General features: G+C 36.1%; 4 protein-coding genes across 10 annotated transcripts; 1 reads left to right on the top strand and 3 right to left on the bottom strand.

Moving 5' to 3' along the window:
* Positions 1–7,691: 7,691 nt before the first annotated feature.
* On the top strand, positions 7,692–33,754 carry LOC128218798 (acyl-coenzyme A thioesterase 9, mitochondrial-like). 2 transcript variants are annotated; one of them, XM_052926493.1, is made up of 14 exons: positions 7,692–7,719; positions 12,033–12,166; positions 16,469–16,514; positions 16,854–17,047; positions 18,290–18,379; positions 18,806–18,909; positions 21,902–21,975; positions 22,309–22,376; positions 29,752–29,863; positions 30,192–30,282; positions 30,553–30,638; positions 31,166–31,253; positions 32,864–33,020; positions 33,446–33,754. In XM_052926493.1, exons 2-14 carry the CDS (start codon positions 12,043–12,045, stop codon positions 33,487–33,489), a joined length of 1,278 nt encoding a protein of 425 aa, XP_052782453.1. In that variant the 5' UTR covers positions 7,692–7,719; positions 12,033–12,042; the 3' UTR covers positions 33,490–33,754. The 2 variants fall into 2 exon arrangements, with proteins under 2 accessions (XP_052782453.1, XP_052782452.1); XM_052926492.1 differs by lacking the exon at positions 7,692–7,719 and adding an exon at positions 8,064–8,207.
* Positions 33,755–38,542: 4,788 nt separating this feature from the next.
* On the bottom strand, positions 38,543–55,775 carry LOC128218710 (excitatory amino acid transporter-like). 2 transcript variants are annotated; one of them, XM_052926386.1, is made up of 11 exons: positions 55,657–55,775; positions 48,466–49,158; positions 47,617–47,691; positions 47,281–47,403; positions 46,446–46,524; positions 43,794–43,960; positions 43,086–43,212; positions 42,504–42,737; positions 41,641–41,835; positions 41,198–41,332; positions 38,543–40,620 (listed from the first exon to the last, which is right to left on the bottom strand). In XM_052926386.1, exons 2-11 carry the CDS (start codon positions 48,683–48,685, stop codon positions 40,350–40,352), a joined length of 1,626 nt encoding a protein of 541 aa, XP_052782346.1. In that variant the 5' UTR covers positions 48,686–49,158; positions 55,657–55,775; the 3' UTR covers positions 38,543–40,349. The 2 variants fall into 2 exon arrangements, with proteins under 2 accessions (XP_052782346.1, XP_052782347.1); XM_052926387.1 differs by lacking the exon at positions 55,657–55,775 and adding an exon at positions 53,995–54,115.
* Positions 55,776–61,854: 6,079 nt separating this feature from the next.
* On the bottom strand, positions 61,855–80,081 carry LOC128218758 (uncharacterized). Of its 3 annotated transcripts, none has more exons than XM_052926448.1 (11): positions 79,997–80,081; positions 78,696–78,914; positions 78,307–78,459; positions 77,321–77,604; positions 76,258–76,406; positions 74,484–74,507; positions 70,578–70,685; positions 70,059–70,206; positions 63,805–63,911; positions 63,324–63,436; positions 61,855–62,356 (listed from the first exon to the last, which is right to left on the bottom strand). In XM_052926448.1, the coding sequence occupies exons 2-11, from the start codon at positions 78,897–78,899 to the stop codon at positions 62,342–62,344; spliced, it is 1,305 nt and encodes a 434-aa protein (XP_052782408.1). In that variant the 5' UTR covers positions 78,900–78,914; positions 79,997–80,081; the 3' UTR covers positions 61,855–62,341. The 3 variants fall into 3 exon arrangements, with proteins under 3 accessions (XP_052782408.1, XP_052782407.1, XP_052782409.1); XM_052926447.1 differs by lacking the exon at positions 74,484–74,507 and adding an exon at positions 73,192–73,221; XM_052926449.1 differs by lacking the exon at positions 74,484–74,507.
* A 5,810-nt stretch (positions 80,082–85,891) lies between these two features.
* Positions 85,892–98,285, bottom strand: LOC128219536 (uncharacterized MFS-type transporter YhjX-like). 3 transcript variants are annotated; one of them, XM_052927356.1, is made up of 12 exons: positions 98,016–98,285; positions 95,429–95,618; positions 93,822–93,948; positions 93,298–93,440; positions 92,414–92,537; positions 91,946–92,016; positions 91,600–91,714; positions 91,052–91,174; positions 90,601–90,721; positions 90,329–90,417; positions 89,673–89,772; positions 85,892–87,005 (listed from the first exon to the last, which is right to left on the bottom strand). In XM_052927356.1, the coding sequence occupies exons 1-12, from the start codon at positions 98,095–98,097 to the stop codon at positions 86,947–86,949; spliced, it is 1,344 nt and encodes a 447-aa protein (XP_052783316.1). In that variant the 5' UTR covers positions 98,098–98,285; the 3' UTR covers positions 85,892–86,946. The 3 variants fall into 3 exon arrangements, with proteins under 3 accessions (XP_052783316.1, XP_052783319.1, XP_052783317.1); XM_052927359.1 differs by lacking the exon at positions 98,016–98,285 and adding an exon at positions 97,616–97,788; XM_052927357.1 differs by lacking the exon at positions 89,673–89,772.
* Positions 98,286–104,330: the final 6,045 nt, after the last annotated feature.

The following is a 104,330-nucleotide window of genomic DNA, read 5'->3' as shown; positions in this document are numbered from 1 at the left end:
AAAGTAGTTCATATATTAAACTATAATAAGGTTGCTAAATCAGAGTTTGAATAATTCTAATATCTAGATTTGCCTTTAATTGCAGCAATTTAATGTCCAACTCATGATGTCAATTGAGCTGGTTAAGCAATACTACATTTCCTTGGTGTGGGGATTGCTTTATTTACTTGAATAAACAAACAGTTCTTGCGTTGGAAAGTACAATGTATTAACAATGTTACATGCACATTTCTTGACCTGACTCCATCCAAGCCTTAAATCTTAGATCAACATGTACTTGGGGCTATGTGTTTTATAAATGAGAACTATAAATTATGTTCAATTTAGTGCCACTTATGATATATCATTCCGAATACAAAAACACTAGCATTTTCTTTAAAACCACTATCATTAATATCCTATGTTATGATAAAACCATTGCCAAGGTGGTAATTTGAAAACACTAGAAAAATTTTCTGGTAAGGGTTTGACATAGTCTTTCTAGACAGCTGGACTTGTTTTGCAGTTACTTTGAAAATCTTCAAAAGCTAAACTGATCAAGACTGTAGCAAAAAACTCACAATACCAAAATGGATTTTAAAGACTTAAGAGATCATTCTCATATCACCTTTACCATTAGTTTTTATCTACAAACTTAAGTCAACATAAAAATGTTTAACATTAATATTGCAATGAATAAAACATATTGCAATAAGATACCAATCAAGCTTAAACATGAGATTTCAACATTTTCCAGATAAACAATAAATAATTTTACTTAATAATTTTCTCGATACTTACACAAACTGGAAAATGGTCTCTTTTTGAATACTTTACATATTTCATGGCTTTCATCATTCAAACTAACATTTCGCTTGTTATTTCAATATTCAATGATTTTGTAAACATTCATAAATGATGGTTAAAATTAAGATTCATACTAATCATGCCTACCAAAAACACCTGACTGACAAATTAGAATCTAATTTCGGCAGGGCTTATTGGTGGTTCAGTGAAATCAACCATGACCTCCCACAATCTGCACTGATCAACAGTAGTAAATGCATTGTTTCCATTGTTCTTATTTTCATAAAGTTAGATAACGACTGCAGTGAATACAATTTATTCCTTCTCACTGAAAGAGAGTTTAGAATGAACGAAGCCGACGGTTACATTTAGTGGGATATCAAATCCTACAAATGTATTCATCATTTTATGTAACCGTATTTAGTATAAATGTTAAAGTTTTGAAAGTCTAAAAAGTTTCAATTTTTGTATATTTTGTGCTTCATTTAATTTCATTCTTTGAAATTTGTTTTTCTTAGTGTTCAATCCCAAGCATACTTGTTCACATTCAAGTGCAAGAAAAAGTCTCTAAATTATTATCTGAATAATTTTTTATATTAATGTTAGGTCACATAAAAGATAAACAATGTATTGTGCTTTTTAAAAATAACAGTTTTTTATCTGTTTAAAATTATTTCAAATGCTGTGCATTGAAATTTGATTATGAGTTTAAACAATGACAGGAATAATTCAAGGGAATTTTTGTTTTTTGTGATTTCTAGCATTTAAATTGTCTGAATCGCATGAAAATTTATAAATTACGTAAGGTACCGGGTATTCTCAAATTGGTCACACTTTTTTTCACTTGTTGTTTATTAAAGGGACTGTACACGCAAGCTTATGCATCAGTCAATTGTAACCATGCACCCCCTGGTCCAGGGAATAGCGGGGACTTTTACTTTCGGTTCAGCCAACCCAAGCTAATATCCCCGCCCTGCAGGTATGATCTGATAGCAAAGTCCCCACCAAATCCCCCCAGCACCCAAGGGACATTAGGTTAAGCCACATCCGCACTGTATTTTCCACGAAGACCCGATACTGCGGGGCCACCTGAAAGGTAAAAACACGGCCCATTTCCCCGGTTTACCCACGGATGTGGGGGCCCTGGTTACAATTGGCTGGTGCATACTGATCCATAGTAATCCAATCTCATGCCAAGACGATTTCTGGTCTGACATCGCCAGGTAAGTTATTCTTAAGCATAAAAAAGCCTTGACAGCATTTGAGAAAGACTGTTGTGAGGTTAAATCTTCATTACTTCACTATGCCACAACATTGGGTGATTACTGATTTTCATTCTTGGCTAGGAAACAAAAAGTGAGCACAAAGCGTCTTCAGAAAAAGAACTTTATGCACCAGTCAAATGTAACCACGCCCGCACCCCCCCCCTCCTCCAGGTCTGGGGAATACTTTGACTTTCAGTCCAACCAATCCCCTATAAAATCCCTGCCCTACCCAGCGGGAACGAACTGGTGGTAAAATCCCTGCCAAATAACCTCGCACCCCAAGGATCTTAGGTAAGGTTAATTCCCCGCTATATTTTGCGGGAAGACAAAACCACCGCAATCATCAGGCACTGCGAGGACACCTGAAAGGTGAAAACACTGCCCTTTTCCCTAGTATACCCCGAGGGGGGGTGGTAACAATTGACTTGTGCATGATAAGAGTAGAAATCAAAAGTGAGCAGGCAAATGCCGATGGTTTATCACACAATGTCATTGAACAAAATGTACTTACACTGAGAATGGCTCCAGGACATTTCTATGCACATAGGTAAACACTCGTCATATTCATAAGCCAGATGATGTGCGCATATGTGCGCATATTCATACATTTGGCTTCATTTAGAATGAAACTTCATAAATAAGTATACGCATATTTGATATTTCTTTATCTCCATTTTGCAAAATTGAAATCACATGATTTTATCAAACGAACTTGTATTGCTTGAAATTCAACGTGTCAAATTAAACATGCTATCCACGGTAAGATGACAATAAATCCGTTTGATGGTGGTAATCATTCAATGGCGACTTTATTGATAATTTTTTTCAATATAACACGTATAAAATTCACATCATCAGCATCCGGAAGTAGTGATAACATGTACATGTGTGAATCATTCGGCCGCTCTGATCAGAGTAAATGAGTCAATACAGTAGACTGGTACCCGAATTTACTTTTCCTCAAAAACACAAGTTATAACGTTATACAGATACGCGGCATATGGTTTTTATTTTACATTAATAGTATTTAAACAATCAATACCAAAAATCATGCTGTATTTAAAAAGTGCTGAGTGCCATGCAATGATTAGTTAAATAATAAACTTTGTATTTAAAAAGAAAATGTCACGGAAACATGCAAATTATGTCTAAAAAAGAACAGCCCTGTTAATAAATTAATACCAACATTCTATACAAAGGATAACGATACTTTTTAAAAAAAACAACAACAAATATCCTGGTTGTTTACTACTTAGACCGCACGCTTGATTCGGTTTACGGACCCACAAGATATTTCGAATGCGCGACGGGCACCGTGGTTAGCTGATACTGGTCGCTTTTCGGATAAAAGAGAAAGCGGCTACCAGTCTATCAATAAAGAGCTTTGAACGGAAAATGTCGATGCGTACTTTTCCAATATGTTCATATTCTTATTGCATTTAATCTGACCGTATGCAAGAACATTCATGTAGTTAACCCGATTAACTCACTCGCTACGTACCAATTTCTTGTGCTTCATTAAAAGAACATACAATTAGCTTGTCTTGTTAGGAGAACTATTGTTATTGGATGTTTTCATTGTAATCAGTTTTTGTACTACTTTGATTATTCAAATTCGCTAACGGCAATCCAATCAAAATACAACGTATGAATACATTACGTCAGTGAACCCCCAGATGCGGCTTGAAAATGCAGACATCGCGGTTACGGCTATGAACTAGGCCACAAGTGCCCTAGTCTAAAAAAACACGTCAGCGCACCTTATTAACATATTTGGATTTATTTTGCTGAAATGGTTATTTTTCTTGAAAAACAAAACAAAAGCAACAACAGTACTAGATTACATGTGTTCTTTTTAACAGAGCAGTATTATCGTCAACATGTAAATTATGTTTACCAGAAAAAAATGCAGACAATAATATATACACTATTCCGCAAATAGCTGCTTTAGTACAAACTTGCTTTTCACCTAAGCCATGCGTTAGTATAAACCGGCATCAACACGAAAGTGGCAGTTAAAAACATGGACAAAAGGTATTCATTTATTCAATCGTTTCTAATAAAAGTTACTATATAAATACAGTATATATGCAGTACAGTATACAATAATTATCCTTTTCGTGAAGACATAACGTTATTACTAATTATATAATGTCATAATCACATTCACTGTTTATATTATAATGTATTTCCAATAAATTATTGTTTGTACAATTTTGTTTATCAGCCAAGTATCACCATGAAGGCGTAAGGTGGTTTCATTTTAATTATTTCATAATGTATAAAATGATACCATGATGGAATGATCATGATCTGTATAAAAATCACAAATGGCTATAGATACATCGATTATTTTTATTTCTTCACCTTCGTGGCCATTTTCACTGTACGCAAAAGTTCAAAAAACGAAGTTTGTAGCATAATAATGAATCTATGACACGAACATAGTTTAGATTTACGACTAAACTCGACTAAGACCCTTTTTGAAACGGCCCCGACTATCTACACTGAGTATCTCTTTTAAAGAATTGTCTCGCGCATTCTGTCCTCTACATGATGCACATTCTAGCGTCAAACAATGTACTTTGTTCAGCGTTTGGGAGAAAATAGATAACAATTATTGATAACCATTTAACAATTAACACTCCAAAGTGTTCCGCCGCTGTCACAAGGCTGCTGTTGTCAGGCGTGTCTGTCATTGCTTTTTAAAGGCATAGTTTAAGGAATGTTTGGCATGACAACCCCCTGCAGTGCATTTCCTGCTAATTGCTCTGATGTCATAGTAGGGGCCAATTTCCTGTTTGGTTGTTTATTGGCTCAGGGCCAATTTCTATATAAATCTGATAAGACAATTAGGCAATTAGATTAAGATCAATACACAGGGGTTTTGTACAATACACGTTTTTATGTTTTTTGTTTGTTTGTTTGTTTGTTTTTTGTTGTTGTTGTTGTTTTTTTGTTGTTGTTTTTTTTTTTTGGGGGGGGGGGGGTGGGGGGATCACTTATAGAAGGATTATACTAGGCTTTAAAGAGGCCGATACTGTTTATTGGTCGGGTATTGTCACTTGTGGCCCATGTCAGACAAATTACTAGTTACCTAGTTACTTATCACTAAGTATAACAAATATAAATGGGAAAAAAACAATCTAAAATGTACACAGAACACGTACGTAGAGCAATATCAAGCATGTGTTTTGAAGAATACAGAGTATTCTAAATATTTGCCAAGTCATATTAAAATTATATTGGTGTCCGTCAACCAAGGGTAAAACAATCTACTCTGCTCATCGCGAAATGTGAGCATATCATGACTTTTCGGGTAATACAATATGGGGTGCAGAACTTCTAAATGGCAGCCAGTAGCTACATCCTTATGGGGCTTAGCATTGTCATCTTGATAGATTGGCTGGCTGGCGAACGTTCATCTGGCTTGAGAACGGAAGCACGTGCAGTCCAAGAATCTCATCTCGATACCGTTGACCGGTCAATGAGCCGGCAAAAAACACAAGGCGTGTTCTACCCTCTGCAGATTCATCTCCCCAGATCAAAATTGATCCTCATTTTCCTGCGACAGTCGGCATAACGGTACACTGCACGTGACGCTCACGACGCTGGCGTCCGTCAACATTCCGAAGGTAAAAACACGACTCATCACTGAACAACACAGTCCACCACTGCGCTCTGTTTCAGCGCGCATGTTCGTTGCAAAATGCTAGAGGCGCATGTATGTGCCGGTCTTGTAAGTCTGCTTTCTTCGCCGGAACACGTGACTTAAACCTGGCGGCGTGCATCCCGTTACGGATAGTTTGTAATGAAACAGGTCTTGCGCCTGGACCCCGCCTCGCCATAAAAGTTTGACGCAACGCAACACTGGACAAAAATCTGTTTCTAACGACGTTTACTTCAAGGTATCGGTCTTCCTGGCCAGAAGTGGATCTGGGTCGCCCTGACCGCTGCATATCACGAACGATCCCTGTCACTTGAAACCGTTGCCATAAGCAATAAATCGTTGCACCTTTAACGTTGAAGCGCCGTGCAATGTTTTCAACGTTCCAACCCGCTTCTTTAAATCCGATAGCACGTACCCGATAGTCGTCGGATAAATGGTTAAGATTCATTTCTGCCAAAAATGCCTTTTGGACGTACAAAATTAAAAAAAAACGTGTGCCTAATTCAAAATGAAATCCTAATTGTGTATAACAGAGCCAATTATGCGAACAAGTCAAGCATGCGACTTCTCCATAAATCTATAAAACACGTGCATTTTGTTACTTTTGACAGTAGACCCCTTCCTATTTCTTACCGTATGATCTAAAAGTGTATGACCAATGAATAATCTTTAATATACATGCATGCAGTTGTACAAATTAAAAATGGTACTTATACAGAATGAATACCATAATTGATGAATATTTAGAGAGCCAGAAAAAAATCATAAGAGAACACATTGTCGCATGACTTTTTGCCGAGTATTATAAGGTTCTGGTGTTCAATTTTTTGTTGACGACTGACTGACAATTTCTGCAGAGTCATTTTAGTTTAGATACAATTTGGGGTTTCTTTGGTATATATTTATTATGGTCGAGCTTTTGTAGTGGAGACAGTGTGTGTATACCACGTGATAAATTAGGTCATATATGCTACGTCAGAAAGCAATGTTTTGCTTAAAATGAAGACTTAAATCAAAGATAACTTTTCTTTAAGTTCACCATTTCGAATGAAACAAAGGGCAGTCTATGCCGCTTTAAGAGCCACGCCTTCTTTTTATTACCGGAGTTTGATAAGGTGACAAGCCTGTTTCCAAAATAATGTTTTGACAGTGCTCCGTCAGACGGCCTTATTGCGAAAAGTTTTGTCGAAGTGTTTTAAGAAACTAAACTCTATATCAAACTCTGGTAAAAGACCGAAGGCGGGACTCCGTAGGCGGCGTAGACTGCGCTAAGTTTCATTTAAAATGGTGAAGAAATAGGAAAGTTATCTTTGTTTAAAGTCTTAATTCGAGGTAAAATATTGCTTTCCGACGTAGCATTTATGACACACACTGGGAGACGTGGGTGAGGAATTTTGTGAGGGAACGATGTCACAAGCAAGGGAGTTAAAGCTATTATGAGATGATACAGACATACTAGAGCCATTTGCAAGGTTAAGGTGTTCACAATGGGTACATGTCCACACATTACGGCGTTCACAATGGGTACATGTCCACACATTACGGCGTTCACAATGGGCACATGTCCACACATTACGGCGTTCACAATGGGTACATGTCCACACATTACGGCGTTCACAATGGGTACATGATCACTACATGTCCCCACAAAGGACATGTCATTCTCAACTAGTCGGGTGTACCAGTTTGTGTCTAGATTTTGACATGTTATGTGGAACCAAGTGTTGCATTCAACAGCATGATCGGAGTCCAAGACCTCGTTTCCACAGGATCCACATGGGAAGTCTGGACCTGCAACGCGTTCAGTAAAGATGTTTGCGGCGAGCGTTTGCTGTTTGGTTTCCCGCTTAATGTGTATGCGCTGCGTTGCAACAGAGATACAAAACAAAACGTTTGCGAGCGTTTTGTAAACGCTCGCCTTACTGAACGCACTGCTGGGTTCAACTCAACGTCACATGATATAGAAAGCAGCAGTATTGCCAGGTGGGAAAGCCTTCTGTTAGTGTTACTATTTATTGAAAGTGGCTTATAGAATTTTAATCTTGATCTCAAACCTATAATAAATATTCAACAAGAGAGTGAGTTTTTGGATGGTAAATAATTAATCTGAAGCTCCTTGACTCGGATTTTGCATTTTCAATGAAAAATGTTTGGAGTATGACGGATACAGAAGTTGAGAACATAATTGATTCTTGTCATCTTTATTCAAATGCAATCTAATATTTCAAGGTCATTCACACCTTCCAAATCACGGTCGATAGTTACTGTATAATTTTGAAAACGGAGACCGGGAAATAGCATCACCTGTCTAGTCATACCCTGGTAGGGTTGCTTCCCTTATTACTAAATTGACCATGTAAACAAAACAATAAATATGATGTTGAGCTAAAATACTGCAGCTAACACTAGCAGAGTAGTATTTACTGTTTCTATCAACCAAACTTGTATGAAAACTTCCGCTTGATCAGACCTTTGTACAGTATCAGGTAATCTTCCCAAATAAATATTTTTGAGAAATCAAACTTTTTTCGCAGTGTGTTATTGTTTAGTAAGTCAGCACAAGCAGTTTTTCATCAGTGATTCTTTTGTGCAATTAACTGCCTTCTTAAGGCATTTCCCCTACTGTAGCGAAAAAGTGTTCATTTTCCCCTAAAGTGCATGATATTTTCCCAATTACAGTGTTCGAAATTCGCGGTACAGAAACTAGCCCGACCGGGCTACTGTACTTTCCTAATGTGATTAAAAAAAACAACATGTATACCAATTAAACGCGAAACACATCATATTTTTTATACACAAAACCTTATTATTGAAGAATGCGCTCTTCAAGGCGACTGGAGCGATTAAGTCGCCTTGACAACGGCGAAGTCTGATTCGCCGAAATTTACGATGATCAAAAAGCTAATTGCTCTGCTCAAGCCATGTGCTGAATGTTTGTTTATTTAAACAATGAATATTAACACATGTCAAAATTGATTAACGCCTGAAGTGACAAGTTATTATCGATCAGTTTCTAAGCAGTAAGTGTGTCTATTTATAGCCGCAGTCAAACTCTATGACGTCAATAATTCCACCCATTATGTAAATTAACGGATAACATCGGCAGTTTCGACAACTTCGATGATAATGCAAATCAACAATGCTAAAATAGCAATATCAACATTGATATTTTATTTATTTTGTTTAAATATATTTCATTTATTTGCTAAAATAAAAAGAAAGATATTTAAGTTTTTAATGCGAACACAAAATAACCATTCTACAAACATCGTCTTAAATGCGCAGAAAACAGGTGCCCGTTTACTTCCTGACAAATTTAATCAAAGTGAAAGGAAAACTGTCGGATATAGTACTCGTTGTCAGTGTACAGTAGAGTAAGGTTCTATTTTATACCTTCGAATTGCTTTGCCATTTATTTTAAAGAACAATTATAGGAATATTGGCAATATAAACATCGATATATTTTTGTGTTTCTTCCGAAACTTGAAAGTGAAACTGAAAGTTGAAAAGAGAAAAATGTCATTGCACAATTGATAGTTGATGTCGGATTTGACAAGGATGCATTGGATAATGGAACTTAAAGTACATGCATAATTCTTTCCATTTAATAAATGATATGTTCAGAAAATATTTTTCTCTTTTTATCACCTTTTTGAAAACTTTATTAGTTACTGAACTTTTGATGACATCACTAATATATGTATGACTATAATTTATTATTGACATATTGTTCAGATTGGGGAACATTTATTGAAACTGTATGAGTGTGCTTGATTAGGTGATCAGAATCTTTGTGGAATCGTATTTAAACTTCCAAAAATTATTATGAACAAGTGATACTTTATAGTATTTAAGTTTGGGCTAGTGAAATTGGTTTTGGGCTAGTAAAATTTCCTATCTGGTAGCCCGAATGGGCTAGTGGAATCAAATCCGAATTTCGTACACTGCAATTAATTAAATACCGATTCGGTGAATGAATTAAAATGCAATGAATTTATGAAAAATTAACAAAAGATATGACTAACCTTTTCACAGCATAATGTATGCAAAATGTAAAAACAGGTATATTTGTTATCATATTTCTCCAGCATAGAAGTCAGACAGTAGTCTTGGATGGTGATCATTCTGGAGAAGTACCCGTAACATCTGGTGTACCTCAGAGCTCTGTACTGGGTCCCTTGTTTTTCCTGATTTATATAAATAACCTCCCTTCTAGTATCAAATCACAAGTTTGACTTTTTGCAGATGACACTGCTGTTTATCTTACCATCAATTCTCCCTCTGACTGTGCTATCCTTCAAAATGATCTCAAACAACTGGAATTATGGGAAAATGATTGGGATATGGAGTTTAATCCCTCCAGGTGTCAAGTTTTGCACATAACAAGGAATAAGCATATCATCAGAAATCCATATATACTCCATGGCCAGATCCTAGAGCCAGTCGCCAGTCTCAAGTACTGAATATATCTTGGTGTTGATATATCAGCAGATCTCACCTGGAACACTCATATTTCAAGAATTACCATCAATGGAAATAATACTCTCAACTTCATTAAAAGAAACATAAAAAACAAAAACAGAAAGTGTCAGGACTTTAGCTTACAAAACCCACAGTTAGAATATATGCAAGCACAATTTGGCACCCACACACAAAATCAAACACCAATAAAATTGAAATGGTTCAATGTCGGGCTATTTGTTGAGTTAAACATGACTTCTCCCCTCTCTCCAGTGTTACAAACATGCAGGAAAGTCTTGGTTGGCGCTCACTTGAACAACGTAGACTAGATTACTGACTTGTAATGTTTTACAACATATACCATCATCATGTTGCTATTACGCTGCCGTCTTATATTCAAACACCAATAAGATTTACCAGACTAATGCACAGCTGCGAAACAGTGGCTCCAGCTCTCTTAGGAGCTGTGTATAAAAAAGAGCCAATGACACTTCCGAGCTAGAGCAAAAGATGTACAGTATTACTCCAGCTCAACCCAGAAAAAGAGTATAATATGCTTATTCCAGTACACAGACGGTCATTTTTATTCCCAACAAAATAAAAGCACTCGATAATACTCAGGTTTTATCTTAAATGTAAACTTCTTGAGTGAAATTCAGCTGAAAATTGGTGAAATGTTCTACTTTCGTTTGTAAACATGCATGTGTTTGATGGGAGAATCGGTTTTATAACTCTATTAACAATATGTTTACAAAATAACCGAAATACATGTGAAGATTAAACATATTTATATAGCGCTGCATTCCCCGATTTCTCAAAAAAGCCCTCATAATTGTGATATTAGATAAAATAACGAGTCATACTTACGTTTTACGATGATATCTGTTCTTTTGCTCTAGCTCGGAAGTGTCATTAGCTACTAGATACTAGTATCGAATAAGTCATGTTAGGAACTGTACAATGTCCCGTAAATACTCTTCTCTTGCGGAGATAGTTAGCCAATAACAAACGAGGTAAACAAGACTTTTTGTAACAAATAAAAAAAAATAATATTCTGTAAGCAATCCCGCTTGGCACGATATTCTCGAGTCACAAAGTATTTTGGCTGGTCCCTAGAATATCGAGCCATCGAGTTTCGACTGTATATTGATTCTTGTAGACTTCACTGTTTCATTCAGTTGCAGGATAGATGTATTTTAAGATTGTCTATTTCAAGAAGAAGAGTAGGGGTATTGTGATAGCCTTTGTAATGTTAGCATCAGCAACAGTTTCAACGTGAAAAACCTTGTCCACAACTTAAAAACCATTCAAGATATTCCAATTAAACATGGTGCACATGTTGGGAGACACGATAAGTACATGTACATATGAACAGTAAGGTTAAAAATTATGGCTGAAAAACTTGCTTGACTGAAAAATCAACAACAAAATCATAGGCATGGGTTGGCTTTCCCTTAATGCTACTCTTGGTTTCTGCTGCTATTCATGTTGTAATCTGTCCCATTTGTTCTACTTGAACAAGGTTAAGAACCATTGAGAGTTTTGCCTTCAAATGACATGTTGATTGCAAAGTCAACTCACGTAAATGCATTGTAGCGTTCTTGGACTTTATTTTAAATATATAAGAGTAATGCAGCATACCTAATTCTTATATAGAATAAGCATTTAACCCCTTTTCATATTCTACGGAAACCTGTTTAACAAATAAAATTAAACTAAATAATGCAAAATTTAGCATACTGCCTACCACCCTCTAAAGCACCTGAATAACATCTACTAAAACAGGTTTCATCCTAAATATAAACAGCATTTATAATCAGCTTTCTCATTCTGCATATCTTATGTTTCAGGTCTCTCACAATGTTGTGTGGGAATTTGAGAAGATTCAAAGTCCCACTTAGACTACCATACAGATTGAACAAACTCATTTTAAGAACTCTGTTGACCAGCACAAAGGATGGCAGTTTCCTTACCATACAACAAAGTAAGGGCTCAATATCTGTTTTTAGCTCGACTATTCGAAGAATAAGGAGAGCTATACTACTCACCCTGGGGTTGGCGTCGGCGGTGGCGTCGGAGTTGGCGTCACACCTTGGTTAAGGTTTTGCATGTAAGCACCTTTAAGTCATTATCTCAGTAAATACATCAGTTATTGCATTGAAACTTTGGATATGTATTCCCAACTATCTTACATACTAAATTAATGAAGTTAGATAACAATTATTTGAATATAATGCAAATTATAGACCTTTATTATTCGACTTAGAAATTCTGGTTAAGGTTTTGCGTGTAAGCACACATAGGTTAATATCTCAGCAACTACTTGAGGTATTGCATTGATACTTGATACAATGGTACTCAACTATCCAACCTACTAAATAAACCAAGTTAGATAACTCTAGTTTGCATTTAATGCAAATAATTGCCCTTTATTATTCGACTTAGAATTCTGGTTAAGGTTTTGCATGTAAGCACACATAGGTTAATATCTCAGCAACTACTTGAGGTATTGCATTGAGACTTTATACAATGGTAGTCAACCATCCAACCTACTTAATTTACCAAGTTAGATAACTCTAGTTTGCATTTAATGCAAAATATTTGCCCTTTATTATTCGACTTAGAAATTCTGGTTACGGTTTTGCATGTAACCACATTTAAGTCAATATCTCAGCGAATCATGTATTGCATTGAAACATTAGATATGTATTCCCAGACAACACTTTTTTGGATATAATGCAAATTATTGGCCTTTATTATTTGACATAGAAATTCTGGTTAAGGTTTTGCATGTAACCACTTTTAAGTCAATATCTCAGCGAATACATCATGTATTGCAATGAAACTATACACACAGGCTCCCATCTATTTAACCTTCTTATTGTATCAAGTAAGGTAACTCTATCTTTTATAATATATAATTTTTGCACCTTTATTATGTGACTTAGAAATTCTGGTTAAGGTCTTGCATTTTAGAACACATAGGATAATATCTCAGCAACTACTTGATGTATTGCATTGAGACTTTATACAATGGTATTCAACCACCCATTTTAATTAAAACCAAGTTAGATTACTGTATTTTGCAAATAATGGCCCTTTATTATTAGACTTAGAAATTCTCGTTTATATTTTGCATGGAACCACATTTATGTTAATATCTCAGCACACCATGTCAATTGCATTGAAATCTAATCTAACAGTGATCCATGCATGTTTCGCCAAAACTTTTCAATCCTTACATTGAAAAGCGGCGGAATAGTCGAGCGCGCTGTCTCTGTGACAGCTCTTGTTTATTATCAAGTAAGTAATATAAATGTCACATTTTAAATAAGAAAACATGTTTTAGTGTGCAATGTGAACAGAACCTCACTCACACACACTGAGAAATAATTACAGTGATAAAAAATAACTTAAATGGCATTTTTTTATCGACAAATGGTCTTTTTAATACGAAAGTAAAAGAAATATGTACTGCTAGGAGAGTTGTATAGGAATATGTACTTTCTAGTAGAGTGGTAGAGGAATATGTACTATCTTGTAGAGTGGTAGAGGAATATGAACTATCTAGTAGAGTGGTAGAGGAATATGTACTATCTAGCAGAGTGGTAGAGGAATATGAACTATCTAGTAGAGTGGTAGAGGAATATGTACTATCTAGCAGAGTGGTAGAGGAATATGAACTATTTAGTAGAGTGGTAGAGGAATATGTACTATCTAGTAGAGTGGTAGAGGAATATGTACTATTTAGTAGAGTGGTAGAGGGATATGTACTATCTAGTAGAGTGGTAGAGGAATATGAACTATCTAGTAGAGTGGTAGAGGAATATACACTATCTAGCAGAGTGATAGAGGAATATGTACTATCTAGCAGAGTGGTAGAGGATATGTACTATCTAGCAGAGTGGTAGAGGAATATGTACTATTTAGTAGAGTGGTAGAGGGATATGTACTATCTAGCAGAGTGGTAGAGGAAGTTGTACTGTCTAGCAGAGTGGTAGAGGGATATGCACTGTCTAGCAGAGTGGTAGAGGGATATGCGCTGTCTAGCAGAGTGGTAGAGGGATATGTACTGTCTAGCAGAGTGGTAGAGGGATATGCGCTGTCTAGCAGAGTGGTAGAGGGATATGCACTGTCTAGCAGTATGGTAGAGGGATATGTACTGTCTAGCAGAGTGGTAGAGGGATATGCGCTGTCTAGCAGAGTGGTAGAGGGATATGCGCTGTCTAGCAGAGTGGTAGAGGGATATGCGCTGTCTAGCAGAGTGGTAGAGGGATATGTACTGTCTAGCAGAGTGGTAGAGGGATATGCGCTGTCTAGCAGAGTGGTAGAGGGATATGTACTGTCTAGCAGAGTGGTAGAGGGATATGCACTGTCTAGCAGAGTGGTAGAGGGATATGCACTGTCTAGCAGAGTGGTAGAGGGATATGCACTGTCTAGCAGAGTGGTAGAGGGATATGCGCTGTCTAGCAGAGTGGTAGAGGGATATGCACTGTCTAGCAGAGTGGTAGAGGGATATGCACTGTCTAGCAGAGTGGTAGAGGGATATGTACTGTCTAGCAGAGTGGTAGAGGGATATGCGCTGTCTAGCAGAGTGGTAGAGGGATATGCGCTGTCTAGCAGAGTGGTAGAGGGATATGCGCTGTCTAGCAGAGTGGTAGAGGGATATGCGCTGTCTAGCAGAGTGGTAGAGGGATATGCGCTGTCTAGCAGAGTGGTAGAGGGATATGCGCTGTCTAGCAGAGTGGTAGAGGGATATGCGCTGTCTAGCAGAGTGGTAGAGGGATATGCGCTGTCTAGCAGAGTGGTAGAGGGATATGCGCTGTCTAGCAGAGTGGTAGAGGGATATGCGCTGTCTAGCAGAGTGGTAGAGGGATATGCGCTGTCTAGCAGAGTGGTAGAGGGATATGCGCTGTCTAGCAGAGTGGTAGAGGGATATGCACTGTCTAGCAGAGTGGTAGAGGATATGTACTATCTAGCAGAGTGGTAGAGGAATATGTACTATTTAGTAGAGTGGTAGAGGGATATGTACTATCTAGCAGAGTGGTAGAGGAATATGAACTATTTAGTAGAGTGGTAGAGGAATATGAACTATCTAGTAGAGTGGTAGAGGAATATGCACTGTCTAGCAGAGTGGTAGAGGGATATGCACTAGAGTGGTAGAGGAATATGCACTGTCTAGCAGAGTGGTAGAGGGATATGTACTATCTAGCAGAGTGGTAGAGGGATATGCACTAGAGTGGTAGAGGGATATGCACTGTCTAGCAGAGTAGTAGAGGGATATGCACTGTCTAGCAGAGTGGTAGAGGGATATGCACTGTCTAGCAGAGTGGTAGAGGGATATGCGCTGTCTAGCAGAGTGGTAGAGGGATATGCGCTGTCTAGCAGAGTGGTAGAGGGATATGCACTGTCTAGCAGAGTGGTAGAGGGATATGCATTGTCTAGCAGAGTGGTAGAGGGATATGTACTATCTAGCAGAGTGGTAGAGGAATATGTACTATTTAGTAGAGTGGTAGAGGGATATGTACTATCTAGCAGAGTGGTAGAGGAATATGAACTATTTAGTAGAGTGGTAGAGGAATATGAACTATCTAGTAGAGTGGTAGAGGGATATGCGCTGTCTAGCAGAGTGGTAGAGGGATATGCACTGTCTAGCAGAGTGGTAGAGGGATATGCGCTGTCTAGCAGAGTGGTAGAGGGATATGCGTTGTCTAGCAGAGTGGTAGAGGGATATGCGCTGTCTAGCAGAGTGGTAGAGGGATTTGCACTGTCTAGCAGAGTGGTAGAGGGATATGCACTGTCTAGCAGAGTGGTAGAGGAATATGAACTATTTAGTAGAGTGGTAGAGGAATATGTACTATCTAGTAGAGTGGTAGAGGAATATGTACTATCTAGTAGAGTGGTAGAGGAATATGTACTATCTAGTAGAGTGGTAGAGGAATATGTACTATCTAGCAGAGTGGTAGAGGAATATGTACTTTCTAGCAGAGTGGTAGAGGAATATGTACTATCTAGTGTGGTGATATAGAAACAGGTTCTATTTAGTAGGGTAGTATAAAAATATATTATTTGAAGGTACTGTTTATTTAAACAGAAGTAATACATGTTGGGATTAACTTCATTAATGTTAAGCAATGATAGATTTGTCCATCCTCGATTCAAGGATTTACTTACTCATTTCTCAAGGAAGTGAGTCCGAAATAGAAACTTCGTTTCTATTAGTTAAATATGTGTGTGTCTAGTTTGTTTTTAATTGTGTCATCATGTTTGTGTTTGTTCTTTCCAGCTAGGGAAGAGTTGAAACTGCTTGTTGGTGCACAGAAAATATGGGGGTAATTTACTGTTGTCATATAACAATAATTTGACAAAGTAGTGTTAGTACATTTTCTGTGTTACTTGCTAAACGTATGAATATTAGTAGAAACCAAGACTGACATTTCATTAACAAGAATAACTCTTGTGAACATTACAGTCGGAAATTCTTACCATTTATTAACATGTTCACCATAATCCTGTCTCACTTGGGCTTTGTTCTTGGACCCATTGACATTACACAAGGTCACAGTTTTGTTGAATTTTCCATTGCATTATTGTGATGAGTTTGTGCTTTATCATTTATACCTAAATTACACATTAAACCAGCATGATTTGTTGTTATTTCATTTCATGAGGACTAAAACCCAAGAGGAGAGCCCTGCTCCAGCAGTCACATCTCAGGACAAGCTTCCAGCAAGGTCTATGTCGTACAGCCATCGGAAGGCTGTCATACCTCTTGGCTCCAACCCAGGGCTGAAGGAGAAATACATCAACTTCTACAATGGTATACGCTTTGGACGTATTCTGGAGGATCTTGACACGTTTGCAGGTAAGGTTTTTTCTCATATATAATATTCTGCTTGTTATACCCCCGACAAACGAAGTTTGAAGGGGGTATATTGGAGTCACCCTGTGGTCGGTCGGTCGGTTGGTCCGTCCATCGGTTTGTCGGTCGGTCCGTTGCAATTAACCTTGTCCGGAGCATAACTTAAAAACTGCTGGATGGAATTGGATTAAACTTCATACAATGGTAGAGCATAATGAGAGAAAGTGCAGTGTACAATAACCATAACTCTATTCATGCCTATTACTGAGTTATTGCCCTTTGTTACTTTTATTGTCCGGAGTATAGCTTGAAAAGTACTGGATGGAATTGATTGGAACTTCATACAATGGTAAAGCACAATGAGAGGAAGTGCAGTGTTTAAGAACTATAACTCTACTTTAGCTAATTACTGAGTTATTGCCCTTTATTTGTTTTTTTTGCTGTCATTTTTTTCCAGACATTTACTTGCAAACTACTTGATGGAATTTATTGAAACTTAATACAATGGTAAAGCACAATGAGAGAAAGTGCAGTGCACAAGAATCATAACACTATTTCAGCTAATTACAGAGTTACTGCCCTTTGTTACTTTTTCTTGTCCGAAGCATAACTTGAAAACTATTGGATGGAATTTAATAGAACTTCATACAGTGATAGGTCATAATGAGAGGGAGTGCAGTGTACAGGAACCGCAATTCTATTTCAGCCAATTACAGAGTTATTGCCCTTTGTTACTTAATTCTTGTCCGGAGCATAACTTGAAAACTACCGGATGGAATGTAATAAAACTTTGTACAATGGTACAGCACAATGAGAAGGAGTTCAGTGTACATGAAACATTACACTATTTTAGCAAATTACAGAGTTATTGCCTTTTTCTGTGTTTTTTTGTCAAACTTTTGTCCGCACAGTAAAACTTGAAAACTACAAGATGGAATTTCATAAAACTTCATACAATGATAAATCATAATGAGTGGCGGCGTTCGGGGGTATTAATCACCTTCAGTGATAGCTCTAGTTATTTTAGAATTTGAAATTAATTCTCACTTTTGAGTAAAACACTTTGAAGGTTGTTGTGGTGTTTAAGGAAAGTGAAAGTACACGGTATGCAATGCATCTTTGATTAGAAATCTTATTTACATTTCATTTTAGATATTATTTCTACCACATGAAAATTTGGAAATATTTGAATGCAATTTAAGGGAAAGCTTCAAAGCTAATTGTATTTTGTCCAATACATTTCAGTTGCCATTAGTTACACACACACCCTTGGTGCTACAGGGACCAATGAGAAATCTCCACTCAGCATTGTGACAGCTCTTGTGGACAGAATAGGTGTGGTATTTATCTTGATGTTAAATGTTTTGCATATGATAGGTAAGTGTCATTTAAGTAGCGAGTTGTACTCGAGTATTATTCATATCAACAAATACTGGTATAGATTTTGTAAAACAGGTATTCAGAACTCAAAGAATTACCCCTGTAAAACATTTCTCAAACCCACTTAAACAATATCCACTCTCCAATCAACAAAATGAGGATATAGTAAAACTAAGTGTCTCTATGTTTAAGGTACCTCAACCAGACTTTTCAATATAGATTATAACATTTACATGTATCAAGCAAACAGATTTGTAGAGCACAGGTTATTGACAGTTTGACCCGTCAGTGAAGTGCACAATGAGTTATGAAGTTAAATGTTAAACCATTGATGACATTATAGACAATGCTACATACACTGACTGCAAATATCTTACCCAGACCTGAGCCAGGAGAGCATAGTGCCAGACAGGGACATCATGATGACTGGCCAGGTGACATGGGCGGGGAGGTCATCTATGGAGATCACTATGAACCTTGACCAGGTAGGGCAAATATTTAGTTTATACTCATTATTATGCCCCCCTTCGAAGAAGAGGGGTATATTGCTTTGCACAGGCATGTCGGTATGTCGGTCGGTCGGTCGGTCGGTCGGTCGGTCGGTCGGTCCGTCGGTAGACCAAAGCTTGTCCGAGTGATAACTCAACAATTCCTGGACGTATGGTCATCAAACTTCACAAGGTTGGGCCTGACCAGTAGATGACCCCTATTGATTTTGGGGGTCATCAGATCAAAGGTCAAGGTCACAGTGACCTTTAATGGTAAAATAATTTTAAAGCTTGTCCGAGTGATAACTCAACAATGCCTGCACCCATGGCCCTCAAACTTGACATGGAGGTTGGGCCTGACCAGTAGATGACCCCTATTGTTTTTGGGGGTCATCAGGCCAAAGTTCAAGGTCACAGTGACCTTGAATGGTAAAAGGTTGTCCGAGTGATAACGTGACAATGCCTGCACCCATGGCCCTTAATTTTGACTTGGAGGTTGGGCCTGACCAGTAGCTGACCCCTATTGTTTTTTGGGCTCAATGGGTCAAAGGTCAAGGTCACAGTGACCTTGAATGGTAAAAGGTTGTTCGAGTGATAACTCAACAATGCCTGCACCCATGGCCCTCAAACTTGACTTGTAGGTTGGGCCTGACCAGTAGATGACCCCTATTGTTTTGGGGGGGTCATTGGGCCAAAGGTCAAGGTCACAGTGACCTTGAATGGTAAAAGGTTTTCCGAATAACTCAACAATGCCTGCACCCATGGCCCTCAAACTTGACTTGGAGAATTGGCCTGACCAGGAGATGACCCCTATGGTTTTTGGGGGTCATCTGGCCAAAGGTCAAGGTCACAGTGACCTGGAATGGTAAAAGGTTGTCAGAGTGATAACTCGACAATGCCTGCACCCATGGCCGTCAAACTTGACTTGGAGGTTGGGCCTGGCCAGAAGATGGTCCCTATTGATTTAAGGGGTCATTGGGCCAAAGGTCAAGGTCACAGTGACCTGGACTGGTAAAAGGTTATCCGAGTGTTAACTTGACAATGGCTGCACCCATGGCCCTCACACTTGATTTGGAGGTTGAGCCTGGCCAGAAGATTGTCCCTATTAATTTTAGGGGTCATTGGGCCAAAGGTCAAGGTCACAGTGACCTTGAATGATAAAAGGTTGTCCAAGTGATAACTCAACAATGCCTGCACCCATGGCCCTCAAACTTGACTTGAAGGTTGGGCCTGATCTGTAGATGACCCCTATTGATTTTAGGGGTCAAAGGTCAAGGTCACAGTGACCTTGAAAGCAAACTCGACAATTCTTGGACCTATGGTCATTAAACTTGACATGAAGGTTGGGCCTGCCAAGTAGATGACCCCTATCGACTTTGGGGGTCATCAGGCCAAGGTCAATGTCACAGTAACCTTTAATGCAAAAAAGTTAACAAATCTTCCCCCAATGATATCTCGACAATGCCTGAACCTATGATCATTAAACTTGACATGGATGTTAAGCCTGACCAGTAGATCACCATTATTGATTTTAGGATTCATAGAGCCAAAGGTCAAGGTCACAGTGATCTTGAATGGTAAAAGGTTGTCCGAGTGATAACTCAACAATGCCTGAACCCATGGCCTCCAAACTTGATTTGGAGTTGCATCTGACTTGTAGATGACCCCTTATGATTTAAGGGGTCATCGGGTCAAAGGTCAAGGTCACAGTGACCTTGAACGAAAAAAACTTGTCTTTTGATAACTTGACAATGCCTGCACCCATGGCCCTCAAACTTGACATTTAGGTTTCTGGTGACCAGCTAATGACTCTGGATTTTGAGTTCATAGAGTCAAAGGTCATGACGGTCATAACACACTTCATCCTCACACTTTAATGGTCATAATCTTAAAACAGCAACAAATCAGCTGTCATTTCGGTCCATGCATATTTCATTCAATTGTCCATATAATCCTGACAACATGGCGCTCAGGGGGGGCATAATGTTTGACAAACATCTCTTGTTTATTTTGTCTTGAATGTGATGAAAGCTTACAGAATCACCTTTGAGTCCATTCACTGGGTAGATAGCAGGGCTGGTGTCCATTTTATGAGGTCATGAGAAAGTATCCCTGGTCTGGATCGAACCAACAACCTCTTGGATGAGCCTTGGACACCTACACCTTATAATCCACTATCACCCTATAGGTCACTATAGCTATCATTTGTTTTAAGGATTTGGCGGATTGTGATCAACCGCTTGTACGATTATTGATGCCTGTAACTTGTGTGTCCAAAACAGGTTAAAACAACAGTAGTGTGCATCATCTTACAATACAACAAAGATAAATGTTTGCAATGCAGATACTTTATATGTTTTACTAAATACTTGGCGGTCTTTGGACAAACAGAACGACTAGATGTTGGAAGTGTTGCTTAGGACAGGTATAGCTCATACAATCTTTAATTGCAGCAGCACTAAAACAAAATAAATATCTGCCATGAAAGACAGAGGAATAGTTGTTTCTTTTTATCATAACAATGCTTTCTCTTTTTTCTTGGATGACAATTTTGTCTTCATTATTGTGTAAAGACAAATAACACCATTGGAGCAATGCCATTCACTCAGTGTGCTAGTGTTGAACCATTGTTCTATAACTTGCTTCACATATAGTTTCTGTGTTGATGATTTGATGATGATGAACTAGTTTATTTAAATGTTTCCCTTTGAAGCAATTGAACATTAATTGGAATTAAAAATTTAAGGGTCCTGTTCATTATTCGACCAATGGCTTACATGCGTAACAAACACAAATGGTACAGGTCTGGTATATGCTGTATGCTTAAGAAACATCAAAGTGAAATTCAGAATGAAAATGATGGTGAACCCCAATTTCGAGTACATATTATTGAACGTTATTTCGAACTAGTACATTATTGTGAACCTATGTTTATGTATGTATGTTGTTGATTACTGCCAGTTTGCTAGACATGTGGCTCATGTTTCAGGAGATTGAGCAGACTTGGAAACACCTGTTGACTGCAAAGTTCCTCATGGTGGCCAGAAACCCTGCTACAAAGAGGTATGGTCAATATCTAATTTTCAACAAGATATTGTAACTAAAAGAGATCTTCAGCAATGTCATTCCCAATAATTATTTGAAGAGCATTGGTTAAGTTCCTGTTAATTTTTTATGTAGTTTTGATATTGACGAGACTGTTTGCACAATGCAAAAATGTTGTGACTGTGAACCTTTATGAACTTTTTTCATGCACAATATATGGCTGTAATATGCTTTGATAATCCTCTGTTGTATTTTCTTTGTATGTTACTCGCAATGCTTACTTTGCCCAGTAAGTCCCACATTCAAATACCTTTTGTTATATAATATTTATTTCCCCTCTACCAACATCAGCGCCGCAGAGATAAACCGCCTACAACCTGATGGCCCAGAGGAAGAGGCTCTGTTCCAACTGGGAGAAGGTAGGGGTTCTTCCATACTCATTAGTCTATGTTATAGGTAGGGGTTCTTCCATACTCATTAGTCTATGTCATAGGTAGGGGTTCTTCCATACTCATTAGTCTATGTCATAGGTAGGGGTTCTTCCATACTCATTACTCTACGTCATAGGTAGGGGTTCTTCCGTACTCATTAGTCTATGTCATAGGTAGGGGTTCTTCCGTACTCATTAGTCTATGTCATAGGTAGGGGTTCTTCCATACTCATTAGTCTATGTCATAGGTAGGGGTTCTTCCATACTCATTAGTCTATGTCATAGGTAGGGGTTCTTCCATACTCATTAGTCTATGTCATAGGTAGGGGTTCTTCCGTACTCATTAGTCCATGTCATAGTTAGGGGTTCTTCCGTACTCATTAGTCCATGTCATAGGTAGGGGTTCTTCCGTACTCATTAGTCCATGTCATAGGTAGGGGTTCTTCCGTACTCATTAGTCTATGTCATAGGTAGGGGTTCTTCCGTACTCATTAGTCTATGTCATAGGTAGGGGTTCTTCCGTACTCATAAGTCTATGTCATAGGTAGGGGTTCTTCCGTACTCATAAGTCTATGTCATAGGTAGGGGTTCTTCCGTACTCATTACTCTATGTCATAGGTAGGGGTTCTTCCGTACTCATTACTCTACGTCATAGGTAGGGGTTCTTCCGTACTCATTAGTCTACGTCATAGGTAGGGGTTCTTCCATACTCATTAGGCTATGTCATAGGTAGGGGTTCTTCCGTACTCATTAGTCTATGTCATAGGTAGGGGTTCTTCCGTACTCATTAGTCTATGTCATAGGTAGGGGTTCTTCCGTACTCATTAGGCTATGTCATAGGTAGGGGTTCTTCCATACTCATTAGGCTATGTCATAGGTAGGGGTTCTTCCGTACTCATTAGTCTATGTCATAGGTAGGGGTTCTTCCGTACTCATTAGTCTATGTCATAGGTAGGGGTTCTTCCGTACTCATTAGTCTATGTCATAGGTAGGGGTTCTTCCGTACTCATTAGTCTATGTCATAGGTAGGGGTTCTTCCGTACTCATTAGTCTATGTCATAGGTAGGGGTTCTTCCGTACTCATTAGTCTATGTCATAGGTAGGGGTTCTTCCGTACTCTTTAGGCTATGTCATAGGTAGGGGTTCTTCCGTACTCATTAGTCTATGTCATAGGTAGGGGTTCTTCCGTACTCATTAGTCTATGTCATAGGTAGGGGTTCTTCCGTACTCATTACTCTACGTCATAGGTAGGGGTTCTTCCGTACTCATTACTCTACGTCATAGGTAGGGGTTCTTCCGTACTCATTAGTCTACGTCATAGGTAGGGGTTCTTCCGTACTCATTAGTCTACGTCATAGGTAGGGGTTCTTCCGTACTCATTAGTCTACGTCATAGGTAGGGGTTCTTCCGTACTCATTACTCTACGTCATAGGTAGGGGTTCTTCCGTACTCATTAGTCTACGTCATAGGTAGGGGTTCTTCCGTACTCATTAGTCTACGTCATAGGTAGGGATTCTTCCGTACTCATTAGTCTACGTCATTAGTCTATGTCATAGGTAGGGGTTCTTGATACTCTTTAGGCTATGTCATAGGTAGGGGTTCTTCCGTACTCATTAGGCTATGTCATAGGTAGGGGTTCTTCCGTACTCATTAGTCTATGTCATAGGTAGGGGTTCTTCCGTACTCATTAGTCTATGTCATAGGTAGGGGTTCTTCCGTACTCATTAGTCTATGTCATAGGTAGGGGTTCTTCCGTACTCATTAGTCTATGTCATAGGTAGGGGTTCTTCCGTACTCATTAGTCTATGTCATAGGTTGGGGTTTTTGCATGGTCTAAGGCAAACATAGGCTTGATGCGTGTTTAAGCTAGGGATTGTTGCAAAGTCCATGTCGAAGATAAGGTTTTTTGTATACTCCTTAGTCCTGTTGGTTATAGATAGGGATTGTTGAGTAGTCTGTGTCATAGATACAGTACTTGTCAGGTAGAAGTTGTTTCATACTCCTCTGTCTGTGTCACAGGTAAAAGTTGTTTCATACTCCTCTGTCTGTGTCACAGGTAAAAGTTGTTTCATACTCCTCTGTCTGTGTCACAGGTAGGGATTGTTGCATCCTCACTAGTGAGTTTGTGTCACAGGTAGAAGTTGTTGCATACTCCTCTGTCTGTGTCACAGGTAGGGGTTGTTGCATCCTCACTGTTTGTGTCACAGGTAAAAGTTGTTTCATACTCCTCTGTCTGTGTCATAGGTAAAAGTTGTTTCATACTCCTCTGTCTGTGTCATAGGTAAAAGTTGTTTCATACTCCTCTGTCTGTGTCATAGGTAAAAGTTGTTTCATACTCCCATGTCTGTGTCACAGGTAAAAGTTGTTTCATACTCCTCTGTCTGTGTCATAGGTAAAAGTTGTTTCATACTCCTCTGTCTGTGTCATAGGTGAAAGATGTTGCATACTCCTCTGTCTGTGTCATAGGTGAAAGTTGTTTCATACTCCTCTGTCTGTGTCATAGGTAAAAGTTGTTTCATACTCCTCTGTCTGTGTCATAGGTAAAAGTTGTTTCATACTCCTCTGTCTGTGTCACAGGTAAAAGTTGTTTCATACTCCTCTGTCTGTGTCATAGGTAAAAGTTGTTGCATACTCCTCTGTCTGTGTCATAGGTGAAAGTTGTTTCATACTCCTCTGTCTGTGTCATAGGTAAAAGTTGTTTCATACTCCTCTGTCTGTGTCACAGGTGAAAGTTGTTTCATACTCCTCTGTCTGTGTCATAGGTAAAAGTTGCTGCATACTGGTAGGGGTTGTTGCGTACTCCCATGTCTGTGTCATAGGTAAAAGTTGTTTCATACTTCTCTGTCTGTGTCATAGGTAAAATGAAAGTTGTTTCATACTTCTCTGTCTGTGTCATAGGTAAAAGTTGTTTCATACTTCTATGTCTGTGTCATAGGTAAAGTTGTTTCATACTTCTCTGTCTGTGTCATAGGTAAAAGTTGTTTCATACTTCTCTGTCTGTGTCATAGGTAAAAGTTGTTTCATACTTCTATGTCTGCGTCATAGGTAGAAGTTATTTCATACTTCTATGTCTGTGTCATAGGTAAAGTTGTTTCATACTTCTCTGTCTGTGTCATAGGTAAAAGTTGTTTCATACTTCTCTGTCTGTGTCATAGGTAAAAGTTGTTTCATACTTCTATGTCTGTGTCATAGGTAAAAGTTGTTTCATACTTCTCTGTCTGTGTCATAGGTAAAAGTTGTTTCATACTCCTCTGTCTGTGTCACAGGTAAAAGTTGTTTCATACTTCTATGTCTGCGTCATAGGTAAAAGTTGTTTCATACTTCTCTGTCTGTGTCATAGGTAAAAGTTGTTTCATACTTCTCTGTCTGTGTCATAGGTAAAAGTTGTTTCATACTTCTCTGTCTGTGTCATAGGTAAAAGTTGTTTCATACTTCTATGTCTGTGTCATAGGTAAAGTTGTTTCATACTTCTCTGTCTGTGTCATAGGTAAAAGTTGTTTCATACTTCTCTGTCTGTGTCATAGGTAAAAGTTGTTTCATACTTCTCTGTCTGTGTCATAGGTAGAAGTTATTTCATACTTCTATGTCTGTGTCATAGGTAAAGTTGTTTCATACTTCTCTGTCTGTGTCACAGGTAAAAGTTGTTTCATACTCCTCTGTCTGTGTCACAGGTAAAAGTTGTTTCATACTCCTCTGTCTGTGTCACAGGTAAAAGTTGTTTCATACTTCTATGTCTGCGTCATAGGTAAAAGTTGTTTCATACTTCTCTGTCTGTGTCATAGGTAAAAGTTGTTTCATACTTCTCTGTCTGTGTCATAGGTAAAAGTTGTTTCATACTTCTCTGTCTGTGTTATAGGTAAAAGTTGTTTCATACTTCTCTGTCTGTGTCATAGGTAAAAGTTGTTTCATACTTCTATGTCTGTGTCATAGGTAAAAGTTGTTTCATACTTCTCTGTCTGTGTCATAGGTAAAAGTTGTTTCATACTCCTCTGTCTGTGTCACAGGTAAAAGTTGTTTCATACTTCTATGTCTGCGTCATAGGTAAAAGTTGTTTCATACTTCTCTGTCTGTGTCATAGGTAAAAGTTGTTTCATACTTCTCTGTCTGTGTCATAGGTAAAAGTTGTTTCATACTTCTATGTCTGTGTCATAGGTAAAAGTTGTTTCATACTTCTCTGTCTGTGTCATAGGTAAAAGTTGTTTCATACTTCTCTGTCTTTGTCATAGGTAAAAGTTGTTTCATACTTCTATGTCTGTGTCATAGGTAAAAGTTGCTGCATACTGGTAGGGGTTGTTTCATACTTCTCTGTCTGTGTCATAGGTAAAGTTGTTTCATACTTCTCTGTCTGTGTCATAGTTAAAAGTTGTTTCATACTTCTATGTCTGCGTCATAGGTAAAAGTTGTTTCATATTTCTCTGTCTGCGTCATAGGTAAAAGTTGTTTCATACTTCTCTGTCTGTGTCATAGGTAAAAGTTGTTTCATACTTCTCTGTCTGCGTCATAGGTAAAAGTTGTTTCATACTTCTCTGTCTGTGTCATAGGTAAAAGTTGTTTCATACTTCTCTGTCTGCGTCATAGGTAAAAGTTGTTTCATACTTCTATGTCTGTGTCATAGGTAAAAGTTGTTTCATACTTCTCTGTCTGTGTCATAGGTAAAAGTTGTTTCATACTCCTCTGTCTGTGTCATAGGTAAAAGTTGTTTCATACTCCTCTGTCTGTGTCATAGGTAAAAGTTGTTTCATACTCCCATGTCTGTGTCACAGGTAAAAGTTGTTTCATACTCCTCTGTCTGTGTCACAGGTAAAAGTTGTTTCATACTCCTCTGTCTGTGTCATAGGTAAAAGTTGTTTCATACTCCCATGTCTGTGTCACAGGTAAAAGTTGTTTCATACTCCCATGTCTGTGTCACAGGTAAAAGTTGTTTCATACTCCTCTGTCTGTGTCATAGGTAAAAGTTGCTGCATACTGGTAGGGGTTGTTTCATACTTCTCTGTCTGTGTCATAGGTAAAAGTTGCTGCATACTGGTAGGGGTTGTTTCATACTTCTCTGTCTGTGTCATAGGTAAAAGTTGCTGCATACTGGTAGGGGTTGTTGCGTACTCCTATGTCTGTGTCATAGGTAAAAGTTGTTGCATACTCCTGTCTGTGTTACAGGTAAAAGTTTTTGCATACTCTTTAGTCTATGTCAGGTAGAAGTTGTTGCATACTTCTCTGTCCTTGTCATAGGTAAAAGTTGTTGCATACTCATATGTCTGTGTCATAGGTAAAAGTTGTTGCATACTCCTCTGTCTGTGTCATAGGTAAAAGTTGCTGCATACTCCTCTGTCTGTGTCATAGGTAAAAGTTGTTTCATACTCCTCTGTCTTTGTCATAGGTAAAAGTTGCTGCATACTCCTCTGTCTTTGTCATAGGTAAAAGTTGTTTCATACTCCTCTGTCTTTGTCATAGGTAAAAGTTGCTGCATACTCCTCTGTCTGTGTCATAGGTAAAAGTTGTTTCATACTCCTCTGTCTTTGTCATAGGTAAAAGTTGTTGCATACTCCTCTGTCTTTGTCATAGGTAAAAGTTGCTGCATACTTCTCTGTCTTTGTCATAGGTAAAAGTTGCTGCATACTCCTCTGTCTTTGTCATAGGTAAAAGTTGTTGCATACTCCTCTGTCTTTGTCATAGGTAAAAGTTGCTGCATACTCCTCTGTCTTTGTCATAGGTAAAAGTTGCTGCATACTCCTCTGTCTTTGTCATAGGTAAAAGTTGCTGCATACTCCTCTGTCTTTGTCATAGGTAAAAGTTGCTGCATACTCCTCTGTCTTTGTCATAGGTAAAAGTTGCTGCATACTCCTCTGTCTTTGTCATAGGTAAAAGTTGCTGCATACTCCTCTGTCTTTGGCATAGGTAAAAGTTGTTGCATACTCCTCTGTCTTTGGCATAGGTAAAAGTTGCTGCATACTCCTCTGTCTGTGTCATAGGTAAAAGTTGCTGCATACTCCTCTGTCTGTGTCATAGGTAAAAGTTGCTGCATACTCCTCTGTCTGTGTCATAGATAAAAGTTGCTGCATACTCCTCTGTCTTTGTCATAGATAAAAGTTGCTGCATACTCCTCTGTCTTTGTCATAGGTAAAAGTTGCTGCATACTCCTCTGTCTTTGTCATAGGTAAAAGTTGCTGCATACTCCTCTGTCTTTGTCATAGGTAAAAGTTGCTGCATACTCCTCTGTCTTTGTCATAGGTAAAAGTTGCTGCATACTCCTCTGTCTTTGGCATAGGTAAAAGTTGCTGCATACTCCTCTGTCTTTGTCATAGGTAAAAGTTGCTGCATACTCCTCTGTCTTTGTCATAGGTAAAAGTTGTTGCATACTCCTCTGTCTTTGTCATAGGTAAAAGTTGCTGCATACTCCTCTGTCTGTGTCATAGGTAAAAGTTGTTGCATACTCCTCTGTCTTTGTCATAGGTAAAAGTTGTTGCATACTCCTCTGTCTGTGTCATAGGTAAAAGTTGCTGCATACTCCTCTGTCTGTGTCATAGGTAAAAGTTTCTGCATACTCCTCTGTCTTTGTCATAGGTAAAAGTTGTTGCATACTCCTCTGTCTTTGTCATAGGTAAAAGTTGTTGCATACTCCTCTGTCTTTGTCATAGGTAAAAGTTGTTGCATACTCCTCTGTCTTTGTCATAGGTAAAAGTTGTTGCATACTCCTCTGTCTGTGTCATAGGTAAAAGTTGCTGCATACTCCTCTGTCTGTGTCATAGGTAAAAGTTGCTGCATACTCCTCTGTCTGTGTCATAGGTAAAAGTTGCTGCATACTCCTCTGTCTTTGTCATAAGTAAAAGTTGCTGCATACTCCTCTGTCTGTGTCATAGGTAAAAGTTGCTGCATACTCCTCTGTCTGTGTCACAGGTAAAAGTTGTTTCATACTCCTCTGTCTTTGTCATAGGTAAAAGTTGCTGCATACTCCTCTGTCTTTGTCATAGGTAAAAGTTGCTGCATACTCCTCTGTCTTTGTCATAGGTAAAAGTTGCTGCATACTCCTCTGTCTTTGTCATAGGTAAAAGTTGCTGCATACTCCTCTGTCTTTGTCATAGGTCGGGCTTGTTGTTACTCAAATCTGAATACGATGTTGTGGAATCTTGACAATTTAAACTGAAGACGAAATTGCGTAACGTTGAATAATTTATGTTATATTTCCTGTTGTGTACGTGAAATGAAACAAAATAATGAAGAATCCTCAAATATTCATTACTTTGCCGTTGAATACATACACGAATGAAGTAATGACCATGCAAGGTCTTGGCCAAAAAATACTGTCATAGAGTTTGAGGGGTGGATAACATTTTCTTCGTTAATGCCATCGGTTTATAATGGTATTTCAGAGACGAAGGCTAAGCGTATGTTGGAGAGTCAGAAGACGCTGTTGAAGACGCCGCCTGACGAGAAGGAAAGGCTTCTTATACATGACCTGTTTCTTAAGACCCTTGATCCCAAGTAGGAAGATCCTTCATTACTTGTCCTTTTCTAGGACTTTCTAAAACATGTTAGTTGTTCGCTAAGTTAAATAAATGAAGAAAGTTGAAGTTCAATTATATCCATTAAAAAGATAAATGTAAATCTCAATGTTAAGGCCTATGAAATGAGTTTTTTTAGAAACTTTTATAAATATGTTACATGTTATGAATATTTCGTTTTGTTATATTTTCTGATTTACTATCGTTACACTACTAAGGTTTATTATATTCGTTGATGAGAATGAATCGTTAATAAAGTGACATTTAGCTTATTTTTAGAGTTAAAGTGTTTACTGTTCCCACCTCAGGGCACATACTTTCAAGATTCGTGTGAAGCCCGAAGACTCGGTATGGATGGAAGACACTATTCTTAAAAACCTGGTCATATGTATGCCTGAGGTAAAGGATGTGATTGGATGCCCTTACAAATGTAGTAATAATGATGCACATATTGTTACAATTACCAAAAAGGTCTTATATTGTTTATAGAAAACTATGTATGAATTTCTCAGTCTTACAAACAACGTTGACGTTTTTTGCACATTATGTTCATATTATTCATGATAAACGAATTTTGGCCTGGAAGGCGTCCCTTAACTTATTGACGTTAAAATGCCCGTGTTTTCACATTCTATTAGGTATATTGTGATATTTATTTTCAAATTACAGCAACGTAACCTTTACAACAAGATTTTCGGCGGATTTCTTATGCGAAAGGCATTTGAACTGGCCTATGCGAATGCATCACTTTTTTGGTAAGATGTTCATAAACATTGAATTGCTTTGGCTTATCAAATATCTGATGTAATTGTGTAGTAGATTGTAGGACAACTCATAGGTATATCAAAACTGTCTTGTAGCGCTACAGTGTAGTGTCTCAATGGTGAAGCACAAGAACAAAACTGTTTAATTGCATTATTTTGCAAACATGAACACAATCTTATCTTAGTTTATGTAGGAGGCTTTAAACATTTACTGCTATGAGATGTTGTTTTAGTCATATTTGTGAATATGTAGTTTATGACATTTAAAATGTGCAAATCTTGCTTTAAAACAACATTCGTTTACATTATTGCCCTTATTTCTATATTAATATAATATACTGAGAGAATATGATTCTAATCAATAGAAACACCTTATATGTTCAGCGATTGTAGGTAGTAAAGTTGGAAAATAAGATAATAATTTGTTATTGAGTTTGAACTTACAATATTTATTTTTGAATTTGGGGCCAGATCCATGTCAACTGCATCTCGTCCAATGATACTTTGCTTTGTTGCAGTAAAGGACGACCTCTCATCGAGGTTGTAGACGATATTGCGTTTAAGAAGTCGGTAGAAGTTGGCTCCTTCCTGTTCCTGTCCTCTGAGGTAAATGTTTGTTATAAAGATTTAAAACTCATTAGAAATATCTTGTACGTTATATACTCGTTTTGCTTTATTTCAATTGTAATGCCATTTTGTGTACTTGTAAAATAATCCAGAAAAAAAACTGAAGGTTACATCTAGTCTTTTATTAGTTGTATAATTGTATGGTTCTCAAAACATATACATTTCCTCCATAGCTCCCCAAGCAAAACATTAAATTGTTTAACTTGACTGAAATGATCAATATTTAAAGGGTATAGTTTTGATTATTTGGAAAACGTCATCGTACTAATTTCGACCCGCACATTGTATCTGAGTACACTGGTATATGGTGGACACAAAAAGCAACTATTCAAAAACTTAAGAATCAGTTCATGTCAATTGTAATTAAAAAAGAAACAGGGACGAAGCCTTTAGCCTAATATAAACCAAGATCATGTTAAATGTACACCGACCAATCAGTCTCTAAACGAGAGACACACAATGCTATCAGACGACACTCTCTAAATGAGAGAAACACACCGCTATCAGACGACAATCTCTAAACGAGAGACACACAATGCTATCAGACGACACTCTCTAAACGAGAGACACACAACACTATCAAACAACAATGTCTAAACGAGAGACACACAACGCTTTCAGACGACACTCTCTAAACGAGAGACACACAACGCTTTCAGACGAAAATCTCTAAACGAGACACATAACGCTATAAGACGACAATCTCTTAACGAGAGACACATAAAGCTATAAGACGACAATCTCTTAACGAGAGACACATAACGCTATCAGACGACAATCTCTTAACGAGATACACATAACGCTATTGGACGACAATCTCTAAACGAGAGGCACATTCCGCTATAAGACGACAATCTCTAAACGAGAGACAAATAACGCAATAAGACAAAAATCTCTAAATGAGATACACATACCGCTATAACCAAAAGACGACAATCTCTAAACGAGAGACACATATCGCTGTAAGACGACACTCTCTAAACGCGAGATACATAACGCTATTAGACGATAATCTCTAAATGAGAGACGCGCACCGCTATAAGACGACAATCTCTAAACGAGACATAACGCTTTAAGACGACTATCTCTAAATGAGAGACGCACACCGCTATAAGACGACAATCTCTAAACGAGACATAACGCTTTAAGACGACAATCTCTAAATGAGAGACGCACACCGCTATAAGACGACAATCTCTAAACGGGACATAACGCTATAAGACGACTTTCTCTAAAGAGAGACGCACACCGCTATTAGACGGCAATCTCTAAACGAGACATAACGCTAAGACGGCAATCTCTAAATGAGAGACGCACACCGCTATAAGACGGCAATCTCTAAACGAGACATAACGCTAAGACGGCAATCTCTAAACGAAACATAACGCTAAGACGACAATCTCTAAACGAGAGCCACATATATCAACATTCAACAAACAATACACATAAGGAAAAATCGTTTTTGGTTAAAGACGAATTCCCTAAACGCAAATATTATAACCTGTAAAGTCAAAATTAAGAAAGCGGACTGATGGTTAATTAATAGTGTGGTGATTGTGAACATAACTACTTTTATTATATACTTGTAGATTGTGTATACGGTTGACACACGGCTGATGATCAAGGTGCACGCCGAGGTTGTGGACCCGATGTCCGAGTCAAGGGAGACTACTAACGACTTCTACTTCGTGTTCAACACCAGAGACAAGCAGTCGGTGCCGCGAGTCATCCCAAAGACATACGCAGGTGCGTTTGATGGACTGGATGTGTTGGGTTTTAAAAACAGATTATAATGTTTTTTGTATAAACATGTGAATTCTTAATGGATTCTCATCGATTCAAGGAAAAAGCTTTTAAAATTCTTTATTCTTTCAAGAATATCTAAATAGCATGTTGTACCTAGAGCTTCAAGCCTATTTGTTATGATTCGCTTAGAGTGAAAATTTAGGTCTAGCAGCTCGTAAGCGATACCAAGTCATCGATACCATCTTAATCATCTATATTCTAATTGCCCTAGCAACAACTGTTGATCACAACCTTTAGCCTATATTTCTAAAAGATAAGCCAGGTTAAAACTTTCAGATGGACGCAATTACCGTCAACTAAGGCAAAGTGTTACTTGCATTGTTAAAATTGTTTGGTAACAGCTACCTTGGAATTCCTTTTTTCAGAATCCATGTTGTATTTAGACGGAAAGAGACACTTTGACGGCTGAAAGAAAACGACCTGAGGAAAATTTGAGTGCAGGAAAATCTGTCGTAGACATTTTAAGGCGTAACTGCTTCAACTGCCGATGTAGATTCGTGTAATATAGCATAAACTTGTTGCGATAACAATAAAATGTAATGGACATACATCAGCCCTCTATGGGTTGGTTAAACACACTGTATTTGTTTAGCCCGGCTAGCTCAGTCGGTAATGTCGTCGTCGTCTCACGACGTCCCGGTCGGGGAGTGTCTAAATAAAAAAGACTATAAGTATCTATCATGTGTTTCCTGTACGGATCGAAAAATCCGACCCGAGGGCACGTGCGTAAGACGGTAACGAGGCTTGCCGAGTTACCGGCCACGCAGCGTGCCCGAGAATTGCTCCCAAAGTTGTTTTTATCAGAATTTGAATTCTTATGACCCTTTGTTAACGTAATCAAATTCAACAAATGGTTTTTGACATCACAACTTGAATGGTTTAAGTAGGAATTGAATTGAAGCAAATGGACCGTTATGTGAGACTGGGTTTTATTTTAAAGTCACCCTTCTTGATTTTAACCATAATAATTGCCCCTCCTGTCAAACATGGTGTCTATTGGGTCCATATCACATGCTTTTATTGATATTTTGCTGACATACTGCTACGTTCTGTAATTTACAAATTTAAATGATAGTTTATGCGTAAACCTCGTTACCGACTTCCCGGAAACAGACGACTGATAGTCTTTACTTTCAACATTTTCTAATTTGACTTTAAATACACGGTTTTAATACAGTTCGAAGAAAAGCCCGAGGGTGGATGGCATGACGCGTAGTTATTTAAAGTCGCAGATGGCTTCAACTCGTTCGTAAGGTTACCAGGAATCGCAATTTTACAGAGTTTGAATATTTATTTGGTTGTGTAGAATAGTCACTTATCTGATGTTGCTCTTTGGATTTTTCATAATTCCAATTGCATTAAACTACATAAAACTATTTTTCATGCGCGATGATCCAATGTTGAATGCACTGGAGTGGTCATATGACCGGAAACACATGTCCGGTTTGTAAGATTATAAGTATCTTCCATGGCCGAGAGGGTAAGATTCATCCCAACCCGAGCGTAGGGTGTTTGCGTAAACGAGGTTTTAAACATTTAAACAACTCTAGCCGACTTTTCGTAGAACACCCTGCGGGAGGTTTGGAATGAACCTATCTTACACGAACAGCTATGATAGATGCTTTGTCTCCCACCTTAGTTAAACAAAATAAAGCCGGTTAAAATGTATTTTTCGCTGGAACTCTTTTGTGCGTAGTGAAAATATTTTGCGTACAAGTTTATTTCATATGTTTCATACATATCCACGTTCAATTGCTGGTTCATGGTTCGATATTTAAACTTTTCATTGGTTAAACCCTTTAACAGTTACAGAACAGCTCGTTTTTTTGTAAAGTTACACTTAACTGTCAATGGCTTAAGTAAGGCGCTTGAAAAGCGAGGTGTGAATCTAGTATTGTTTTCATGGTCGCTGATAAAAGGTTTGAGGACACGCAAATCACGCTTTGCGGAGCAAATCATTTGCCTTTCATTATATTAGTTTTTCATTTTTATTTCATGTAACAGTCTGAGTAATAACAAGCGCTAATAGAGAAAATTCTCGAGTTTAATGCCTGTTTTATTGCGCAGAAAATGAACGGATAATTAAACCTTACTGAATATTTAACATTGTACTTATCAGAAAACAATTAATTGTACCTTTACATCACGTTCCATTCGATTTTGTCCCGATACCGACCCGGCCGATGGGAAGATGTCAGGCAATATCATGTGTTAAGTACCCATCCTCAACAGAAGTGACCTTGACAAAGAGAACGTTGTGTGTGTGTGTGTGCGTGCGTGCGTGTGTGTAGTTTATGTCCGTGCTAAGCCCGGAAAATAGTCCCATACAGTGCACGCTTACTTATGTTTTACATGTTGCCATTTAAGTGAGAGAGACAAAGTTTTCGATAATGTCTTGAATGTTTGTTTTAATGTGTGTGTTGTTTTTCAAATGTCTAATGTACACTTTTACTTTCAAAGCATGTTTTGGATGACCCTGTTAGTGATATTAGTGTTAAAATAAAGCTGCAGATTGAACGTTTTGACAACTTTTTGTTTTTGTCTTGGAACGAGCCAATTTATGCGGCAATGCATGGAAACCAATGATAACTGCTGATGGAAAATCAGAACGCAGATTTTCAAATTTAAGTTCAAAAATCAACGTTTTGTGCATTTTTCTTATCACGTTAGTAAGGCTTTTAGCCAAAAACATTACTTTTCGGACGGAAATATAAATGCTGATCTTTTGTCAGCAGTCTTATATCACTGATGTACAGATATTTACGCAAAAATTGGCTCATTCCAAGACAAACATAAAAAAGTGGTCAAAACGTTAAAGCTGCACTCTCACAGATATACCGTTTTTACAACTTATTTATTTTTTGTTTTGGAAAGAACAACTTTTTGCGTACATATCTGCAAACCAATGATAAAAGATTGCTGACAAAAGATCAGATCGTAATTTTTCATCAAGTTTTGAACTAAGATATAAAGATATGCGATCTAATTTTTGTCAACAATCTTATATAACTGGTTTCCATACATTTTCGCAAAAACATGGCTCGTTACAAGACAAAAAATAAAAAAAGTTGTCAAAACGTTCAATCTGTGAGAGTGCAGCTTTAAATCTGTGAGAGTGCAGTGTAACGCCGCATAACAGCATCGCCGCATAAACGTTTTTTTTTTCGTTTATGCGGTGATTTTTAACGCATAAACGTTTATGCGGCGACGCTCAACGCATAAAGCAGAAAAAACAGAAATTGCTTATATGGGGTACAACTGTGCCTTTTTGCCACATAAAGAGGATTAACTTAACCATTTATTATAAAGCTAAAATATTTCAACAAAAACGATGGTGATGACGTTGATGATGATGGTGGTGGTTGTGGGGATGATGATGGTGGTTGTGGTTGTGATTGTGGTGATGATGATGGTGTTTGTGATGATGTTGTTGATTATGGTGATGATTAAGATTAGGGCGTTGCATATTACTGTCATTTTAAAGAAAATAAGGGAAAAGTTGGCAGGTAAGTTAAGCCAAATTGGAAGTTGAAAATAAACCCTTGGAGTGTTCAAATGACTAGTGCATAAAAACACAATCAATGAAAAAAAGAAGTCCATGATGACCCTATTATCAGTTTGAAAGTATGTACGTAAAGTTAGCGGCCTAGTGGCCCAGTGGCGTGAAATAAGCGGCCTGGCGGCATGAAGTTAGCGGCCTGGCGGCCTAAAATGCTATCCTATTTCAAAGCATGTATACATGCATTTTCTTATAAAACAAAGAAATATTAACTGATTTTTTAAGCACACACTATCACTCTGAGGCGATTATCAACATTTTTTTTCAAAAAGTCGAACAAGCAGTCAGCGTTTCAAAGCATGTGAACATGCCTCTCCTTCTAATTTGTTTATATATTTTCTGGTTTTTTTTTGCCGAAATTATCACTCTTAAGCAATTACAAACATTTTTTTCAAAAAAGTCGATCGAGCACTTCAGCGGCCTAGCGGCGTGAAGTTAGCGGCCTAGCGGCCTAAAATGGTTTCCTATTTTAAAGTATGTATACATGCGTTTTCTTCCAAAACAATGAGAAATCTATGGTTTAATAAAAACGCTGATATTCGCTATAATGGATTTTTTAGGCAGCTTGTTCGAGTTTTGTGCGAAATGCAGACATTCGCCAAAGGATGGTGATTTGTGAATAGAAACCATAAATTTGTCATTTTTTAAGAAGAAAAGGCATGTATAAATGTTTTATAATAGAAACCAATTTTAGGCCGCCAGGCCGCTAACTTCACGCCGCTGGGCCGCAAGGCCGCTGAACTGCTTGATCGACTATTTTGAAAAAAAGAGAAGATATTTGCTTAAGCGTGATAATTTGTGCATAAAAACAGTAAATATATCATTGTTTTAGAAGAACAGGCACGTTGAATGCTTTGAAATAGCTGATTGCTTTATCGACGTTTTTGAAAAAAAAAATGTTGATAGCAGCTTCAATGTGTTAATTTGTGCATAAAAACAGTTAATATGTCATTGCTTTAGGAGAAAATGCATGTATACATGCTCTGAAATAGGATTCAATTTTAAGTCGCTAGGTCGCCAACTTCACGCCGTTAGGCCGCTAACTTGAAGCCGCTAGGCCGCTAACTTCACGCCGTTAGGCCGAAAGGCCGTTAACTTCACGTACATGTTGAAAGTGCGCATTGTCAAGGGTACATGCCCGTCAGTCTGACAAAAAGGCGAGAATATATGTAACGTCATACGACGAGTCAGTTTTCTGATTGTCCCAAATGACGGTGTTGTGCTTTGTCGTAACATATATTCCCGCCTTTAGTCGAGCCAAACGTCATTTCAAACGTTTTTGCAGAAATATCAATTGGTTTGGTTCACATTTAAACCGATCTTACTAAATCTTTGTCAGAATTTACGTCTCTAAAAGTCTAGTTCAAAGCTTGACCGATCTTGATGAAACTTTATCTACCACTATTGTACTAGTATGTGTTTTAATTGCTTTTTATGCGGCGAAAGTGTGCCTTTTTGCCACATAAAAAATCCTTTTTATGCGTTGAAAATCACCGCATAAACGAAAAAAAACACGTTTATACGGCGATGCTGTTATGCGGCGTTACAGTGCAGCTTTCAAAGAGACATTAAGCGTTTGTTTATTGAGTTTGGAAGGAAAAAGGCAACGTTTAACAACTAGATTAAAGTCAGGTTTGTTGGCATTGTTTAACATGCGCAAATCGTCTCTACTGTCAACATGTGCGCCAAGTGTGCTGTGTGATACCACGGCTATGACAAATTCACGGTACTTATCGTCGAAAACTGACGACCTGATAAGGAAGTAGTGGAAATTGTCAATCTCTTGCATGACGTTTTCCCTCATTTTAGACAAAGAGTTCGTCTTTTGCCAAGAAACAAAATGTACATGGAACTGTACTCAACTCACAGTTCTGCTCGTCATTATTTAGTAGACAAACCAGAATACATTCATAGTTTCCATTTATTTATCTGTGATTTGATAAAGATATGACAACATTCACATAAATATAATGTGTATATAACGAAATAATTGTACATACACATTTAACAAAATTAAATACGTATGACATATATATGTACAGTGCAAAAAGGCCCCTGCACACAGCACATGTAAATATATTTAATTCAATTAAACACGGAAAAGTATCATTTCAAATAGTAAGCATTGTTTGCTTTACTTGAGCACCCCATGTGCCTTTCCGTCGACGTCATATATACGTATGCGGTAGACCGTCGACGTCATGTGAGTATGTTTGCGCGCGGTAGACCGTCGACGTCACGTATGTTTGCGCGCGGTAGACCGTCGACGTCATGTATGTTTGCGCGCGGTAGTTAGTGACGATAAGTATAGTGCACGCAAAAAAAAATTGTTTGATAACACCTATTGATAAATGTACTTGTCAAACACATCAAGCGTATATAAGTTTATAATGATAGAGATCTAAATGCACTATGCCCAGTATTATTGTAAAGCTAGTCGAGACATGTATAAGCTTAATGCGATGACTACCCTGTTAACGAGCACATGAAATGAAAACCAAAACCACAGTGGTATAGAAGATGACCCCATGGAAGCGTATATCGTACATACTGTTGGAGTGACCAAGCATCAATATTTGATATTATGGCATGGAATTAATTTATCTGTACACTGAAGCATAAAATAACTTTAATAGGTCTGTGTTCAGTACTGTTTACACGGGGAAAATTGAAGATTTTAATTTGCTGTACTCCGACTAAAGAAAAACATGAGAATTTGACATTGAATTATGCTTGTTTGTCTAAAGACAATATAGTTATACCAACATATCGCACACCATTTTAAAGATAATTGACTCTTCTTTCCATGTCACTTATTTAAAAATGGATTGTTTATATGTTGGTTGAGAAATTTACATAAAACTGGACTCTACCGTGAAATCGGGTAAGTTTGAGTTACATACCTTGTTTCTTTTTTGTATATCAAAGACACTAAATATCTTCAGATGTGTTGTTTATCTCATTGTATGTACCCAAAATGGTTTTAAACAATATTTTAATGACAAACAATGATTCAGATGCCTGTGCTTGCACACACTTAAAAGGTCACAAATTTTAAACACATATCGGCAAGACGCATTAAAATGAATGAGTACACTTTACACATGTTGCATGACTCAAAAAGTAGTTGACGAGATTTGCACCCTCCCCAAAACCCACAGGCTCTTTGTGTATTGTATGGCTTCAACACACATGTACATGCCTACAGATGTATATATGTAAATGCATAAAAATCAATATATTATTTAAAACTATAACTATATATGTCGTGATATGTCATACGGTCCATATATCTGTGAGAACGTTATATAAACTATATACATGTATATAACGCATAATAACACAGTTACTGAGTAACTCCACCATTAAAATGATTATAGAAATTGCACCATAAAGGGTGCAAAAAAATGTTAACATGTTGTTTGAGACAAAATTGTTCTACACCTTTAACACCCGTTTTCATCTGTACAAGTTAAAAGAAAACAATGTTTGATATAAAATGGCTTTCCACAATGATATAATTAAAAGAATTAACGCGCCTACACGTAATTATTTTTAAATAATTAATATCATGAAAACTCAATGTCATTTCCCTCACTGCAAGAACTACATGGAAAGACGCAGACACACCAATATGAGTGTATTGTTTAACAGGCGTGCCTTCGCTGTCTATAAGGATACACGCATCTCTTTGCTTGGATATACGAAGTTTACACACTAGATTCACTGGACCCAAAAGACGACTGCATGGAATTAAATGACCCTCCAAGAGTTGCACCATTAGTGGAGCCTCTCGTTTTTCCATTCAGTTTAATGTCGTCGTCCATCGCGCTGTTGTCAATAACGATTGTGACGTCTGTTTCGTTTCTCGGCATGTGATGTTTTTCATCAATTTTGTCCAGGTCGCCCTTGCAAAGGCTATAAACTACGGCGGTACAGATCGTGTGGCTCACAACACTGCTTGTCGATCGAAGACGGTCCCTGAAACATAACCAGAAGTTATAACACTAGTAGACGTTGTTTTTTTAAATATCAATTTACTTAAAAAACAACAACAATATATGATTATTCCGAACATTTTTGTGCTGATTTTTCTAAATTAAATCATAGTGGATAATATATATATATATAGATATAAATATATATAATTTATTCTTTTTGGTGGAGAAGTGGACATGGGTAACTGGGAAATACACCACTATGATTTAATTTAGAAAAAATAAGCACACACTTGTTCGGAATGGCGCTGAAAGAAGTGAACCAAATGCATATCTCGGTTCTGGGAAGGGCCCGGGGTGCATGTCCAATGTTAATCATGAAACCGCCACTGTAAAGTGTGAGACGCGGATATTCTACTGGCATGTTTTTCTTCAATTCATCACTTGTCGGGAACGTAAAATAACGAACATTTTCATAAGCTGAATAGACAACAAAATGTCTTAGACTTAAAAATTGTGGGTATAATGAAAGGTAGAAGTTCCGAAAAGAACATCCAGTATCACAACTAAATGTAATAAAATAGATAGCAGTTGGCAAACATGCAGGAAGGACCACTTACAGGTACCACTCGATGGCGAGAAGCAAGGCAATGTCTTCGGCAGGAATGTTCATGGACGACAAGACCATGATAGTTGTCATAATGCTTGCACTAGGTACTGACGGGATGGCCATCGCTGAGATGGTCACCAGTAACCTACGGAAGATATAAGCTAGTTAAAGCATTATGTGTGTCATTAAACCAAAACGTATACTAGTATCATAGAAATGGCGTACAGAGTAACGAGTACTAGTATATTGTTACAACTTTCCGGAAGTCTAATATGCATAATTGTTTCCAGTTTTCAATGTCAGCTATCTGTATAACATTATGTTTTAGAATAACACGGCAAAATAAACAACAGGGTAAACTCCGAGTATTTACATCAACATACTTGGCTTTAGCTAAATTAAAACACTTTTCTTAAGATTTAGTGCTCATATACTTATTGTTGATGTGCTTACCAGATCAATAGGCCGTCGGCGATGTTCAGCGGCGTGCCGGTTAAGTTTGCTACGAAGCACGTAGCTCCAGCGATATACATAGCACTTCCGTTGCAGCTGATAGTGACACTGAACGGAATGACGAACCGAGCTACCCGTTTGTCAATATTGTTCTTTCCTTCGCAGGCAGCAATCATTTCCGGTATAGCAACCGCTCTGTAAAAGATAAAAGGTCATGAGGTCCACGACCGCTCCAAAGATACAAGGTCATGAGGTCCACGACAGCTCCAAAGATACAAGGTCATGTGGTCCACGACCGCTCCAAAGATACAAGGGCATGTGGTCCACGACAGCTCCAAAGATACAAGGTCATGTGGTCCACGACCGCTCCAAAGATACAAGGTCATGTGGTCCACGACCGCTCCAAAGGTGCTAACAACAACGTTTATGTATAAACATTGTGTTAATAGAGATATGTACAAGACTCGTGTTGCCCTGGTGTGTACTGTGTGTACAAAGTATGTTTTTGTTTGATCGTCTGTTTGTAATTTGACTGGACTGGTTATCTTTGAATCACTGAACACAACCCAACCCGTGTGTTCCTCTACTTTGGGTGGCCTTGTAGTTTCTATTGTACTATTCTTGAACTATCTGAACTTCAAAGTTTCGAAACAAAAACACCATAGCATGTTCTGCACCGTCAATCAGCGAACTTACGGGTGATTGTGAATCTCGAGCATGCACGCACTCCCTTCTATGTGTGTGTATACTTGACACGCAAATTGCATCTGATAGACTATCACGCTTCATTAACAAGAACATTATTTATAAATAGGACCGTTCGTTTAACATGCAGAGTTATACTCAGGGGGACTACAACTCACGTGCTAGTGGCGGCGAAGGCGATCATCCAAGGTCGTGCAATACTGAGGAGAAACTTGTAAGGATTTTGCCGAGTGAAGACGAAGAAAATGGCGCACATGACAACAAGCTGCTGGACTGCAATGCCGACCGTGATGGCAGCGATGAAGAGTCCTAGCTGGGCGAAAACATCCTGAACACTGTCGATACTGGCGATTGAGACCCCGATAAGACTGATCACTCCCACAGGGGTGGTCCTGAAAACCACATCAAACATTTGGTAGGATTACGATTGTAGAATAATTGATTATATGTGTCACGAACTGCTTTTTATCTTTTAAGCATTCTTATGGTCTCATTGCAATTTCGTTGATTTGATAAGAAAGGGCGCCGACTAATGATAATTATAGCATTTTTTTTAAATTAAAAATAAACTCAGATTCAAATTCTAACAGTCTGTCAACATTCTTATGACTGCTGCTGTACAATTACTATTTGTATCGAAGTTTCATACTATTATCAACTATCAAAATAATGGAATACATGTATTCAATTAAGCTACAGACGTAATTGAAATTCATAGAACAAGATAAACGAAAACATACCACATGAACCATCGAACGACAACAATCACAGTGTCTGATACTGAGGAAATGAAATCCAAAAAAGGTTTCCCCTTTTCCTTCAACCCAGCTGCTGCTAAACCCAGCAACGTGCAGGCGAATATGAGCCCTTGAATAAAGAACATTCTTGTTATTAACAAGTGGTAATTGTTTAGATTCAACTTTAATTATTTTACAACGGTCGTGAAGAAAGGTGTTACAACTTAAGCTAAGTCACTCTCGTTGGCACGATACTACCCGAAAATTTGGTCTTGTGTTGTTCCGGAAACCAGAGTGCCCGGAAGCACCCCACTTGTCCGGCTAGGTGACCACCAAACAGAGTCACATAGGTTATTGCTTGTAAGGTATTTGATGATAGGTTCCAAAGGTTCTTAAAAGCCATAAGCCTGTTTATCTCCCTATTAATTTCCTGTTCCCCTAACATGTTGCTTGATGTATATAAGGTGTTTGTGACAGAGCTGTCAGTGAGAGGCTTAACTTCCGAAAATACACGAGGTGTCCTTGTCTTATGACCGACAAGTATATGTATTGAAATTGTTTTGCCACCGGTTTCATTTGAATAGCTTTGAAAAAATCATTAACAGATAAATACAGTTTGTATTGAATAGCATGTCTAAGATGCATAGTAGGAAGAAATAACGTACAAACGATACTAAATGGTTTTGATTTACATGCTAACGGGAAAGCTACCTATGATATTAGCGTTGTCCATCTTGCCGAGGTACCTTTTCGTGGTCTTCATTGTTTCGTTCTTTATGCCGTCTGTGGTGTTGACCTCAACTAAGCGTGTTTCAATTTTATATTTTGTCTGAGTTTGAGCGAACGTTGCTTCAAACAGGTTATCTGGAATTATGTTTCTGAAAATAAAAAAGTACGTTTGGAATTGCTTTACGTGATAACGTTTCACGCAATAGTTATATATAAGCACATATCTGATAAGATTACCCAGAATATCGCCAGTTTCACGCAATATCTGATAAGATTACCCAGAATATCGCCAGTTTCACGCAATAGTTATATATAAGCTCATATCTGATAAGATTACCCAGAATACCGCCAGTTTCACGCAATAGTTATATATATAAGCTCATATCTGATAAGATTACCCAGAATATCGCCAGTTACACGCAATAGTTATATATATAAGCTCATATCTGATAAGATTACCCAGAATATCGCCAGTTAAACGCAATAGTTAAATATATAAGCTCATATCTGATAAGATTACCCAGAATATCGCCAGTTACACGCAATAGTTAAATATATAAGCTCATATCTGATAAGATTACCCAGAATATCGCCAGTTACACGCAATAGTTATATATATAAGCTCATATCTGATAAGATTACCCAGAATATCGCCAGTTACACGCAATAGTTATATATAAGCACATATCTGATAAGATTACCCAGAATATCGCCAGTTACACGCAATAGTTATATATATAAGCTCATATCTGATAAGATTACCCAGAATATCGCCAGTTACACGCAATAGTTATATATATATATATAAGCTCATATCTGATAAGATTACCCAGAATATAGCCAGTAACACGCAATAGTTATATATATATATAAGCTCATATCTGATAAGATTACCCAGAATATAGCCAGTTACACGCAATAGTTATATATATAAGCTCATATCTGATAAGATTACCCAGAATATCGCCAGTTACACGCAATAGTTATATATATAAGCTCATATCTGATAAGATTACCCAGAATATCGCCAGTTACACGCAATAGTTATATATATAAGCTCATATCTGATAAGATTACCCAGAATATCGCCAGTTACACGCAATAGTTATATATATATAAGCTCATATCTGATAAGATTACCCAGAATATCGCCAGTTACACGCAATAGTTATATATATAAGCTCATATCTGATAAGATTACCCAGAATATCGCCAGTTACACGCAATAGTTATATATATAAGCTCATATCTGATAAGATTACCCAGAATATCGCCAGTTACACGCAATAGTTATATATATAAGCTCATATCTGATAAGATTACCCAGAATATCGCCAGTTACACGCAATAGTTATATATAAGCACATATCTGATAAGATTACCCAGAATATCGCCAGTTACACGCAATAGTTATATATATAAGCTCATATCTGATAAGATTACCCAGAATATCGCCAGTTTCACGCAATAGTTATATATAAGCTCATATCTGATAAGATTACCCAGAATATCGCCAGTTACACGCAATAGTTATATATAAGCTCATATCTGATAAGATTACCCAGAATATCGCCAGTTTCACGCAATAGTTATATATAAGCTCATATCTGATAAGATTACCCAGAATATCGCCAGTTTCACGCAATAGTTATATATAAGCTCATATCTGATAAGATTACCCAGAATATCGCCAGTTTCACGCAATAGTTATATATAAGCTCATATCTGATAAGATTACCCAGAATATCGCCAGTTACACGCAATAGTTATATATATAAGCTCATATCTGATAAGATTACCCAGAATATCGCCAGTTACACGCAATAGTTATATATATAAGCTCATATCTGATAAGATTACCCAGAATATCGCCAGTTACACGCAATAGTTATATATATAAGCTCATATCTGATAAGATTACCCAGAATATCGCCAGTTACACGCAATAGTTATATATATAAGCTCATATCTGATAAGATTACCCAGAATATCGCCAGTTACACGCAATAGTTATAAATATAAGCTCATATCTGATAAGATTACCCAGAATATCGCCAGTTACACGCAATAGTTATATATATAAGCTCATATCTGATAAGATTACCCAGAATATCGCCAGTTTCACGCAATAGTTATATATAAGCTCATATCTGATAAGATTACCCAGAATATCGCCAGTTACACGCAATAGTTATATATAAGCTCATATCTGATAAGATTACCCAGAATATCGCCAGTTACACGCAATAGTTATATATATAAGCTCATATCTGATAAGATTACCCAGAATATCGCCAGTTACACGCAATAGTTATATATAAGCTCATATCTGATAAGATTACCCAGAATATCGCCAGTTACACGCAATAGTTATATATATAAGCTCATATCTGATAAGATTACCCAGAATATCGCCAGTTACACGCAATAGTTATATATAAGCTCATATCTGATAAGATTACCCAGAATATCGCCAGTTTCACGCAATAGTTATATATATATATAAGCTCATATCTGATAAGATTACCCAGAATATAGCCAGTTACACGCAATAGTTATATATATAAGCTCATATCTGATAAGATTACCCAGAATATCGCCAGTTACACGCAATAGTTATATATAAGCACATACCTGATAAGATCAGCCAGAATATCGCCAGTCTGCATGTTCCCCTCGATGTTCGTGTCCGCATGTCGTTCTTCACCTTTCCCTTAAATGGTAAGAGGAAGAATACTATCGGAAGAGGCGCGGTAAAATTCGATGAAGAATAAAACATTTAAAAAAAATAGTGGTTACTGTTAATGTATTGCATATTGAATACTTATTTAGGTGCTTTTGTCAGGGCAACACGAGTCTTGTACATTAAGCTCTGATCCAAATATCAGGGACAAAGTTACATTGTATCTCAACTGTGATCTTGTATAATCTATTTAAATAGGAAAGGAAGTCAATTCTGGCCTGTGTAAATTCTTATTCATACTTGAATTCATCAATATTCTACAGAGAAAATTAATGATCGTTTGACATATGCATAAACCGTTTGCGTACAATCTATTGTTGTCGAGTTGTCACTCAATTACATATTTTTCTCTTGATTTTTTTCTTTAGAATAGTGAGAAATGATATTATCAACTTAATGCATTCAATGATTTTCTTTTGAAAAGGATTACATATATAGTTTTAAATCGTGCTATGCTGTTATTTGGAAACATGAGTTGAGATTGACATTGAGAAATGACGTAATTTTGTTAATTGATGTCATACCAATATTACTTCACTACCGGGTTTGTTTGTGTCGTTTTGATTGATAAAATACTTGGGCATTGAACACTGTGGCAATAAATAAACAAAATAAAAGATCAGATAAAAATATTAATTAGTCAACGTTTTCCAAGTGCACGAAAAGACGATGGATACCACATTGAAAACTGACACCAGTAATGGGTACGCAGTGCAGTGGACCTACCAGGGTTGAACATGTAAACGGATCCTATTCCCATTGCCGAGCCAAGAGCATTTGTGGAGATAATGAAAACTAATGCTATTAAACTGATCTTTCCATTGGCTTTCGGGTCCAGCGCTGCCGCCCCTGTAGTAAATAAAATGTATAGTTCATGTACTTGTGACAGATATATCGATAAATATAAAAGCCGGAATCCTTCGCAACAACATTGAAATGCCATACTATTTCTTATTCAAAACAACGCATAATTAACATATGCACATCCCTGCTTAACAATGTATTATCTTCCCTAACTGATTAAATCCTTTAAATAGTTCGAATGTCACCCATGTGACTTACCACATATAACGCTGCATCCAATTAGGGGAATAATCATCATCTTCAGCAGCCGCAGATACAGCTGACCGGGTAAACCTGCGAAAGAACAACCTCGCTACATTGATGCAAGCACATTTCATTTGGTGATGTTTATCTCTCTAAAATACGTGTAAGTACCAGTACCAGTAACTTATTTCAATTTTAAAATATTCTTGTTCTATCAAATATGGTCTTTAACTTACGGTCTACATACGTATCGTAGAGATACTAGTATGTATGGAAGCTAAGTGTACGGTGAAGTAATCAGTTGTATAGAAATATGCACAGAAGCTAAGTGTACGGTGAAGTAATCAGTTGTATAGAAATATGCACAGAAGCTAATTGTACGGTGAAGTAATCAGTTGTATAGAAATATGCACAGAAGCTAATTGTACGGTGAAGTAATCAGTTGTATAGAAATATGCACAGAAGCTAATTGTACGGTGAAGTAATCAGTTGTATAGAAATATGCACAGAAGCTAATTGTACGGTGAAGTAATCAGTTGTATAGAAATATGCACAGAAGCTAATTGTACGGCGAAGAAAACATTTGAATAGAAATATGCACAAAAGCTAATTGTACGGCAAAGAAAACAGCTGAATAGAGAGATGCAAGATATGCATGGAAGCTTACTTGTACTGCGAAGAACACTCCGAGTTATATCACTTATTTTGCATCTAAATACAACTGAATCGGGAAGATATACGTATTTTTTGGTGTTATGTTAGGTACCGGAAATGCTTACAAAAGTGAACCATACTAAAAGCATATGTTACTCATGGGCTGTTATAATGAAGGTGAAGTACGTGAGATATAGTCAGTATAGTTACCGATCCACATTAACGCTTCCTCGGAAGGATGTGAAGGTCGTACTGCAAAACCAAGGACAAACCCGAATATGACGCCAAAAAGTGTGGTGAAAAGAAGTAGGTTGTCCATCAAACCCTTGACCACTCTCAAACAAGCCCGCTTGGCCATTGGCTCCCTGGGCCCGCTACTCGCATGATGGACGGGCTGCCCAGTGGTGAGCGATGATGTCTCTTTTGTCATGATGGCAAATATTATTTTTTCTGTACGGTATAAATTGTGGAAGATCCCTTTCTAGAGATTTCTAGTTCGATTCAAATCTTGATAAATGTGTATTGTTTTTAACAGTACTAGTTATGGTTACCGCCTTGATGTCCTCTCTAAATAATGTATTGTTTGGTATCTTTGTCCGTCTTATGAACTGTTCAGGAACGCGTACGTTCTGCGTATGTTTTTCAGATCTGATTCTTCCTTGCTATGCTTTATTTTTCAGACACAATTCGAATTACCCTTCCTCTCTCGCTCCAGCTGGGTTGGTAACACCTTTTCGTACTTCTCACTGATTTACAAACTTTCTTTCTTTAACATTCTTTGTATTGATTAACAAAACTATAAGGTAACCAATTTTAATTCAGTTTTAACACGAACTGAGTGTCTTTTCCCGTATATTGAGATAAAAATATACCCCGCGCCTTCTTGTCTATGTTGTCAAAGGTCTGAAACGAAACGATTGAACAAGGTAAAACATAATTGGAGAGGACTATTAGAGCAAAAAGCAGTGGTATATATACAGCATACATATATACTTAATGCCAACTTAATCAATGATGAAGTGTACTTTAAGATGTATTAAAACAACGCATGCGCATTGAATCCGCTCAAACACGAATCTGTTCTAAAGGTATGACTATACAAAAATCTGCGAATGAGTAAATGTACGGGTGGGCATCCTGCTTGATCAAATATTTATAAAACGATACACCTCACTGGCCATTTACTGGTAATAAATGGACCTATGACAATTGCTTCCTTTGAATAATCACCACAGGGAAAGGAATATATATACTTAAGTTCAAATATAAATTAAATGGATGCATAAGGGTTATTTTATTGCGGTTATGAAGTATGCATAAGTATCACTGTATGTTTATTCCTTTCATTAAATACGGTTTTATATAAAATCATCGACCATAAAAAAGCGTGTGGACATACATATAACATAATTAAGATGCATTTATTCTATAACGGTACACACCACATGCACTTCCGGTACTCGTAGTTGGCCCTTGGAGAGAATTCGTATGAACATGCAGTAAATATTGTGTTGCTGTTTTTTATCATGTGAGATTCCTTACATAGTGACCTGAAGGTACCTGACATTAAATATTTATTGAACATGTAAATGATAAGGTGTGCGTGGAATTAATGAAACAAGTTCAGTTTACTCTACTTCCCAGGTGCATGGGAAGGGTGCGTGTACTGGCCGGCTTACCAGATACTTGTGTCACCTCTGTGCGCTTTGAATCAAACTTGCGTCTTATTTAAACTTAATGACTTTGTCATATGAATGAGACACACATTAAAGAACCGCGTCTTTTATTGTTTTGTGTTTCCATGTACTACTAATTCAGTATATGATTTCATATCTGCCACGTCAAGTTGGCTGAGCACATTTGACTTGTCAAACAATATCTATGAAATAATCTGAAACAGCTTTACAATCGTTACAATAATAGGTATGTCAAGCTTTTATTTTATAGATTCTATTTTGATGGAAGGAATTTATAAACAAATGGCTAACGTCTACGGGCTTGACAGAACACTGGGCGGTCTGAACTTTTTTCTGTTCCATTCCAATCGAATGCATTTAGTAATAATAAGTACAATTAAAGCAATTAACAATACAACATTAATCAGACATATATACAGCATGCAAAAAGTCCGCTTGGAATTGTTGTCGAGTGGAATTGTACTATGAGTTGCGAAATGAGAATCGAGCTAACACGTAAATGGCAATAACTGGTGTGTTTTTATGGTTTAACTAGACAGTAAACACAATACTAGAACTAAAAATGATAGTTTACACAACAAAACTCCAGTTAAATGAAAACAGCAACGAACTTCAGATTAATAACTAGTTTATAGCACGAGCGGCAGTAACGTTGACAGGACCCACCCTAAAAAAATATAATAATAATAAAAAAATAAAATAAAATAATAATAATAATAATAATAATAATAATAATAATAATAATAATAATAATAATAATGATGATATAATTCGTAAATGATCGAAAAGTATCTCAACTTCTGAAAAAGGTGTGCCTTTTAGAGACTATTACCGGTACGTAAATTATTTACGCTATTGACAATAATCTCTACGCCTCTTGTTCTCTTATTTTACTAGTCAGATTAAAAAAAACGAGGCGTAAATCTCTTCGATCCAGCGCCATGTGTTAAAACTGTCTTGTTCTAATACCTTCATATGTCGACCATTCCATAAACCCAACGGGACACCTTACTTTATTCAAACAACTAAATAGTAACAGTGCAAGTTTTGGAACAGCTGTTGAAATTTTGAAAACAGTATTAAAACAAGATTTCGGTGGAATTATAACAGTTTTGCTAGGTTAACTAGCAAGGTTTCCGTGTGTTTTTCTGATATAGACAAAAATATCGTTTTAACTTTGACGTGAATATCAATTTTGAAATAAATGACATGGTAGACCTTCCTAATGTGTGTTTAAGGAAATAAAGCAATTTGATTATGCCAAACCCTGCCGGTAGTCGTTAATGATGATCTATCCAATCGAATTAAACATTAGCAGCCAATCGTTTACAACTTGCTAATATTTTGGTAGGTTCAAGGTTATCCGAAGAGTCGCAAATTATTTTTCATGTTCCCAGGAACATTTCTGAATTAACATAATTATTTATCATATCACAGCTAAAAAAGGTTTGTAAATATAAAATGTTTGGTTCCAAATTGAAAAATGAGTTTCCAAAGAATTTAACTGTTGATAAAATCACACATTCATTCTGGACATCTTTAGAACCTAGGTTCATCCCAAATCTGGTAAATCTATTGCACAATAAAATAACGATTAAAAGGCGCCGATTGTTTGCATAATCCATATGTGTGTACTATAACACGTCTAAGAAGGGTCATTTTGATCAGAACTGTCTGTATAAAGTAGATCAGTTATTATATTTTGGAAGTAATATAGTAAGTCGAGACACGATTAGGTCTTGAAATTGAAATAGTGTTTACTGAACTTGTGACGAACTTCATTTAAGACGTTCTATTGTTGACAGTTTCCTGAAGGTTGTCTCCCTTTTTAATTTGCCAAATTTTAACAATATGCTTTAAGACATCTGCATATTCAATAAGGTAAACTCTTTGTCATCATCAATTTCAGTTCAAAATAGTCATCGTAAACAAACAATTGCTCGATATTCGGTGCACAAGGTCGTTTCTAAAAAATATCGTTGAAACATGTACAAAGCTGTGTTAATACACGCCAAACTGAGGACGTTGTTCACCTCTAGACAATGATTTAGGGTCCAAGGGAGTGTATAAAACTATATATGATTTAGGGTCCAAGGGAGTGTATAAAACTATATATGATTTAGGTTCCAAGGGAGTGTATAAAACTATATATGATTTAGGTTCCAAGGGAGTGTATAAAACTATATATGATTTAGGTTCCAAGGGAGTGTATAAAACTATATATGATTTAGGTTCCAAGGGAGTGAATAAAACTATATATGATTTAGGTTCCAAGGGAGTGTATAAAACTATATATGCTTTAGGTTCCAAGGGTTCCAAGGGAGTGAATAAAACTATATATGATTTAGGTTCCAAGGGAGTGTATAAATATATAAATGATTTAGGTTCCAAGGGAGTGTATAAATATATAAATGATTTAGGTTCCAAGGGTTCCAAGGGAGTGTATAAATATATAAATGATTTAGGTTCCAAGGGAGTGTATAAATATATAAATGATTTAGGTTCCAAGGGTTCCAAGGGAGTGTATAAAACTATATATGATTTAGGTTCCAAGGGAGTGTATAAAACTATATATGATTTAGGTTCCAAGGGTTCCAAGGGAGTGAATAAAACTATATATGATTTAGGTTCCAAGGGAGTGTATACAACTATATATGATTTAGGGTCCAAGGGAGTGTATACAACTATATATGATTTAGGGTCCAAGGGAGTGTATAAAACTATATATGATTTAGGTTCCAAGGGAGTGTATAAAACTATAAATGCTTTAGGTTCCAAGGGAGTGAATAAAACTATACATGATTTAGGTTCCAAGGGAGTGTATAAAACTATACATGCTTTAGGTTCCAAGGGAGTGTATAAAACTATATATGATTTAGGTTCCAAGGGAGTGTATAAAACTATATATGATTTAGGTTCCAAGGGAGTGAATAAAACTATATATGATTTAGGTTCCAAGGGAGTGTATAAAACTATATATGATTTAGGTTCCAAGGGAGTGTATAAAACTATATATGATTTAGGTTCCAAGGGAGTGTATAAAACTATATATGATTTAGGTTCCAAGGGAGTGTATAAAACTATATATGATTTAGGTTCCAAGGGAGTGTATAAAACTATATATGATTTAGGTTCCAAGGGAGTGTATAAAACTATATATGATTTAGGTTCCAAGGGAGTGAATAAAACTATATATGCTTTAGGTTCCAAGGGAGTGTATAAAACTATATATGCTTTAGGTTCCAAGGGAGTGTATAAAACTATATATGCTTTAGGTTCCAAGGGAGTGTATAAAACTATATATGCTTTAGGTTCCAAGGGAGTGAATAAATCTATATATGCTTTAGGTTCCAAGGGAGTGTATAAAACTATATATGATTTAGGTTCCAAGGGAGTGAATAAAACTATATATGATTTAGGTGGAGATGAGTCTGAGGACGGCATCAAATCAAGATGTACATAACTTATTCTTAATCACAACAATGTTGTCATATTATATAAATGGCTTTCATTTATGTGCAAAATGAAAGATGTGCCACTCATAATTTAAACATTTTTAACGAGCTTTGTATACTCGATTGAAGTAGAATATATGTTCAAATGTTAGTAAAACCTACTCACTTTTTTTGTCTTCATTTGTAAAATGCTAATTTTGGAACTTGAATATACTTAAGTGCCACTTCGATAGTCAATACGGATCCTGGTTGTAGTTTCTTATTGTGGTAATAGATAAACTAGCATACATGATGATAACTTAAAGGAACTTGTTATAAAATGAGGTTCGGTGAATACAAAGCATATTGTTCACCATTTTTTTTTAATACACTCGTTCAACAATGATACAAGTGTGTATTTCTAGCTAAGTCATCTTCTAGAGAGAGAGTTAAGAACTGATAGGCGATCACTTCGTTTCTTATTCCTTTTTCAATAAGGAATAAGGAAAAGGTAGTATGTACACTGTCACTATATCATATGAAAGTTACACTAGGACAGTTTTATATTCTTTTTCACCCCCAATAGTAAAAGTAGCTGAAGTAGTTACCTGTTGTAGAGAGTTCGTCCAAAAACGTTTCTTGCAAGAATATAAGTTCCGAACACAAATAATTGCTTATTTAACAAAGGCAATGTATATACTATAATGCTGATGCAATGTTTCATCTTTAACTTCCATATATGTATATATACGTTGAAGCTACCATATGCCGCCAGTAAATATATGTATACATATTAAGGTTGGTGTATAAAAAAAAGCTGCTACAGTAATCATTTAACGTTGAAGTCATGATTATTGATAAACGAGCATCAGTCCTAAATCATTCATAAACAGACAAAAAGGAACTGAATACTATTTGCAGTTTAGTATACAGACCATACCGGGGTCCGGACAGAATTTTTTTTGTTTTACCCCTGTTTTTATACAAAGGAATCTACATTTTGAAACGTCGAAGGCTTATATTAGACAGTTCATGGAGCTATGGAATTAGAAGGTCAATATGGTTTTTCATTAAAAAGAACAAATGTTGGAAGTAGAACTAACATGACTCACATAGCAAAATACAGAGTAGCTATTTTAACAGAATCTTATTCAGGGCTGTCCCACGTGAACAAAACAAATTTACAAGAATAAAAATGTCCTGATTTCAAATTAAACGGAACATATTATAAATACAATCAACAACAAAGTTTGTCACTGTTATACGACTAATATGTTCTATATTTATGAAATCGAAACCGTCCTTCAATATGTTCCTATTCTTGTTATCAATTGACAGAATTGTGCAAATGAAGCATAATGTTATATAGTTTATCAGTCAATCGATGGGCCTTTACTTCCTTCCGACTATCAATTGATAATTTTGTCAATCAATCAATTAATAATTAATTAATCAATTAATAAATCAACTAATCAATCAGTCAATCAATCAGCCAATCAGTCAGTCAATCAATCAATCAGTCAATAAATCAGTCAATCAACCAATCAAATAATTTGTTAAAAAAATCAATAATTCAATCAATCAATCAATCAATCAATCAATCAATCAATCAATCAATCAATCAACCAATTAATAAATCAACCAATCAATCAATCAGCCTATAAATCAGCCTATAAATCAGTCAATCAATCAGCCAATCAATTTATCAATCAACCAATCAATTAATTTGTTAAAAAATCAATTATTCAATCAATCAGTCAATCAATCAATCAGTCAATCAATCAATCAGCCAATCTATCAATCAATCAATCAGTCGGCCGAAGAACTAACCCAAACATAGTCATTCAATTCTTCTTTACCCATATGCAGATTAACAATTATACTTGATATATTGAATTATTTGTATATCAATATAATATACGTATTTATGATAGGATAATTAACAAAATCTAAAAATGCTTTTCCTTTGACTACTCACTAAACAAAGTCTTTAATGTTATGCTTTTGCTTAAAAAATACATTTAGTGCGGATAACAAGACCGAAAAAAACATTTAAGCTTTATACAGAATATCACTTAACTGTTTTCCAATGTTCGCTTTTTTATATACAGCCCAATGAAAAAGCCTACCTACCTTACCAATTTTTAAAAGGATGTAACCCTAACCAAAATAGCATTTTCAGTTCTAAACCTATAATTCATCACCGGTTTGACAAATCAAGAATTATATATTATTCAGTTTTGTTACAATTTATCTTTCTATTCACTTACTTGTTATATTGCATATAGAGTATTGTGTCCTTGTCCAGTATTCGCTTAAATTCCAATATTCGCTATTAAATATTTTACATACATATATACGCTCGAGCTTTTCCGGTATTGCATCATTTTGTCCTGAAAAATGCACTGATTGTGTTCAATACAGTAGAACATAAACTAGTGAAAACCGTGATATATTTAGAAACCCTTCATTTTTGTAATTAGGAACAAGAATAAGTTTAAACGCTGAGGTGTGTACTAGTTTTGGTACTCATGTATTGATTATAAAAAATAAACTAAATTCACTGCCATGGGCGTAGCTAAACATAGGCCTTGTAGACAAAATTTAAATAACCCAAAAATGAAAAAAGCTAATAGATTCTCAAACACTCAGAACAACTCGAAAGGTATTTTTTTAACCAACGCAAATTTGATGTTTTTTTAAACTACGTGCTAGGTGTATTGTATTGCTTGATTTTATTGTTATAATTGCAAACATAATTGTGTGTAATGCACCAGTCATTTGTAACCACGCCCCCCCCCCAGGTCCGGGGAATAGCGGGGACTTTGACTTTCGGTCCAGCAAAGCCCGGGCAAAGTGCAGGGGACGATCTGCTGGTAAACCCCCCGCCAAATGCCCCCGCACCCAAGGGACCCTAGATACGGCCAATTTCCCGCTATATTTGACGTGAAGACGAAACCACCGCAGTCACCCGGCACTGCGGGGCCAACTGGAAGGTAAAACACGGCCAATTTCCCCGGCTATCCCCGATATACCCCCGGACCTGGGGGGGGGGGGCGTGGTTGCAATTGAATGGTGCATAACGTGCATAAGAACGTCCCAAAACAGTTTCTCATGTAACAGAACATCGATTGGTAGGTATATGACTGTGGTCCAGCAGTTCCTCATGTAACGCAACATCGATTGATAGATATATGACTGTGGTTCAGCATTTCCTCATGTAACGCAACATCGATTGATAGATATATGACTGTGGTCCAGCAGTTCCTCATGTAACACAATAGATTGATAGATATATGACTGTGGTCCAGCAGTTCCTCATGTAACACAACATCGATTGATAGATATATGACTGTGGTCCAGCAGTTCCTCATGAAACACAATCGATTGATAGATATATGACTGTGGTCCAGCAGTTCCTCAAGTAACGAAACATAGATTGGTAGATATATGACTGTGGTCCAGCAGTTCATCATGTAACGCAACATCGATTGGTAGGTATATGACTGTGGTTCAGCAGTTCCTCATGTAACGCAACATCGATTGATAGATATATGACTGTGGTCCAGCAGTTCCTCATGTAACACAACATCGATTGGTAGATATATGACTGTGGTCCAGCAGTTCCTCATGTAACACAACATCGATTGATAGATATATGACTGTGGTCCAGCAGTTCCTCATGTAACGCAACATCGATTGATAGATATATGACTGTGGTTCAGCAGTTCATCATGTAACACAACATCGATTGATAGATATATGACTGTGGTCCAGCAGTTCCTCATGTAACACAACATCGATTGGTAGGTATATGACTGTGGTCCAGCAGTTCCTCATGTAACACAACATCGATTGATAAATATATGACTGTGGTCCAGCAGATGACTGTGGTCCAGCAGTTCCTCATGTAACGCAACATCGATTGGTAGATATATGACTGTGGTCCAGCAGATGACTGTGGTCCAGCAGTTCCTCATGTAACACAACATCGATTGGTAGATATATGACTGTGGTCCAGCAGTTCCTCATGTAACACAACATCGATTGATAGATATATGACTGTGGTCCAGCAGATGACTGTGGTCCAGCAGTTCCTCATGTAACGCAACATCGATTGGTAGATATATGACTGTGGTCCAGCAGTTCCTCATGTAACGCAACATCGATTGGTAGATATATGACTGTGGTCCAGCAGTTCCTCATGTAACGCAACATCGATTGGTAGATATATGACTGTGGTCCAGCAGTTCCTCATGTAACGCAACATCGATTGGTAGATATATGACTGTGGTCCAGCAGTTCCTCATGTAACACAACATCGATTGATAGATATATGACTGTGGTCCAGCAGTTCCTCATGTAACACAACATCGATTGATAGATATATGACTGTGGTCCAGCAGTTCCTCATGCAACACAGCATCGATTGATAGATATATGACTGTGGTCCAGCAGTTCCTCATGTAACGCAACATCGATTGATAGATATATGACTGTGGTCCAGCAGTTCCTCATGTAACACAACATCGATTGGTAGATATATGACTGTGGTCCAGCAGTTCCTCATGTAACGAAACATCGATTGATAGATATATGACTGGGGTCCAGCAGTTCCTCATGTAACACAACATCGATTGGTAGATATATGACTGTGGTCCAGCAGTTCCTCATGTAACACAACATCGATTGGTAGATATATGACTGTGGCCCAGCAGTTCCTCATGTAACACAACATCGATTGATAGATATATGACTGTGGTCCAGCAGTTCCTCATGTAACGCAACATCGATTGATAGATATATGACTGTGGTCCAGCAGTTCCTCATGTAACGCAACATCGATTGGTAGATATATGACTGTGGTTCAGCAGTTCATCATGTAACACAACATCGATTGATAGATATATGACTGTGGTCCAGCAGTTCCTCATGTAACACAACATCGATTGATAGATATATGACTGTGGTCCAGCAGTTCCTCATGTAACACAACATCGATTGATAAATATATGACTGTGGTCCAGCAGATGACTGTGGTCCAGCAGTTCCTCATGTAACGCAACATCGATTGGTAGATATATGACTGTGGTCCAGCAGATGACTGTGGTCCAGCAGTTCCTCATGTAACACAACATCGATTGGTAGATATATGACTGTGGTCCAGCAGTTCCTCATGTAACACAACATCGATTGATAGATATATGACTGTGGTCCAGCAGATGACTGTGGTCCAGCAGTTCCTCATGTAACGCAACATCGATTGGTAGATATATGACTGTGGTCCAGCAGTTCCTCATGTAACGCAACATCGATTGGTAGATATATGACTGTGGTCCAGCAGTTCCTCATGTAACGCAACATCGATTGGTAGATATATGACTGTGGTCCAGCAGTTCATCATGTAACGCAACATCGATTGGTAGATATATGACTGTGGTCCAGCAGTTCATCATGTAACGCAACATCGATTGATAGATATATGACTGTGGTCCAGCAGTTCCTCATGTAACACAACATCGATTGATAGATATATGACTGTGGTCCAGCAGTTCCTCATGTAACACAACATCGATTGATAGATATATGACTGTGGTCCAGCAGTTCCTCATGTAACGCAACATCGATTGATAGATATATGACTGTGGTCCAGCAGTTCATCATGTAACACAACATCGATTGGTAGATATATGACTGTGGTCCAGCAGTTCATCATGTAACGCAACATCGATTGATAGATATATGACTGGGGTCCAGCAGTTCCTCATGTAACACAACATCGATTGGTAGATATATGACTGTGGTCCAGCAGTTCCTCATGTAACACAACATCGATTGGTAGATATATGACTGTGGTCCAGCAGTTCCTCATGTAACACAACATCGATTGATAGATATATGACTGTGGTCCAGCAGTTCCTCATGTAACGCAACATCGATTGATAGATATATGATTGTGGTCCAGCAGTTCCACATGTAACACAACATCGATTGGTAGATATATGACTGTGGTCCAGCAGTTCCTCATGTAACACAACATCGATTGATAAGTATATGACTGTGGTTTAGCAGTTCTGTTGTGGTTCAAACGATTCTTGATTTCACCAGTTACCGGTTCAAATCCCATGACCATTAAACATTGTTTTCCTCAGAAATTTGAATAACGTTTTTTACTTAAATAAGTTAATAAACATATTTATATAGTTGATCAACAACGTTTGATCTGGTTTAAAATGCCCTTTTAGCATCATTTACACATAATAATTAATACCTAAATACCCTGTATTATTTCTTTGTACTCATGGAAATTTTAAATTGCAGTTTGTTTTGCTCTCTCTATATATGAAATCATGTTTCAGTATGCAGAATGCAATTTGAGCGGAATTCGAGTAATATTATATATTTCACCTAAGCTGTATGCGTTTTACCGTTTTCTATACATATATGCTTCACATACTCGTACATTCCCTTGTCGCTGTCGTGTGATAAGAAAATCCCATTATTTTAAGTTTAGGCGCCTACCAATCCAATGACCACTTACTAGGTGAACGGCGAACATCTTTACTCATAGAGCAGCGTACAGGAGGTTAAGTTTTAAGATAATTATTTTGAACAATTGTGAAACAATTTATAACAACAAAATCATCATATGTCAATCACCGTAAGCAAGTTATTTTTTGAGAATGTTGGTTGATGTCCAGGTGCAATAGACATGTAACTAATATATACCTTTTGAATCATCAACAAAGGGGAAAACAATGCTGTGTCCAATATATTCCTCTTGGGTCATTGATAAAGGGGAAACAATGCTTTGTCCAATATATACCTCTTGGATCATTGACAAAGGGGAAACAATGCTCTCTTGGGTCATTGACAAAGGGGGAAACAATGCTGTCTTGGATCGTCGACAAAGGGGAAAACAAAGCTCTCTTAGATAATTGACAGAGGGGAAAACAATGCTGTGTCCAACATAAACCTCTTAAATCATCGACAGAGGGGAAAACAAAGCTTTCTTGAAGCATTGACAAAAGGAAAAACAATGCTGTGTCCAATGTATACCTCTTAGAGCATTGACAAAGGGGAAACCCAAATTGTGTCCAATGTATACCCCTTAGAGCATTGACAAAGGGAAAAACAATGCTATCTTAGATCTTTGACAGAGGGGAAAACAAAGCTCTCTTGGGTCATTGACAAAGGGGAAAACAATGCTGTGTCCAATGTATACCTCTTAGATCATTGACAAAGGGGAAAACAATGCTGTCTTGGATCGTCGACAAAGGGAAAACAAAGCTCTCTTAGATAATTGACAGAGGGGAAAACAATGCTGTGTCCAACATAAACCTCTTAAATCATCGACAGAGGGGAAAACAAAGCTTTCTTGAAGCATTGACAAAAGGAAAAACAATGCTGTGTCCAATGTATACCTCTAAGAGCATTGACAAAGGGGAAACCCAAATTGTGTCCAATGTATACCCCTTAGAGCATTGACAAAGGGAAAAACAATGCTCTCTTAGACCTTTGACAGAGGGAAAAACAAAGCTCTCTTGGGTCATTGACAAAGGGGAAAACAATGCTGTGTCCAATGTATACCTCTTAGATCATTGACAAAGGGGAAACAATGCTTGTCCAATGTATACCTCTTAGATCATTGACAAAGGGGAAACAATGCTTGTTCAATGTATCTTCTTAGATCATTGACAAAGGGGAAACAATGCTTGTCCAATGTATACCTCTTAGATCATTGACAAAGGGGAGAACCAAATTATGTCCAATGTATACCTCTTGGAGAAAAACCAAATTGTGACCATTGGCAGAAGAGTAAATAATGCTGTGACAAATGAAAACCTCCTGGAACATTAGGGGATAAACAACATTGTATCCAATGTATACCTCCTAGAACATTGACAAAGGGGAAAACAATCAGAAGCAATTTCTTTAGGTATTGTCATTGTTTGTGTACAATACCCATTCCAGTACGATTGGTCAAGGACATTATATTCTTCTGGGTGGGAAAATAAATGCCCTCTACTCTTTCTTTGTAATATTCATGTTTTATTTTTAAAACATCCAAATACATGTCAACAATCATGATTAATAAGAACACTGAAAATATTTTAATAGATATAATAGTAAGATAATGTGTCACATTTAAATAAAAGGTATAACTGGAAATAACTTAAATGTAATAGTTAAGAATCATGTGACATAGATAATTAAATACTATTGAATAATAAATTAACCTACATTTACATTTAACAAATATAGAAGTTCAACATACATTTGGCACGACTTAGAAGTGTGTTACATAAATATCACAGTTAAATAATAACATTAATGCTGATAAAAATACACTTTATTTACTGTATTATAGAAATATAGTTACAAAAAAACACAATTAACTATTTCAACAAATTCAAATTAAACATTTTATCTATTTAATGATACTGACATTAAAGTCAAATTGTTCACTTTTTAGAGTTCAGAAAGAAATACAACCTTGCACAATCATTTCTTTTCGGACAATGAGGCTTCTGGTCTATAAAAGATGCATGTTAATAATACATGATTCACAACAAAACTCGTCAGGAAATTGCAAATCTTTATAGCACATGATTAACAGCAAGTAAATCAAAATTCATTGTTCAATAAATCAATAATGTGCTGCTTAACATATTGCAGTACATAACTAAAGTACATAGTACAAAGCAGATCAATGTTCTGAATAGTTGCCAGGTATTTGCACACTAAGATTTAATCCCTTTCTAACTTTCCATTACATATTTCAATACAAATACTCTTTATAGGGCAGCCATCCAGGAATAAAACATGTATGTAATACTATACAGAACTACTCCCATGTGTTCCACTTGTCCCCTGTACTGTTCCTCATGTACACAAAGGCTTGTGTATATCCAGTAAGTTCTGGTTTTCTCTTGGTCACATTGTCTAAGAGTGCTACTTTTTCTTTTTCTGAAAAGGACAAAAATAGAACTTCAATATTACAATATTGCAAATATGCAATTGTGAATGTACATCTTCGAGCAATTGAAATTGCAATTGAAGTCCCTGAAATCAAGTTGTTTAACCATGGCTATGCTTTCAGAAACAATCATTATGAACCACTATAAGTAAATCAACATTCGACTGTTCCAGTTTGTGTGACCAATTCTTAAGCCCCATCTATGTCAATTGTCATGGGATTTAATTATTTTCATTTGCTTAGTCAACTTCCTGCAAACAAACCCATGGGCTTTAGTTTGTAAACCATGTCAACCAAGGATCATGTGATATCCTACAGTAGAACAGATCATTTGTTTAAGTACTTCAACATGAGAACTGTATACAACAGTCAAATCATCAAACACACCAAGATGTATCATTACATTATACTCAAACACATACTGGAAATACACACAACCAGAAGTGTTACAAATGGCAAATTCTTCACCTTTCAGATCCATGTATTGCAAGGATTCTACAGAGAGTAATGAGTATGTACATCCTTTATTTAGTATGCTGTCTATTTTATATCATGTCCAGATTTTTATTATGTGTTTATGGTTTGGTTAGTTTTCGAAAAATGAACTAAGGAATTGTGTGGAGTCGAGCTACAGGAAATCCGGATTAATTAACTATTACCAAAATGATATTGAAGGCCAGTGTCCTGTCAGACTACTGTAGTTTCTCAGAAGTTTTATTTTTCACTATTATTTGCAATTCCATCATATTGCAGTTCAAACTTGGCTAATTTATATATCAAAACTCTTATGCATACAACTGGGTCATGGAATGTTAAAGCTTGCAAAATAGTTAGAAATTGCAGAAAAGTATACATTTTGTGTTTCAAATGAAACCATCAAAGTGATTTGCAATGAGTTTTTCAGTTGTTCTAAATTCAATTTTAATTTGAATATTGTTTTGATATTAATGCATGTACCTTTTTCCCTTTCTTCTTCTTCTTCTTCAGCCCTGTGCCAAGTTTGACTATACTGTTAAACACGTCCGCACTTAGTTTGTGGGTTGTCCTCATCTTCACCCCACCCATTTTTTCTGAAAATAAGGAATAGTTGTGATACCTTAAACAAAATCTGAATGTTTTCATGAAATTTTACTATAATATCAATGTTTTTAATACAAAATCACTACGTTGGGAAATATGTAAAAGCAACTCAACAATTGAAAAAAATATATATGACCAGTTTACTCCTATTCAATTACTAGAAACCTGTGTACCAAAGATACAAGAAGTGAACTTCTTTAGTAATTTGCATTCCATACATGTGCCCATTAATCATCATGAAAAGGAATATTTGTGGATAATACATTAAGGCATTTCACCAAGAGAAAGGATGTATAAAATGCATTTTTGCCAACAATGTAATACATAATACAAACCCTAATTCAGCAAAAAGCCCTACCATCTTTCCTGTGTTCCAGGGCCTCCAGTATTTCCCGCCCTGCCATGTCCCCGATCCAGTTGTCCTCCAAGTCCAGCTCCTCAATACAGTCACTGTGCATCAACAACCTGAAGTGTACAAACAATACTGAGTCACTGTGCACCAACAAACTGAAGTGTACAAACAATACTGACACAATTCCTAGATACAGTCACTGTGCACCAACAACCTGAAGTGTACAAACAATACTGAGTCACTGTGCACCAACAACCTGAAGTGTACAAACAATACTGACACAATTCCTAGAAACTGTCACTGTGCATCAACAACTTGAAGTGTACAAACAATACTGAGTCACTGTGCACCAACAACCTGAAGTGTACAAACAATACTGCATCAGTGTGCACCAACAACCTGAAGTGTACAAACAATACTGAGTCAGTGTGCACCAACAACCTGAAGTGTACAAACAATACTGCATCAGTGTGCACCAACAACTTGAAGTGTACAAACAATACTGAGTCACTGTGCATCAACAACCTGAAGTGTACAAACAATACTGAGTCACTGTGCACCAACAACCTGAAGTGTACAAACAATACTGCATCAGTGTGCACCAACAACCTGAAGTGTACAAACAATACTGAGTCAGTGTGCACCAACAACCTGAAGTGTACAAACAATACTGCATCAGTGTGCACCAACAACCTGAAGTGTATAAACAATACTGAGTCAGTGTGCACCAACAACCTGAAGTGTACAAACAATACTGCATCAGTGTGCACCAACAACCTGAAGTGTACAAACATTACTGAGTCAGTGTGCACCAACAACCTGAAGTGTACAAACAATACTGCATCAGTGTGCACCAACAATCTGAAGTGTACAAACAATACTGAGTCAGTGTGCACCAACAACCTGAAGTGTACAAACAATACTGACACAATTCCTAAATACAGTCATGGTGCATAAACAATCTGCAGGGTACCTTCACTACTGAACACAGCTGAACACAGATTTATTTGCACTTGTGCTTTTCTTCATTGTTCATATATGTTTCATTACCTTGACCTTTGACCCTTAAGTATTACTTCCATTGAAATAGACAAACATTCAGATTTTACCTGCTGCAATGGAACTTTTATTTTGCTCTTGATTACAAAAAAATGCTCACTGACAAAATGCTGTTGATATTGAATGTTTTAACTGTGTACCCTTATACTTTGCCTTGATATTGTATTTTAAACAGCAGACAACACTTACATCAGACTAGTATAAACAGTAGACAACACTTTCATCAGACTAGTATAAACAGCATACAACACTTTCATCAGACTAGTATAAACAGCATACAACACTTTCATCAGACTAGCATAAACAGCATACAACACTTACATCAGACTAGCATAAACAGCATACAACACTTTCATCAGACTAGTATAAACAGTAGACAACACTTTCATCAGACTAGCATAAACAGCAGACAACACTTACATCAGACTAGCATAAACAGCATACAACACTTTCATCAGACTAGCATAAACAGTAGACAACACTTACATCAGACTAGCATAAACAGCATACAACACTTTCATCAGACTAGTATAAACAGTAGACAACACTTACATCAGACTAGCATAAACAGCATACAACACTTTCATCAGACTAGCATAAACAGCATACAACACTTTCATCAGACTAGCATAAACAGCATACAACACTTACATCAGACTAGCATAAACAGCATACAACACTTTCATCAGACTAGCATAAACAGCATACAACACTTTCATCAGACTAGTATAAACAGTAGACAACAGTTTCATCAGACTAGTATAAACAGCATACAACACTTACATCAGACTAGCATAAACAGCATACAACACTTTCATCAGACTAGCATAAACAGCATACAACACTTACATCAGACTAGTATAAACAGCATACAACACTTACATCAGACTAGCATAAACAGCATACAACACTTTCATCAGACTAGCATAAACAGCATACAACACTTTCATCAGACTAGTATAAACAGTAGACAACAGTTTCATCAGACTACCATAAACAGTAGACAACAGTTTCATCAGACTAGTATAAACAGTATACAACACTTTCATCAGACTAGCATAAACAGCATACAACACTTTCATCAGACTAGCATAAACAGCATACAACACTTACATCAGACTAGAATAAACAGTAGACAACACTTTCATCAGACTAGTATAAACAGCATACAACACTTTCATCAGACTAGCATAAACAGCATACAACACTTACATCAGACTAGTATAAACAGTAGACAACACTTTCATCAGACTAGTATAAACAGTAGACAACAGTTTCATCAGACTACCATAAACAGTAGACAACAGTTTCATCAGACTAGTATAAACAGTAGACAACAGTTTCATCAGACTAGTATAAACAGTAGACAACAGTTTCATCAGACTAGTATAAACAGTAGACAACAGTTTCATCAGACTAGCATAAACAGCATACAACACTTTCATCAGACTAGTATAAACAGTAGACAACAGTTTCATCAGACTAGTATAAACAGCATACAACACTTTCATCAGACTAGCATAAACAGCATACAACACTTTCATCAGACTAGTATAAACAGTAGACAACACTTTCATCAGACTAGCATAAACAGCATACAACACTTTCATCAGACTAGTATAAACAGTAGACAACAGTTTCATCAGACTAGTATAAACAGTAGACAACACTTACATCAGACTAGTATAAACAGTAGACAACAGTTTCATCAGACTAGCATAAACAGTAGACAACAGTTTCATCAGACTAGTATAAACAGTAGACAACAGTTTCATCAGACTAGTATAAACAGTAGACAACAGTTTCATCAGACTAGTATAAACAGTAGACAACACTTACATCAGACTAGTATAAACAGTAGACAACAGTTTCATCAGACTAGTATAAACAGTAGACAACAGTTTCATCAGACTAGTATAAACAGTAGACAACAGTTTCATCAGACTAGCATAAACAGTAGACAACACTTACATCAGACTAGTATAAACAGTAGACAACAGTTTCATCAGACTTGTATAAACAGTAGACAACAGTTTCATCAGAATAGTATAAACAGTAGACAACAGTTTCATCAGAATAGTATAAACAGTAGACAACAGTTTCATCAGACTAGCATAAACAGTAGACAACAGTTTCATCAGACTAGTATAAACAGCATACAACACTTTCATCAGACTAGTATAAACAGCATACAACACTTTCATCAGACTAGTATAAACAGTAGACAACAGTTTCATCAGACTAGTATAAACAGTAGACAACACTTACATCAGACTAGTATAAACAGTAGACAACAGTTTCATCAGACTAGTATAAACAGTAGACAACAGTTTCATCAGACTAGTATAAACAGTAGACAACAGTTTCATCAGACTAGTATAAACAGTAGACAACAGTTTCATCAGACTAGTATAAACAGTAGACAACAGTTTCATCAGACTAGTATAAACAGTAGACAACAGTTTCATCAGACTAGCATAAACAGCAGACAATACTTACATCAGACTAGTATAAACAGTAGACAACAGTTTCATCAGACTAGTATAAACAGTAGACAACAGTTTCATCAGACTAGTATAAACAGTAGACAACAGTTTCATCAGACTAGTATAAACAGTAGACAACAGTTTCATCAGACTAGTATAAACAGCAGACAATACTTACATCAGACTAGTATAAACAGTAGACAACACTTACATCAGACTAGTATAAACAGTAGACAACAGTTTCATCAGACTAGCATAAACAGTAGACAACAGTTTCATCAGACTAGTATAAACAGTAGACAACAGTTTCATCAGACTAGTATAAACAGTAGACAACAGTTTCATCAGACTAGTATAAACAGTAGACAACAGTTTCATCAGACTAGTATAAACAGTAGACAACAGTTTCATCAGAATAGCATAAACAGTAGACAACAGTTTCATCAGAATAGTATAAACAGTAGACAACACTTACATCAGACTAGTATAAACAGTAGACAACAGTTTCATCAGAATAGTATAAACAGTAGACAACAGTTTCATCAGACTAGTATAAACAGTAGACAACAGTTTCATCAGACTAGTATAAACAGTAGACAACAGTTTCATCAGACTAGTATAAACAGTAGACAACAGTTTCATCAGACTAGTATAAACAGCAGACAATACTTACATCAGACTAGTATAAACAGTAGACAACACTTACATCAGACTAGTATAAACAGTAGACAACAGTTTCATCAGACTAGCATAAACAGTAGACAACAGTTTCATCAGACTAGTATAAACAGTAGACAACAGTTTCATCAGACTAGTATAAACAGTAGACAACAGTTTCATCAGACTAGTATAAACAGTAGACAACAGTTTCATCAGACTAGTATAAACAGTAGACAACAGTTTCATCAGAATAGCATAAACAGTAGACAACAGTTTCATCAGAATAGTATAAACAGTAGACAACACTTACATCAGACTAGTATAAACAGTAGACAACAGTTTCATCAGAATAGTATAAACAGTAGACAACAGTTTCATCAGACTAGTTTAAACAGTAGACAACAGTTTTATCAGACTAGTATAAACAGTAGACAACAGTTTCATCAGACTAGTTTAAACAGTAGACAACAGTTTCATCAGACTAGTATAAACAGTAGACAACACTAACATCAGACTAGTATAAACAGTAGACAACAGTTTCATCAGACTAGCATAAACAGCAGACAATACTTACATCAGACTAACATAAACAGCAGACAACACTTTCTCCGACTAGCATAAACAGCAGACAATACTTACATCATACTAGCATAAACAGCATACAACACATTCATCAGACTAGCATAAACAGCAGACAATACTTACATCAGACTAGCATAAACAGCATACAACACTTTCATCAGACTAGCATAAACAGCATACAACACATTCATCAGACTAGCATAAACAGCAGACAATACTTACATCAGACTAGCATAAACAGCATACAACACTTTCATCAGACTTGTATAAACAGTAGACAACAGTTTCATCAGACTAGTATAAACAGTAGACAACAGTTTCATCAGACTAGTATAAACAGTAGACAACAGTTTCATCAGACTAGTATAAACAGTAGACAACAGTTTCATCAGACTAGCATAAACAGTAGACAACAGTTTCATCAGAATAGTATAAACAGTAGACAACAGTTTCATCAGACTAGTATAAACAGTAGACAACAGTTTCATCAGAATAGTATAAACAGTAGACAACAGTTTCATCAGACTAGTTTAAACAGTAGACAACAGTTTTATCAGACTATTATAAACAGTAGACAACAGTTTCATTAGACTAGCATAAACAGCAGACAATACTTACATCAGACTAGTATAAACAGTAGACAACACTTACATCAGACTAGTATAAACAGTAGACAACAGTTTCATCAGACTAGCATAAACAGTAGACAACAGTTTCATCAGACTAGTATAAACAGTAGACAACAGTTTCATCAGACTAGTATAAACAGTAGACAACAGTTTCATCAGACTAGTATAAACAGTAGACAACAGTTTCATCAGACTAGCATAAACAGTAGACAACAGTTTCATCAGAATAGTATAAACAGTAGACAACACTTACATCAGACTAGTATAAACAGTAGACAACAGTTTCATCAGAATAGTATAAACAGTAGACAACAGTTTCATCAGACTAGTTTAAACAGTAGACAACAGTTTTATCAGACTAGTATAAACAGTAGACAACAGTTTCATCAGACTAGTTTAAACAGTAGACAACAGTTTCATCAGACTAGTATAAACAGTAGACAACACTTACATCAGACTAGTATAAACAGTAGACAACAGTTTCATCAGATTAGCATAAACAGCAGACAATACTTACATCAGACTAACATAAACAGCAGACAACACTTTCTCCGACTAGCATAAACAGCAGACAATACTTACATCATACTAGCATAAACAGCATACAACACATTCATCAGACTAGCATAAACAGCAGACAATACTTACATCAGACTAGCATAAACAGCATACAACACTTTCATCAGACTAGCATAAACAGCATACAACACTTTCATCAGACTTGTATAAACAGTAGACAACAGTTTCATCAGACTAGTATAAACAGCAGACAATACTTACATCAAACTAGCATAAACAGCAGACAACACTTAAATCAGACTTGTTTAAACAGCAGACAGCTTACTTTTTAAACTGCCTCATACATATGACAGGAGCAAACTGTTCCCCGAAGGCAAGGTTGTCTATTGCGTTGTCTGCAAGATGAAGCTTGTGAATCCAGGGGCCGACACGAGGGGGTGGAGGTGGTTCCTTCTTCTTTTTCTTCTTTTTACCTTTAAATATAAAATTCTTTTAAAGCATGACTTTTGATCGAGAACAGTTTTTTTATCATTTTCATATTCATATGGTTTTAAACTCAGACAATGCATGAATTATCATGCGTACGTTCAATCCATTCCAGGGGCGTAACATGGCCAAATTTTCATATACATATGGTGGGGCAGGTTATAGGAGTGGGTGTCCCCCTCCTATTTTGTGTGAGTGCTGGTGGTCTTCAAATAAAATATGGAAACTCAAGAGAGAAAAGACCAATTTCATACATATACTTTTGTTTCTCTTTATTTTCATCAATTAAACTTATTGGTTATCCTATAACAAAAGCATTGCCTCTACTTGATTCTTACCATCAATCCGCTTTTCATACCTTTTTTCTTCTTCTTGCCCTTGTCTTCCTTGCCCCCCTCATTGTCTGATGCCTTTGCACCTGCCTCCGTCCCGCTGTCTCCCGTGTAGCGAAGCTTTGTCTCCTTCGCTAAAACATAAAGTTTGATTGTAGTTGTATTTCATCATTTTGATTTTGATTTTTAAAATTTGAGTTTTATCACAATAATGCGCCTTAAAGTTAAAGGGGATATTGAAAATATTCAATGCATGACTGACTTTACTCATTGTTGCAAGATGCACTGTGGTGCTGAACTTCTGCATGTTCTGCATGTTCATGGTAGTTCACCCTATTTGTTATGAGTGTATATACTTCATACACCACCCAGAAAATTGATAGATTGCATTTGAATAAAGGAAGATGAATGTTGCATAAAATCAAGCTACAGTAGCTTTGTTCATTTACAAATGACTATAACAAATACTAATATATCACAAACAGCAATATTGTCTTTTGGTTCAGAAGATATTTCCTGAAAAAGATGCACTTGTTTTATAATAAGTACCGTCATTCTACTGTTATTGAAGATACAAAATTTCTTAAAATATTTATTATAATAATAAACTGCCTTAAAAAATTAAAGATTTAAATGATAAAGAATTGCCTGGAAGTTTAGATAGCTTCACTGCAAACACTAAAACAAAGCTATACTTTCAAAACAACACACACTTATTAATAAAATGAATGGTCATTCCAAATAAACAAAGAATGAAATTGTACGAAAGGAGAAAGAAGAACTCATCTCGAAATGAAAGGCGAAAACTGAAACAAGTATGACCCATCCATATAAAGGCTGCAACATTGAGTATAAAGCTCACAGTGAATAGATTGAATGAACTACTGTATTTCAAACAAAACATATGTTTAGTATAATATTCTGAACTCATGGTTTACAACTAGTGTTGATAATTCCACCATTTTTCAAACAAAATAGTAAGTTTTAAACCCAAATTGGATGCTAACTTAAGGTGAAATTTTTCATATCAGCACAGCTAACCAACACCAAAACATTATAAAGCATAACTTTCACATCAATCTGCAGGCATCTTAACACTTATCAGTTTCCATTCCTTTAAAATGTTCTCAGTGTACTTATACAGCCAACATAAACAAAGCATATTACATACAACTGCATCACTCAACCAAGCATATTACATACAACTGCATCACTCAACCAAGCATATTACATACAACTGCATCACTCAACCAAGCACATTACATACAACTGCATCACTCAACCAAGCATATTACATACAACTGCATCACTCAACCAAATTACATACAACTGCATCACTCAACCATGCACATGACATACAACTGCATCACTCAACCAAGCACATTACATACAACTGCATCACTCAACCAAGCACATACATACAACTGCATCACTCAACCAAGCACATTACATATAACTGCATCACTCAACCAAGCACATTACATACAACTGCATCACTCAACCAAGCACATTACATACAACTGCATAATTCAACATGCACATTACATACAACTGCATCATTCAACCAAGCACATTACATATAACTGCATCACTCAACCAAGCACATTACATACAACTGCATCACTCAACCAAGCACATTACATACAACTGCATCACTCAACCAAGCACATTACATACAACTGCATCACTCAACCAAGCACATTACATACAACTGCATCACTCAACCAAGCACATTACATACAACTGCATCACTCAACAAAGCATATTACATACAACTGCATCACTCAACCAAGCACATTACATACAACTGCATCACTCAACAAAGCACATTACATACAACTGCACCACTCAACCAAGCACAGTACATACAACTGTATCACCCAACCATGCACATCAATTACAACTGCATCACTCAACCATGCACATTACATACAACTGCACCACTCAACCAAGCACAGTACATACAACTGTATCACCCAACCATGCACATCAATTACAACTGCATCACTCAACCATGCACATTGCATACAACTGTGTCACTCAACAAAGTACATTACATACAGCTGTGTCACTCAACCAAGCACATCACATTCAACTGTGTCACTCAACCAAGCACATCACATACAACTGTGTCACTCAACCAAGCACATCACATACAACTGTGTCACTCAACCAAGCACATCACATACAACTGTGTCACTCAACCAAGCACATTATATACAATGTGTCACTCAACCAAGCACATTACATACAAATGTGTTACTCAACCAAGCACTTTACATACAACTGTCTCACTCAACCAAGCACATCACATACAACTTTCTCACTCAACCAAGCACATCACATACAATTTTCTCACTCAACCAAGCACATCACATACAATTTTCTCACTCAACCAAGCACATTACATACAACTGTGTCACTCAACCAAGCACATTACATACAACTGTGTCACTCAACCAAGCACATCACATACAACTGTGTCACTCAACCAAGCACATCACATACAACTGTGTCACTCAACCAAGCACATCAATTACAACTGCATTACTCAACCAAACACATTGTTCAAAACACTGTATGAATTTTAATGTTGACACTTATATTAAAACATAACATTCAATGAGCAATTAATTATACCATTTTCATCTATACTTTCTCCATTCATGACTGAAAAAGACAGTTTTTAGGCTTAAAACAAAACCTAATAAATTATTGTTGTTTTTTTTGGTGTAATTTTTTGTGACTAATGCCTGAAAAGAAGACCATTATTCTAGTGTCAAGCATAAAGACGGAAGTAAAATAGGAGGGTATAAACAACTGCACATGCAAAAAGATGAGCTGTTGTAAGAAAGCAGTCTAAACCATTGAGACTTAACACTCCATACAAGCATTATTCAGTATCGTATGACCAACACATACTACATAATTTAGGCTTGATTCTGTCAATATTATAATGAGAAGAAAAGCAGGTCTAAATGAAATGTTTAAAGTGGTTAAAACAATCTTATTACTTTCTAGAGTCTAGACCTGCATTGCTTGGAAGGCAGTGACTCACATTGTGAGTTAATGGAATGACCAAGAGCGCAGTGGAGTGAGCACCAATGCTGGTCTGTTGAGGTTTATTCAGTCAAACAGTCTAAATGTCAAAATGCATTAACTTGTAAATCTTAACGTATATTGCAGTTTACTCAATTCAAATTTTAATTAATGTCTTGACATACTTTTAATGAAATTGACTTTTTCTTTTTTTAACTAATTTATCTAACAAAAAGGACACAATGTGTTTTTATAAAGTGTCTCTAAATAAACTGTGAAAATATGAAAATACCATATATTACTGACATTTTAAGTTGAATTAAGTAAAAGAAAGTTTGAAAAGTGAAATAATAAATGAGGAAACAAGAAAAATAAAAGCTATCACTCAGAAAATATCTGGATAAAACTCTTGTTGATTTAGCAAATCTTTAGACTATACGAAAGTTGGTGGCAAAATAAATAATTGCTAAATACTCTTGGTGGTGAAGATTTGAAATTCTGTTATATATGCAATGAGTAATTTATGCTTCTGGGTATTAGGATCTCTTTAAACATTAAGTAATGCTTACATAATTAAAAAAAAATCTAAGAAGCATAAACAACCATTTACAAATTGTGCCATTTTAGAGTTTATTAAATAAATACTAGTTTTAAATTTTAAAATTCTAAAAAAAATCTAAAACTACTTAACTCTTACATTTTACATAAAAAAATCAGGGACTCTCATAAATGGTGATTTCTTTAATCTTATCTAGACAAACTCATGCAAGTCAATTTGCTACAAAACTGAGCGAGTCACTAAGACAACATGTTACAGTTTAGCAAAATCACTATGGTAACCGAACACAATTTCTATGGTAACTAAAATGGCACACTGGAATCCTTCTTTGTACCTGTACTTGACCCATATGTATTAACTGTAAGACAAGGTATAATTAGTGAAGTCAAAGATGAAGAAACACGGTAGATCAGATATATTTAAGATATGAAAAACAGATCATGCATTTCACATGCAAAAACAGATGTATGGCAAGGATTTCTTTTCAAAAACCACTTAAACATGTTGCTAAACAAATTATCTGAACAAAGAACTTATTTATCATGATTTTGATTTAAAATTTCAATACAAACCGAGAATTTTGGGTGTCTTCCCTTTTTACATATTGTAACTTAATGATTTATCACCTGCCTCCAGTTTTAAGCTTTTATGTCAATAGTTTTAATGTACCGATGTCTTTATTATGCCACTTAAGCCCTAAAAATACCATCCCCTTTACCTGTCTTTTCTGGCTTTTTCCAGTGCTCCGATTCTTTGTTGTTTAGCTCTCTCCATATTGCCTTTCTCCTCTATTCAACGTCTCCACATAACCACCACCATATACCCACAGGCTCCACATACTCCCCACCTCAAAGCAGGGCCTCCACATACCCGTTACCCTCAACCCACAGTCTCCACATACCCTTCAGCATCAACCCAGTCTCCACATACCCGCCACCCTCAACCCACAGTCTCCACATACCCGCCAGCCTCAATGCACAGTCTCCACATACCCTTCAGCATCAATCCACAGTCTCCACATACCCTTCAGCATCAATCCACAGTCTCCACATACCCGCCAGCCTCAACGCACGGTCTCCACATACGCCCCACCCTTAACCCACAGTATCCACATACACCCCACCCTCAACCCACAGTATCCATATACCTGCCACCCTCAACCCACAGTCTCCACATACCCGCCACCCTCTACCAACAGTCTCCACATACCCACCACCCTCTACCCACAGTCTCCACCAACCACTCACCCTCAACCAACAGTCTCCACATACCGCCACCCTCAACCCACAGTCTCCAAATACCTGCCACCCTCTATCCACAGTCTCCACATTCCCACCACCCTCAACCCACAGTCTCCACATACCTGCCACCCTCTACCCACAGTCTCCACATACCCACCATCCTCTACCCACAGTCTCCACATACCCGCCACCCTCAACCCACAGTCTCCATATATCTGCCAATCTCTACCCGCACTCTCCACATACCCGCCACCCTCTACCCACAGTCTCCACATACCTGCCACCCTCACCCCACAGTCTTAATATACCTGCCAATCTCTACCCACACTCTCCACATTCCCACCCTCTACCCACAGTCTCCACATACCCGCCACCCTCAACCCACAGTCTCAATATACCTGCCAATCTCTACCCACACTCTCCACATACCTGCCACCCTCTACCCACAGTCTCCACATACCCGCCACCCTCTACCCACAGTCTCCACATACCCGCCACCCTCTACCCACAGTCTCCACACACCCGTCACTCTCAACCCACAGCCTTCACATACCCGCCACCCTCTACCTGTGGTCTCCACATACCTGCCACCCTCTAAGCAGGGGCTCCACATACCCGCCACTGTCTAAGCTGGGCATCTACATTCCCGCCACCCTCAACCCACAGCCTTCACCACATACCTGCCACCCACTAAGCTGGGCCTCCACATAAACTCCATCCTCTACCCCAAGATCCCTCTTTATCAACAGCTTCTACCCAACATGCCCTCCTTTTCAATTACTAAACAAAACCAAAATTCCATGTCTCCTCTCCTCCTGCTGTAATTATGCCCTATATCTACTCCCAGTGTTTTCTCTACAGCTTTACCTGCAGTTTTAAGGGCCTCCTCTTCCTCATGTTTTCTCTTGGCCTCCTCTGCCCTCTGAAGAGCCTCAATCTCAGCCTGCTCCACACACAGGTTTATCAGCTCCATGGCACCCTCACACTTCAGGTTGTTACCATCTAGGTAAAGGTCCCTGTTCAGTACAATATACAAGTGTAAAGGGTGGTTCAAAATTGAATACATAGACTGGGTAAAATGATTTATTTTTTAAATAAATCATATTTGATGGTTGTGCGCTGTCTTTAAAATACTGGTGTTCAACTTAATGCACTTCCATAATTTTTCACTTTTGAGTCATCTGTGTCTTTGGCCACAATAATTGTCTTACTGACATAAAATTTGACCAAATATTCACCGAGTCAAGTACATATTTCAGCCGTGGTTGTAGCTGGGATTCGGAAGGAATCACATTATTATCTCAGTGATTAAAAGTAGCGTTTGGCCAAAAGACAAAGATTATCACTTTCTACAAGTGCTAATATTATTTTTTTCCCAATTAAAAGACATCTTTACAAGGAGCTTAACATTATTATGGACTTAAGATTCAGTGACACTAGCTGCCTTTACAGTAGCCAACTCATAGAAGATAATTGCTTGTTTTTGTGTAAGATCATGATATATTTCACTGAGTGAACACAAAAAAATAAATTTATGATAGTTAATTGTAGTTTTTCAGAAAGGTTCATCAAAATGTATGCAAATGTAAAATCATTTCGGAAATGACATTGTTGAAATTTTGTCCAAGCCTTGTGTTAGCTAATGTTTGATTTGGACATGAGAGTGGTGTGAAATATGAACCAGTGAAAAATATCAAAGTGATAGTTTCACTGTATGAAACAGTGAAATATAATGTTTATTTCACTTCAAAATCTCTATAAGCCATATAAGCATATAATAAAATTAATCGCCTTCTGTCACCTTGTCAATGAAATGAGTCTTTAGGACTAATTATATCATATTTTTAATAAAGCCCTGCTATATGAAGTCCAAAAGGTCGCTTACTATTGCAGGGCTTGTAGGTTTGTGCTTATTTTGACCACTGCTCACCTTACAGCCGTAGTCGAGACCATCTTTCCCAGGCTGGCACCACTGGGCACACCAAGGTCACAGAAACACAGACTCACTGACAACATTGTGGTGTTATTCTCTAGACCCTTACAAAAGTTTCTACATCCCTCATCACCAAACTCGTTGTAGTCCAAGTTTATCTTTGTGAGGTTTTCAGCTAAATTAAATGAGCGGGATAGTCGCTCAATGGAGTATGGTTCCAGAAGACAGTCCATCACTTCTAGCATCTTGATAGGGTAGAAAGGTTTCTCCAGCAGTAGAGCCTGAAGAGAATGAGTTCCAAAACTGTATGCAATGAACATAACAAATCATAGCATTTTTTAAAAGCAGATTTAGTGTTCCTCAATTTAAAAATTATTTCCTTTAATTCAAAAGCTTATCATTAAATATAGCACTCCATATCCATTTGGAATAGATACTAATAATAAGTAATTTAAATAATCTTTTGAATGATTGCGAACCAGACATTTTCGTTTTCAAATAGATATTTTCAATAATAAGAATCCAGCTCAACTTAGTTACACATAACTGCATTGTATAAAAAATCATTTATCTTAAAACTTGGAATAATAACCAAGATCCTGAACCTAAGCTGTAGAGATTGAAATAAGAAAAAGCCCAAATCAAGCTGAGCTTGTCAAAAACATATCTGGGTTTTATTATTTGAACTTGTGGGTTAAAAGCGTATAATAGAATACACCAGTCATCGATATTAGAGTTTGGGATGAACAAGCCCGATTTTTTCTTTATTGCTTGGCATCAAAAAATTTAACAAGCCCTGCTATATAAAATTCAGAATTTGAGCAAGCCCGGAAAACATTTTACCAGTGCAGGGCTTGCGGGCTTGTGCTAATATCGACCACTGATACACGTATAGTATTCAGGCTTGTTCATGAAAATCATAATTTTGATGACTGGTAGCGGCTCAAGCAACAGACATGCCGACCGCACGCCCTTCAACTTACCAGAGTGGCTGTGTTCTCATATGACATTGGATATCTCCAGATGTACAGGTCCTTGATGTGTGTATACCTCTCCTGTCTCAAGCTAGCCAACAGAGGTTCAATCAACACAGGGATATCGCCTTCCTTTTCAACTTCTACAGGCTCAAGGATAAACTGCAATATATACATATAGTGAATTAGAACTGTTTGTTTCAAAAAGGAATTGCAATATATTTACCTCTAAAGCATGCCGCATTTAGCTTGTAAAAAGTTAACTGTATTTTTTAAATATCAATTAAAACTTGTTTAAAGAAATCACTTTTCCCAGTAATTGTCTTTTTACCAACCTAAAAGACAGCCATACATTATGTATTTAATAAAATTTACTTATATAAAGTACTTCCAAATACCTGGGATAGAATTCCATTGCTTTCCATACAGCCCCTTAGAGCAGCTGCTATCCTTGGACACATTCTCGAGTCTGTGTTTAAACAGTTTCTCTCATAGCACTTGAGTAACCTCTGAATGATCTGGTCAGCATTGGCAGGTCCCTTTGCCTTCTTCTTTCCCTTCTTTTTACCTTTCTTCCCACCTTTCTTTCCTTTCTTTGGCATGATCTAAGGTCTTATCTGAAAATTTACAAGGATCCATGAAAGGTACATTTTCATGGCCCAGATACATGAAGGATGTCTTTATATGGACTATACATTGGCATATAATATTATCCATATTGAAAGATCATAGAGCCAGATTTGGACAGTTGCATATAATACAGCCAAAATTGAAAGATTATATGAACAATCTGGGGCTAAATCTGATTCGACAATCCTGGCTGTATGGTCTTCCCCTCCATTCTGTAAGGTCTGCCAGCATGGCACTTATTGTCTTTCAATTTGGGCCGTAGAGCCTTTTAATGTTGGCTGTATGCATTTCAATCAGGGCTGAAGGTAATATTTTAATCTGTGCGATATCATCTGCCAATCTGGTTATTGATTCAAATGCAATGAATGTTTCTTGCACACTGGATAGCAGGCACAACAATGTGCGGCACTTCCTAATTGGTTTTACTGTGCAGTTTATGGAAAGTCAATGTTTCAATGTCATGATGTTTCTATAAGGCAAATATATAGTTATGCATTAAAATTTTATCACAGAAGTAGGAACAATAATTTCTATCATGTCACATCATCATATGTATTTTCAGGCAAAATAATTCCACCCTCACCCTCAGGCAATTTAATTGCCGCCGCGAGCCTCTTTACCAGCTTATGCACACACCTTCGTGTTTTTTTTTATCTTAACTGAAAACACATGATAGATATTTTTATTCCTGTATTTCATATGGTTTAAAACATCAAAATGGTTGATATAAATCAGTTGAAATATACTGAAGCAAGTTTTGGTGTAAACAGAAGTAGTAAGATGTGAATCTGTCACCATAAACAAAGTTAATAGTTTTTTGTATTGTAAAAGCCCAAACTGACACCAACAATTGTCATTGATTTTCAATAAGTAGGTCCATTAGCGTTCAAAAAAAGTGGAAAAATAAGGATAAAATTTGTCAAAAACCGTGTGTATTCTGCAAAACGCTTATGGGCATGGGCTTTAAAACCTATTCGGTAGTTTAATTACGCATGTCTGAGCGAATTTGCTCGTCGGGGATTGAATTGAAAATGGTTGAATCTATCTATTGTGAAAAAAAATTCTCTACCTTTCAATGATCAAAAGAAATATTTCAGCGAAAGTAATTAAGTTTGTTTGGGTTGTTGTCATCAAACCTTTTCTACCTTTTTCACGGAAGAGTTCTTGTAGGTTAAAGTCCACCAACTTTTAATCGGGAGCAGACAACAGTTCTGTGTGATGACCCTCCAATTTCAGAGGTTGTCATTGAGGCAAATACTGAAGAGAACAATGTACTGCAACATTTTGAAATAACGCAATTGGGAATTAAATTAGTTAGGTGTCTGTGCGCATATGGAGGAGGTATTTTGCTAGTTTACATATTAAGATAAATTGCCACATTTTTTCAATTGTTTTGACTTTCAGTTGTTCAATAATGGCTTTAATTTGTTTTATGAATATTTTGTGCGATGCAATTTGTACAAACAACTGCATTTTCTGAAGTATTTAAATTTGGCAAACGCACGTTGGCATTTTCATAAGGCAAACGTACGTAGTCTATTTAAAATGACAAACGCACGTAGGCATCTTATATAATAATAATAATGAGTTATCGTATATGTCGAAAGCTTTTAAAACTTTTTATTCTTTTTATATCCATAACTATTGCTGTAAGATTTTTGAATTTATATTTAATTATTATAATGTTTGCCACGTTTGTGGGAATGCGTTGAAAACGATATGAGGCCTGAAAATGCATGAGCGCCGCCATGACGGTGTAAAAGCATTTACATGCTATTAGAAACAGTAATACACCGCGGAGAGCTTGACGCGCCACATGTAAGTGTATTCTAGTATTCAAAATGCTTATATTATTCTTGATTTGTTCTGTATTATTATATAATTAAGCAATTATCTACCAGTCACAAGCTCAGGCGTTTTTATTAAAGGTTACCCAAATATTGCAATTACAAGTATTTTAATTGCATACTTTTAAAGGCATACATGTATTTTTACAGGTGCACCACACATGGATCCAATAAGCAGTTTCTGTGCCCGAAATGCATGCAGGAGGTCACCACACATACGTACCTGAACAGGCTTTGGCGAGGAAAAGATGGCACGACACGTTATACGTGCGACATGTGTGGGATTTCAATGGAGGAGAAATAGACCTGAAGGCTCATATGGACGGCCATACTGGCGAGAAATCATACCAGTGCGCTGAATGTGGGAAATGTTATCGGCATAGAAGTAGATTGTGCAAGCAAAAGTTATTAAACACACCAAATAAAACATCAAATTTTAGATAATAAGTATCTTTCATGGCCGAGAGTGCAAGGTTCATCCCAACCCGAACATAGAGTGTATTGCGGAAGCGGGGTTTACCGTGTTTCCGCAAAACACCCTGCGAGAGGGGTGGGATGAACCTATCTTACACGAGCGGCGATGATCCTGGAAAAACCTGGAAATCGTTTGTGCGTAGTGAATATAATGCGCGTATAGATTTGTAATAATTCGTGGTTGTTATGGATATTCGTGCAGTGATTCAGATTATGTTTATGTTATGATTAAATATTTATAGTTCTAAAAAGAGGACAGCGTTATTTCTTGAATGGAGCGCGAAAACTCTTCTATTGCTCCATTTGAAGCGAGAAATAATCAATTTTGATTTTTAAAATTGCCACGAGACAATGTTTCCATGAAGCTACAGACGACAGTCGTCTACAAGGGAGGTAATTTTGTGATAACGATTGAAAAAAATGAATTCCATACGGGTACTTGTTTTATCTTGGCCCTTGCAAAATATTTAGGTCAACTTATCTGATGTGGAAGAAAGTAGAATCTCAGGCAGATCATAACAAAAGTATTGTTTATTAATTAATCGTTATGTTATTTGATTACTTATCTTTGATTTTATCTGATTATCTGTGATCGCTTTTATTGTCAATCATTTTATTCAATGTATAAAACTAATCAAAGATATACAGTTGTAGAATAAATGAAAAACATTTCCATTATAATGTCTTTATTTCTGTAAAACAGCACTTATACATACAGTTCAAAGAGTATTTTCAGTGATATAAACATTGTTCCGGGTAGAGCATACATTGTCATTGTATCATCGCAATATCATTTTATGGTTATCATTATCACAATATCTGTCATTAACAATTATCATGACAGTAGTATCATCACAACATGAAGAATTGTTAAATAAAAGGTTCATTAAAGATGTTTAAATTATGTTCAAATGAAACGTTTATCCTCATGCGATCTGTTACAAGCATCTTAGAATCGTTGCGTCTGGCCCGCTCCCAGCCCACACCAATGGTTCCCTTCTGTAATGCATTTCTGTTTATCAAAACAGTCCCGTACTGTACTGTACTCCGACTCTTTGTATCAAACGTGTGGTTCCTGAAATGTGACATTACAACAGCTGTTCTAAATGTTCGAGATAAACATTTAACAAGCATTGTTAAGTTAGTTAAGTCTGTATACCACCGGTATGGCCGGATGAGAGTTTGTTCGAGAACTCGTATTTCCCGCAACACGTACTCCCGCATAATATCGTGTCAATGTTTGTTACGTATCATTAATTTATATAACTTTCATTATGATGGATATTTAATAATAAAGCGGATAAACAGTTTTACAGTTTATTTCCAAATACATCTAGACAAAAATATCTTCAATATCTTGAACACATTTTCAGTTTTTAGAGGCTAACGAAATATTCGTTTGCTCCTTATTATAAGATGTCTACGTGCGTTTGCCATTTTAGGTAGACTACGTACGTTTGCCAAATTTGAAATACTTCAGAAAATGCAATTTTGTACATATTGCATCGCACAAAGTATTCATAAACAATTATTGAACAACTGAAAAACAAACATTTGAATAAAATGTGGCAATTTATCAAAATATGTGACATTAAAACACTACCTACGTGCGTTTGCATTCATGGACACAATTCGTATCGAAGTGTTCTCGGAAACTATGCAGACATGAATGGTGACCAATACACCGATCGAAAGACAAAACAATGCATTCTTTTTTGCGCTATGTCATTTGAACGAGTTATCGCGTATAACAAAAATATCGATAAGAAACTTACCTTGATTGACGATCAATCGAGCCAAAATACTACTGACGATTGCATTTGTGGTCACGTGACTTTTTTTGCTCATCCCCGCTGACCTCAACTTCCTTTCCTTAAATGAACTGCCTTTCGGCAATTGCGGTTATCATCCGATGAACGCAACATCTTCGGATATGTTCGGACCGCAATTCATCGCATATACAGTACTGTTAAGACCAAACTTTACACTCTTGTTCACTAGGAGTGCACTAGTAGTGAACAATTTGTGCACTATGGATAAACTAATGTAGTCTGTAGTTTATTAGATAAGCCAGTATAGATTTTCCTGGTCCACTCAGATTGGCCTTACTATATTGATTTAATTTAACTGATAAGATCATTTCCTCTAGCAGATTAACTTGTGATAAAACATTTTAGTATACTGCATTTATTGATGACTGTATGATGATCATCATTTAATGGGCCAGTAACTAAAGACAAGGGGTTTCTATCCAGCATTTACTGGTCATATTTGTCAACTTTTTAATTCTAATGTAGGTGAAATAAGAATAAAACATTTCTTAAATAAATCCAATAAATATTTTTTGTAAGCCAATATTTGAAAATAGGGGTGTTATCAATAAAATTGTGCTACTATTGTAACATCCAAACATTTGTTTTGGTAATTCAGACATTTAATTAAAGTCAAATAGTGATTACAAAATAATAATTCTGAATCCTAAGTATATAAGTGAACAGCACTATTATATATTCAAACAGTGAATGCAAAACCAATGTTTATGATAAAAAAGGTAATTGTAATTTAAAAGTAGAAAACAAAATGCATGCAGTGTTGAAAAAAATACCTTGCCTTAATTAGATTTAAAAATAGAAGCTCAGGCTATTTCTTCAGAAACAGATTTTTCATATATGCATTACATTATAACTTCATCAAAATGTTTATAAATACTAATCTAGATGATATTGCAATTGTCTGTAACTTTCCTGTATAGATGTTACGTAACTATATTCACGATTAATTTCATTACTTTTCATAAATAAACATCTTAAAAGCCTAGTTTGAGCATTTGATACTGAATGTATCTATTTATCTTTATCTATAAAAAGAGCACTAACGGGAATTATCCTACCAAATGGCCCACTAACCAGGCATTAAATTTGAATTTTTAGAAAATGATATGCTTATTCATACTTTTATAATGAGATTACCCATTGTAACAATGTTAGCCCCAATAGGTCGGGACAATAAACAATACACAGGAAGTATCAGGGACCCTGCTGTGATAACTTAAAAATGGCAAAAAAGGGAATTATCCTATGGATGCATTCAACCATTAACCAGGCATTACAATGAATATGAGTTCTATTAAACTTACCATTTGATGTTAAAATACATGATATGCATGGTTTAAATTAAATATCTCTACTCTTAACAATTTGATTAACAAATGATGAAAAGTGTCCCAAAGAAATAGTTTGTTTTTTTAATTTATAATGCAATTGAAAAATATAATTAATAAATATAAACTATTTTCCATCTTTTATAAAAACATATTTGTTAACATCTCTTCTCTAAAAACAAATTTGTAAGAAAATATTGAGTTGCCTAGTTTTAAGAAGATTGTCATGTTGATTCTCTGCTGTGTATCCCTTGTTTATTGCACTAGTGTCATTGCAGGGGCCAATTTCCTGTGTATTTGTTTATTGGCTCGGGGCCATTTGGAGGTGACACCATTTAGAGTAGAAAATAGCATTGTCCTATTAATACACAACCAATTCTTGCATAAACAATATGTGCATAGCCAATGTATTAATTTGACTGATGAGAAGTAAATAATAAACAAATAAAGTAACATTACATTTATGTTGTATGATATAAATCATATAAATGGGATATTATTAATAATAACTAACATTACTCTTATTCTTACTCTAAAGCATTGTCATAATGCTTTTAATATGATTTAAAAAGTTATCAAAATGAAACGGTAAGTCAAACACTGACAGATCTGAGATTTAAAAGACAGCAGGAGGCAATAAAGATATAGATCAATACACAGAATTGTGTACTATCGGGGGGGGGGGGGTGCTTAAAGAAGGCTTAGTGTAGCCTTCAATGGATAGTATTTCATTTAATAATGAAGCAGCAGAACCAATTATACAAAACTTCTAAAATATGTTTATCTATTATGTGTTTCAAATTAGAAATGTAATCAATAAATCTGGGTACAATTTAGAAAATGTACTATAATAATTAATGTTGTACTTATTTGATAATGATTGCTGTTAGGCTGTCACCTTAAATCACAATACATTTGTTAAACATAAAATTATAAGTTTTAGAATAGATGGAAGAAAATCTTGTTTTTATAACCTTTGAATGAATCAACAATGGCACAACAATTTCACAGTTTGAGCTTGGAACAATAAAGTATGAACCTTGAGGATTACCTATTTTAAATAACGAACAACTTCATTATCACCTTGTAAAATGTATTGTTATTGGGCCGTCTGTACAATGTTAAATATGTTTAATGGCCAAAGGTATTGTTATATGCCGATTTGTCAAACTTTGAAGTTAAAATAAAGGCTTATGAATTCATTTCATCATTATGTTCAATAAGTGTTTGAAGATGAAACCCTTTAACCCAGAACCAAAGTTATATAATTATACCTATCAATTAATATCAAAATAATGCAATGCATATTAATAAAGAAAACAAAAACAAAAACATTTAAATATCTTTGTTTGACAATTTCTTTTTTACAAAACATCAGTTTTTTAATTTAATAAATCTAAATCATTTACATGAAGATCCAAATGGATTATAAATATTCTCTATAAATTGATTAACATTAAAACATCTGTTTAAACTACACCCATCATTCTAAGTTTCACTGTAAAGATAGCCTTTATTATAGACTGAATAAACCTCATCTGGTCAGCCCCTTGTCTGCATTTAGTCTTTCCCTAGTCTTTCCCTTGTCTTACCCTAGTGCACTACGAAGTGCACTGATGGTGAACTGATAGTGAACAAGAAGTTCACTAACTGTCAAGTTTGGTCTTAACAGTACTGTACATGAAAAATGTTCATTTTGTTGTTGTTTGTATTGTCTCAGCAAGTCCCGTAAAATATAAATCAACATTTTAGAAAGTGTTAATTTATGATACGATAAATGTATTGTTGTCATAAGTGCTTCAATTTTACGTTTAAAAGCGATTTCAAGTAGTTGATCATTTCCCGCGTTATTGTGACGTCATTTGATCAAATGTTTCGGGTTACGAGTGAGGTTTGTGCACATAAACTGGTTTAACCCCCCAGTAAATTTACATTTAACTGACCGTTCCAAGGCGGTACCAAACAATTCTTGATAAACATACCAATTATTTTTATATATACATGTATATATTATTTATGCACTGTGCTGCTTGTAGAGTTGTGTGCTGTTCTATGTTTCTTGTTTGTGAATTTGTGTTCTATGTCTTCTATTTTCTTACAACCAGCTATTTCAATTAATACATATAATCACGGTCGAATATAATACCTTGCACAAACTGTACATCTTTGTTTGTCGACAACGCATTTAATCGATAAACGGAACTACATGTAATATAAATAAAATTAAGTTCATGTCTTAACATATCACCTTGAAAATATTATCGAAATTTGCAGAAAAGTAACCACATGAAATACAGAAACTTGTTTTATGAACACAACTCAAATATACGGAACTATACATTCAGAACTTTGTATTGATAATTATTGCAAATACATATATAACGACAGGTGAAACAACACTATTCAATTAATATTGTACATGGTATATCACTGAACTTTTATTTTAAAATCAGGACAGTTAAGTTCTTTAGAGGTACTTATACCTCACAGATTGAATAAGGCAACAGTAAACATAGAACTTTTGATGGTCGACGACAACTAAATTCTTTTCCCGGTGTTGATATTCCTGCCATCGAAGAAGAACGACAAAAAAAACGCTGAAACAGACAACAATTCATGCATTCGAGCCATTGTATTTTTATAATTCACGAACATTTAATTATAAAACATTCACCTGGAAGTACTTTTGTATGTAATTTTTTAGTACATATGTGTAATAAATAGATTAAATATGCATTACCGAATGACATTTTATCAAGATAGTGAAAAACAATTAGCGTTCGAAGCGTTCCAAAGGTTTGAAAACTGATGCACTATAATATCACATATGGCCAAATACAAAAGAGGGTTTGTTTCCGATTTCACATTCCGCAACTAAATAGGGTAGGTACATGTAGGTAGGTAGGTGGGGATTTATTTTTATTACTATTTTTATTACTATTTATTATTATTATTATTATTATTATTATTATTATTATTATTATTATTATTTTTAGGTAAAGTTGTGTCTGAATATCATCTTCAAATTTCAAAACAATGCTATTTTGGTATGGATCAAAACGAATAAGAGCGTTCTATAAAAATACACGTTGGCGTATTTCCCAAGCGAAAAATAACCGAAAAGAAGTAATAAATATCAAAGGAGAAAAATCTAACGGTCAGAAAAAAATGTCATATGGAATTAAACGAAGCATTAATTGAATCGGGAGGTAGGTCAGGAGACCGGAGAGAAAAAATAAGCGCTACGCTTTAAATGCCTAGTTTAAAGATTGTTTGGCATGATAATCCCCTGCTGTGCTTCTCCTGTTAATTGCACTGGTGGTCGAATTTTCTGTATATTTGTTTGCTGGCTCAGGACTATTTAGAGTTGACACTTTTAGAGTAGATAATCTCATTGTCTCACGAATACATATAAACAATATGCATAGCTAATGTATTTTTTAATTAAAGCGATTGAAAACAATTAATAAACACATAAGAGTAAGATTTTTTTTAAAAGTGATATAACGTAATATATGTTTAATATATGTTTAAACCCACTTTAAACGCATGATCACTTTTGTTATCCACATTATGAAGCATCATGATTAAATCATAATAATGTGCTATTATAGTGTTTTTTCGAAGTTTTCAAATAAATAAATAATAAATTTTATGACAATGGCTATAATACTAGACTGTTACAAAATATCTATTTGACATAATGTGAAAAGCTTTGTAAACAAATTAACGCAAATTCTTCAATGTTCCTTCATTTTTAGTGTTAATTAACTCTATAAATTTGTGCATACTAGGATGTCGTAAATAGTAGGGCGGCAATGAAGAGTTTCGAACATTATTATACAATGTATACAATGGACATTCAATAACAAAATGGTATTCGTCTTCTAAAATATTACATTCGATACATTTTCTCTCTAGAACGGGTATTGATACAGGTCTAGCCCTTCTTCCAGTCTCTATATATAGTCTATGTGGGGAAACACATAATTTTGCTAAAGCTATTCTAAATTTACTATTATTGATTACATCTGAATGTGGCTGAGGCTTAAAACAAGTTTTATATCTATAAAAATTAGCCATGGTAGAATCCTGTAATCTTCCATTTCAGCCCTAAACAAACTGATCTTTTAAGCATTGTCGTACATTTGCGAGAAAATGTTATCTTATCATTGCCAACATCTTGGAAAAGCCAAACTTCATAAAAACCAAGAGAACACAATAAATCCTTTAAAAAAGAGCACCAGGATTTACGTTGTGGATAGGATTCCAACTCCCTTTTTAATATGGTGTAAACGTGTGTCACATATTTATTTTCTTTGGATTTTAAAATCTTTAACCAGAACCTAACTATGTTATAATATTACCTTCTCACTTGAAAGTCAGTTCGCCCTAATTCACCATATTTAAAATCATTTTGTGTATTTATTTGTACACCTAATATTCGTTTACAAAAATGAAGATGAATTCGTTCTAAAACCTTTCCCTTTACGAACCCCAGACCTCACTTCCATAGTTTAAAATGGGAATAAAAAGTTTACCAAAAAGTTCCATTCTATGACTCACTGATAGATCTGTAAATTTATGCAAATACTTATTCATTGCAAAAATGCTTTTAAGTGCTTGGCCCGCTATACAATTCTGTGCTTCAAAAAATGACCCCGTCGGGGTAAAATCAATACTTAAATATGTAAACTTACTTACAAGTAATTAACAACAAGTTTCCAACGATTCCAATAAGAGTCCAGTGTATTTCAACTTAATTTGCATTTCTTTAATACTTTTTGCAAAGATAACTATGTCGTCTGCGTATAACATATAAGCATTTTAAAAACATTAACCTCTAAACCTTCTAAGCCACTTGAGTTAAAAGAATCTTCTATGTCATTCAAAAACATGCTATATAAAAATGAAACAAACATTCACCAGGACGAACCCCTAACACACAGTCGATTTGATCACTTTTAAAACTAATTACATTGTTTCACCCTTGATTTTATAGACGAGTACATAGATCTAATGATGAGATATGTTTTGTTAATTTTTATAATAAAACATTCAGAACTGCACAGCAGGACACTCAGATCGGAAATCTGATGGACAGCACACGACAATAAAGATTAGGATCAATACACAGAAGTTGTGTATTTTACACGGAACTTGGGGGGGGGGGGGGGCACTTAAAGAACAAGGCTTAAACTAGGCCTTTAATGAGTATGATTTTTTCACGATCAAAATGCTAAATTTGGCAAAATGACCAATACCCCCTGCTGAGAGAAAGCCGGCTGATATGAATAGCCAGTGCCAGCCTATCAACATCTGGAAGTGTAGACCAACAAATCCTCCCACAATTGTACCGATGGACTATAAAGAGAAAAGAATACACAAAACTTTGGATCAAAAAAAGGGAATACACATCGTTTTACAACAAAAGAAACCAAAGCACAATGTTACATATGAAGAAAAACCAATGCACAATGTTATATATGAAGAGAAATCAATACAAAATGTTATATATCAAGAGAAACCAATGTCCAATGTTATATATCAAGCGAAGGGATTGCTAATTGTTATATATCAAGAGAAGGGATTGCTAATTGTTATATATCAAGAGAAGGTTATGCTTTAGTGTTATATATCAAGAGAAACCAATACACAATGTTAAATATCAAGAGAAGGGAATTCTCCGTGTTATATATCAAGAAAAACCAATGCACAATGTTATATATCCAGAGAATGGAATGCTCAGTGTTTAATATCAAGAGAAGGAAACGTGTTGTATAAATAGTTGAAACCAAGGTAGTGACTTTATCGTAATAACTTTATTCCTTTGCTTTATGGTAACTCACATACCTAAAGGGTGTGGATGTCAATGACGCTGTATAACAAACACAACAACAGCAATCATAGCAATACTTACAACTGCCACGAACATAAATCCCATGCTCACTGCCATATTTTCTACACCAAACAGTTGTCCAAGTGTTGATGGTCCTATGGCCCATAGCCCTACAAAAACGCGTGTATGTTTTTGGTATCATCACAGGGTACAATTTTTAATTGCCATAAAATGGTACGTCACAATGCAGTTTTACAAACCGATGTTTACAAGGACAAAAAGGCTCTATTCATGTTACTGTTATGCAAACCATGTATCCCAAAGAAAGTACGTAAATGACCGCATTGACTCACCACAATAACTCCCATACATTCCACATATCCATAGTAAGAAGAATATTTTGTGCATTTTTTCGGTATACATAATAGTACACGACAATATTGTAAAAATCATCGACAGCCACTTTATCGCGAACTGGAAACAACAATAACATAGATGCCTAAGATGGTACATAAAGATTTCCTACACACAATAAGAGCAACGCTCTTCAAGTAATACAAAATAAATAACTAAACACCACTACTAAAGATTTATCTTTTTATAGTTTTGCTACATTAAATTAATTAATTATAGACAAAAAACATGTAGATGCTGTCATTTCAATGCAAAAACCTCACATGAGTAAAGTGTTTAAAGGACTTCGTACGCGTGAAGATATCATGGGCTTAGAGTTATACTTACAATATGGTACAGTGAAATGATTAAATACAAAATCTCCGTATCTTTAAAGCCAAGCATTCTTACCTCAAAGCCGTACTTGTCCATAATAACACCCCATACTGGTCTCAACAAGCAGTTAAATATAGACGACATCGACCCAATAAGTGCAAGAAAATGATCATCTGATATGAATGTTTGCCCATAGTCCTGAAATAAGGTACGATCATTATTAAAGGAGATCCTTGACCAGCATATATATATATATATATATATATATATATATATATATATATATATATATATATATATATATATATATATATGCTGGTAAAGGATATATATATATATATATATATATATATATATATATATATATATATATATATATATATATATATATAATTTTACCATTCACAAACACTATACAGAGTTGTAACGTTAAGATTATATACTGTGATGTGTGCCTAAGTCATATATTCATAGAACACAAATATATGTCTTACTATTTACAAATCGCTACTACTAATTACTATTTTACCTTTTTCTTATCAAGTTCTACACGTTAAATTAAAATCAAATATATGTTGCTGTTTGTCAACGTTGGTACTTCAACCATACTTATTTAAAGTTACCTTGTAGAAACTGTTGGCAAACTGGAGACCACAAAATATCAAAAATAGGATCCACATCCATATCCAGGCATTCTTGTTTTTGATTACTCTCAGCATAATAACAAGGGCAGACTCCCTGTAGCGTTAGAATAAGAAACATACATTTACAGCGTGCAATATCAGTTTAACCATAGCTGAGTTTTGAACAAGCGAAATGTTAAACTAAGACCATTAATACGCATATGATTACAGTTTCAGTTTCAGTTTATTGGCAATATCAGCAAATATATCATTTTGGCCCAAAATAAGTCCACACAGATGTCCACAAATCTTTATTTACAAATAAATGATAGCTGACGCTATGTACCTTGGCATTAAGTTAATTCCTTGGTTGACCATCAGCTCTTCATCTTCACGCAAATGGTGCAGACATCCTTCCTGTTACAAACACATACATATAAGCATGGTATTGAATATTGTTGTGATTAATAAGTAATAAAAATTATACAATGTTTCTGTTACAGATGATAACGTTTATTGGCAACATCGTCTGAGTACTTGGATGCCTTTGCATCATAATACAGTGGAAACTACGGGGACAAGGCCAATCGTCTAATATTCAACGATGAACCAGTTTAGAGTCACATGTTTTACGCCTGACCATTACAGTGATACACACAACGTCTTAATATTACAATAGAAGATAACATTTTATACATTTAACAATCAAATAATTGTATTAGTAAATGGTGGGTTATCGCCGCGGAATGGTGGTATTACATTGACCAACATCGTTTGTGTTTCATATGACAGGGGGTGCCTTGAGTTATATTACCTGACCCGGGACAGGTGGAGGAGTAACGGCTATGATCCCAATGACACACATTGCAAGATATATCCCTGCCAGTAACAGAAACACGTACGGGACACGGTCCAACACAGCCTTTTGGGTGAAGTATCTGTGTGGAAATAATGCTAGTATATGCTTACACAGTATTTTGCATGTCGACGTAGTAAATAATTTCTATTATCCTTGTATTTTTCAAAAAGCATGTTTTCGGAGTAAATGATTGCTTAAAAACTACGCTACACTTCAATCTTTCAACAGTCTCTTCCACATATGATTTTCAAATGAATGACGTGTCATTGATCAGATAATTGTAACTTTTAAAAACGCTTTTAATTTTCGTACACTGGAGCACAGTTTGACTCCAACACTGAATGAAGGAAAATTATAAATGGATGTATTGTATGTTTTTATTACAAGCAAATATAACTTATTATGTAAAGGCATTGTAGAAGAAAAAGTACTCCCCTTCGAAATCGGATGTTATTACTCAAAATGACATGCTCCAATAAAATACAAAATAGAAGTGGTAAAGAAAGATATCATACCAATGTCATGAGGGTAATTATTTATAATAAATCGCTGAAATATTGAGGAAACTGTGAGAACGTCTTTCATGAATATATTTAGAGGGAGGAACACCAGCGGCTACGAGAGCTGTTTTGGGTACTTAGGGTCTAGTTTTTAAGATGAGTTTATCTTACGTCACATTAATTTTTCTAGATACCATTTTCGAAATTTAAAAGGCTAAACCTTAAGGCTAGTTTTAGTTTTGCTGGCCACCGTGGAAATAGCCTGCCAACATTATTCTATTTTTAGTATTTGAGGCAATGAGAATGTTAATTAGTGATCTCCAACCTTAATATACAAACTTTTTATTCCCAGCTTCTACAAGATCTGGAGACAGGTTATTAGGGTTGATAAAACCAGTGACAACGAAGTTGAATATAAATGCACCACCGCCGTAGCCACAGACGATCAATCCCACAGCAAATGTGGGGTGCTTCGGAATCCACTGCATGAAAAAGTAGAACAAAAAAGAACTTCATTATGTTTATTTATGTTGTACTTCCTGGTACATTAAATAAGAATAAACATTTTTCGAACCGTGAACAGAAGTAGTGTCTAGAAAATGAAGTTAAATATTATTTTACTCAAATCATACAATGGTATTAATGCTGGACTATCCCAGCGGTCAATTAATTACGAGCATGTTCAAGAGCACACTGAGTAAATATAGACAAACACACCGCGAGACTCACAACGTCAACGATGTTTCATTGAGCATTCGTTGTCGCTGGTGCATTGTGTGTCTCGCAATGTAAATCATTAAGTGTCTGTTTAGCTTGGATTGTAATAATCCGTTCATGTTCATTCGAAGTGAGTTATTAAATACCTTGGCTGCGTTTTGTGCAGGGGGGCCGTATGCAATTGATGCTCCAAAATTTGCCAGCATACCATAGGTTAATGACACCAGCGCCAGAGAACTTTTGATGGTAAAATAGCTGAGGGCGACTCCAGAACTGAATCATTGATACAAAGCTACATACTACATACATTTCATGCTAAACCTGGACATTGAAAGGACACTTCTTACGTACACAGCCACAGTGTACAAATCAATCAAATGTAGAGGACCAACACACGAACCATACAATAACAGGATTAAATGATAATTTCTTTTATAAACTAAGGTTTATAGGGTCGGTCATATATAGCGTGCCAACCAACCCATTCTTCATTATCTTCATTCCCATATAATATAATAAAGAAACAGATACGTGTTAATTTGTGAGCGATTAAAATGATTCAAATTAAACTAAATGTGTAAGACATGATCATGTCTATTTTACAACACCAAGATCATATATGGCCACAAAAAACACAAACAAAAGCGGTGAATTTAGATTTAAAAAATAGTATATTATTTATATCGTATTTTTGTTTTAAATGAAATAAGTTCGCCTTTAAAAAGCAAATATACTATATGTATGTATATATATATAAATATATATATATATATATATATATATATATATATATATATATATATATATATATATATATATATATATATTAGAGAGAGAGAGAGAGAGAGAGAGAGAGGGTATGTCACGAGTCGTCATATAATACGTTCTTTTATTAAACGAGGTCAGGAAATGTGGCAGTAATGGCACCTTTGGTGAGCTTACTAACATATGTCCTGGACGAGTTGAATAAAAGTGTGTATAATATGATGACGAGTGTCAGATCCTTTGTGTCTTATCTTTTTACCTGCGCCGATGATGAGTCGAATATACCACAAACTGATAAATAAATCACGGTCTCTTCCCGAGCTACACATGCATTGCAGAAATAAAGTAGGCCACTCGAGACAATTTAAAACACAATATAAATGATAAGCTATATCCGATCGTTTTAATATTGTTTATAAGATAAAATGAAAACAGAGATTATATACAGTAAATTCACATCACTTACACTATACTTTTAACAAATTTTGCTTTCTTTTAAATGGTGACGTCCCACCAGGTGCCATGACGTCATAATTTTAATTCTTTTTAAATACAAAAAGTGGTGAACGGTTTAAGCATGTTTTTCAAAAAATCAAGAGGAAATATCACGTTTTCCTCTGATCATCTAAATGGGAAATGAACTACTTTATTAAATTAAATATTTATAATATAGACCAAACATGCACGCCGCGGCCTACATTTTGTTATAACCTTTCCAGAAAATCAAGTAAATAATAATAATAAATGCTAAACATATAAATTTGAGGTTCTAAAGTAACATCGTTGTGCTTGTAAATATATTTACCGGTAGGAAATATACGCAAAAATTGCACCTAAAATGATCTAGCTGAAAAGAATAATCAGGGGGACCTGGCATGCTGACGAACCCACATAGAAATCGGCCTACCCTCACCCTTTTAGCAAAACTAAGATCCATGGCATAGCATATGATAACTTGTGTAAATATCCAACTATCTGTACCACTTACCAGAACAGAGCGCATCCAATGCTGCATGCCACTTTCACACCCCATTTCCTGTCCAAGATCCCGCCAAGGGTCATTGCAACAGGGGACAAAATGGTCGCTGCGTTCATTATCCAAATATTGTCCTCATTACGCAGAGAGTGTTCGCTCGTGCGGTTCTTCAGGTACGATATCATGTACGGGCTGATGTTGCCTGAAAGAGCAATACTAATGTATGTTAAGTTTTGCAAATTAACTTTTAAGTCTTGAAGAAGTGGATGAGCGTGGCTTTAACTCCGCCCCGATCTACGAAGTGGATATTCAAATCAAGTGCAGAATTCACAGCGTTCCATCGAACTCACTCCTTTGAAAAAACGACTGCCGCCATCAGTGAACTGGCGTATACGTTTACGCATCAAATGTAACAAACGACTGACGAGGTGCGCAGATACCACCGCCAGAATCTTTATATTGATAATTTTCATTGGTGTTTCAAACGTGTTTTGGTGCTTTTGCAAACAGTCGTAAATCGTTGGTTCCGTGTTGTTGTTTTTTTACCGTTGCTGCACAATATTATTGGTGCTCGCACATATTTACGGGTAAATCGCAATCGTCATTTTACCACATTTACTGTATCTCCATTTCATATAGAGCAGATTTGACGGTGAGTACAAACTTCTATCTTCGCATAGATTATTTTGTCGGTCTACATGATTTGGTACAGACGTTTTTTTTCCATAGTTCTCGGATCCCTCTGCACATGCGCGAAGTAACTATGACTGACAGCCAATGGTGCCGTTGTTTTGACGCAGTTGAAGCTTACGTCATGAACGCAAATTTGAAATAGATTTGTAATCAGCTATCGAATCTTATAAACAACTATTCAGTACACATTTATAAATATTTATGTGACAAAATACAAATAAAAAATAATTAAGCATTTACGTTAGATCTTCTACTTTTATTATTCTCTTTCTAGTATACAACCAAGCAAGCACAATCCAATACCAAAATGTCCAATTTTTGTTGATATTCATTCTCATGCCAAAATAATTCAGAATAGCGTTACTGAAGAGCAAACCATCTTTATGAAATACATCATCCCAGTAACTGTACCACGCAAACGTACTGCGGTACATACAATTATGATAATCCAAAATCCTACAATTCGTTGATATATAACGAAAAGTATCCTAAAAGTTTATCTGTCGGTCCTTTACCCTTTTTGTATAACAGACATTTTATTGCATCTGCTGTAATGAACAAATATCATGATTATGAAATATTCACAATGCCGGGACAATTTACCATCGTACGATTCTCATTTACTGATTTTATTAAGCTATTTAACTCCTGGGCGATTTAAATTTTGCGTCCATATACCACGTGACTACAAAGAGGGGGGAGGTAGTGAGTAAAATAAATGCGAACAACTACATGTAATAACTAATGGCGTTCTACAGGGAATGAATGAATATGAGGCGAGTTTCTCGGCCTGCGGCCTCGCTGCGCTAACTCCATCTTCTGTAGATCTCCAAAATGAACTCTTCCATATACATAGAGCAAAGTTTCGAATAAATATTTAGTTTATCTTCAAATTTTACAATGAAAATAGTAACATAGAAAACATCACTTCTTATAAACAATGAGATAAGTATATGAATGTAATAATTATTAGCGTCGGGTTAAACGGAAAAGCATACTTAAAACGCCACTTCATTATTCATTTTTCTCATTATGAAAGCAATACAAAATATGTTACATGTATATCAATGTTTAAATAATGAAATAAAGCCGCTAGGCCGAAACATAAAATATAAGTCTGTTTCCGATATCACTACCAAGAAATAATGTTATCTTTGACGGGATTAGTCGAATAAAAATATATTTGAAGAGGGTTGTTTTCACGTTAAGAACCCCGTAAACATTTTGTCATGGTCAATATTAAAAAGATAACCTATGATTACTGTTTATTCGCATGTTGAAACATGAAACACTTTAATTTGATAAAACGCCTTTTTTACATAAATACATATTCAATGGCGTTGTACAAATAAATAAAATGAATGTAAAAGCAAGTTAATGGAAGAAATGTGCATTTAACTGCTAAACTGTTATAAGTTAAAAATTAACAAGCAATCTGAAATGATTCCAATATATTTCAAAAACCTAAAAAAAATCATATTATAAAACTCATCATGATACACGTACGTAATGAAATATTGCATTCACAACATAAGAAAATGTTGACAGTATTTTTTCTTTAATACACTTTCCTTACTATCACAGTCACTACTGTCTCTAAAATAATGCATAAAGGTCTCTAAAGTAATGTGTTTTCCGTTTCATCTTAAAAGTTTCTACAGTTTTTGAGTTTCTGATACTAAGAGGCAACTCATTCCACAATTTTGGTCCTACAGTAGAAAAACTCATGTCACTTAAAGTTCTCCTCTTATTGAATGGTACAAGATCGGAACAAAAACAATACAAACAAATAAAATCGCGAGAAAAAATAAGTGTATGTTGGAAATCCGGAAACAAAGTTTCATAAACGCTTTACGTATATTTACAGCAATTGTGCATTGCATGTGCAAGTTAAATCTGAACTCACCAAATATGTAGAAACTGCCTAAACACAAATGTATACTGATACTTCCTCCTATCACAAATATCAAGGGAAGTAAAAGCCCCATCTTCTTGCAGTTTTACTTAAAACATATTAATTTAAATCCAAATACTTTTCTTTGTGTAGTCACTTCATTAGCATCGTTTATAATTGTTATACAAGTGGGCTTACTTGAATTTCAGCATTACATATAACATGAGTATGGTTATGGTAACGGTTATGGTAACTGTCAAATACAAATACAAAAAGATGACAATACATAACATTGACATGAAATGATTAGATTACAACACATGCGTTCAGTCACATTAGCTTACTTAATCGTAAATATGTTTACAGATTTCGAGGTCAAGTATTACACATGCAGATATTGTATCAGCAGCATGATCAAATATTTTCATTGTTTGAAGTGTATTTGTTTAGCTTAGTTTTACGACCTAGGTGAGACCTAAATATATATGTGAGAATTTCAAACTGTGATTGTATAAAGGTGAAACATATATATGAGCATGTCCATCTGTGATTGAATAAAGGTAAAAACCTATATATTAACACGCCCATCTGTGATTGTATAAAGATGAAACATATTTATGAGCACGTCCATCTGTGATTGTATAAAGGTGAAACATATATATGAGCACGTCCATCTGTGATTGTATAAAGGTAAAACATATATACGAGCACGTCAATCTGTGATTGTATAAAGGTGAAACATATATACGAGCACGTCAATCTGTGATTGTATAAAGGTGAAACATATATACGAGCACGTCAATCTGTGATTGTATAAAAGTAAAACATATTTATGAGCACGTCCATCTGTGATTGTATAAAGGTAAAACATATATACGAGCACGTCAATCTGTGATTGTATAAAGGTGAAAAATATTTATGAGCACGTCCATCTGTGATTGTATAAAGGTAAAACATATATACGAGCACGTCAATCTGTGATTGTATAAAGGTAAAACATATATACGAGCACGTCAATCTGTGATTGTATAAAGGTGAAACATATATACGAGCACGTCAATCTGTGATTGTATAAAGGTGAAACCTATTTATGAACACGTCTATCTGTGATTGTATAAAGGTGAAACATATATACGAGCACGTCCATCTGTGATTGTATAAAGGTGAAACATATATACGAGCACGTCAATCTGTGATTGTATAAAGGTGAAACATATATATGAGCACGTCTATCTGTGATTGTATAAAGGTGAAACATATATATGAGCACGTCCATCTGTGATTGTATAAAGGTGAAACATATATATGAGCACGTCCATCTGTGATTGTATAAAGGTGAAACATATATATGAGCACGTCTATCTGTGATTGTATAAAGGTGAAACATATATATGAGCACGTCCATCTGTGATTGTATAAAGGTGAAACATATATATGAGCACGTCCATCTGTGATTGTATAAAGGTGAAACATATATATGAGCACGTCAATCTGTGATTGTATAAAGGTAAAACATATATACGAGCACGTCCATCTGTGATTGTATAAAGGTGAAACATATATACGAGCACGTCCATCTGTGATTGTATAAAGGTGAAACATATATATGAGCACGTCCATCTGTGATTGTATAAAGGTGAAACATATATATGAGCACGTCAATCTGTGATTGTATAAAGGTGAAACATATTTATGAGCACGTCCATCTGTGATTGTATAAAGGTGAAACATATATATGAGCACGTCAATCTGTGATTGTATAAAGGTAAAACATATATATGAGCACGTCAATCTGTGATTGTATAAAGGTGAAACATATATACGAGCACGTCAATCTGTGATTGTATAAAGGTGAAACATATATATGAGCACGTCAATCTGTGATTGTATAAAGGTGAAACATATATATGAGCATGTCAATCTGTGATTGTATAAAGGTGCTATCCCTATATATGAGCACGTCTATCTGTGATTGTATAAAGGTGCTACCCCTATATATGAGCACGTCCATCTGTGATTGTATAAAGGTGAAACATATATATGAGCACGTCAATCTGTGATTGTATAAAGGTGAAACATATTTATGAGCACGTCCATCTGTGATTGTATAAAGGTGAAACATATATATGAGCACGTCCATCTGTGATTGTATAAAGGTGAAACCTATTTATGAGCACGTCTATCTGTGATTGTATAAAGGTGAAACATATATATTAACACGCCCATCTGTGATTGCATAAAGGTGAAACATATATATTAACACGCCCATCTGTGATTGTATAAAGGTGAAACCTATTTATGAGCACGCCCATCTGTGATTGTATAAAGGTGAAACATATATACGAGCACGTCTATCTGTGATTGTATAAAAGTGAAACATATATATTAACACGCCCATCTGTGATTGTATAAAGATGAAACATATATATTAACACGTCCATCTGTGATTGTATAAAGGTGAAACATATATATTAACACGCCCATCTGTGATTGTATAAAGGTGAAACATATATATTAACACGCCCATCTGTGATTGTATAAAGGTGAAACCTATTTATGAGCACGTCCATCTGTGATTGTATAAAGGTGAAACATATATACGAGCACGTCTATCTGTGATTGTATAAAGGTGAAACATATATATTAACACGCCCATCTGTGATTGTATAAAGATGAAACATATATATTAACACGTCCATCTGTGATTGTATAAAGGTGAAACATATATATTAACACGCCCATCTGTGATTGTATAAAGGTGAAACATATATATTAACACGCCCATCTGTGATTGTATAAAGATGAAACATATATATTAACACGTCTATCTGTGATTGTATAAAGGTGAAACATATATATGAGCACGTCTATCTGTGATTGTATAAAGGTGAAACATATATATTAACACGTCCATCTGTGATTGTATAAAGGTGAAACATATTTATGAGCACGTCTATCTGTGATTGTATAAAGGTGAAACATATATATTAACACGCCCATCTGTGATTGTATAAAGGTGAAACCTATTTATGAGCACGCCCATCTGTGATTGTATAAAGGTGAAACATATATACGAGCACGTCTATCTGTGATTGTATAAAAGTGAAACATATATATTAACACGCCCATCTGTGATTGTATAAAGATGAAACATATATATTAACACGTCCATCTGTGATTGTATAAAGGTGAAACATATATATTAACACGCCCATCTGTGATTGTATAAAGGTGAAACATATATATTAACACGCCCATCTGTGATTGTATAAAGGTGAAACCTATTTATGAGCACGTCCATCTGTGATTGTATAAAGGTGAAACATATATACGAGCACGTCTATCTGTGATTGTATAAAGGTGAAACATATATATTAACACGCCCATCTGTGATTGTATAAAGATGAAACATATATATTAACACGTCCATCTGTGATTGTATAAAGGTGAAACATATATATTAACACGCCCATCTGTGATTGTATAAAGGTGAAACATATATATTAACACGCCCATCTGTGATTGTATAAAGGTGAAACATATATACGAGCACGTCTATCTGTGATTGTATAAAGGTGAAACATATATACGAGCACGTCTATCTGTGATTGTATAAAGGTGAAACATATATATTAACACGCCCATCTGTGATTGTATAAAGATGAAACATATATATTAACACGTCCATCTGTGATTGTATAAAGGTGAAACATATTTATGAGCACGTCCATCTGTGATTGTATAAAGGTGAAACATATATATGAGCACGTCAATCTGTGATTGTATAAAGGTGAAACATATATATGAGCACGTCAATCTGTGATTGTATAAAGGTGAAACATATATATGAGCACGTCAATCTGTGATTGTATAAAGGTGAAACATATATATGAGCACGTCCATCTGTGATTGTATAAAGGTGAAACATATATATGAGCACGTCTATCTGTGATTGTATAAAGGTGAAACCTATTTATGAGCACGTCCATCTGTGATTGTATAAAGGTGAAACATATATATGAGCACGTCTATCTGTGATTGTATAAAGGTGCTACCCCTATATATGAGCACGTCTATCTGTGATTGTATAAAGGTGCTACCCCTATATATGAGCACGTCTATCTGTGATTGTATAAAGGTGCTACCCCTATATATAAGCACGTCCATCTGTGATTGTATAAAGGTGAAACCTATATATGAGCACGTCTATCTGTGATTGTACAAAGGTGAAACCTATTTATGAGCACGTCTATCTGTGATTGTATAAAGGTGAAACATATATATGAGCACGTCTATCTGTGATTGTATAAAGGTGAAACATATATATGAGCACGTCTATCTGTGATTGTATAAAGGTGAAACCTATATATGAGCACGTCCATCTGTGATTGTATAAAGGTGAAACATATATATGAGCACGTCTATCTGTGATTGTATAAAGGTGAAACATATATATGAGCACGTCTATCTGTGATTGTATAAAGGTGAAACATATATATGAGCACGTCAATCTGTGATTGTATAAAGGTGAAACCTATATATGAGCACGTCTATCTGTGATTGTATAAAGGTGAAACCTATATATGAGCACGTCTATCTGTGATTGTATAAAGGTGAAACATATATATGAGCACGTCTATCTGTGATTGTATAAAGGTGAAACCTATATATGAGCACGTCTATCTGTGATTGTATAAAGGTGAAACCTATATATGAGCACGTCTATCTGTGATTGTATAAAGGTGCTACCCCTATATATGAGCACGTCTATCTGTGATTGTATAAAGGTGCTACCCCTATATATGAGCACGTCTATCTGTGATTGTATAAAGGTGAAACCTATATATGAGCACGTCCATCTGTGATTGTATAAAGGTGAAACATATATATGAGCACGTCTATCTGTGATTGTATAAAGGTGAAACATATATATGAGCACGTCCATCTGTGATTGTATAAAAGGCACGTCTATCTGTGATTGTATAAATGTGAAACAGATAAATGAGCATGTCAATCAGTGATTGTATAAAGTGATACCTTTACTCTGAACAATATTTCTAGACGTCCACTAGGTGTTTGATTTAACTATGAGAATGAAATAAAAAATCTCAAACTTGTTCAATACACACGTTTATTCATTTTATTGCAATCATTTTTATAGAATTTCATTAAAATAGTTAATTCATTTGGAATAACAATATATAAGTTGGTCACCCACAAAATTAATCCACAAAGTACTAAATTTAGTAGCTTGTCAGTTGTCCAGCATTTACAGCAATTTCTGCATTGCACTTGACAGCCGCATTGAAACCACATAACTGTTTATGTAGTTATGTGGGATAATGTCCTACATGAGACGAATATCACGCGCTCACGAGATCGTCGACATTGTTTCATTTGGGCAAAGCCCTAGCTTTCCCCTTTAACATGTCCCATAAATGTTCTATCGGATTCAGATCTGGGCTTTTAGCATGAAAATCTTGAAAACGAATGTTGTTTGTTGCCAGCATATTCCACGTGCTACATGACAAGGTGCATTGTCTTGCAACAACATCATGCCCCGATTAGCTTGAGTGTAGCTTCTAAAGTACAGGTTAAATAACGTCGTTCTGGTATCTCACTGCGTTTAAGTTACCATGGATATGGACAGTTGGGGTCTTGATGTTCATTGAAATTCCTGCCCAGACCATCACGGAATCACCGGCAAACTGATTTGCGTTATCCAGACGGCATTCCCTGTTTCGCTCTCCCCACCGTCGGTCAATTCGCACGCACCCTTCTGGCTCACGGAACTTCAATCTGGTTTCGTCCACAAAAACAACATTATCCCCGTCAGCTCTAGTAGACCGTACTCTAGTAGATTCTCACTCGCCCATGTTAAGCCATGCTGCTCTTAGTCTCGCTATAAGGACAGGAACGGTCCTCTTTGTCGTTGACGAAGCCGGAGTGAAACGGTTGCGTAGGTAAAATAGATCTGCTAGTATAAACACGGTTACTAAACTCCAGCTCCACCACTTACAAGTGATGCAAAGAAAATGAGCTGGCGACACTTCATAACATTCTGGCGCATGTAAATATAACTGGTATGTATAATATCCGCCACACACAACAAAACTGATAAGCACTTCTTTAAAAGGAAATATGCACATACTCATAAAAGTATAGTATAGTATGTAAAACACTATGTTATTTTGGCCGCAAAAAATACCCGACAGCGCTACCACTACTCGATAGCTCCATCACTAGAGCAACAGCGCCAAAACTTTTATTAGTGTGTTTATGAGTGTATTCATATGATACATATACATGTACATGTGTGTCTCTGAG

This window comes from Mya arenaria, chromosome 15 (genome assembly GCF_026914265.1).
Source record: "Mya arenaria isolate MELC-2E11 chromosome 15, ASM2691426v1".
Classification (NCBI taxonomy): Eukaryota; Metazoa; Mollusca; class Bivalvia; order Myida; family Myidae; genus Mya; species Mya arenaria.
This window is presented reverse-complemented; position numbering and strand designations above follow the sequence as displayed.

Bases quoted from the DNA above. Each gene is read 5' to 3' on its own strand.
- LOC128219536 (XM_052927356.1), bottom strand. From the start codon at position 98,097: ATGGGGCTTTTACTTCCCTTGATATTTGTGATAGGAGGAAGTATCAGT. The intron at 93,949-95,428 runs GTAAGTGGTACA...TCAATGATTCAG, and splicing joins ATTGGATGCGCTCTGTTCTG to TTCTGGAGTCGCCCTCAGCT. The intron at 89,773-90,328 runs GTAAGTATTGCT...TTCTCTTTATAG, and splicing joins GATTTATGTTCGTGGCAGTT to TCCATCGGTACAATTGTGGG.
- LOC128218798 (XM_052926493.1), top strand. From the start codon at position 12,043: ATGTTGTGTGGGAATTTGAGAAGATTCAAAGTCCCACTTAGACTACCA. The intron at 18,910-21,901 runs GTAGGGCAAATA...CTCATGTTTCAG, and splicing joins TCACTATGAACCTTGACCAG to GAGATTGAGCAGACTTGGAA. The intron at 21,976-22,308 runs GTATGGTCAATA...TACCAACATCAG, and splicing joins AGAAACCCTGCTACAAAGAG to CGCCGCAGAGATAAACCGCC.
- LOC128218758 (XM_052926447.1), bottom strand. From the start codon at position 78,899: ATGCCAAAGAAAGGAAAGAAAGGTGGGAAGAAAGGTAAAAAGAAGGGA. The intron at 78,460-78,695 runs GTATTTGGAAGT...TATATATTGCAG, and splicing joins GCAATGGAATTCTATCCCAG to TTTATCCTTGAGCCTGTAGA. The intron at 77,605-78,306 runs GTAAGTTGAAGG...CATTCTCTTCAG, and splicing joins ATGAGAACACAGCCACTCTG to GCTCTACTGCTGGAGAAACC.
- LOC128218710 (XM_052926386.1), bottom strand. From the start codon at position 48,685: ATGACAAAAGAGACATCATCGCTCACCACTGGGCAGCCCGTCCATCAT. The intron at 46,525-47,280 runs GTAGGTCCACTG...TTACCATTTAAG, and splicing joins CGTTTACATGTTCAACCCTG to GGAAAGGTGAAGAACGACAT. The intron at 40,621-41,197 runs GTAAGTGGTCCT...GTTATGTTTCAG, and splicing joins CTCGCCATCGAGTGGTACCT to GGACCGTCTTCGATCGACAA.